We start from the raw sequence: 143,748 nt of genomic DNA on the forward strand, positions 1-143,748 counted from the left end.
AGGTGGGTGTTGGTCTCTTTTCCAAGTAGCAAGTGATAGGACGAGAACAAATGGCCTCAAGTTATGCCAGGGGAGGTTTAGACTGGATATTAGGGAAAATTTCTTCACCAAAAGGGTTGTCAGGCTTTGGAACAGGCTGCCCAGGGAAGTGGTTGAGTCGCCATCCCTGGAGGCATTTAAAAGATGTGTAGATGTGACACTTACAGACATGGTTTAGTGGTGGACTTGGCAGTGCTAGGTTAATGTTTGGACTCGATCTTCAAGGTCTTTTCTAACCTAAACAATTCTATGATTCTACTTTCAGCAAGACATAGGGAACTGTCTAAAAACATGGGGTGCTGTGCAAGGAGTGCCTGCTGCAGCTGTGGCTGCTGGTAGCTGAGAGGCTGTGCCAAAGGCTGCTTAGCCTGACACTAGTTTCTTATGGATTGTCGTGGTTTACGCCTAGCTAGTAACTAGGTAACACGGAGCCGCTTGCTCACTTCCCCCGCCACATACACAGAGGGATGGGGAGGAGAATCAGAAAAAAAGTAAAACTTAAGGGTTGAGATAAGAATGATTTAATGACTAAAGTAAAATAAAATACTAACAATAATAAAAAATATAATAATAATAATAATAGTAATAGTAATGAAAAGGAATATAATTAAAAAAAAACAACAAAAAAACCCAAGTGATGCACAATGCAATTGCTCACCACCCGCTGGCCAATGCCCAAGCAGCAATCCTTCCCTCCTGGCCAACTCCCCCCAGTTTATTTACTGAGCATGACTTCCTATGGTATGGAATATGCCTTTGACTAGTTCGGGTCAGCTGTCCTGCCCATGGTCCCTCCCAGCTTCTCGTACACCTGCTTGCTGGCAGAGCATGGGAAACTGAAAAATCCTTAACTTAAGCTAAGTGCTACTTAGCAACAACTAAAACATCAGTGTGTTATCAACACTATTCTCATACTAAATCCAAAACAGTGTACCAGTTACTAAGAAGAAAATTAACTCTATCCTAGCCAAAACCAGGACACCGGTGTTCCCTAAACATGTGCTCTGGCCACTAAAAATTGGGTTAAATGGAATCGACCAGTTATGGCTGTTTGCATGTAGGAGCTGGTCAATGTTTCCTGGAAGAAAAGAATCACAACCTGTACGTTTGCTTCAAGGCGTTTCAGATGCTGAGTGCCCTGTCTGATATTCACATCCTCTGAGTCAGCCCTTTTGCTTTTTCTCCCATTAAATGTGTGTGTTAAAGCAAAGAGGAACCTGGCAGAAAACAATAATTCCAGGTGGAGTAAAACCACTGTTAGGCTGACTTTTCTGTACTTTCTGTTCCTAAGCCGCAGGATTTCATTTCCTTCTGCTTGGTTGTGATCAGAGAAGAAAGGTATCCTATGTGTAGTAACCTCATGTACTAACCAAGGAATGATCTTGCCCTTCAGTTTATAAAGCTACAAGCAAGTTGTTACATACCTGAGCAGCTATCTAATATACAGGGCCCTGTGGCATCACTTCTGTTGAAGAAAATATGGGTGATGTGGTTCACACTTGCCTTTGATGTCTGGTTTAGTTTACAAATACAGAAAGCCTTTCCTCCTTGACCTGCAGGAGGATTGAGCAGTTTTCTTGCTCACCGCTTCCAGATCACAGGGATGAGGAAGCCAGAACCATGGCATGAGAGTGCCAGGATGGCCTGAGGGTCAGGCTGTGCCCAGCGCTCACCCAAGGCAGAGGAGGGCAGGACAGATGCCAGAGAGCAGGCAGTATGAGTTTCTGCTGTGCAGACCCTTGTTGGGATGACGGCAGCCAGGTTTTGTGCTGGCCGAGCTGTCGGGGTGTGGTGATGAAGAGACCTGCTTCACTGCCTTGTCCTTGTTAGGCTGATCTGGTTCTTCTGCTGCTTCTCAGGAAGGTATTTTAGGAGCAACTGCAAAAGCTCTGCCTGTGTCCTCGAGGTGATATGTGAGATCTGGCTTTCCTTACACCAAGCCGGGAGAAAATTTACTCATGCTAACATAGTTAAACCCATGCAAAATTGGGGTGAGGAGATATGAGATACTAAGAACAGTTCAAATCCGTGCCAGTGCTTCGGCAAAGGCTGCAGGTTCGTAGCTGCACGTCCGGAGAAAGCGTGTCCCAGGGGCAGCCCTGGTCCTCTCGCTCCACCATGGGTCAGTGGACCAGAAACACAAAGGATCTCAGAGGTTTCTGAAGGGTGGCAATTTGCTTATACTGCTCACGTCTGTGTTTGCTCAAGGGGAAAACCAGCACAGCAGGAAGATACGTGTGGCTGCTTCTGGAGAAAAGCTTATCTGTGCCTCACACTGTAAAACATGTAGCTTCCTTAGAAGAAGAAAAGAGGGGCAAAAAACCCCAGGACTAGCGATGCCTCTGAAAGACTTCCTTGATCATGCAGGCAAGGTTGGACCTTATGTGATGTGCAGGCACAGGAAGCTGTGGGTTGCATGGGTGAGAGAGTGAGCATATAGCTTTCATTATTCTAGCTAAATTAACGGAAAGGTATTTTTCACTTTTGCTTCTCAGGATACAAGGTTTCCCTTCCCCCATGAGCTGGCTCTTTTCCTGAATGGGTGCATTTTTGACAATGTCCTTCTTAGTGCATGGAGGGCCCTCCGCTCTCAACCTTACCTAGCAATTTAGTGCAAATTCCTGGGAGATTAGAAGGGACATTTGCACAGCTCACTCTTTCTGCACCATTAGGAGATCTTTGATCTTTCTTTCTTCTGGCAGTGCTGCCAGCAAAATCGGTTTCTGAGCATAAAGCATCTCTGCTTCTCAGTGTATTGGGAGACCTGCTGATAAAAACGTGGGTATAAAATGCTCTCTGAGGTGGTTGGATTCAGTGGAGGAAAAGCCGAAGGTTCAATATTATTTTTGCTTAAGCAACATACTGCCGAAGGAGAACAATGCAAACCTGTTAAGTTTTCAGTACTTTAAACATTGGGAGGATGAATAAACCTCCAACAATGTGGTGATGCTGTGGTGGCTTCCAAAAGCCCTTCCTGCCTGATGCTGCGGCTCTTTGTATGTCACTGCTAGTACAAACCCTCTGCTGACCATGCAGGTTTTGCGGGGTTGGGGTGGGATATTTTTGAAGACCCTATCATTTAATGGCTGTGGGCTCTTCAATACTGGGGATCTTGTTTGATTAGATGTGCTTCATGAATATAACCTTTCAGTTTTGCCACCTGATTGAGTAGGGATTGTGGTTTGTCAGGCTCACATTTTCCCCCCCGAGGGGAGGGGAGCTGAATACCACAGAATGATGGGGTAGTGAATGGGAGCATCGTCAGGGAACACCTTGCTCAACCAGGGGTGCTGCCATGCCATAGGCAGAGGGGGCACAATCCACTGGCCGCTCTCCTGCAGCATGGGTGTGCTGCATCCTTTTGAGTGTGATGGGCATTGCACGATACCTGACAACCTCTGACTTACTGCTGCAGCAGCAGCAGAGGTTGCACAGTGAGTGGTAGATATAACCTTATATCCAAGCAGGGAGTGGGGCTTTTTTTGTACTATCTTGTCCTTACGTGGTTGGGTGGAACAAGTGACAATGAATCCTGCTCAGTCATATGCTCTCGTTTCGTACTTGGTACATCCTGAAACCTGCATCCCTCTGTGTGCTCTCTTTAGAAAAATGCCATTTTGATTTCTTAATGGTATCTGACATGGATTTCAACTTCTGTGTACTGCAAAGGAGAAGAAAGCTTACAGTATTTTCCACTCACTAATTGGTGTTAGCATGACCCCAGCATCAAAGTATGGAGGGGTCTGTGGTTCTTTTCTCATAATGTTTTATTTTTATGAGTACATGGCTTTTGTAATTCCACCTGGTTTAAGTGAGATCTTCAGACAGCATCTTTAAATCCTCCCTGAAAATATGTCTGAAGTGCTATTTCAGGTGTACTTTGCTCAAGATAATCCTTTCTTTTAAAAGATGCATGTAACCCCACCTTTTTGTAAAACTTGACAGCAAATAAGTACCTAATCCCCCTCAGACAACCTGGGGAAAAGGTGCAGAGACTCTTGAGTGGATGGCTCCTTCTGGCTGTACACAAGCGGTGCAGACCTCCACGATGCTCGTCCTGCATAGCAGTAGAGGAGAATGGGGCCTTCTAGTGCACTCAACCAAAATGGTGATCCAAGGGAGCACTCCTCGGCTCCTGCGGAGCCCTGGAGGTGCCCAACCTTCCTCAGCAGCTTCCTGAGGAGAAGGCTCCTGAGGCTTCCTGAGGCTGCAGAATGCACCAGAGTGGGCCAGGAGACATGATCCTGGGGAGAATATGTCGGAGCTTGACATCCAGAGTCTCACCTTCTTCCCTCTGCCTAAATCCTGGAGGTATGTGTCCAGCCCAACGGGCATTTGCAGGATACATCTAACACAGGCTGGGTAAGATTGAACTTCTCCTAAAATGTATTTTTAGCTGCTTGCATTTAACTTGCTGGTAGTGGCATTGAGAGGTTACAGCAATTATATAGGAAATGAAAGATAAGGATTTGGTTGCATCCTCAAAAAGCTGTCGAGCATGTATCACCTGCTTTCCAGGGCAGCACCTTGCAGGCTTGTCTGGGTGTGCCTCAGCAGCTCCATGGCAGCTCTGACTTACTTCACTCTGCTGAGTGCACAAATTGAGGCAAATGCTGAAATTCAAGCCTCTCCCCTCCCAGGACAGGGTCCTCATGCACAGCTTGCAGCGTAGGTGACCCTCTTCACTCCCCTGTGAATCCAAGGGGATGACGTGACCCAGCCTTGGGAGGAGAGAGCACCATGTGCGTGGTGAATGCAGCAGCCTGCTCTGTGGGGCTGTGTCTAAGGAGGTGGGTGGCGAAGGCTTGGACTCCTTTGGGCCAAGGGGACACATGCCCTGAGACCTCCTGCACCTCTAAGGCTTTGAGTGATGGGGGTCAGGGCAGTGGTGTGGGCCAACTCTCCCGGGTGTCCTCAAGTGTGGTGGGCTGGTGGCCACGTGGAGGACATGGGTTGGTTGCTCAGAGGTATGTGTGGCTCCAAGGGGCCCTGCTGGCTAGGTGACCCTCGCTGGGAACGCAGGTGGGGGGCAGCTGGGGGCTGGCAGCAGCAAGGCAGCAAGCTGCTGTTGGCCATACTGGGTGCACACGCGTGCCCCTGCCAGGGCATGAGCAAACCCAGCATCAATGAGCGGGTTAGGCTGGGCACCTCAGCAGTTAGGCAGCAGCTAATCTTTTTGTTTTGGTTTGGTTTTTAAGTTGCAATTTCAGATGCGTTTGGGCAACATGCCAAGATCACCTAGGACACCTCTGAAGGGTTAAGGGGGTCTCAGTCCCAACCCAGTATTTTAAGGAGAGAATATTCTGAAGGAGGCAGGATGAAATGATCTCTGCAGAGGAATTACTTTTTTTTTGTCTTCCAAATGGGTGCAGAGTGAAACAAAGAAATCCCTGCCTGCATGCATGTGGTGGATGTTTCAGGGGTATCACCTTGGTGGCGGGGCAGGGTCCCCCACCATTGGTGCTTGCAGGGTCAGAGACACGTTGCCTGTGACAGGCTGAGACCCTGAGCAAAAATGGGCATTCTGCAGAGCAGAGCCCCGACACCACTTCCAATGGATACGTGCAGAGGGGAGATGAGCAGGGATGAAATGCTATCTCCCCTCGGCCGTTTCTTGCTTGTTGCCCTAATGCTCCCAATGGGTGAGGAGCTGAGGGTACCAGCAAAGGCACAGCGCGGGGCAGGCTGGCCTGACCTCCAAATCGGCTACGGAGCTGCTCTTTGAGAGGCACCACTGGGAAACAACTGCCTCCCCCTCCACGCCATGTCTTTGCTCACCTTGGCACATGCGGATACGCTTCTCCTGGGGAACAAATGCACCTCTGTCAGAAATGAATGGTCACGCCTCTGCAGACCTTTTAGGCAGCATCCATGCCCTGAACGGAGGGGGGGAACCAGTCCCTGGGTAGCAACCACCTGCAGGTGTAAGGTGCCCCGTGACCGGCATGTGGAGGACTTGTGATGGCACAGCATGCGTGCCGGGGCAGGGATGTTGTTAGCCATGCAGATACCTCTGTAAGTGCACCCAGGGCAGCACACATTCCTGAGCCAGCTTTGGATGAGAGGGGAGATGCTCCAGAGCAGACTCGGCCCCTGATTTATCCCTGCATGGAACAAAGCTGTAGAAAGTGGAAAAACCAGTCCAAGTATCCCTCAGAGCAAAAAAGCTGCCTGTATCACTGCTCCTTCTCAAGTAAACACATGATAGTTATTCCTCCCCTATGTTAATGTGGCTTTTTAATCTGTGGAGACAGGAGCAGCAAGGCACACAGGCAGGCTTTCTCCTGCTGGGAGCAGGAAGGAGGAAATGCGATGGCTCTGTCATGACCTGGGCTCCTGTACCACTGCTTGGGGGAAAACTTGGCCTTCTCTCCTTGGGCTAGCTTCAGGGTGAGGGGAGAATTGGGGCATTGTTACCCATGTAAACAGCATTTTAAAAAAATCTTTTCACAGGACTGAATGTTTGTAGGGGAGTGTGGTGGGTAAAGAAAAAAAATCCTGTTTTTTCTTACCAGACTCTACCCATTTGAGGAAAAAAATTAACCACCATTTGTTAAAAAAGGGGCAGGTGATGTGTGCCCTGCTGCTGGGTGCCAAGGCCCAGTGCTGCTGGTGGCTATTGAACTGTGGCCACCTGTGTACCCAGCACCGAGCTGAGACCATTTAATGTGATTACTGTGCTCCTGTCCCGGGAAGCACTCATTCCCCAGCAAGACCGGGGCAATTGTGAAACAACATTGCTAGCCAGTAGGAATGTATCCAGGAATTTTATGGCCATCTCCATGTACCGTGACTGTGATTTTTTTTAATGAGGTTCTGCTTATTGTTAGGTAACTGTGCTGCTTTCCGTGTGTGTTTGCAGCAGTGGCCGGGGGACCAAGCAGTGGGGACAGTAGAGCTGTGCTGCATGGTGGTGAGAAAAGGAGTCGGTCCTTTCCCTGCAGGCACTGCACCACAGATCACCTGAAACACTGCTGCTGGAAAGGGTCAGGAGCCATAGCACAGGTACTGCTGGAGCTGATAACCACAGCTTGCTCTCAAGAGACATAGTCCAGAGTGGATGCGAATTTGTGGCTAATGGTATAGCCTTCCCACAATGCCTGGTGAATCGTCAGAAGAATAAACTGCAGCATCGGTCACTGCTATACCGAATTTCCCCTGTCTGGTCATTAAAGCAATGAGTGCTTGCTGATTGGGGATGACTCATCTGAATCATCATCATAAAAATCTAACACTCCAGCCTTTGTGCCTCTGCCGGCATCTATGAATTACTCTTCAGTAAGGGAATTACATTTAACCTTGTTATGGGCGTCCAAAGCATCTCCATCCAGTGTCTCTTCCAAACGCTGCAGGTGTCAGCACATTTTTAATTTAACGTTGTGGGTTTTTTCAGTCTAAATTGTATTTCAATGGCAGGCTGCAAATTGCAAGCCAGTTTCCCCAGCTGGTATAAATCCACACAGCTCTGTTTACTTCGCTGCAGCTCCGCCAACTCGTGCCAGCTGCACCTCTGACCTGTGGCATCGCTCCTGCTGCTGCAGCCAAGTGAACCTTTATTTTGCGGTTGCATAATAGCAGAGGTTGAGCAAACATAGGGGAGCAGGTGGTCCACGTCCTTGCTTTTAGGAGTTGGATGTGCTTGCATTAGTGCTGGGATATCAGCAAATGAATTAGTGTCACCCTTTCCAGGTTTTCTAAATGTTATGTGCAATTCTGAGTACTTTTATTTTTGACTATCCGACTCAAGCTTCATTTACAGAAAGCCAGTGCTGTGGTTTTCCTGAAAGCCCATCCTTTGTAAGATGACTTGGATAGCCCCCAATCCAAAGTCACTTCTACAGAATTTGGGCTGAATCAGAGGTCATGTCCCAAAGGGGCCAGCTGAGACCTTCAGCAAAAGAGCTATTTGGTGGGAAGACATTCTTGGGATGGGGGATGGAACTGGAGAAGGTCTCAAAGCCCCGGTCGTCTTCCCATCCCCTTGGCTTGGCCATAAGGAAGCAGAGGAGAGCAGGCAGCCACAGCCCGGTGTCTGCAATGAGCTAAGCCCAGCTCAGGTCACTGTGGGACCACAGGAGACCAAAGGCACCTTCTGAGTTATTTCTCCCTCCCCCTGGGCTGCCCTGAGCAGCCCTTTCATTTCTTGCTCTGGAGCCCAGCAAAACTGTGCAAGTAAGGGTTTGTATAACTTTCTGGTGATTTCCCCTGATTTTGAGGGATTAACATGATATGTATGGGAAAGTGCCAAAGATAATGATCTGGGCAGAAACATGTTCTACTTCATCTATTTATGTGCAAGAGCCACAGCAGTAACCTTTCTTAGAAAGAGTGACGATCCATTGAAAGAGTAAACTATATTCTCTACTCCCCATACCTACTTCGGTATTTCTTTCCTGAAAACAACAGTAAGACTAATTTAAAAACAAAAGACCTCCACTCCTCCACCAGGAATATGGTTTCAAGAGATCTGCAAACTCCTGTGCTTGTGAAATGTCCCTTATCACCTTCCAGAGAAAACCTGCATTTGCTTTCTGAGGGATCCCGTCACTCTACATGTCGTCATTGTACTGAAGAAAATGAAACCTTCAGCTACTGACAGATCCGGGAGGGCAAAGAAACTTCTTGCCCGGAGTGGTTTTGTAGCATTGAACCTAGCCTTTGTATATTGCCATTGCTATATAAAAACAATAATCTCCCTGTCAGTCACACTCTCAGGTCCCACCAAAGTCAAATAGAAGTTACACAGATGCTTCTAAAAAAAAAAGAATTTGCTCTTGCCTAATGAAGCTGCAATGGAGCCATGCTGGTGTGATGGCAGGGGAAGCGATGTCTTACACAGACCCTGAGAACTCTTAAAAATAATCCATGTTCTGGTTTGCTCAGCCCCACAGCTTAGCTCCCTCTGGAGCTGCATCAACTGGAACAGTTTCACCAGAGGTTACCCCAGCGCTCAGTGCTGCAAGGAGGCTATGGGTTGAGGGAAAGCAAGGGTTAGTCACTGTATTCGCATTTTTCTTCCCCATCACAGGATGTTAGTCAGTAGGATCCTGTTCACAGATCTCTTGCTGATTTTAGCTGATTTTGCTGACTGCAAATATCAACTTTTTGTGATAAAACAAGAATAAAGCAAACCCCAGAGGTGCAATGGTGTTCCTGTGGGGTTGAAGGGAGACTCGCCCCTCATCCCCTAGCAGAAGGGGTTCACTCCCTGCCAGGCACCCATCACACCCCTTACCAGGTTGGTAACCTCCCTGCTGCATTTGGGATGGTAGGTTGACACCCCACCCTTTGCCTCCCCAGGTGATGGTGGCAGGGGACTCGTCACCCACCAGCTGTGGCTCCCTGTTACATGCTCCCACCTTCCCAGGGAAAGGTTGTTTGCTTGTTTCGGTGTGGGTTTGGTGATGCTGCCCCAGCATGGGTTCAGGTGGCTGCTCCAGCACAGTTCAGGTGTTCTCCATGGCCCGTCATCCTTTGTGCCAGTGGAGAGCCCTGCCTTGGGGGGAGGTGACAAGAAATGGGGCTGCTACCACTAAGCCTTGGCTCAAAGTGCCTTCCTTGGGAGCCGGTGCCCAGTCTGCCTCATGTCCCAGCAGCTCCCTCCCCATGCCTGCCCTTCTCCCAAAGGAAGGGCACAGCTGCCAGGTCCACAACAAAGTGGTGCTCCTCTTCCTCAACACCTTCCTGGGTATTCAGCCATGGGAAGAGGAAGGCTGGGCCAGGAAGCAGTGTGATCTAATTTTGTCCCAAATTTCCCCTACGAAAGCAGGAAGCAAGGCCTGACTGCTTGTGCTCTGCTGTCACTGACCATGGACACTCTCCTCCCTTCCTCTTCCTCCTCCCTCATCCCCTTTTGGACCCTCTCCAGGTTTGAGGTAGCACCTTGCAGCATGCTCAAGCCACCCCGAAGTGGAGTGAGCCTTTGCTGCCCTAAGCCTATTTTTGATCCTTCTGCATTGCCAGAAGATTTAATCAATTTGTTTATCAAGCAGTGCAGTTTTCCTGATTAGCCACAGCCCATCCTTACAGCAGCATCTTTTCCTGGTAATGCTCTAGTGTTTGGTTAGATTCTTGGGACACCCTTCTGTGATTTGGGTGAGATCACACACCCAGGCACACAATTTCTTTTTATTCTAGTGTTTTGGTGGCCATGCTTGGCCTCAAGCTGGTGCAACTGGTCTCCAGGGGAAGGGTAACGGGTAACACTTTCCCCAGTGCTGGGGAAGCAGTCCTGCACTGCCACCGACGACTCCTCTGAATTTGGGCCATCTCTTCAACTTCATCTTCCTTGGCCCTACAAACACTGCCTCGTGGCAGGCATTAGAATGCAACAAAAAGTTCTCAAAGGGGAACGCTCTGTGGGTGCTAGGAGGTGCATGAAAGCAAGAAGTATCAGGTCTGGCTCAAGGCTTCCCAGAAGCAAAGTGAAACATCAATTTGCTGCCCTGGAGGAGAGAAACCAAGCATGCAGGAGCTCGACCAGAAGCAAGCCAGATTTTTCCAGGGCTTTGGGCACAGCTCAGGACAGTCACTGGTCCTGCCCACCCCCGCCTCCAGTGAAGCCTGCTGTTGTAGGTATCTCCCTACCTAAAGCCAGCCCGGGAATCTGTCCTGTCTTGTTAACAGCCTGCTCCCTCATTTGGATGCAGCAATGTCATGGGCAATGAAAACATGGGCAGCCCCTGCCCCACCGAAAACACAGAATAAAGCTCCTGAAAGTGGGTATGCAAGAAAATATCTGTTTTCGTGCATTCATTTCAATACCTTAGTCACTGCCTAAATTCTCCTCCCTAACAGCCATCCTAGCAACAGCACCTGGTAAAGCCGAGGAGCATCAGCCAAGGAGGGGCCACCCCGTCCCAGCTTGCTGTGGGCTGTTGAGAGTCTCCGGGCAGGGAACTGCCAGGAGTGGCCAGACGATGCACCGGTGCGGATCTGCCACAGCCCCAGAGATGCTGAGGGCATGTTATCCCACATCACCGGCGTCCTCTGAATGAGTTTAAATGCAAAGCTAATAAATTCATTTTATGGGTTCCAGGTGGGCATTAACAAACCCTCCCTTTGGCTAACTGGTGACCACAGACACCTCTTTCTTGAATGGAAGATAGGGTTTTAGGTTTAGGGTTTTTTTTCTTTTTAGGTGATGGACAGGAGTTAGCCAGTGCTCCCTGTAGTGAGCTGTTTGTGTTGGGTTTGAGGGGCAGCCCTGGAAATGGCTCCCCCCTTCCTCCTCGCACCCCAAAGGCTGTAATGTTACTTGAAGACAGACCTCACCTTACGTCGTCACAGCTCCTAATCCCACGGGATTTTGCTGACGCTATTGCTGTTTCTAAAAACGCCTCCATACGTGCCTACCTGCACAGCTTTGCTTCCTTGTCTCGACCCAAGGACACGCGGGGCACTGCGAGTTTGTGCGTGTGAGCGTGCAGGGCAGCGGGGAGGCGAGCGTCAGGGTGCGAGGGCAGCTCGCGTGGGGCCAGGGCGGCAGGACCGGCAATGCCCCGACGCCCCGGCATCCTCCTCCCGCTCCCCTTGCCGCCCTGCGGTGCCGGGGCCTGTGGCACCCACAGGCGCCAGCATGGGAGCTGCCCCCGTGCCCCTCGGCACCTCCCACCGGTGTGCCCAGGGCTGGAGCCGGCACCTGCAGCCGGCGGCGGGAGGCCGGCTGACAGCACCCACGCCACGGGCTCCTGCCCTCCCCCAGCCCGGTGAGTCTGGGTGTTTTCCTGTTTGCCTCTTACCTTATGCTCTGATCCCGGGGACAGGGGACAGTGACAGCCAGGCTGCTGTCCCTGCAGGAGCCAGGAGCCAGCCTCAGCCTGCTCACACCCCAGGGGTATTACCCCGGGGGCTTTCTAGGGCTCCCATCTCCCTAATTCTCTTTCCTCAGGAGGGGCTGGAGCCCTGCACCCAGCCGTGCTTTGCTGCCAGGTCTGTACCGACACAGCGCGGAGGGGCTGGGTACGAGAGCAGGGGCTGGTGGAGAACTGGGAGGCTGCAAGAGCCGCAGAGCTGCCGAGCCGCAGAGCTGAACTGATGGAGGAGAGGAGGGAGCTGGGGCTCTGCCTGCCAGGTTTTGTTTGCTGTTACAGCCGTGCCAGTGTTTGCCTGCTCTTTTGGGCTGGGTGCAAGCCCAAGGCAGCTGCATCTGGGAGGATAAACTTGGTTGCATATTGGGGGGGGGAGGGTTGCTGGGTTTTCCGCTTCAAAATAGTATGATACATACCTAGTGTGTGTAAGAGGACTAAATTTCTGTCTTGAGATCAGATAAAACTGGTGCTTTTGGGAAGAAATTAGTGTACCCCGCTGCATAAGTGTCGCTTTTTAAAGCGGCACAAGGACCTGAAGTGTTGCTTATGTGGGTACGGATGGATGGCCCTAGGACTGGTTGTGAGAGGCTACAGATTTGCTAGAGAAAGGTGGGGACTGCGGAAGGTGTGTGCATCTTGTGTATAACTGGAATTCTATCCCTACAACCCTGCTTGCTTCTGGGCTGCACTGTTGTCCCATCTTTGATAGGATTGCAGCATCCTGGATGCTGCACTGTTGCAAAATTTCCAGGAGCTGGAGGGAGGAAATGGGTCTACCTTGTGCAATGCTCTGGCCTCCAGAAAGTTGTCTGACCTACTCATCCCTGCAACGAACAGCCAGGGAAATGAGCCAGGGAGGTCGGTAGATCCATTACTTTATGGTGGTGGAGAAGCATGTCACTGGCAGAAAATGTGGGGAGGTGGGCAATGTGCTGTGCTAACTTTTGCTACTAGCGTAACACAGGCTTTTTTTGTGTGTCATCTGTTCACGAGAAGTTGCTAGAGTACTGTATTTTCTAAAGGTACATATTCCTCTAGACTCCCTCAGTTTCTGGTGCTCGGTTAGCGATGCTTTTGGCAGCAATATGAAAGGGAGATTGTTGGAGGTGTTTGCTTAGTATAAATTAGAATGTAGGTCCTTTGATTTGTGAGAGCTGAGAAAATTGTATTAGGAGACGAGCATCTGTCATTTAACATCTACCTCTGTTTATATGATAAATATCACATTTTAACCTCAGCAGGGAAGAAAAGTACAGCTAGCCAAAGCAAATCAGTTTGCCCACCTAATGCTCGAGGACAAAATTCCCATTGAGCTCCAAAGCCGAGTATCACATCCTCTAGGTACATTACATGACAGAAAATTGGCTCTTTTCTTTTTAAACCCCAGCAGTCGACTGGGACCCAACAACATCTCATAGCATGTGCTTCACTGAAGCTCAGCTGTTGGAAATAAGCCCAACTCAGACAGGGGCAGAAAGGACCGTGCTGAAGCTGGCGGCTCCAGCTGGGTTGGGTGCATTTCATTGGCAGCAGCATCCAGGCTCACAGAGCAGCCTCCAGCTTGCTTTTGAGCAGACCGACCCATTCTGCTTTGCCTTTGTTGGGAACCAGCCAGGTGTAAGTCAGTTCTGACATTTATAATGTAGACAGAAATTATATTAAATGCCAGATGCTCTGCAGCTGCAAATTGCTCTATTTGAACTCAAATGTCAATTTACAGCTCTGTAGTGATACCTCCCTCATGGTCCTACCTCCCCAGCAGCAGTGGGTGCGACTGTCTCAGCACACAGACAGGCACAGTGTGCTCTCCAACAGCTCAGCCTGGCCTCTCCTCAAACCCAGCCAGGGTCAGATTCTGCATCATGCAGGCAGTCTCATGGACTTGCATTTTGCAGATCTAGCGCTCCATAGCTGTAAGCATTTGGATGTTCAAGAGGTTGAGATTAGGAGTAGGTCTGTCATAGCATGGTCATACTGGAGAGTTATGGCCGTAGCCACCCTCAGGGATGGTTTCTGAGATGGCAGATATCGAGCCTATCCACACTTGCCCATGCCATCTCCATCCTACAGTCCCACAGTGTGTTCTGCTTCATAGCTCCAGGAGCAACTGGGTCTTCCCTGAGCTTGGCCATCACAGCTCGCCATCACATGCAGCCAAGGGGGCTTGGTGGCTTAAAGCTTTCTTCCCTAATTCCCCCTGTTAACTGTTAAAATGCAATCTTGACAGATGCCCTCTGCCAGAGACCCCTCAACCCTTTCCTTCAGGAGGTGGCTGTCAGGGTCAGTGCCGGGCCAGTTTTCCTTCCATCCCAGAGGGAAGATACCACCATGAACAAAGTGGCTGCCAGAGGGTTTTCTTTTCACTTTTTCTTCTAGAGAGCTGCTTTCCATCTCTAGGAGGTCTCCCTTCCCTCAGCTACACCCCACGGCTCTTGCCCAAGCCACGGAGATTTGGGGGAGCAGCAAGTACTCCTATAGGGATGGTGGGAGCTGTTGAGGGGTTGAGCAGTGTGAACAGACTCTGGTGTGCTTGGAAATAAGCAAAGGAGGACTCATTCTTCTCTACGCAGGGGCCTTTGGGGTGTATGAGGGAAAGGGGCAGTGGGTTTGGTTCGGGTTTTTCCTCACCAGTGGAGTGTCACCACGGCAAGGAACAGCTCACCTGTGTAAGTACATCTCTGGGGAAACTTTTACATTGAGCAGTGTCCAGGTTCAAGGCATCCCAAGCAATAAGAGCCAGCAGAGAGAGAAAGAAAATGCTGTCTAGGATCCTCAGATCTTCACTGAAGTTAGAGCGAATGCATGGTTTTACACCTGCTAAGAACCTGTTCATTTATAAGCAGTATTGTAAAATGCTTTGGAAGAGGTGGTTAAGCCGCCTTCAAACGCTTTTCCTCCCTCCGCTGACAGTAGAAACTGTAGGCCGTACCCATCTGACCACATAGAGACATTTATGGTGTAGATGTGTTTCCTAGAGTCATGCTTTTGTCCCTTCCTCAACTCCAGAAACCTGCCTGTGGCATCTGGCCTGCCATCCTAAACCCACACTCTCCATGAAGATATCACTCAGGGGATGTCCCTCTCCGCCTCTCACAAGAAATCCATGGCATGAGAAAGAGAGGGCAAGCGGCAGGTGACAGTGAGGAAAGGGACGAGGCTCATTAAGAGAGGGCCAGCTCCAGTGGTGCTGCTCGGCACCATGGACCATGGCCAATAGGGCAGTGGTTCAGGTCATTGCTGACACCTGATGGAAGGTGAGTTTGGGCAATGCCAGCAGTACACCTGTGCTGCTGGGAAACCCGTGTGTTGGAAAGCAACCTGCACTGAGCCCGTTGCTTTTGCTTTGGAGATCTGTCACCTGTATTCAGGGTATTGGATGGAGAAGCACCAATGCATTTGAGAGCCGGATGTGGTCCAGGCTGCTGCCAACCTTAGGGAATTCCCTCTGAATCACTGGCCAGTGAAAAATTTGCTGAGCTGTTCAGTTTTGCCCCAGGTGATTTTTAACATGGGCAGTTCACTGCTTGGTGCTTGCCCCTCCCAAGAGAGGCAGGAGGGGTGATCCCCTGGCCTGCACTGAAACCTCCTGTGGGATGGTGTGGGTTGGGAACCACCACCCCAGGTGAGGTCCCGGCTTCCCAGGATGCAACCTGGGTAAACAAGGATGCTGGTTTTGGGCTGGGCATGATTTTACTCAGAGCTCCTCAGGGGAGCCCCACAAGGGGACTGATCACAATTTGTAGCCCATCAGCAGTCCTCTGGGGAGATTAGTGGGGAGCAGAAAGCCAGTCTGGTTATGGCCAAAACAGAGAGCTTTTGGGACACTGAGATGTGACCATCTGTCATGGAGTCAGCCAATGACACAGGTGGCTCTTCCCAGTCCTGTGTACTTGCAGCTCTAAACTGGTCCCAGTATGGATTTCAGTGGAGTTGCAGAGGGCTTGTACAGTGGTGGGTGAGGCCCTTAGGCCTGTTGAGATTTCAGGAGGAGATTTCCTAGGAAACAGGAGCGTGCACCCTCCCTCCCTTAACCTCTCCTGTTATTGCCATCTGCTGTGGTTACAGAGATGGGGCTGCTCAGCTCCCTGCTGGCTTCCAGCCCAGCCAGTGTACAAGCAACCCAGAAGTGGTCAATACCTTGCAACCCTCAGAAACCTCTCAAAAAACATATGGAGGTAGCTGAGGATATCCAGCCTCAAAATGTCAATTCATCAGCACCTGAAGTGTCTTCAGTGCTACTGATAATTATTATGAGAAATGATTGCCTGTCTTTCCAGAAAAAGTTGAGAGATCCAGTGAAATTCTTCTTTGTTTTGTCTTAAAGTTATTGCAATGATTTGTCAGCAGTTTTACATTTTACAGTGTCAACACATTCTACACGCTTAGGAGGAGTAATCTCAGATAAAGGTTTAAAATTCCTTTTCTCTTCCTTTGCTTTCTAAAGGATCTGAAAACAGCTGTGAAATGTGAATACATTTTAACTATTAAGCCCAAGCTGCCAAGACGTTACTTCCTGTAGCTTTGAGTCATGGAACTGAAGAAATAAATTGGATCAGAATATTGTTTTGTACCAGCGATTTTTGTCTCCCTCTGCCACCCCCAGGCTTGGCTCTATTGAAAGCCAAAATACAAAGGCATACTCTCATGCGTGCTCATTTTTCCTGCTGGTGAGGCACCTCATCGCAGGAACTGCTTGCTTGGAGCAGAGTGAGTCTGAGCCCACAGGAGCCTGACCTGGGCTCCCAGTGGTCACCCACTTTCCAGGGGAAGCAGTCTGGTGTCATCTGGTGTGGGCTGGTGCCACTCATGTCCCCCAGGCTTGTGTGATAAGGAGAACAGGGCTTTCTCCACAGAATTTATCATCCTGGGCTGAGTGTCCGACTTTCAGTGAGACCCGGCCCCGAACCCGTGACTGCACAGCTGGGAGGTCTAGCAAAAGGGTTCAGACTAAAAATCAGTACATGCAGTTGCATTAACAATTAATTTAGGTGAGTATGTTTGATCATATTCATGTCCACATTAACTGTGTATTTCATTCGGCTGCCAACAGCACCTGCTAGCACAGAACACGACGAGTAAATAACTGCTCTTCATATGAGGGATGGCAGGTCATAAGATCAGTGTCCTCTTCCCGCTTCCTCTGTCTCAGCATCTCCTTTTACAGCATTTATGCCATAGCAAGGCGCAGACAATTCAAAGAAGCCTCCAGATCTCATCTACTGCAGTGTCATTACCAGCAGCTGGAGGCTGTGTGCACAGCTAAACTCCCTCCCATGCAGAGGTCCTGCACATCTATGCATCATTAATGTCGCCCTCATGGAGGGGTGTAATTGCTGCCTAGGCATTTTGGTGGCTTTCTGCCCAAGGGTTCATTTCAGTCTTGATGTATTATAAATGATTATAATTTAGCACCACTTAAACCCAAAACAACAAAATGTAAGTATGCTGGAGAAGCTTTTGCTAACATGCTGGCCTGCTCTCACAGATTTAAAACTGTAGAAAGCACTGACAACCATCGTATGTGATTACAAGATTGCTGTCACAGAAATGATCTTGAATAAAAGTACCTCATTCAGAAGTGCTAAGGGCAAAACCAGAGGGAGACTGTTGTCGTAATTTTCTAGGGACATTTAAATTAGGAATTGTAGTGAGATTGTCAGTCATGTTACCTGGCTGCTGAGGCTTTGGGACTGCAGTGCTGATAGGATTGCTTTTATTAACTGATTTACAGCTGACATTGGAAAGGGGAAAAGGACCCTTTAGCTTCTTGTGTAAGACTGTCAATGCAGAGGGCCGTGGCTAGGAGGCTTTGGACATCCAGGTGCTTCCTGGTGTTACCATCGCCTGTCCTATTCCTGACCTGCGGTGATGCCAGTAGAAGTCCTCCAGACAACCAGACAATTGTCCTCCAGACAATATTGTCCTCCAGACAATAAAACACCGGTTGCATAGCAATTTACTTTGGAGGGGAAAGCAATGAACTACCTGGGGAATGACTGCTAGCCTATAGGAGGGAGGATTAAGGGAGATGCTTTTCCTTTCCACTGCTGGGTAGGCAGTTACTATAGATTCCCTCTGTGTCCACTCCCTGGGCAAATGCCCATTGGGAAGTTGCATCAAATTAGCGTGGGATACATTTCTGTCAGAGATTTGGTTGCTCGTTTTTGCATTGTGTATATCATCATGAGGGCTGCAGAAGAAAAGCAAAACTCCTCAACAGGGGTGGACAGGAGGAGCTTGCTGCAGGTACTGAGTGATTTCCACTCACTGCAGATCAGGCACAGAAGTTTTGTTTCCAAATTCAATCCTTAAGCTGAGAGTAGGGGAGAGAAGACCAACGGAAGCCATGATCACAATCTTCAAAGCCAGAAGCAGTTGCTGTAGAGTGGGAGTGAGACACACCTCATGCCTGTGGGGGCTCAGGGGGGAAGTCATTGACTTTAAATAGCAGCATGGGAGGCCTGGGTAAGGTATCTGGGTGAGTGGCCAACAGCTGGGGCAGCTGTGCACTGCGACAGTCTGTCTGTGATGACTGAGGAGGTTTTGTAAGGCAAGCATTTATGGGGGATGGACTCAGCCTAGCTAGCCTGGCTTGGAAACAGGAGATGAAGAGGTCCCTCCAGGCCCATCTGGCCACCCTGCCTCTGCACTGGCCCCAGGGAGCTTTCTTGCTGAGGAGGGGAGCCAATAAAGGGAGACAGAAGGAATCGCATCTTTATCTGATGGCATGCCCCTTATTTTTGTTCTTTACTAGCTAACCTATAATTAAGGAAGAAAGTGCGAAGGACAGCAAAACAAGATGTTGGTGCTGTCTAACAACACAGCCCTGAATTCACTCCTCTCCAAGCTGCTTCAGGACTACCTGGAGCAGGCAAATAGCTCTGCACCTTCCCAGGTCAGAAGTGCCAGCAGCAACCTGGAAATCATCTACGTGCTGCTGATGATCGGCCTCTTTGGCTTCTTCACAGTGGGAGTCATGCTGACCAACATCCGCGCCAGGAGGCTGGAGGACTCCCGCGACCCCTACAACACCTACATTGCCACGGACATTTGGCACAAGAAGGACAGGGAGTATTTTCAAGCCAAGATCATAGAAAACTACAAGCTGTGCTGTGTCTTTGAAAACCAGCTGGCCGTGGAGCAGCCAAGCACACAGATTCCAGAGGTGAAGTCTTCCTAGCAAAAGGGGAGAAAGGATTGCACTTTGCACAGGGACAACCCGACCGACACCTGGTATGAACCAGGCTAGCTGCTTGCCCGTCTGCAGAGCCGCAGGCACTGGCCTCAGTCAGGCTAAATAACTGTAAACTGATGGTGAAGCTGATGGGTCTGTGATGGCCCTGGTGCTGCAAAAGTGCCCGGCCACCAGTACCTTGCTGCAGTCACTGTAAGGTCGAGGAGGGGGGACACGCAGAGGGGGTATCATGGACTCATCAGCTTCACCTAGCAAAAAAAGCAAATGTTAGTGTTGCCTGTGTGAACGCTTGCAGTAGTCCATGTAATTAAAAACAAACTGGATCAAACACAAGCTAGAGGCGTTAACTGCCAAGTGTGGTTTAGGCAATCATTTTCAAGTAAGAAAGACCAGTTTCTTCCAAGAAAAAGTAGCCAAAATATTTCATTTGCATTTTCGTCCAGCATAGAATAATCTTTTTATAAATTGTACGGTGTTGTGGATTACCTATTTCTTTCAGAATCATGCACGTCTTTGAGATAAAATTTTAGAAAAATATTCCCATTTTTTTCTGAAAACCATTTCTGTGGAAAAATGCAGACTTTGGAGCAAATTTTTTTAGTGACTGTCCCTAATTCCTAGCAGGTACCCCAGACCGGTGTTGATGGCTTCTTTTGGTTTTCCTTCTCATGGATGGCGGTTGATCCTGGCAGCAATGTCCACTCTTATACAAAGATTCAGCAGCCCATGGGGCCTATGCCATACAAGTGCGTAATGTTTTGAAAGTGTCAGTCACATTTAATTATTGCACAAGACCTAAGTGCAAGCCCTTGACTGGAAAGTGAATTTCCACTCTGTGAAGAGCTGTTCCACAAAGTGTCTTATATTTAATCACTGACACAGCTTATGTCTGTGCTTAACTTAAAGCCCGTGAGCAGTTCCTCCAGCTCTCAAGAGCAGCCTCCCTCGGTATAGCTGTTTATCTATTGCAGTATCCAACGCGAGGTCCGTGCCAGCAAAGTTTTCCTGCCCTTGGCCTCCTTACTCCCTCCTTCGGCAGGCCGTGTCTGCCGAGCCACGGGGCTATGGTGGCAGCCAAACACGGCTTCTGCGGCAGCAGCTATCATCTGTCTCTGTTAAAAGGGAGAAATACGGTTCCCCTGGACATTCTGTTACTCAAAATAGCAACCTCGCCAGCTTGAAGCCTGTTTTCTTGTTTGGGATCAAAGAAGCAGTGGTCTGGACAGGAGCGGGGGGGAGCGGTTATTTCTGCTCTGCAGATACACATCCCATTTTTAGCTATTGGAGAGGAAAGAGAAGTGGGAGAGGCTTGAAAGAAAGTCATGCAGAGCAGCCACTTCAAAGGCAAGGCGAGGGTAGATAGCTACCCAAGTATTTGGATGGGCAAGCAATACCAGTCACAGCATATCCCTTTTCCATGCATAGGTACTTCTTTAGCACTGCACTTTCATTAAAGTAATATTCCAGCCATGTTTGTGTTCCCAGAATACTTAGGACAATTAAAAATGCTGGGTATTTTTTTTAAAGATATTTATATGGTGCCTGCCATTAAGCTGAGGACAAGATACATGTTTTCAGTGTCTTGAACAGCTTGGAAAATCTCCATTAGCTTAATTATCCAAGTTACTTTTCCCTCTAGACGAATGTAAACCAAAGCCAAGCTTTGGAAAGATGTTCACTTCCGAGCTTGGGCACTGCTCTTTTGGGATCTCACCATGCAGTCTGTTTATTACTTGCAGTTCCCTCCCCCTGTGACAGTGCAAATGCTCTTGCTTGCTGGCTCTCCAGAGGCAGGCCCATGCAGCATTGCCAACAATGTTTAAACTTGCATAAAAAATGGCTTTTAATTACATTAAAACCTTTGAATATTAAGCTTGTTGAAAGGGCTCCCTCCCGCAGCTCCCCCTCCACCCCACGTGTTTTCAGGTATTTTGGGTCTAGGCACTTGCTGGTCACCTTATTTTAATAGGTCCAGTGTAGTTATTTGTGACAGGGGTAATTGTCACCATTAGTTGGCTTCCACTTTTTTTTTTTTCAGCTCTGCCATTTTATTTGTTTAAAAAAGAGGGGAATGACTGTGCCTTAGTCACAACACTTTCCTGTGCCACCAGGCTACAAATCACCCTTCAGTGTCAGTTGTGGACTCCCACTGTGGGCTTTCACATTACCTTTCAGTCCTGTAGTTCTCCTTTTTCCCCTATTTTTTCACTTGTACCACGCAATAAAATATGAATTACAAACTGTGCTTGTGGCCTCAGATGTTTTTTTCTCCTAACCTGTTTCACAAGCTCACAGAAAGAGTGCTGATACTACCCAATGGGCACCCACTCACCCGTCCCCTTTCTACACCCTATTAACCAGGGCCAGGCCTGGGTGCTGGGATATCTCTCGGTACACCTAGATCTGGAGAAATATTAAAATGTCAGGAACAAATTCCTCACCTCAAGTAAACTCCCAGAGTTTGCAATACCCCAGGCAAGCTTGGCTCTGGTGTTCGATGCAGCGATCCCAGCTGCAGCCTTTGGGCATGTGTTGCACACAGCTTTCCACTGCAGCCCCAGCAGCACCTGCCCTAGGGGAGCCTGGGTTTTGTTGCACCCCCCTAGAAATGATGGTGGGCCTGGCAAAAGGGGAGAAATTGCTGTGGGGTAGTAGTCCCCCCCAGCAAGGGAGGAAGGTCTTGTGCCCACCTGGAGCCCAGTGGCTCTGCACAAATCATTGGTTGGGTAGCTAGCCCTCATGGGATGCTCTGTTGATGCAGATTTTTTAAGTCTAGAAAGGATCGTTCTGATCACAGGAGAGGTAGGAGTACATATCAAGAGATCTTAAGGGTTCAGGTCAGCCAGGTCTCTCTGCATGCACTCCTTGAAAAAGGCTCTGAAATCCCTTTCTATATAGCTTTGGATTATGTAACAACAGTTTTGGAGATGTAAAGTGTGAGCCAAGCTGCAGCCTGCATTGCTGAGCATCCTCCAGGGCTTGTAAACACAGCTCCCACTTCCTCTGTCATTACCACTGACTCATGCAGGATGGCTGACACGGGACCCATTTCTGACTTCATGTAATAGGAGAAAGAGCATTCACTGGCCAAGGAGTGCCTAGAAATGTGTGATTAGTTCACTCGCTCATCATCTTTGCCATAGACCAAAGCCAGCAACAAACCTGTCATATAATTACCATCACACAGAGCTCACGTTTTCCGATTTCCTGCTTGTTGGGGAGATTGAAGAATCTTAAACTCATTAGGCAAGTGTTGCACTTTCTTTGGCCCAAACTTTACAAGTCTTTTGCTCAGGAGACATAGAATAGCCAGGGAGATTGTCACAGGTTTATTTTTCTCCAGTCCCCAACTGCTGAAGTCCCTGGCTTCATCAGCTGTGGCTTATTCTAGTCAGTAGCCCTGCTGCCAGTTGGCCTAATGAGCATACCTCTAGGCACAGGTTTTGCTCTCTGGCTACTTATGGTTTTTATAACAGAAAACACATTACATAGAAATGCCAGCATTACACAGAAATGGCATTTTGAATTTAAGCCCTACATTGCTAAAAGCAATGTGATGGTAATGCGCAAAGGTCTCGAGCAAAATCAAAGCCTAATATAGCAGGTTCTCTCCTGTATATATTTTGAGAGGTTCTGTTTTGTACAGTTGCAGACTAATATGAAAGTTGTGTGGTACAAAGCCACACAAATAAAATATTTTTGAATAACTGTGGTACAGCACAAACACGGACAAGACTCTGTGTCGTACTTCTTGGAGGGGAAAGTCAGTCCTCGTCCTCGCACCTTGGAGGAAGAAGCTCCAGGGCAGTTTTTCACTAAGTTATGTGGCCACTAACTCATGGGAAGATGAGGTCTCCCTCTTCTCCCCTTTTCTGCCTGCCCTGGAAACCTGTCTGCGTTGCCCAGACTCTGGGCAACTCTGTGACTGCTGCAGCCCACCAAACCTAAAGCATGTCTCCTTGGGACATGGCTGTAAAGCTGTTGCAGGAACGTCATCTGTAATGCCTCTACCGGCGAAGACTTCCCCAGCCATGTGTGGAGCAGGGTGCAGCTACCCTTCTCTGGCAGCATGCAGTCATTTGCTGCAGTGGGAGTATGTTTACCTGATGATATGTGTCTGCATGGGCTCACACAGAGAGTGTATGGGTGGCCCAAGCTCAGCTTTAAGTTGGCCAGATGCCAACTGTAGCTGTAAGAAAGCATGGGTGCAGTGCGGAGGTTGAAACCAATGTGCTCTAAGCCGTGACTAGAAGTGGTTTACATCCAGGCAGCACAAAGCCCAGGGAAGCAAGTCTGCGCTAATCTGTAGCCGCTCTGTAGCCTGACGTGCACAACCTTCCCATAGGAAGCCCAAACTGAGAGCTCATCCTTTGCCTTCACTGCAAAACCTTCCCTCCCCTCTCACCTGCCTGGAGAGCTTCGGGCCCTCATTCTTATTTCCCATCTCATGGAGAACTTGCATCTGCAGCAGCTGGCTTTTCATTACACGCAGCAGAAATCCTTAGAGCTGCAGGTACGGGAAATCAAACCCCCAGTATTAAGTGGTCCATCTGGAAAATACTTTACAGCCAAAGGCAGCCCAAGTGTGCAAGTCTGAAGTGAATTCCCCTCCCTCCTCACTTTATAGTTATCAGTGTTATCTTTATTTGCAGTTGGTTGGGTCAGACCTGCTACACCGGGAAATGTGCACAAAGACAAGCAGAAGGAAACCGATAAAAATAGAAGATATGAGCAATCAGAAGCAAGCAGAACATTCTTTACAGCTGATAACAGGAATTATCTTATATAATATTTCTATGGCATCCTGTTTCATTTTTACACGTTGTTATCACTATGCCAAACTCACTCCCTAATCTCCTTATCCAGCTGGAGCCATCAGCTACGCATGTGAAACCTCCACGAAGCCTTTCTCAAGAAATTGCTCAAGGGACCAGCACAAATATGATTGCTTGGCAGAGGAGGCTGTGAAAGGTCATGCTGCGTTTCACCGGTGAGGTGGACAGGAGGCTGCTCCCTGAGACTGGAGCTGTCCATGCAGCTGGCTTCATGGACATGTTCAAGCAGAGAAACCATCTCAGTCAACTGCCTTCAAAGGACAAGAAGCAAAGGCCAATACCATGCCAAAATAGGCAAGAAAATGACTTAATTCTTGGTAGTTCTAGGGCAGGGATGGCAAGGATAGTTAAAAAAAAGCGCCAGCTTTCAACTGCACCCACGGGTGTCCTTCAGATCAAAGAAAAGGGAAGATGTACATAAATATCGATGGAAAATGCATGAATGCTAAATCCGGAAGTGAACATTATGACCATCTGATCTGATTTAGCAGAAGTAAGGCCAAAGACTCTAATGTAATACTTTCTTCAGCCAGGCCCAGAGCCTCTGGTTGGGCTACAGCACATTATTTTCAGATGCACACTCAGGCTCACCAAAATAATTCCTCTGCTCAGTCCACAAAATCCACACACTGGACCAGGGGCCACTGACTTTCCAAGACCAAGAGCCAAGCGAAATAAAATATGACACCTTCATGTGAGAGCACTTGCTCTAAAAAATGCTTAATTCAGTATTGCTCTGATGAGTGTGATAGCAGTTTTATGACAGGTACACTACACAACCCAAAACACAGGTGACCGTCACAGAAATACACTGTTTGATTTTGACCGATGTCCAGTAAATGGATTCTCAGTATATGATAGTTCTGATTTTGTTTCTAGATGCGGTAGCTTTCATACTTTTATACAAAAAAAGCATAGCTCATTAGCCCAGCTGTGAGCATTCATTCTGATTTAATTCTGAGGATCAGAGATTGATTGGTGGCTGCTGTTCAGCACAGCACACTTACCTGCTGGGGAGGTAATGCTCGTTTGGCACAGCCCCATTAGCAGTATCTCTTCTGCCTCCCCCCACTGCAATATTCACCCTTCTCCAGGTTTCCCTCCAAACCACAACCTCTGGCCTTCAGACTTCCCTCCCCAGCCTCCCTCACAGGTCCACAGATCCTCGCTTGGGAGAAAGGAGCATAATCCCTCTGCCTTAGCCGAAGGGAGCCATATCAGCGAAGGATCTAACCCATTGTTCCCAAAGTCTGAGCTCCAATTTCCTTTTTCCTTGTGACCTCCAGCTTCGAGTGGCAGGGTAATTTGTCAGGGGAACAGTTGATTCAGCAGCTGTTCTGGTTCACTGTTGTGCATATAAGCCTCAAGCTTGTGGTCTTTATTCAGACCCATAGCAACAGCAGGCTTGGGGACCTCCAATCTGATGGGACTTTTTGCCCTGGCAGTATTTTCTCAAGCCTTTATTATCAGCTTCCCACCTAACAATGCAAAACGAATCTGGGAAAAGAGTGCAAACAATAATCTCATACCAACTCTGCACCTGCAGGCAAGATCCCTTCTCCGGGCTGCTTAAGCCGAGCTCGCCCCCCAGGTGCCTCGGCAGCTTCACTCCCAGCAGTCCAGTTCCCGGGGACTCGGGGGTGGATCTGACCCTGAGCTGCATGCAGAGAGCAGAGGAATAAAACATCAAATCCTCCCCATACCTCTATTTATTTTTCACGTTAATATGCAAGAGTTATGATGCAGGAATAGACAAACTGGCACACTCATCAGTCTGGCACCCTCTGCCAGCCAAGGAGCCACAGATATTTACCCTTAGGCAGCCTGTGGCAGGACTGACACCTAAAATTAACCCTCTGCTGTGCTTCTATTTATTTCCTCCTCAAAAAAAAGTGAGCTCTCTCTTTAACAGCAACAGCCCAATAGTCTTTCCATCCAAATCCTGACCTTGAGAATGAGATTGTAACAGAATAAAATGCAATTTGAATAAAAGTAAGCAGATAAGAAACATACTGATGCCTGCTAATCCAAATTCCCAGCAGTGTTGGCTAGCTCACTGCAGAATACAGGCAATAGAGACAGGGTCTTCTTTGTTTACAACAAATGATTTAATCCAACATGTGCATATTAAACAGTCTCTTCTGGATTTCTTTATGTGCATGTTGCTCCTTATTTCTGTTCGTAGAAGTCACTGAAATGCAGAATTTGTCAGGCCTTTTGAAGTTACCGCCAGGTATCTCAAGGGCAGACTACCCTGGCTCAGATTTCTGACCTATTTTTCTCTCTTTTCCCATGTACCTCCAGGGGAACATGACGATGTCCACCCTGGCTATGTGGGCCAGCTCTTCTCCCTGGAGAACCCCCTCACTAGGCTTGGGCAGGAGTAGAGGTAACGATAATTTCTCTGCTGACGGCAGTGCTGTAATTGACAGCAGTGGGAACGGGATGTCACCCTGATTTGGACTCACCAGGGTCAAAGGAAAGGACATATATATGCCTATAGTATAAGGCATCACCACATCCCAGTGTGTGACCTGTGAGGGAAACGATCTGGTCTGGTCTGAAGAACGGTGTTATATGATATAAACTGATACTTTGTGATCTGGTAGTCTAAAAACCCGAGCAGAACTACCTTGCCATGGTGTGTATTCGGCATTTTGTGGCACAGCACATGGAGGCCAAAGCATAACTGAAATAACAGCAGAGGCAATTGTTGGACAAGCTAAATGGCAATGAATCCATCCAGTAGCTGCTCACAGGGGCCAGCAGCCATGCCAAAACCCCAGACCTGCTTCCCAGCTCTCCCACTAAGACACCCAGGACCTGGGTACCAGGCGCATCACAGCCACACTGGTGGCACCAGCCTTTCCCTCCTTCCTTCCTTCCTTCCTCCAGCTCCAGGCAGCTTTTCTTTTCCCTCCCGAAATTCCTTCAGTGGGAAACAACACAGACAGTGCATTACCCTGCATCTGGGTTCGCCTCTTTATTTATCCACAGGAGCAGTTGGCACTCTTGGGGATTTGCAGAGAATTAAGTAGTCTGTGAAATTTTAGAAAAGGAGAAAAGGGATGTTGCAACCTGATGTGTTTATCATCAGAGGTGTTTGCGGTTTTATACCATGTTACAGTTTCCATTCAATGAAGAGGGCAAGCCCGCACCTACTGCAGGGACCAGACCAGTGTGTACCAGCTGGTGGCCAGCTGCGTGGGTGCATGCTCCTGGCCTGCTCTGAGGAAACACGTTAAACCCCAGTGCAGGTGGTTCAGGCTAACACATTTTATCTGGAAATCTTCAGGGGAGGGGGAAGAGGAAACAGGCAATTACACTGGCGGGGACAACATGGGGCAACCTGTCAAACTACCTGGCCTGCTGCCATTGTGTGTGGCCGTACCCAGGTGCCTCCCTAGATCACGGCCCTACACAAATACTCCTCCTTTGCTGACACCTCCTTCTTCCATTTTTGGGACATTATGGGCAGATCCCAGACAGCTGTTCCCAGCTGCCCAGCCTGTGGTTTTAGAAATGTCCAACTCAAGGTCAATGTCTGAGAAGCTCATCACAGCTGTGGTCCAGAAATAACGCCCTGAAGGGTAACCACCCTGCCACAGCTGCATCTCTGCTAGTGGCTGCAGTCACAAGGCAGCAAACACGACTTCTCTTCCAATGCTGCTAGCCCTCTGTGCCCTCCTCTTCCACCTACTCTGATGCAATCAGGAGCGAAACAAAGGAGAAAAAAAGGTCTTTGCCAAGTTTCATGGATATTTCCAGAATTCATCACAGATTACGCCAGTCTTCCATGTACCGCTACGCTTAGTTTTCCTGCTCCAGCTTGCCTCCTCCTATGGGGAATGCACTGCTCGTCCTCTGGTGTTCACCAGCAGCCACCGCCGCAGGCTGGCTCAGGTTGTCCCGGGCAAGAGCTCCTTAGTGTGTAGCCTGTGGTGAAAACAGGATGTGAAGCACAGGATAGGAGTGGCAATTGCTTTTATTGCTGTCCTGAAGGTAATACTACTCAAATCGTATTACCATGTGTTTGGAGAGGAGCCAAAAACGTGAACATTGGACCGCAATAAATGTGGATCTTTTTTGCTTCACAGGTGCAATTAAGGGGCAATATCCAGAATTTTACTGTCAGTAGGTGAGTCACAAGTGGCAAAACCTGGATGTGGCTCTGAGACAACCAACTCCTGAAGCAGTTACATCTGCACAGAGCCTGCACGTGAAATGAATCAAGTGATGAAGCAGGGATGAGTCCGCAGTGCTTGGCAATGCCTTTGTCTGAAGCGCACTCTGTTGCAAGAGGACAGGTCCCGGTGGCACTGGCTGCCACAGCTGCCTCCCAGTGATGTGGGGTCACAGCAGCACTCAGACAGCATTAGAAAATGAAATTTCCTGGCAAAGGGAGAGTCTGAGAATGGTGGGAGAGCAGCAAAAGCTGTGGAGGTCTGCTACACTGGAGTACTGAGAAAGCTAAATGCATTTGGAAGGATCAGCCAATAAATGTTGGAAAAGCTAGAAAAAAGGAAGAAAGAAACAAAGAGCCTAAACTTAACTGCCTTAGACTTTTATCATCAGAATCACTCATAATGCAATGTCTAATAACATCATTTTTGCCATATGACTCACACTGCGTTATCTCACAGAAGGCAGAAGCTCTTTTCTTTCATCTGATGTACTCAATGTGCAAGTAGCTATTCCAGGTTTGCCCCTATTGCTGAGGAGGAGTATTGGGAGGATCTAAAGGTCCTGTAGGAAAAACCAGTTAAGAAAGAGTGAGCCACGTGACTGCAGTGCAATGCAGGGGCATGGACCAGAGACCCCTGAACAGATGTGCAAGCACCATGCTTTTTCCACTTAGCCCCAGTGTACGATCAGGGCTGCAACAGTGTTTTGCATAAATACTCAGGAATTCAGACGAGTTTTTTCTCACACCTACACTTGAGCATTGAGAGAGAGAAACAGGTCACCAGATAACCAGGACTAGCCCAAGGCCTGTTATTGCAACAGCAAAATGAAAGCTCTGGCTCATTCTCAGCCACAGAAACTTGGGCAATGCAATTCGTGACATGGTCTGACCTGCACAAGAGGCAATATGCACTGCCTTGTGCTGGGGCCATTACCTGCAGCCCTCACCCTCAGCCACAACGAGTGAGTGTCCCTTTTCAGCCTCTTCTAGGAAGCCAAGATGACTCAGCCACCACCGAGAGGCAGCTGCGAGAAGGACATGACAGAGTATCACTCTGCCCAACCAGGGTCCTAGGAAGGGGGTTTCTACATAAAATAGCTCAGTATTCTAACAAATCCTCCACAGCTTTTGCTTAACTCTCTGCAAACTCAATGTATTTCTCCTCCAGTGCTGGCTCCTCCAGTTCCCCGCAGAGCAGGTCTCCTGTCAGTGCTGCAGCAGCGTGCCAGCCTCCTGGGCATTGTGCCCTGCCTTGTGGGCAAGCCAGGCCTGCCTCTGAGACACCTTGGGGCCCTCCAGCCAACAGCAACCCCCAGCGGGATTGCTGGGGAAGGGGCACCCCTCAGCATCCCTGTCTTGGGGATGGTTCATTCCTGGAGTAAGTAATTGTCAGGGCATGACCTAGATTTTTTTTGAGGAAGTCACAGGGCTAGTGAGCAAGGAACCACATGGGGCTGAGGTCCTCAGTACCCCACTGTCCCAGATGACCAGTGTGGTCTGTTTGCAGGACTTGGCCACGTGAGAAATGATCCGTTGCTCATCTTAGATCCAGACATTCCTTCATCCCACTTCCTCCAAGACAGGCAGGCCATCCTGGCTCAACAGGAAATATCACTTGAAGACATGATCCACCTTATAACCCAGGGGGGTGAGAGCATGGAAAACAAGCTAGCATGCTCCAGAGGAAAGTGTGCATGGGAAATGCTTCAAGTCTGAAGGTCATCTGGGCTTGTCCAGGCACTTCAATAGCACGATGAATCTGCCGTTCCTGGCTCATTCCAACTGACAGGATTTTAAAGACCTGTTGCCTGTCTTGGTCATGTACTACGTGTGCTTTTCCAGGTGTCCTTGGTCCTGGAAGAGGGGAAGCACGGAGATTAGTTCGATTTCCACCAGCTCCTAAACCCCTTCCAGGGCTTTAATTCTCACTATAGAGTTGGCAACACTCTAAAATCCAATATTTGTGCAAAAATATGACTAAAATAGCCTTGCTGATGTGTATTATTCCCTTACGTTATCTTTTTAAAAAAATGAAACTTCAGTAATAAGAGAATCAGATCCTCAGCTGACGTGCCCTGGCCTATCTCCTATAAAGCTGATGGAAACTTCCCAGCTCATTCTGGGGTCCATATGCCTTCACTGAAAAACTGTCAGAAGTACTTATTCTGGCCCTGCTGTTATGTTCATGCTCCAAACCCATTCCCTCATCCTTCATTCCTTTTAAAAGAAAGGTGCCACCTGGCACTGGCACAGACTTCCAGGGCTGCGGGTGGAGGAAGGAGGCTGTCACCATTAGGCAGGTGGTGAGTGCTTGTTCCTGGTCAAGGGACATGGTTGTGGCTGCATGCCTCTCTCCATCCACACTGCAATGGGATCCCAGTCCTGTGACGCACTGCCATAATTTCCGCCCTCCCCCTCGCCTGGACGTCTTACGCTACCCCAGCTCCTTCAGTCTCATTATTGGGAATGGTATCCAGATGCTTCCTCTAGGTGACATGGGATCCTTGCTCTCCTGCCTTGGGAAGGACAAGTAGAAATCCTACATCCTTTGCCTTGGTATGACTGGGGGGGTGGGGAGTCCATCTCACAGCACTTTTACTGTCGTCAGTTTAGAGGCTGACACTAATCACAGTCATTAGAAAGCAAGCTCCTCTTGAGGGCACGTTGTGCTGAGAGATGGACTCATCACCCTTCAGGTCTATCTGTCTCTCCCCATTGAGTAGGGAAGCTCCCCATAGAGTCCCAGGCAGTGAAACAAATCCTACCTCTGGTGTATGCTTGAGCCTGTGTTGCTCATACTCCCATGCTGTGCAGGTGATCAGATGGCCATCATCTCCAAGGTGCTTGTTATCAGTGTTTACACTTTTACATTTCCATTTGATTTTGTTTCCAAGAAAAAGGACCATGAAATCTAGGGAAGAGGTATGAAAACAGGTGGGTTTTCCATTTGCACGCTCCAGCTAGGTAGAGGGGTGGGGACAGGAGCCTCAAAGGAACTATACTTGATGGGGCAAAAGGACAAGGTGTGAGGCTCATCTTTCCCTAGCCCTGACCACGCTTCCTCAGAAACAAGACAGCAACATCAGTACAGCGCTGGGTCTAATCCGATGAGCCCTGCAGAGAAGCCAGCTAATTAGCCATGCTGTAGGGCCGTGCTGACCCAGCTACGCCGCTCCCTGGCCCTCGCCGGCATCTCCACCGGGCACTGCGTCGTGTCCTGCCAGCTCATTCACAGCCAGCCTGGGTCTCTGGCTCTGCCGGTGCAAGACCAGACAGGCCTACTGGCGTTTCGTGCGCTCTGCTGGGTTTTGGCTCTTAGAGGGATGGTGGCTTTAAACCAGTAATACTCTTAGCACCACATTTTGCTCCAAGAGCTGGGGCTTAGCTGTAAAACAGCTCCAGCAATCTGGCAGCAATGGGGGTTATACACGAGTGGGGGAAGGCATATGTGAGAGTTTACCAAACCTCTCTTTCCCCATTGTCCTTGCTGCCTGGGAGCCCTCAGGTGTCCTTTCCTCCAACCAGTAGCTCCCTGCTTCTGGTTTTCTTCCTATTTCTGCATTTGTTAGCCAAAGGTGCAGCTCGCCTAATGAGCTGCTGATACTTTCAAAGCACTGTATGTTATCCAGCAAAGATTAGACGTGAAAAAATGAGTAGTTTGAACTGAGTCCCACAGCAAGATTTATGAATCTGTCTGACCACAATTTAATGGCAATAGTTGCTGCCGCTTCCTGAAGGCAGACGTACCCTGCTGTAGTGGGGCCCTGCTTACCCTCACCTTTCACAGTCCTCCTCCCTCCTGCTTTCCATGGAAGGAAAAACAGCTGGCTTTAGCATGAGCTCTCCTCCTCCCTCATCTGCTTTCAGTTGTTCTGGTTGCACAAAGTAACCCCACGCCAGCAGTCGTCTGTGGCTCCCATGGCAAAGTCTGAGTTAAATTAGAGATGTTGCAAGCCGCAGCTGGTGTTATGTGTTGATCTTGAAAGGGGACTTGGCTGTGAAGGGGTGTAACTCATGCTGTTTTGCCATGGAGAGGGTGTATGAATGGAATAAAACACCCATGCCCAGCTGGCAGAACAGGATATAAGAGGTTGGGGCAGGAGGACGCAAAATGCAAGATAGCAAGGTTGCTTCATCCAGCATCCTCTTTCCCATTCCTGGCTACTTTCTTTCCCCATCCTTTCACCAGAAGGGTAAAGCAGGACAAGCAGGGATGTAGGTGTGCACTGAACAAGGAGGCACAACTGCGTAGCCTCTTTCCTCTGGCATGACGAGATGGCATCAGCCAAACACATCTGGGGGGCACTAGGACACTGCTATTTTCTCTCCCACTTCTGAGAGTCGCTGACTTTAAAAATGACAGATCTATGATGAATAACAAAAAATCACCCCAGGCCCATAATCTACTCTTACACGGGCTCTGACCAGCAGCAAGCATCCTCCCACAACAGCCTTTATGGTTTATTTTGCCCAGTATTGAGGCAACTGAGTCCTCATCCATGTTATTCTGATCCCCTGCATGATAAGGGAACATATATGGCCACTTGCATAGAGCCCCCACGTAGTAGAAGCCTCACAGGCCCATAGTATCCTGTTACCACATTGCTTTGCTGACACTCCCTCATACATAATGTGCCTGTGATTACTTGCTAGAGGCAAGAAGCAGAAGCCACTCCTCTCCTATGCTCCTTAAATAGTTAAATGCATTGGTCAGCTGGGAGCAAGCCTGACAGCTGAAAGAGGTGCTGCTCCCAGGACAGAGCCAGGTCTGCATGTAAGTAAGCTGTTTGATAGGTATAACATTTCATAGCTGTTGTTACGGTTCCTGGGGAGTCTGCAACTTCCTCTACATTGTGATAAGTAGGCACTGGTTTAAATTTTCATTTTCATTTTTCCATTATTTTGGATACATTTACTGGATCTTTTTTTCCCCTAAAGTGCTGTTCTCTGAAAATCAGCTCTGTTTAACACTCAAGCTACTAGTCATTTTTTTAAAAAATAGCTACATATGACATTATACAAGTAGCTCTGTGGGTGTTTTTATATTTTAGCATGTGTTTGTATGTGTAGGGAGAGGAGAAGTTTATGCACGCATATCTGTGTGCATGGATTTATGGCTACTTACAAGACAGACGATAGTGATGTGTATCTCTAGTTGATGTGTGTGGGGGACACCTTTGCACACACACAGAAAATGGTCAAAATGGGAAAACAATCCTTAGCTTGTGGAAAAGCAGTGAAGAGGGGAGCTGGTAGAAAAGGGATGAATCCCATCATGGAAAAAAAGGCTGATTTCTAACCTGTGTATCTAATATGATGATGGGGGAAGGGTAGCAATGCAAATGTTTGAAGCCTGGAGGAGTGCTGATGTCGCATCCCAGTATCTTTCCAGCATTGTCTGTGTGTGTGGGTGTGTGTTGGGGGGGGTGAGTGTGCATGTATACACAGACAAATGACACACAGCCTTACTTGGACAAAACCATCTGAAGCCTGTTTTGTCTCTCCTAGAGGCCTGGTGTGGCACAACAGCAGCCACTAATCCTTCCCCTAGTTGCCACCAAAGGCAGATCCTATCCTAGACTTCTTTCTCATTTGGGGGTGAATACTCAGGTTCTGCCTTTCAGTGGCATCGCATTTGTGCTTGGCCCCCACAGCCTGCCAGTTAAAAATTTCCAGTGTGCTGTGTGCCTAGGCAAAGGAGAATTAGGCAGCTGTTAAAGTAACGGGCGGTACTCTGCCCTTTTGGCTTGTTATGTCATTTGCCTCAAGCCTTTCATTATTATTTTCTGTGGATTGGTACCTGTCGTGTTGTTTTTCTGTTGTATTTTGTATGGGAGGGAAAACTGTTTGAAAAGCATAAATGCATATTTCCCCCCTTAAATGTTTTCGGTACAGATAGGATGTTAATGTAGTGAAGTGACACATGGCTCAGCGATATCCACACTTGCATATATTTTAAGTGCCAGTCCAACATTTAACTGGTTTCACTGTTCTAGAGCAGAAAATACTGTATTCCTTAGAAAGCAGTGTCTGAGGAACTGTGTGTCAAAACACTGTGCTTTTGTATTCAATTTTAAAACCCCAACAGTTTGTACACATCGCTAAAGGACCAGCCCCACTCCTGTGGGGGCAGGAGTCAGGGAGCCCCTGCCAAGAGACTCCAAAGGGCAGCATGGAGCTGTGGTTCCCAACCAGAGATCATCTTCCCAAACATGAGAGGGACAGTCCATCTAGCCACTGTCCTGTCTCCAGGGGTTTGGAGCAGTGCTTGAGGTGGCCCATAAAGCAATACAATGAGTGCAGAAGAAGCCCTTCAACAAAATGCAGGCAGCTGTAGGCACTGGAAGTAATAAACATCGATAAGAGCATTCAAAGCTTAGCTTCACTTTTAGATGATAGCAAATGAGTATATTTTTGGCAACTGGGTACAGGATAGTCTGTGGGTGCACAGAGGGTGGGTTGTTTGGGTTCTTTTTCAGTGGGATTGCAGAAAGTTAGGAAGTCCATCTATCAAGAAGAGTAAGGACCATTGGTATATCTCTGAACTTTGGTCATCCACAGTGTCTTGTAGCTCATCATGGCATTAGCCACAAAAGCCAGGACAGCCAGTACAGCAGAATAGGCTGGAGAGGCAGAAAAGGGAAATGTGGGTTTGAGGAGCAACAGAACAAATCTTGTTATCAGAAAGTCAATTTACTTTCACTAAATCTTTTTCAGAATAAAACTTTCACCTAGTGTTCAGCCAAGGTATAGATCACTTTTTTCACATTGTGCCCTCTCAAAGGGGAACACCAAGACAGGTTTCACTTCTGCGGAGTATTGTGATCACTGATTTCTACTGCAGCCAAGTAGATGTACCCAGACTGGGCTGGGGCAGAGAGGGGTTTTGTAATCTACAGGCAGTTTACTTGTATCTGGCTTGGAATCTGGAAGGAATCTTGCCTTTCTATTTTTCTGTACAGACCAAAAAATCCTGGTTAGCTAAAAGCTATACTCTACCTGAACCATGTGGTCCCACACCCCCACTGTTGCTGCAATTCATTATATTCCCCTGGTAGATCTCCAACTCTTGTGCTGTGGTTGTAAATCTCCACACGCCTCTGCAAATGGGTCCCACGTAAGCTCTGCACTCGATTCACGCAGCCACCCGTCGTGGTTATTTGGCTATTAATAGATTCCAGGCAGACCAGTCACAACCCAGCCAGCAGGGTAAACACATTCATTAAAAGGTAATAGTTGCAAGAAGGAGGAAACCTAACCAGGAATAGCTAACCTTAATCATCCAGGATGTTCAGTCAATTTCAGACACCCAATCAGCACTTCAGTGGTCTGGAGATGGGCTCATCCTAGCTGGACCGGAGAGGAAATGCCCAACTTTCCTGAGTCAGGAGTAGTGAACATCCCAGTGCCAAGCACAAGGAGGGAAGATAAAACATCTCCTGCCACCCATACCTGCAAGCAGGATGAGAAAGGAAAGGAGGGTGCCCTCACCTGAGGTTCAGGCCACTATCTTTTCCAAGGGTAGCCCTCATTTTAATACTGCCAAGTGTCTCTGGGGTGACTGACAGGCAGAGCTGCTCTGAGGGAGCTTTCTCTAGACTCCATCAGAAATTTTTTTAGAGCTTTTTATACTGTTATTCATATCTAGCTCTTTAAATGGTTTCTTGTATGAGATTTAAGGGGTCAGTCAAATCCTCAGGTATTGTAAATCACCAAAGCTCTTGTTGCAACACGTGGGGTTGCAGCCTCAGTTTGTACAGACCCTTTGCGAGAGGAGACCTACACAGGTTAATCAGCGCTGGCTGAAAAGCAAGGAAGACTACAACAAGGAAAGTGAATGACTTTAAGTTAGCAAAAGTTGCATGTTTGGGATGAAACTCTTGGTTTCTATTTACAGCTGGGCAAGACCTCACAGGCAGATCTGCACAAAGCTTTTCTAAGATTATCACATACTTCCCAAAGAAGGGGATTTCAGAGAACCAAAAATTATACATAGATTTGTATCAAAATTGGAAAATTGTTGCTGCCAAAAGCAAAAGCTTATTTTTTGGATGTGGGATTGGGAGATGGAGTCAAAACTTTTTATCTTGAAATTTTTCAGAATGGAAGGATTTTGTGGTTTGCTTAGAAGCAATGATTTAAGTTCCTCTTGTGCTAAAAATGACTTTGAAAAAAGCTCATAAAGAAAAAGAAGACAACTTCAAGAAACATGATTTGGCAGAAAATAATTTCTCAGGTTTCCTTCTCAGCAAGATAACAAACTTACATCAGTTTGGATTAATTTAGTTCATTCCCACAGCTCTTTTTCACTTCAGCAGGTTTTACTGCAGATGATTTAGTGCGAACGGCCCTTCCACTCAGGAGCCAGGGCTATAATACCAGTATTATTCTCCTCTCCCCTTAGCAGTGTTATTGTCTGAATTATACTGGTACCTAAGAACGAGTCATTCTGTTTCCATTGAGATAGTTGCTGGAACTGTCAGCGTTATTCGGATGTCCTGATTTTGACACTACGTCACCAGCAAAACCGAGTTAGCCTAAAGTAATAGCATGTGCCCGTGCATGTACACGTACATCTTTCATGCAGAGAGCAACAGCTTTTTATTCTCTGAATTCTTGCACTAACTTGCCACTGGCTTTCACCGTGGCTCTCTGCATGCAAGACGTGCTGCTAGAGGATAGCCGAGCGCAGTTAGCTACACAGCAGAGGAGACAAAATGGTGTGAAGGAGCTGAGCTAGAAAACACGAAAAGACAGATGTGCATTAACCAGCTAAGTTGGTTCTTTTGTTTTGCTTTGTTTTGCTTAGCTTTTGCAGCCAGAGTGGAAGCGTAAGATGGCTTTCAGCAATCACACAAACAGCAGTTTGGTCATGCAGAATTTACTCCACATGTTTGTGGAACAAAAGAAGACCCTTCGGTTCAATAATTTCAGCAACCCAGCCTTGGAGATGCAAGAAGAGATAATGGCCTCATTTTATATCCTCATCATCGTTGGGTTTTTTGGCTTTCTTCTCTTTGTCATGATGCTCAGCAATATTGTTTCCAGCAAGCCTGAAAACTACATTGACTATCTCTATTCTGGGAAGCTTAACCCTCAGAGAAGCAAGGTGGAGCTTCCAGGAAAGGAGAGCAAAGACACTTTTGTTATTATCAACAGCACCGCCTTACTGGAGCTGCAAAGGCAGGACGGCAAATACAACCCTGGGTCTGAGGTGCCGAGCACAGATGCAGTCCTGAGGAATGTATGAAAATCATTTCTTTTTATTATCATTCTGTTGTGCATACAGAGCCTAAACAGGGATATTTTTCATTCATGAAACCAAGAAATGAGGAGCTGTGCCAGGACAGATGCACACCGGTCTTGTGCAAGCTTCCCACATGCAGCTGTGAAGGTACTCGAGTGCAACCTACATTATTTCAGCCCCAGGCCTTTGGAGAAGAGGCTGGAAATCAAGTCCTTGCTGGCCTAGCTCTTTCATTGCTGTTTCTATCATGTGTTTTTATGGCTTGTCTCTCAGGAGAATGGAAGGCCTTCCTTTGCATTGCTATTGCTTCAAGCAGGGCCAGTACGTTTCCAGCTGGGGCACTATTGGTGTTATTATTTATTCATTCACTTATTTGGGGGGTCGGAGCTGCCAGTGAGCCCACTGGATGTGCACTCTGCAAGCAGAAACAGCTGCTACAGCCTCTATGTCCACCCTCACCGCCATGCCGGGCACCCAGAGGTGGAGGCAAGCTGACCCATGTCCGGCCCTCCTGGAAGGAAGGTTATTTCAAGGGTCTGGAGGCACATGTCAGACTTGAACTTGTTTGCTCGCTCGGCAGGCTTGGTCTGCAGCAGGTTTTTGACAGCGGTCGTGCATTTCTCAGCAGCTCTCTTCCTGCATGTCAGCCCTTTACCATAGCCCAGGACAATGAGGAGGGCCAAGACATCCTGACGTCTCTCCAGGATCCCTCTCAGGGCCCACCTGGACAGCATTGGGGATGATAAGCCACAGCTGTAGTCCTCGGGGTTGTGCCACTGGTGTGTCAATAGCCTCCAACATATTCCTTCAGCGTTTAGTGCCAACCCCCTCACCTTGAAATCCCACCGAGCCCTCAGCCCCTGCTGCTTCCACGGGTGGTAGACAGTAAGAAGAGGGGTACCATGGTAGTTTTACGGTGTCTTCTGCAGGCCACCAAGCCTCAGCAGACACAGGAAGGAGGGTTTTCCCACCACACAGCTCAGGGGTGTTCAATCCATGTCCTGTAAAGCCCTGGCATACAGGGATCCAAGATGGGCAGATGTGGAGAGGCAAATGTTGGCAGTGGGCTTCAGCTTGCTATATTTGGTCCATGCATTCATTGGAAAAAGCTCTGGAGTCTGCAAATCAAAATGATTGGAAACTGGTGGTGCAGATACTCTGAGAACTTTAAGGCATTTTGTTATAGAGGCAAAAATTCAATGAAACCCTATAAAATTGTATGCCTGTGGGGTGGGTGTTGCTGGTTCCACTCAGCCTCCTTTATATTGCTTTGTGTGTTTACTTTTTTGTTACTGATAGGAAAAAAGTTCTCAACAATTTTGTACCCTAGGAAACATCATTTCCTGACTTTTCTTAAGCAGGTTTTTACTCTATCTGTAGCTTCATGATTTGCTACTGTGATTTCTTTCTCTTTTTTTTTTAATGTATCCTTTTCTGCCATCATAGTGTTATTATTATGGGGTTTTGCCACTGTTTGGTCCAAGCCAACTGCCTGGAAATTATTTACTTCATGTGGGCCATATCCTTAAAGGGAGTTTCCAAAGCCTGATCTCGTAAGACATGTTCCAAGGCTGATACTTCCAGCTGGTAGCCAAGATGAAATCCACACCACACTCTTGGCTTTCCACACTTCTTTGAATTCCAGAGATTCAGCTTTCCAACACAGACATCTCCTTTTTTGGATAGGTGCATATTCCCCAGACACTGTCTCCAGCAGAGGCCAATTAGGCAGTCGAGTTAGTTTTGGACCCCATTGCCTTTGGCTTTATTACCGTGTCTGGTTTAATAACTGCTCAGTTCGAGCCAGGATCAACTATTTATGCTCACTTCTCCTGACTGCACTCAGTAGCCATGCTCCCATTGCTGCAGCTCAGCTATTCAGATCTGAAAAATGAGAGGTGTTTTGAAGGTTGAAAAAACATTTGCAGTTCCAGGTTTGTTCCTTCTACCCAGTGTGGGTGTTTTCCAGAAGGTGGTGAGTATCACTGTCCATTTTGGAAAAGGATCAATTGCTGCCCAGTGCCAGCATTGAGAGGAGACTTTAGCCTGACTTCTAGCAGGAGTGACAATTTCTCCTGCTTTGCATACCCAGTTTATCAATTTTTCCAGTCATGCAACAGTGTCAGGAAGCAGAGTCAAATCTCTCTTTCCATTGTGAGTGTTAGATACAGGTTTCAGACATCCATCACCCATGCCAGGTTCTGTGTAGTGAAATTTCACCTCCTGAAGCAGTGGCTGGCTGCTGCTTTTCTGGATGGGCTGATGCAAGGGAAGTGCCAGGCTGGAGGGTGAACTCCACAGCCGTGGGAAGTGCTCTTTGCCTCCCTGCAAACCGTGCTTCTGAAAATTAATTCACTGCTGATGTATGACAGAAGTCTACTGATGTCCCCTTTGGTGTCCCCGTGGGGACGAGCCCATTCCTGCTCGCACCCTAACAGGCAATCAGCTCTTGCAGGCAGTCTGGGGTGGAGGTGAGGTGAGCCTTTCCTCTCCCTGGGCTCACCATGCAGCGGGGGCTCTACATCCTGTATTGAGAGCTAAAATCAGACCTCGACCACTCAGGTAACGGACCTAATGGCTCTGTCCCCTTCCCAGACCCAGACACACCCATCAGCTGTATGCCAACCCCTTGGCCTTGAAGCTTTGCCTTCCGTTTTTTCTTCCCCACCTCAGGCAGATGCATATGTGTGTACAGTTTCAACCACATCTGATAAAAAGCTTCAACTCCTAAAGATACCCCGTTCCTACAGAGTCCAGGCAATAGATGGCCAAGTATTTCCACCTGAAATAGTGGCCGTGCTTAGGCAGAAGCCATGACTGTGATGCCACCAAGGGGAAGGCTGATAAGCTCAACCTTGGCAGAGAGTCCCTAATGCTGGAAGCCAAATTTCATCAGTTTTCACAAGGTGTCTCGCCAGTCTTTGCAGAAAACTGCCAGCAGTTGTATTAGCTCTGTTCTGAGAAGTTTAGGGCTCTTACTTTAGGTATTGGCTAAATTTATTTTCTGAAGTTTCCACCTTTTTCTGTTTCCATCCTGAGGCCATCTTTGATTTTGGCAAGCGCTTCTCTTATTGGTTCCATCAAGGATCAAGAGCTAAAATTAAACACTTCTGGAAAGTCTTGTATGACACCAGAAATACTACTTTGGCATGGGACTTTAGCTAGTGTTCAGGACTTCATCAGACAGCTAGGAGGGAAAATAGATTATTTAAATTAGGTATGGTATTTGTATTTGTTAAAAAAGAATTCTAATTTTTCTCGCTCCATGTAAGACTGGAAGAGAACCAAATTCCCTGTAGAATAATGTTCTCAAGTGTTGGTTTTGGAAAAAAAAATTTCAAACTTACAAAACATTTTATTTAGATAAAAATAAAATGTTAAATTTCAAAAATAGCAACTTAATTTTAGCTGCTACATGTAATATAATACAGCAGTAAAAACATCCACTCTTTGCCTAACATCATGCCTACTGTTTATGTGTATTTCATTATGTTCTGTATTTCATTGTGGTTTTATTTGGTATTTTAAAATAAAGGGTTTGTGATAATTTTTAGCTCGCATATTGAATGTGGTGACTGGTAGCCTAATAACATAATTACTAATGAAATGGGTAATTGGTATGTAACTGATAATTGGTATCCTAATTGCTTCATTAATAGGGACTTTGTTCATGGGTAATTGGTAAATTTGTTATTTAGCTAAGTGGTACAATGGAATTTGGTGAAGCACCAAAAAAGTGCCTTGGGGTGGGGTCACTGCTCAGCCCCCACTTGTGTACCCAGGCAGTGATGGAGGAGCTGGCAGCAGGCAGGGGCCAGCCCTCCCACCTCCTTCCCAAGGGGAGCAGGAGGCCACTGAGCCTGGGCATCTCTGTGAAATGCTCCACGTCCTACTGAGCCCACTCTCCCACACCCGTAAACACTGGGGGGGGGGGGGGGCAGGTACAACCCATGGCCAGTGCCCTGTGCGTGGGATGCTGGGAGCAATGGCTGCATGTGCTGGGGGTGGTGGAGAAAGATGGGTGGTCCCCGCACTGATGCCCAAAACCCAACGTTCAGGGCACTGCCTTACTGCCAGAAGCAGGTCTTGCTGGTAGGGCAGCGGGGCAAGAGCAGGAGACTGGTGCAATGGCTGAAGGATAAAAGAGCAATCGGAAATGCCTTTTCCCAAATGCACTTCTGAGGCAGGGGCTATGCCCAGACGTTTTGCACTGTGTGGCCTTGCTAGGGAATGTCAGAAGTCTAAAATTACAAAAGGAGGAAAGGTCCCTGCCCTGAAGTGCTCACTGGCTATGTAGACATGGGGTGGGAGGGGAAAGAGGCAAAAAGTAACACAGCAGACTAAAGGTAGCATGGGAAATAAAATACATATTTTTGTGTCTCAGCCCAGTGGCTTATTTTTGCTGCCCAAGTTTTTAAACGATTCCAAGACGCTGGGACCACGAACAACTGTTTTTGAAGCATGTTAACAAGGTGGGTTTATGTCATATATGTATGAATGGGACAGAGGAGAATCCACTTCTCAACTAGTTACTCTGAAAAGAACATGAAAGCAGTTCATCCCTCCCATCTCACTACATATCAGCTGCATTATCATAACCAGTTAGGCTCACACCAGTTCATGGGGGTTGCAGGAGCCAGGGCCAGCCAGAGACTCACGCACAGTAATGCCACCTGACAGCATAAAAACATCACCATGTCCTTCTGAGACAGCACCACCATACAGTAACAGACCTTGCCCGTGCCTAAGGCCTCGCAAGCAGAAAGGCTAGTTTGCACCTCCTTCACCTGCCTTGCTAGGTCCCTTCATCAGCACATGAAAGCACAGACAAGCTCTCAGCCTACAGCAGCAGGCTGTCTTTGTCACTCAGCATTTGCCTTGATGCTGCAAAACCATGAAACCATGGAATGATAGAGCAACAGTTTCACGACTGTTCGCTATAGGGGTCCAAACCGAGGAACATCAAGCCTAACTTTCCTGGGCATCCCCAGTGTTATACATGCGTGGTCCGGTTCAGAAGAGGACGTGCTTTTACAGCGCATCTCCTGACTGCTGCTGCTGTGCTGTGGGTTGCCTCCTGGCGCAGTCTCAGAGCACACAAATGGGCTGGGCACCATGGCTTTCAGCCCATGGGCAGCCTGGAGGGGACAGGAGCACAGAGCTGCTGCTTGCCACTGGTGACAGGGGCAGGTCTGAGAGGGACGAGGCTGGCAGTGTTAGAGCCATCCTTAGCCTGATATGGCCAGGAGGCCTCAGGGACAAACCCAGAGAGGGAAGAGAGGATGGGGAAGGAGAGGGGAAGCCCTACCTCACTTTCGTACCCTTATGCTAAGACCTAGCGAGCCTTCCCGAGTTCGTAAATCAGCATGGAGAGGGGGAAAGAAATGCACCACCACAATCCGGGGACACTGCCTGGATGCTATCACAGTTGCTCCCCTGGCTTGTTTCCTACTGGTGTCCATTCACAATCAGAAGGTAGCTAGGAAGCAAGAATAACAAAAGCGACGTGCCCTTTTTGTGTCTATCTCAAGGATGGCATGCTCCAACTCATGGACAATTAAGTAAATCCTCTCTGGAGGGGAGACAAGGAAATTACACCTTCAATTTAGATAACAGAGAATATGATTTGTGGTTCCAGTGGATGTCATGGGTGGGATGCTTGTCACAGGCACCAAGAAGAATTAGGCAATAAGATTTCTTTACAGGTAGTTCTTTCGACACTTCACATCCAGTTCTTGAGCAGTGAGGTCCTTAAATCAGCATTTTTGGGGACCTTAGGCCCTAATCAGGCCTCTAAACATGTCCACTTTTCAAAAATAATAAGTACTCAATAACTCCAGTAGGACTACGAATGTCAGGTTATGCTTCTGGTATACATTTATTAAGGACAAAAGTTAAAGAGAAAGGTATACCATAGTGTGAAATGCTAATAGAGATGAGTCAATATTATTTTATGTTGTATTCTCATGTGAATATGTACCGCATATTCAAGGATTTTTCTTCATATGTGTACAGTCTGAATCTGGCATCATTTTGCATCTGGCTAACAAACCATATAGGCTTCTTTCTGGGGGTATACCCTTCTATCAAATTTTCAGACTTTTGCTCTCTACTTGATGCTGCTAGCATGATGTGCCCCATCACTCATCTGCCTCAGCAAGGAGAGCATCCAGACAGCTGAGTTAGACCCCACTGGCCATGCTCATCTTCAGCTATTTTTTGACTTCACAGAGTTTCCCACTGTGTTAGGGGGAAGGAAAACTGTTCCAGAGGGGATGACGTGGACCGTGGGGTATCTCAATTTCAGAGGTGGGCAAGGAAATGCATGCCATCATCAGACTGACACGTTTGTGCTGTTCAGCCCATCTGGCAGGTTGACGATGCTGCCAGCATTCACTCCCAGCCTTGTAGGTACAGCTAAGTGAGAGCAATTTAACAGTCTTGTACTGACAAGCTTGTTCCTGTGGTAAAATTCTGCGTGTGCATCTGCAGGGAGGAGGAGGGACAGGTAAGAAACCAGATGGGTCAAAATAGTTCTCACTTTCTGCTGCTCCACAACCTTCCCCAGGCAAACGCTTGCTGCCCTCAGTGCGCCTGTGCGTGCGCGCACACACACACACATGTATGCTCTCTTACACACACACACCCCCCCCCCCCTTCCCCTGACTGTTCCCGCCTCCCCAGGCCGGCTGCAGCCCTCGCTTTGCCATGTGCTCCTGTGCCGCCGTTTGGCTTGCTATGGCAGCAGGGTGGTACCTGTCCAGCCTTCTGCTCTGACCTTCATTTCAGCCTGTGTGTTCACATAACACCACACAAGCAATTTTCTTTTTCCCCCATCATCCCTTCCGTTTCTCTGAAGGTGTTGCTCACCCTTGGAGGGGGTGATGATGTTGGTGTTGGGCTCAATGCAGGTCTCTCAGGGGTCTGTCGCTATGGCCAGCACAAAATGGAGAAGCTGTGCACAAAGTGAGAACCTAAGAGGACTCTAGAAATCAAATTACTCCTAAAAATAGCACATGCTGAAGTGACTTCTGATGCATCACTTATTTCTTCCCCCTCCAAAGCCTGGAGCTGGGCAGCCTGAGCATGGCAGACCTCGCACAGGCTGCTGTGCTGTTGGGTGCCGGGCACCAGGCAGCACCTCACAACACTGCCGGGATTGGGCCTGACCGTCACAGAGCTCGTTCGGGGGTCCAGAGGTCCTCCTTCCCCCCATAACAAGATACTCGGGCTTCAGCCCCCTCCTCCACCCAGGGGGATTTCAAGGCCACATCTTCCATGAGGCCACACACTTGCCAGGGAGGAAGGGAATGGTTTCTACCACTGGTCTCAAAGTTCAAGCGTTGGCTCACTCTCCACGCTGACTCTGGGCAGCTCCTTCCTCCACATTCCCATCCCTCTGGACCCCTTTCGGCAGTGCTTGGCCAACCCACCTACGTACACAGGGCCCAAGCACCTACCCAGTGCTGTGAGAGAAGGAACCGTGATGTTCAAGATGAGCAATGTTCTGATGCCAGAAGCTGCTAGCCGCACAGTTGCAGCCTACTCAGCCTGTTGGGACCATTGTTTTCCAAGATGCCTTTTGATCAGCCACCTGGAAGCCCCTGCTGCTGCGTGGGTGTGATATCGTGGAGTAACACCAGGGCAACAGGCGCATTGTGAGCCCTGCAAGCATCCTTCATGAGCCTTGAGACACCAACATGCAGTGCTTCACAAATCTGCTCCTCAGGCACGTAATTTGCAGCGGCTGCTTTGATACTGCTTCAAAGAGGCAGTGCCTACAGTATCTAAGAGCTCTGAGGACTCTGCATCTTAATGGTTTCAACACCATTTTTTTAGGGGAAACAGATATTCCAGAGAGTCTTATATCAGGAGAAAAAATAGCCGAGGAGGCCAGCCTGTGCTGGCTGGTATGCACACTTGTTCACACTGGCAGCTGCCAAGGGTGGGTGCCCTGGAGGTACAAACTGCAATTAAGAGGTGAACTGCCCATCCATCAGCAGAATGGTGTCTTTCAGGAGTTGTGTGAATCTTTGAGCATGTTCTATGGGAAGTGCATAATTGTGACGAGGGATAAAACACAGCTGATGCGTGGGGGGCAAAAGATGGCAAGAGCCAGAGACAGGAACTCTGCTGCCAGTACCACCAGTGATCTATGTGTCCAGCACTGAGTGCTGCCCTGAAGTTGCTAGAGCCAATGGCCATGAGTTTCTTGTTGTGCCTTCATCTTACAAGTATCTCTATCCTATGGATGCCATCTGGTCTTCTTTGAAATGGTTTATTAATTATAAACAACAGGAAGGACTTTGCCCTGAGGTCTATTGAGAGGACCCACTCCTATAGGTGTATCCTCTTCGGTGACATGATTGTTAAAGGAATAGAGAAGATGACCCCAAACAAATGGAAGGTAGCAATTAACAGAGTGAAGAGATGGGAGAACTACTACCTTGACACACTTTCTTAAACAGTTCTTCCTGCAGTCAGGCTTCAAATGTGTTTTGATTGGTGTTGAATGAGTTACCCTGCTTCAGCTCTGCTGAGCCCTTTCCTTCAAAGGTTGTAAACCTAAAAAACCATGTCAATAGCACTAATAAAAGAGATAATTTTAAACCCAAATCTTTCATTTTAGCTGTATTCCAGACTAGGTTGATATGCGCTATGCTTGTGCTGGGAAGGGACAGTTAATTTGCTTTATCACAAAAATGGGCCAAAGCATGTCTAAGAGCCAGTTTAGCCAGCCTTCTGCACAAATTCCTCTGTTAATGGGAGTCATGAGACCACGCTTCAGATGTAAATGTCCTCAATTTCAAGAAAGACTGGGCTGCAAAATGAATTCTGTAGGTCAAGCCTGTCTTTGACCCCAGTGGGAGATCTGCTCCTGAGCAGGGAATATGCTGGACCATGATTGACACCAGCATCCATGGCTTAAAGAAGTCTGAAGAATTTAATGAGACTTTCTCATCATATATGCATTAACATCTGATATCAGCTCAGTAGTTCATTACACTGAGTACCTTCCTTCCAACAGTGGTCTGCAATAAACATTTCAGTGACAGGTAAAAGAAATCTTTCTAAAAGGGAAGATCCCTTCTGAAGCCTAACAATTAGTAGTTGGTTCAGACTTTAAAGCATGAAGAGTTCAGTCTCTCAGGATAAAATATGGCACTCATCATTGGAGATTTTCTTTATCCATGACATCAATTACTGAGAGGTAATGATTTCTCATGGAATTGAGTTAAAAAGATTATTTATGAGTGATGCAAAGTATTTAACAGCAGTTTTTTCAAGTTCATTGAACACTTTCTTGTTTTTTTGAAAGAGGCTCCCAATTTACATTCTCTGTGTTGCTCATTACTGGGTACGTGTTTATTGTGTACTTCTAAGAGAACTAAGACCATAAAACATAAAAGAAATAAGTTATGAGATGATTCACAGGTTCACTAAAACATTTCAATACACTGAGGCAAATCTGTGCAGTTTTTCTCTTGTGTGTGGAAACCATCTAAATGAGCATTGTAATTTGGTGTGGTGCAGAGATATCTAAAAAAGGGAGTCTCATCTACCTTCAGAAGAATCCACACATCTAATTCTCTAGAGCTGAGATGTGGATATAAAGAGAAAAATAACCATCTTTCCTCAGCTTCATCAGCAAAAACATCTGCTCATTTTTTACAAATATGGATGTAGCAGAGAATGGAGAATTAGGTGTTTCAAATGCAAGGAGGAAAGGGGGGGGAGCAGAGAGATTGGAGAGGGGCAGGAATGTTTTTATTGTCCTGGTATCATGGCCCTCAATATAATTTCACATTGGCTTGAAGCAGCAATTGCTCCACTAAATATTGATGAATATGAAGTGGTGTGAAATCAGCATGAGGAAAGAAATAGGTCTGGTGTCTCTTTACCACAAAGATAGGCAGTAATTGCACAGTACCTTGGTTTTCTTAAGAAACAAATGATGCACATCCAATTTTCCCAATGACTGTTTACCTTCACCCGATGACACGGCACTATACTACTGGGGAGAAGTAACAGTGTGCTATAGTCAAATCATCACAAACCCAATGACTTCATTGCTGTGTTCTGGATTCACATGAAAAAGAACAAGACCAAACCTGAACGAGTTGGAGCAGAGTCCCAAATTGCTGCCTCACCACAGCTCAGCCTTACCGGTCTCTACTGCCATGGCTTACGCAGCTGTGGGTTTAGGGCCACATTGCAACGCTTCTTCATTGGTAGGGTGTTTCTTCTGCCATACCTAATTCACAGTGGAGTCCATGGGACCAGGTACAGAATCACCTGCTTTCCATCCATTTTAGCAAGGAGGAAGTATCAAAAGGAAGTCATTTGTGTCACAGGAATTTATCAGTCTTTCCTGGTTTGTATTCTTTGGTAAAAGGAGGGTAAAGTCTCCATGAAGGATTTCCTGGAAACAAGCATGAGGAAAGAGGAAGTGTTTGGTGCCACATCTCCCAGAGAGTGAGGGAAAAACATCCTTTTCCTGCAAAGGGCTGGGAAAGCCTTGCTAAACAAACACCTTAACTCTTCCCAGCCTCCCGCTGGGAGGTTGAGGACTGGCAAAACTTTTCTACCCAGTCCTATTTAATGTGTATGGAAACCTGTGGGCAGGAAAAAGAACCGAGTCTGAAAGCAAATGAACTTTGGTATTTTATATAAAATCCTCTGAGATGAGTCTTCTTTCTTCCTCCCTCCCCCTTTGCTGCTGCATAAGGGTAATTACAACCCATGTTTTCTACAAAACGTTGTAACCCTTTGTACCGAAGAAAAATATTGTGGCTCATACAGTTCTGACTCAACTGGTAATTTAGGATGACAAGCAATACCTTTAACATATGACTAAACAAGCTAATAGGAGGATGTTACCAAATAGCATGCACCTTATTCAAGAGCACTTGAAATAGCATGCATGAGTCTAATATCTTCTTGGTAAGATTTTAAATACCTATTATTTTATTAGGTTTGCTAGCAATAGCTCTTGTAGCGAGGCTCGGTACACTTGACCACTGCAGGATGTCAAAGCAAATCTCTTGTTCCCACTCATGACTCTCTGTGTGACTGAAATGCACCACTAGAATAAATGATTAAAGTATCTTTGCATGAAGAGGAGAGGCAGATGCAAATGCATATGTTGATGAAGAAGCTATAACGGATGTCCCTCTGCTCTAAGCTAGCTGGAATGCAAATCACCTGAATTTTCATGATGTCTCATTGACTAATTACTTCTAAATACTTTTCCAAGCCTCGTCTTCATGGAAAAAAACATTTCTTTTCCTCCAGCTCATGAAGCAGGCTTGTAATGATTGGCTCGACAGATTTTTTTCCCTATTTTCAAGTCCTCTGTCCTAATAGCATGCTGCAAGCCAGGGTACAGATGGGACAAATGCACTTGGGGCAAAAGCCTACAGAGGCCCAAGCCAGGGATGTAATGATGGGACACAAGGTGTGAGCTTCTGTGAGTGAGTGGGGCCCATTTTGTGCCATGCCTGAGAACTGGGAGAAGGCTGGCTAGGTAGTGGAAAGGCAACCCACATCGCTGAAAGCCCAGCCTCTGTCTCTGTGGACTTGTTCCTTGACATTTCCTTCTGCAGCGACCATGTGGAGGAGGTATGGAGAGAAATGCACAGAGGAAAAAAGGAGGGATACAGGAACAATGTTCTATGTAAGAAATACAAAATCAGAAAACTGTTTTAGAAATCAAATACATGTACGGGCCAGACTCATTTATATGACTTACTTAAACTGCACTTAACTGTCAGTGCCTGACATTTCTTGTTGGCTAGTTCTACGCCTCCTCAAATCAATGAGAAACATTAAGCTAGGAAATTAGCCTGAGTTAGGCCAGAGGAATATGAATCACAGCAAATCAAAAGAGCCACAGGACTGGGAAAGTGCCACACCAGTAGAAGCTGAGGCAGTGGAGAGCAAAACCAACCAATATGAGGAAGTCCAGGAAAAAAAGTGACCAAAAAAAAAAGGATAGTCACCCATGGTCTGTTTCTACTATCAATAGAAAGCAGCTATATACATTCTCTGCTCTGCGATAGCCATCTCAAGAGCCTTTGGATAGACTGGAAATAGTCTCACAGTAAGGCAGCCTTTGATGCTGGTACACACAGGCATTTTCAATAGCTTTCTCATCAGATTCAAAGAGGGAGAAATTGATGCCATATGGAGATATACATGAATATATGCCTAATCACTTATTTGTGCCCAAACAAACTTTTTCTCTACAGGAACATATGAGGAGTCCATTGCTATGAGGATAACTGTTCTGGCAACTACCAGGTATTTCTGTTATCAGCTGGAGGAGGGCCAGCTAGTGCTCTGGTTATCCCTGAGACTGGTACACACATATGCCAAATAATAGATGATATGCTGGGCTTGCTCCAGTAGCCAAAACAAAGCAGCTTCAAAAGCCAAAGCCAAACTGTGGGTTGTGCATAAACATCCAGCCACCTCTGAATGCCCAAACCAGGTAGTCACTTACAGCCAGCCTATCTGAAAATGGCTTTTGGCACATGTCCATGGAGGAAACACAAACTCAGGTTTTAGAAATTTTACCTGATCTGACTCCACGCACTCATGTGGGTTGTACATTTGTTTGTTTCCCACGTGATCAGGAGCATGTCAGACACAAGACTGTCACAGGGTAGTCAAGTCCTTCATGTGAGGTCTATCAGCTCCTCACTAAACTTAGCTTGAAGGCTGAGGTTAGTACATAGTTAATAAATAGGGAGATGATGCAACAAGTTCATGCATCTTTGGAAGCAATTTTGCAAAGACTGTGAAGAACTGGTGAAGGCTGAAACAAGTAAGGTTTGTTTCAGCTTAGTCTACTGGTTTCTCCCATAACAGAACTGAAAAGGGGGCTATGGGAGTTTGCCGCAGTGCTCCTCTTTGGCCAGAGTTGAGGCCAGGAGGTTGACAGTCAGCAGGTAGGCAGAGATGCTGACGGAGTGTCACAGGTTAGAGCTGGGATCAAGGAGAACCGTGAAGGACTCAACCCCAGACAGAACATTTGCAGGGCCTTTACTGAGAAGAGCAAGAAGAAACAGCTGGAACTGCTGATGCCCAAGAGGAAAAGCGAGGAAGGAAATGTTGGAACTGGTCATTTGTGTATGAGGCTCTTGGAAGAGCTGAAAAATATTTAGCTCCCTGACTTGCAGCACAGTGTCTCCAGAGCAATCTCTCCTGCCCTGGGGCACTGCTCAGGGAGCTCTGCCTTCCTCCAGCACCAGTGGTGGTGTGTTTCTGGCAAGAGTCTTGTGGCCTTCAGACTAAAATTGTTCAGTGGTACTAAAATCAAGCCAAGTTCATTTCAGCCAAAGTCTAAAATGGATAACGAGAAAACAGTCCCATTGAATGCTTCTTCACTTATTTTTCACTTTAAGGACCACAGATAGCCCACAGCCACTGGTCTCCTTCAGGCTGGAAGAGCCCTATTCCAGCAGCCACTTAAGTCATCTCAGAACCTATGAGAGTTTATTTCTTTCCCTTAAAATCCCAACAGCTCCTTTCTACATTACTACACAAGGATTTTGGCTTTTGTTTAAAAACATATGGCCTTCATGTCAGTAAAAGAAAGCCTAAAGATGCAAACACTATAAGTTTGAAAGCCAGTAATCCTTTTATTTTCTCAGCTTTCAGCACTTGGCACTGGTGACAATGACAACATCCAACAGTGAAAGACCTGTACAAGTGAGATACTGTGTAAAGTTAAGCTGCCCATCTACACAACATGAATGCTCTTTTTGAAAAGAGTAATTTTAGGGAACAGGGGAGAAGGAGAGACTGTAGTTCTGTAGGCACCAGAAGACTGTGAGCTGGCTCGCTTTCTGGGATGGGAACATCTACATGAGGATCCTGTGTAAATCTGCTGTCTAACAAGCTGCACACTCATACACACTGAGCATTTCAAGGCTCTCTGTCCTTGCTGCCTCCTCTCACTTGCAGAAAATCAATCAAATTGAATTCTCTATTCCTCTTTTAACTTGCCAGGACTAATTGTATAACTCTTCTTTCAATAAGAAACCAGATTTCGAGGTCCCCAGCTGGTTTCTGAACAAGAAACTGAAACAAATCTGAGCTGCTGTCTCCCCCCAGTGTCAGCACATTTTCTTGTTCAAGGCTGCAACTGCAGCACATAGGATAGGATGCCCAAGGGTAAAAAAACCTGCTGTAACTTATCCAGTGATAGCATGGATCAAAACTCTACCCTGGTACATCAGAGAACAGCTATTGGTTCAGGTCTCGGAATGGATAAGATCTCTTCTAAGTTTGGAAACTCTAGGACATCAGCCTGCTGCGACACCCATCACAAGCTCTAGGGGTTATCTATGCTGTAGTGCTACTCCGAAGTCAAGGAAAAAAGCATCCAGGTTGGACCAGATTTGAAGTCTTACATGTACAAAGAGGTTTTCTGATTTGGCTGTAGAGGCAAAAAAGTGGTGATGCAGAGGACTTCTGAGGAGACTGCTCATAGCTGCTTTCTCCCCAGTTGAGGCCAGGGACAAAAAAGAGGCTTCTCGTGTTAATTCCCTTCTTGCACATGTTTGGCAAGGTAGGACCTGCAGATTTTAATGCTCGTCTTGATTGCATTGGGTGCTAAATGGTGCCCAGCTGGTGTCCAACTGCTTTGATGCTAAATGACTTGCTTTAAAGGGAGATTGTACCTTTGATTCTGCTTACAGAGCAACTGTTATGAAGTAGAGAATACCTCTGCTTTCAGTTTAAAAACCAAAAAAAGCTCATTATTACTATTGGTCTAGAAAAATCTACCCTTGGTTGAGAGTCTAGATTGGGGCCAATATTCAAAGGCAACCAGTGACTGCATGGAGCCAAGACATTGCTTACTTTTGAAGCTGGTGAACACTATACAGGCCTGACAATTTCCTGTTAAGGTTTGGGCATGTGGCTTAGCCAAGTACCTTGGTGAGTTTCCCGCAACTGCTGTTTAATGGAAGTGGTTAGCAGACTCTGTTATCACTGAACACCACAGAGCCATTTAATTAAATTACCATTCAATTCCACCTTTGCATAGACAGATGACTGCTGAGACTGTAGAGGGAAACTGCTGTTTTACAGTGGCACTATGAATTCCCTAGCCTGGCAGTCCTGAGGCTGCCATAGCAAGGATACCGCTCTATCCCGGGAGTGGGTTTCTGCAACCCTTATATTCCCCAGTCACCAAGGTGACCGCATGAACAGTGAGAATTTAAAAATCACTGCAGTTCCCAGGGAGTAACTCTGCCACAGTGAGAGCTCTCCAAGCACCAGCTGTAACAGCTGCACACAAACTTAGGTAGCACTTAGACGGACACTGCAGCAGCATGCACTGGTGTCACCACAGCAGGCACCTCAGCCCGCAGCCGCAGGGAGAGGGCAGGAGCGAGCCATCCCGGAGGCCTCCCAGATCCTGCTGGAATCCCAAGGCTTCTCCAAGGGCCCTCCACCTCTTCTCTTCCCTCCTCTCCCTGCTCCACTGTCAGATTTCAGCTTCACCTTAACTTCCAGAACATACAAGGATCTAGGAAGTGCTTTATAATGGAAACGTGAAGGCAAACATACCTGTTGGCACTTCCACACATGCCTAACTAAGCCTTTATTTCTGTGAAAAAAATCTGCTCTGTTGATTAACCTACTGTGACCAAGTTAGCTTATCCTCCAGGAATTGGTGTTATTGCACATGCAGGAATAGCTAGCAAAGGTAATGAAAACCCTCTCTGCTTCATAGGCCAGGTAGTAAATAGAGAGCCATACACAGTTCTCAGATACTGTGCATAGCAAAGTAATGTAATAAATCTCTGAGCATGAAACTTCCTCAAAGGTGACACTGTGATTTGCATTACTCTAAGGAAGTCGTAGGTGCAGAAAGTAGTTTGAGAAAGACCTGCCTGGAAAAGCTCCTCTCCTGAGTTTGTTCATCTGGATTCAACAAAGGGCCCCCAAATCTCAGATTTACACCCTTGCAGGAAGCAGTTGCTCTGAAGAAGTTGCACAGAGCCCTCCCCATTTCCTTCTATCTGCCCATGAACCTTGTACACACCCGTTATGGATTCAGAGTATTTTTCTCTTTAAAACCAGCCACCTCCTTGCAGCTGATCTTTAAAAACTGCCTCCCCTGCAGCTCTAACTGTAGCATTTGAGTAAGCAGCAACTAAGGCCATCAGGTTTTGTTTTTTTTTTACAAAGGATTTTTTTATTGCATAAATAGAGGCTTAGATATTTTGCTGTACATATAAAAAGTTGAGATACAGTTTAAGTGAATGTTACCCTTGAGGGTTTTATTCCTTTGACACATCCTTCATCTACAGGAAGGCTTCATTCTCCCAGGAAAGGAATCCAATGCAAGCTGCCAAGTGTCAGAAAATCTGCAGGGTGGGGAAACAGCAGTGAGAACAGCAGGCATGATATGCTGGCAGCACATGGGCTAAATCTGCCTGCCCACGTGGCACGCTGCAACCAGAGCTAATCACAGCTCTGCAGTGCTGACACTGGAGAACATTTTTGGGGTAGGACAATTCACCCCTTCTTGCAATCCCATTATAGAAAGACATGGCTGACAGTCTGAAAGATGGCAGAATTTAGGAAGGACTGGGCCTCTGGTGGGCAACACTGGGTAACTGGGCAAGTAGCATATTTCTGTGAAATCAGAGACGCTTTAATGCCAGTCATTCAACAAGGTCAACGTCACATGCTGGACACAGAGGCCTTGTGGGATGAGCTCACTACCCTGGTGCAGCAATCCCTTGGGCTATGGACTCTGCCAAACAGAACTCCCTGGGACCCAACTATGCACACACAGCACAGCATGGTCTCCTCATTACAAGCAGCAGGCTCATTTGTTTAGCAATAAAACTCCATATAATTTACTCTGACTTATTCTGCAAAACCAGAAAGAAGTGTTCTCACAGCATCTTCCAGTGGCTAGCGAAACTTATTTAAAATAAAAGTTTAAAATGGCACAAGTCTACCCAGAGACAAGTGCTCAATCTGATGTAAACAGGAGACCAAAAACCACCTTTGGTTTTGTTGTTTTTCTATGCGAATGAACCACTTCATTCCCATAGTTATTTCCAGGGCCCCATTTCTAGTCACAATTTCCAGTCCTTGTTGCACAAAATAAAACCATGATAGGTTTGAAATCAAAACTAGTAAACATTTCTAAAAACTGAAACTCTCTTCATATGTGAGGTGATGACCGCAAAAGGGGAAAGTTAAGTTTTTTAGTTTAATAAAGAGTAACATTACATCAAACTCCTACTGAGCTTACAAAGGGCAGGCAGGAATAGAATTCCCATTTTGCTGCAGAACAGAGATGTGAAATGAACTGATACAAAAATCACACACCAAACAAGGCAGGGAATATAATCTTAGCACTAGGCAGTACTCATTTTGCTAATGGACTTGATCCAATAAGGCAATGATTGCTTAAACTTTGAAACAGAGGGAAGGAATTCAGCACATGGGGAATGAAAACCCAAAACTTTAAGAAATTTTGCTCTTCTATGCAGAAAGATGTCCATTTTTCTCAGTGAAGTATATATGGTGGATGTTAGATAGCAAAACCTGTAGCATTTCTGTTACCTTGGGAAGTTCCATGGCATGAGATTTGGCCCTTCCAGCTAAATTATCTACAACTTGTCATGTATTTAACTAATATGGAATGGCTGATTCTTTTCTCCTAATTACATGACTTAAGGCCAAGACGTCTTACTGCATCATCCTGTCTGGCATGCCTCTCATGCATTTTTTCCTGATTTAACCATCTCTTTATGCATCAGGACTTCCTGTGCAATTGGTTTGGCGTAAAAATTCAGGGAGATTAAGAGCAGAGAAGGAATACTGTGCTAAGACCTCCTATATCACGAACTATGGCTGTCAAGTTTTCTGGTGATAACTGCAATTCCTACAAAGAATGGGCAGGATATGGGTGTGCAAATACGCTGAAATGTCACAGGAGACAAATATTACAAGAACTCAGATAACGGTGAAAGCTCTAATTGCACAATCCAAATGCAACCAAGTCAAAACATAATGGGATTAATATGTCAATGCCATTATCGAACACCAGAATGCCGAATAAATTCTATACCTGAGAAGACTCTTCAATCATCCTTCTTCTCTGCTTCTGTTTTCAATTTCTCTTCATGTTCCCTCTTCAGTTTTTCTTCAATTTTTTTGCTCTGGTACATTTTTACTCCAGCAAATGCTAAGCAAAGAATCAATGTTTTAGCTGCCAAAATGTACATCAGCAATGGGAAATTCTCCAAAGCCTGAAATACAAAATAATATATTTAGGCAGTTACTGGAACACTTGGACAATTAAAAATTAATCTACAGGGATGCTATACAGCTTCCTACAGCAACAGCATTATTCAAAGCAATGGTAATGCTTCTCTGTTCATGCTTTTTTTCTGTAGGAAACTTTAAACTAGGCAGATCAACATCTAGGCGAAAGGACAAAAACAAGTTCACTCAAGTTTGTATATGAAGCCCCTTTGAACAGGTCTTTGTTGCTTTTGTTTGCTTTACAGCAAATGGAACATTGGCACGACCTCAAGCTGAAAAAGGGGAAGAACTGAGTATCTTAGGATAATTGTAAAAGTGGAAATGCTTCTGAACAGTTCTCACATGAGCGATGGATCCGTGCATATCAGGTATCAGATGTGATCCCCAAAGACACTTTTGTGCTCCTAGAAATTTTAATCCATGGTAGGTTTGCAACTCACTTGCCCAGATCTGGAAGGCACAGAGAAATGCCTTTAAACTGGAAGAAAAGTAAAAAACCCACAGCCTTCCATTTCAGGAGTTTTTATGCCTGGAACCACTGAAATTGCACAACATATTTCAATGTTATAAAAGCATGCTACTGTAAGTGCACATGGAGTGGAAAATAAAATGCAAACTGGTAACACTGTGAACTTGGAATAGAAATGTAACAAGTGGCACAGGCACTCAGTGAAAGATGTCAATTCCAGAAGGATGTTGAAGGTACACAAATGCTGATTTCTACAAGCTGTATGTTACCTTTGACATCAGGCCACTCTCAATTTTGCAAAAACCCATCATCCTCTGTCAATCTCCCCACATATTAAAAGTGGCAATCTCTTTCAACCACAGCTCTGCAACACCAGAAAGGTAAAGCCAAGGCTGGGGGTTAGCATTGCTTTCTTGATAAATGGTTTGATTTAACATGTTAAAATTGCTAATGCATGAGGTACTTGCTCAAACGTTTCTGTGCCTTACACACCCACCCTGCAGAGTATTTATGGCCCCAATACACTAAAAGACATATTAACGAAAGGAGATGAGGAAGGAGCAGCCAGAGGAAAGCCTGGAGAGAGGAAAGCCAGGAGGAGCAGATGCGAGCAGAGCAGAGCTTGCCTACCAGTGCTGCGCTCAGGTCTAAAGTGTGAGGCCCCAACAGCAAGTACTGGGGCCAGCCCGCAAGGTAGCAAGCATGTATGGCAAGAAAGGACAACAACAACGAGTCCTCTGTCCTGGAGATGCAGAGAGGGCAGTGGTTAAACAACCTCACCTAAGCAAGGAAACCATTTTTAAACACAGGACCCATCCAGCCACATCTTACATGCATCTGCTTGAAAGAGCAGAAATTCACTGCTTTATGAATGTGAAACATCCTTACCTTCCAGTTAAATGCAACCATCTTGGCTGTGTGACGATATTGCCTGCCCTGCAGCAGGCTGCACCTAGCACCAATGAGCGTCACGCTTCTAAAGGCACAGACCAGGGCAGGAGCATCTTCAAGAAATGGAAATTAAAAAAGAATTAACCAATCTGTTTCTACTCAGCACGTCCACACTGCACACCTCTGACAAGCTCATCTGCTGCACAGCGCCTGGCAGTGTATCAGTGCCACATGGTTCAGGAATGACCTACGTGGGCCTTTTTGGAGCTGAGTGACAGGAGCAACATCCATGCTGCTGAAGGACAAGGGTCTGACAGGCCCCAGGCAGGTGCCACACTTGCGCAGAGCAGAGGCTGGGCTTCCACCATGCGCAGCACATCCCGGCAGCTGCCCAACCGAAAACACAACGCTGGCTGCTTTTGAAAGCTTGACACCTGTGCACATCACACCACCTCACTGATGTCTGAGATCTAGCGGACAAAAGTGCACCCAGAAGAGCTGTCTTGTGGTCTTTAAGCCCAGCCTGCCCTGTTTGGAGCCCGAATGCCTAAAGGATCCTAGCATCTACTATAATTTACCAGTTATCTCTGATTTACTAATAAATTAAATTCTCCATGCAGCCCATAATAACACAGAAGTGAACCAATCAGTTGCTGGATCCCTTGACTGGTCAACTCATGTTCCAGAGCTGAACTTCAGGGCTGAGAAATGCCTGAGGGCATGCTGAAGGCTGCAGCACAAAGCCACAACACTGCCCTCCGGTCTCTGCTTGCTGCTCTACCAGCACTGACATTGTTTCAGCTGCTGAATTTCAAATTAAGCATGTTTCCCTGCCTGACTCCCTCGAGATGTTTCCTGTATGTGTAATAACAGAATCACTGTCGAAAAATAGGAAGATGCCCTACAGCTTAGTCCAAACCTTCACCAGCAGCTGGACTGAATAAATCACCACCACACCACAACAGCTGCTGCTGACCTTTCTTCAGAAACAGGGAGTCAAGTAAACGTTCTTGCAGCTCCTGTGCTGCCCAGCCAGCTTCTTCACAGATGCCCTTATTTCCCCAGTTAGGCCTTCCTCTTCTCTCCTCTTCCCCCAGCTGCAAAATCCTCACCCTGCAGAGAAAACACCCTGGAAACCTCCTCACAGAGAGGCACCACCAGAGATCTCTGTTACCGAGATGGAACTATACCGAAACAGTGGCATGGCCAACTTGTTTGTCCTTCAGTATTTACTGTGTTGATCCCGAGTTGTGCAGCTCCCTTCTCCTGTTGATAAAATGTCAGGGCAGCTGTGAATTAATGGGTCGGTAGTGTTACACCTCCAAAAAAAGGGCATTTTAACTCCTGATGTTTCCTCCAGAATTTCACCAACCATTAAGATTTGAAGTCCCCTGCCAGATGGCCACAGCAAAAATCCCACATCAGAGCAAAATCTGGTTCTCAGTGCATGGTTCAGATGGCTACATGCTTCTCAATGAAACCCAAGTTACACAAGCCTGGCCTGATCTGAAGGGACTGCACCACCTAACTGGGGTGTCTTCATCTCAGAATGCTGACTTGGGTGGGGGCTTCATCAGACAGTCTTCACTCTTCTCCTAAATTGCTGTAAATTCTGTGCTTCAGTTGGAATCAATTTTGCAACATGTTGTAAAAAAGCAAGAATTCAGCCATTCAAAGACAGGCTAGCATCTGGCATATGATGCTGAAAATGGGGTTTTAGTGATTTTTTTACGTACGGAAAAAGTTTTAGATTCAGCAAATGTTATGCGAGCCCATCTGTGGGGTCTGATTGCAGGGTACCATCCCAACAGCAAGAAGCAGCGTATAATGTGTATCACCATGTGCACTCCTGCAAATGCTCTTGGTTACAAGTTGATTATTTAAACATTCAGCGCAACACTTCTGTAATATTTCCGCTCTGCTGAGACACGAGCCTGTATCTGCCTGAATTGTGTATCCACCAGGAGTAGCTGCACTGAAGTCACAAAGGACAGGAAGTAAAGAAATTCTCCCTTTATTCTGAAGAGTGGCGTTTTGATCCAAAATGTTTCCTGTGAGAGCTGACGCTTTTGATGTTCTGTCCTCACAGTGTCTTCTGCAGTTGGAACTGAGCAGGGAAGCCACCGCTCCCTCCACATTGCATTCCCACATCCTGTGCCACCAGCCTCCAGTGGTCAAGCACTTCTCCCCATTTCGTCTCTTGACTCTTCTGGTCTCCATCTTGATCTAGACCTTATTAAATACAGCTAAAACCCCAGGAAAGGAAAAAATGGGTGGAGCTGGGTCATGGGGCAGGGAGAAGAAAGTGTGAAAAGGAGAGAAAAAGGCAGGATTCACTTCACAATTGAAAAACAACATTTGTTAGCACTGAGGTCGCCAATTCAAAAGCAAAAAGCTCAGACACTTTCAAGGTTGTGATATCTTAAAAGCATGCAGGCAAATAAACAGCTGAATTTTCATGTTTGCCTTTTCAGAGGCAGATAAGGCACAGATATGAGTTCAGAACACATCTACAGTCAGGCATTGTTCGTTCCCCAGGAAAATGCAAGCTCCCTTAACAAACACAGCGCTACTGGGAACGGAGACTGGGCCCCATGGAAGGTCACTATTACCTTCACTCACAAGCAAGGAGGTCTCATGTTGAGCCACGTGAGAAAGAAACAGGAGCACTAGGCTCTGCCTGAAGCCCTGCCAGAGACTCCGTGACAGACACTCCATAAGCTAGCCATCATGTACTTGTAGACTTGTATGCAGGGCAGGGGTAAAATGATATCACTCTCACACATATCGGTGGTCGTCTTCACTGTGATTGCACCTCGCAATCACTAGCCTATTTACACTCAGACCCTTCTGTGAAGCAAGTCAAACTACTGCAGATGGGAAAGGAAGAAAGGGTCTGCCCATATTGCACACCTCAGTGCTGTACCAGCAATCCTCCGTTAGCTCCAAATGCTGTGAGGTCTTCTGGGTCCAGAGCAGGCAGACAGTGTCACCAACACAGCCCTAGCGGCTCGTGTCCTCAGCAGGGCTAAGGAGCTCCCAGGGAGAGCTGCACCAAGTCCCAGAGCTAGACTTTAGCTGATACCAGCCCCAGGATCTCTGCACAACACTGTGTTGCACAACACAGACCACCCCAGACAGACTAAGGAGTTGGGTCCTAGTCAGATGGGAAGCCTGTGGTGGAGCACAGAATTGAATCCAGGTCTCTCAGCCACTGAATTACAGCTCCAGTCCACCACAGCAACCACATCACAGCCCAGCCACTCACGCCATTGTTTGCTTATGCAGCGGCTGAATATCGACTGGCCTGCATGCACCAGAAAACATCTACACAGGCATCTGGGTACTCATAAACCCACTTGAGTTGTCTTGGCTGAACATCTCACTCAGCCTGCCAATAACTCCATCTACTCACAAAACAGGACTTGAGATATTCTTTTGTCTACTGGGGATTTCTGAGCAACTCCATTTTACCCGCTTTGTGAAAAGCTATAAAAGTCACCAGCTACAAGGCCTCAGAAAGCAGCGAGCCACTAGGGTTATTTGACTACATTTAAAATGGAGTGATGGCCAAGTATGCCCTGAGCTAGAAAAGGGGTTTTGCTCCACCTGTCTCTTGTTGCTGCTTTCTTTAACGCACATATTTCAGGAAGCAAAACGCATGCTTCCCACATGCGCAGTCACTGGAGGACGTGACCTGCTGCATCATGCATTAGGCTGACCATCTCCAAAACAGGATCACGCATCCTCAAAAAACAGACTACTGGGTCATGGGAAAACACAGTAGTATGGCAAAGCCCAAAGGCTGCAGAGAAACACAGTAGAAGCAACTGTGAGCTGGAGCTGCTGCACTGAGAATCCATCACAAACCACTGCCACAAGACACAGTGGTTACATTAAGTTAGAAGCACTCAGACCTGTGCACGTTTACAGCCTCTGTGTGTAGGTGGGTCAAGACATCGCTCCATAAAAAGACCTGTATAATCACTCAGTTTATACTAGTATCACTGATAAAGAAATTCCTAAACTAACACCAACTCAAAGAAATCAAAAACATAAAGCCATGTAAGGCCTCCACACCTGAAGAATCAGAAATTAAAATATTGATTTCTCTGGCAGCTCCTCACATGCTCCAAACTCTGGAAAATAAGAACAGAGCAGACAGGATGTATCAATCACGGTGCCTGGATTAAAATCAAATCAAATCAGAACCAAAAATGTCAGTGGCACATCAGACCGTTCCACCGTGGCTCCCAGGGCACCATTTCAGCCACATCCCAGGGTCCTTGCAAGCTGCAGGCCCTCGCTTGCTGCCACTACCTTGCCCTAGGAGGGTCTGCTGGGCTGACAGCCTCCCCTGCCTCCATCCCAACCCCAGCTCTGCCCTGCTCCCTGGCCACCTTTTCCCTGCAGCGCCGGTGCCCAGCACAGCCAGCAACCCACAACACACAGTTCAGGACACCAGACTTTTTCAACAAACGATAACTTCAGATTCCTCCCTCTTACTTATTTGCTCACTTTTAAGAAAACAACAAAACTCGGCAGATTCACACACAGTAAAGGGCACTTCCAGGCGGCTGTGCACCATACCCTACAGCAATACGCCGGAGGACGCCCGAAGCGGGCCTGCCCGCCGTATAAACGGCTATAAAACCAGCGAGCGTCCCTCCAGCAGCTTTTAACCCGCAGGCTCCCTCATCCGAGGGGCGGCCGGGAGGCCGCAGGCTGTTGCGAGGGAGCGTGTGCTGCCGCCTCGCACCCCCGCCGGCGCCAGGGCGGGAACCGGGCCGGTGCGGGGCTCAGACAGGCAGGGCGGTGGGCAGGGTGGCAGGCGGGCGGGCAGCCAGCCGGGGGGGGGCAGGACGACAGGCAAGCAGGGCGGGCAGGCAGGCAGGAGAGCAAGGAAGGGGGGCAGGAGAACGGGCAAAGGAAGGTACGCCGGTCAGGAGCGGGCAGGCAGGAGGACGGGCGGGTAGACAGGCAGAAGGGCTGGGCAGGCAGGAGAAGGCTGAGGGGAGCGGAGGGCTCTGGGGCTGGCAGGCGGGGGAGCAGGCCGGACCGGAGGGCAGGCAGCAACGCAGGCGGAGCAGGCCGGGTCGGGGAGGGGGGGGCCGCCCCGCTCTGCCCGATCTCCCCCCGCCAGCCCGCCTGCCCCCCCGCACGGCGCCGCGGCCGGCCGCGCCGAGGAGGGGTGTGGGGGAAGGCCCAGGAAACGCGTCTCCTACCTCACGGGGCGGCCATGGCTCTGGGCGGGAGGGCGCGACAAACTACATCTCCCAGGAGCGGCAGCGGCAGGTCCCGGCGGGGCAGGGAGCGGCAGAGCGGCCGGGTCCCCCCCCCGCCTTGCCTCGCCCCGGGCGCCTCTCCCGCAAACCCGCCGTGCCCCGGCCGCCGCCTGAGGCCGGAGCAGAAAGTAGCCGCCCACCCCCGCCCCGTTTCTTCCAAGAAAATAATAATTCTGAGGTAAAGAAATTCCCACACGTCCCAGGGGTGTAGGCCCGAGGGCAAAGCAGTCCAGGCCCCCGTCCTCAGCTTCGCTGTGCAGCCTTACCCGCCACCGGGAGCAGGGCCTGAGCGGGTCTGGCAGCTGCTGGGGGTGCTGGTGCAGCTGGACAAGTTCTCCGGGGGTGCTCCTCCGACTGTACCGGGCCAAAAGGGGCTCCCCCTGACTGTAGCATGGCCATAGCGCTGGGCCCAGGTGGCCCCAGGGTCCCTCCACCCGCTCGGTGCAGCACAATATCTGCGCTCCTCCAGCCAGCAGGCCCTCAGAGTAAGGAAAGTCCTGCAGCCTGGGTGTGGAGCACACCCGTGGCAGGAGCAGGGGAGCTGGCAGACACCCACAGGCCACCCGGGGAGGTGGGGGGAAAGAGGGCATGCTGAGCGGGGAGAGGCTTACCAGAAGGCTGTGCTGGGACCTGACAAGCCTTCCCCTGTGCTCAGGGACCGAGATGATTCTAAGGCTTATTACTATGCCAGCAAAAGGCACATCTGGAGCATGACAGCAGCTGCTGTGCCAAGTCTTAAGACCAGTCTCCAAAATAAGCCAAAGCTCCCCAACAGAAGCAGCCCTTTTCTTTTTCATTTCTTTTTAACATGAGCAAAACAAAATCGTTGGAAATGCAGCGCCAGACATGGCTGAAGTGTTTCAGCCAAAACTTTCTGAAAACAAACAGCAAGCCCACATGACAGACAGCCAGCCAGCATGGGAACTTTTAGCTTAAGCGATTTAAGTCTGGCAACATGAATAGGAGCTAAACCCAGAGTCTTACAAAATGAGGCACGTTTTAATACTAGAAGTATCACCAGTTCTGCTTCTAATTATTCCCTTAGAGCCAGCGTTGTGATACTTCAGCAGCACAGAAAACAAACCATCCCGAAAACCCATTTCCCAGCCAGTGGAAACCAGTACCCAACATGGGACTCCCTTAGGAAGCACGGCAGTGGGACAGCCTTGATAGCTGGGTATAGAAATCCCTCCTCTGAAAGCCAGAAGGCAGGATCTCAGTGGTTCACACTGAGCCCTGGCTGATGGGATGTAACGAGCGCCTCCATCACCCAGCTTGCATCACAGGTAGACAGATTGCTCTGGAGAACCAAGGAGCAGCAGAAGAGGCAGCTTGGCCAGCTATGGACTTGAGGAAAGATGATGAACCTCTGGAAACTGCCCTAGACAACCAGTACATGCACTTAGATGAGACTGCTAGTTTAGCAGCTCTTCTGCTATAAAACAGGCCTTGTCAGAAGGCCATGAGTCAATCTTTGCTGCTAACGAATAATGAAATCAAAATGGGAGCCAGATCATTAAAAAAATAGTTTGGAATGAATGTGTGTAGGTATAGGTTACCTCCTATGATTCATAACATAACACATTGTTCAGTCAATAGGTGGAGATTTTGATATTTTACTGTACATTTTAAAGTTATTTTTAAGATGGGATTAAGTCATACAGTTTGGATCTAAATTAGTGCTTTTGACCACTAATCCAGAGTTACTCTGAGGTGGGAACATCCAGATCTGCGTCTGGATTTAAAAAATGCTAAAAAAAATCAAGTTATTAATTCTCTTGTTTTTATTGTCCTGAAGAACAGAGTATCAAAGCAAAGCACAATCATGCATTTTTCTTGGGTGTTCTCCAAGCAGCTGTGCCAAAGTCCTCATGGGAAACAGTAATGTTGATTTCCTCAGCACTCCGTTCCGCATTGGCCTGTCTGTTAATTTAATGAACAATTTCACAGCTATTTGTAATTCCGGTGAGTTCCCTGCACATGGCTTTATGATTTCCTCATTGCTGATGTTTCCAAAAAGTCAAGGTGATCGAGGGCTTGTTTTGTCCCTTGCACCCAAGTTTTCATGGATCACACACTTGAGGTCTTCTCGATTCAGAACCTGGCTCTTATACTTCTCGCCCCAGTCCTCAACGATGTACTGATGATATGGGTCATTGGAGTGCTCTCGCCTCTTTGATTTCACAGTACTCACCAAGATCGCCACAATAATGAAGGAGAACATCCCAATCATTACCATCAAATAAAGGATAACATAGTCCAAGTTTTCAGCATTAACCTTGGCTTGCAATTTATCTGCCGCTTCCGTAATGTTTTTCCTCCAGCCATTCATGTAAGTGAGAAAGGTTTCCTTGAAAATATTTTCCACCGCCCAAGTGAAGTTTCGCATTTCAGCCATCCTTGCAAGTTACGGCTACTAAAGACAACATGATACTTATTTTAATCAAATATCTATACTAAAACAGTTACATTGGTTTCTTTTGTCCGCATAATGCCAATTAACTAATAACATCTACCACCTGCCACTTGAAAGCGCAGTACCAGTTTCAGATTAGCTGAGAATCCCCAATTCTGAGTGGTTCAATATGTTCAGAGACCTAAGGAGGTCTTACTCCTCTCCTCACTCAGTTCACTTTCCGTCTGTGGGAAGCCAAATATGCCTTGGTGAAGACCAGTGAGCATGGTCCCCCATGACCCACGTTACAGGGGTCGAGGCACACTGACTTCCCTACTGAGGCAAAACACCAAGTGAAGAAGCATTTAGCCTAGGAGAAGACAAAGTACGTATCGGATCCTGTAAGGGCTGGCACAGTGCCATTCCAGGCAGCTGCCCCGCATCTCTCGGGGAGGGGTGTGACCTTCCCCCTTCCCTGTTTTGTCTCAGACTTTACATCTGGTGTGAAGGCTGGTTACCCATGCAAGCGCAAATGAGTCCATGGGAGCATAATAGCCAGACAGCTAACTCCTAAATTGTAGCCTGATAGACAGGGGAGGGACGAGGAGACACAGCCCCCATATCTGGAATAGTCTCATTGGTCATTAGGACCACCACCCCAAAGGGGCAGGGACGCTGAATAGTGCTGCAAAGCCACATCTGTCCTGACCCTCTCCCAGCTATCCCAAAGCTTGCCACAGTCAGACCCAGCTGCTGCTTAGAAAACCATAATCAGGTCTCCATCCCACAGGAGACGTCCCCCTCCAGCACACTCCTGCCGCAGAGCTCACTCCTGCCCAGGGGTGAGGCTGGCCTGGTTTCATACAGACAGAGTGGGGGTACCCCTGCACCAGGGCCTGTCGGGAGCTGTTGTTTTCAATGGTCTTTCTCTAAGGCTGGATTGCAGTGTTGCTAGTGTTGCTAGCAGGGGGGCGAAGGGTGGGAGAGGGACCCCGCTGAGGCTCCCAGGCTGTTAACCCTTGAACAGAGCGATGGGGTGGGGGAACAGATGAGGGAAGAGATACCTGCTCAGCAACTGATTACTTGTCAGTCCGAATAGTCCCCTGATCCAGTCAGTCAGTGCTGATCCATCTGGCCCTGCTTGAACTGAGCTAGGTCTGGGGCAGAAACTATCATACTGACTCCAGTGAAGGAGTTCTCAAGAAGCTCTGAGAAAAGCCGCTGTCCTTTTCTGCCTTTCCCACAGAGGAGGGTGTGACTGGATTGCAGCCTGCTAGCTTGCAAAAAGCAAAGGGTGTGGTACAGCATTTCAGTCTGATGCTCCTGTATGACACCTGTCCTTAAATGCTTCCAGCCAACCAAGCTGTACAACATATGGCAAAGCTTCCAAAAAAAGTGGACTCGATCTCAGTGCAGTCTTCAAGCAGTGATGAGCTTATTGCAGCCTATGTTAAGAGACAGTGACTTTTCATCACTAATAAGAAATTGCACTGTCTTTTGAACTGGAGTTCAGTAATCTACCTTCCTCTGTTTGTTGGACTAGCCTTGCAATATCAGTGTGCACAGAACAGGCACGCACACATGGAAGGACGCAGGTACACGTGCATGTAGGTCTCTGCAATTATACACTCACACACTCTCAAACATAGGGGATAAAGGTAATCTAATGAAAGTAAGCAATCTATAAGCAAATCCAAATATGAACTGCCTTGAAACTTTTTTGTGTGTAAAATCTCTCTGCTTTTTCTTTGATTCAGAACAAAAATTACTATGCTTTTTCAATAGGAAATAATTACCAACAGAAACTTACCTTTCCTGTGCCCTTCTCTAATGAAATTCACGATAACACTCAGGATTTTAAAACTCCGCTGGATAATATGACGATACTCTAGAAAGGAGCAGAGGTATCTTAAACTTTAAGTAGCCTCCAGCCTGCAGAAGGCTATAAGCAGTTGTCTGTTAAATAAGTGCCTTGTACTGCATGCTTTATGTTTATATTAAATGCTAAATCTAATCTCACCTGGAAAGTCAAATATTGGCTGACAGCTTACATCAGTCATCCTGTCAGATGCTGAGTACTATTCTTTAGGCTTATTACTGCAATTTCATATATTGTAAATGAGCACTGCTGTGCTTTCCTAGGGGTAAATATTGATGCAGCTCGATCTTTGTTGACCCAGACAGAAGAAGAGTAAAGATGAGCTCTGCAAAATAATGATGATGATGATGATGATGATAACAATAACAACAACAATAATAACAAAACAACAACAACTTCTCTTGGCTGATACGGGCATGAGAGACTGAGCACTGAGCAGGCAATGTGAAAGGCCTGCCAGCCTATCAGGCTGCTTAGCGCCCACAGTTCTCCTTTCCTTTTCTTCCACCAGAATCATGCTTGTTAGTGACCAACCCCTCTGTGAAGCCCTTGCTGTGAGAAGCAGGTCCTCATATACAGCCAGGACCAGCCTCTCTGAGCTCTGCTCTGTGTGTACCTCACTTGTGATCTGGAGCAGGAAAAGACAAAAACTTACTAAAAAAAAAAAAGCAGAATTAATTGATGTTGATTTTATTTCTAGCAAATAGCACATGCTGACACCTAACTGAAAGGCTCTGACTCACACCTTAGAAAATAGCAGTGTACTCAGTGAAATGAGACAACTTCAGTTTCAGTCAGCAGCGGTTCCTGGCTATGATGGGAACATCCAAGGGAGGGGAATCAAGGTGGGATTGTGGTGCAAAGTGCTCCACAAGCACATGGGCTGGGAGAGACTTTCTGTAAAAAATATTTTCATTGTACAGGTAGTGCTGCCTAAGCAATTTGCAGAGAAAGCAATTTCTCAGGTAGCTCTGCTTTGAGGAAGATAAAGCAAACATGGACTACCACTGAATCAACAGCGCACATCAGAAAAAGGGAGATACACTCTTGGTATGGAAAAGTGTTAATCCCTGAGGAAGCCCTGCTAGTGTCGTGCTGCTGACATTGTCATGGTTACTGCTATCATTTCTTCTGGATAATTTTCTGTGCATGAACACCTCTCAGCACGGGGGCGAGCTGCTGGCAGCATTTTCTCCCTGCTCCCCTGCTTCTCTCTGGCAGTTTTCCATGTGCCCTTGGCTCGGCCCCTCAAAGTTGACGTAGCTGGCAAGCTGCTTCTGTTTGCTTTGATGAAACCTGTAAGCCAGAGGCACCGTGGCAAGTCCAGCCTCCTGCACTGGGCAGGCAGAGACATGCCCTGGTTGGTCCTGGCTGGAAAAATCACCTGGAGCCACCAGCATGCTGTTAGAGGAACTCCCAAATAGAGGGCTATGAGTCTGGCTATGGAAATAAGAGAGGATCCATAGCCCTGGAAGTTCCCAAGCAGAGTAGCTTGGGAACTGCTGCCCTGGACTGCCAATAACCAGGTGAAAGGACTTATTCCTCCTTCAACCACCCTCTTCTACCATCTGTTCCTGGCCAGTCCTGTTTGGCTAATACTTGCAGGCATACACTCACGCAGGCACACAGGCATACCTACATATATAAAAGATGCATATGTTGTCAAGCATACATGAAATTTAACTGCCAACTCTGTTCTCCACAAAACCAGAAGAGTCCTTGAATAATCCTGTTCTGCTGCATGTCCCCCTGAAGGTCACATTTGCTCAGGGCTTGCTTAGTCTTTATAGCAAAGAGGTGATCAAGGACAGAAAGCATGGAACTGGTTAAAAGGAAGGAGGGGCAACCAAATATCTTGGGCAGAAAAGGTGACTGCCTTAATATTAGTCTCCCGAATGGAGACTAATATTAAGCAAAATGCTCCTGATCTCAATGGAAAGAGGTAGGAATGGCTGGTTGAGCCTCCTCTCTGTACCCCAAGAATGGCTAGGTCATGGCAATCAGGAAGAGCCTCTGGTGACTGGAAAAAGGCAAACGTCATGCTTATCCTTGAGAAGGGCAATGAAGGCCAAGGGAGCTGAAGGATGATCAGCCACACTTCAAACCTTGTGACAATTAAGGGACAAATCCTTCTGGAAGCCATTATCAGGCATGTGAAGATCAAAAGGTGATTGGAAACAGCCAGCATAGATTGACCAAGGGCAAATTGTGCCTCATCAAGCTAATTGCTTTCTATTGTGAGTTGATGGGAGGTCTGTTTCAGTGGATGAAGGCAGAGTGGTAGTGGTGGTTTACCTTTGCTTTAGCAAGGTTTCAGCATGGTCTCTCATAATATCCTTGTAGCCAGATTGGAGAGATATGGACCAGATGTGTGGACTCCACAACTAGCTGGACCACTGTCATGGGCAAGATAGAGTAAATGACAACCCACAGCAGATCTGGATGCTGGGCTTTATGTAAGAACCAAGGAGATCAGTGCTTTCACACCCATCTGCCTGCTCGATTGCAGCAACTGACCATTCACTGTTGAGGCAGTGCTGTGGCAACATCTGCTCTTGCCTCCCAGGTGTTGTAGAGCAGGTGGGTCCATCCCATGACAGGGTGTTGTCATCATCAGGAGGTACACCACATGTAAACATGCACAGTATTTAACAATTAGCATAAATAACATTACAATTGGATGTATTTTTGCATGTAGCAGCCCTGTGGTCTTGAAGGCACCATTTGAGGAAAACATTTTCCTTTTAGATGTACAATAGGCTCAGAACTGAATGATATTTGATTGTTCACAACCTTCATGACTGATAACCCTTCTGTGACTGTGTAGCAGTGTATTCATTTGTGGACTATTTTACAAATTCTTTGTTAGTCTTACTAGTGAGACAGTGAAGAAGGTAGCAGACATACTGAAGATCTTGTGATTAGACCCAGATCTCATAAGAGGGTTTATGTGAGTTTATTAGCAATTCATCTCTCCCAACATTTTGCAATATCTATTGTAAACGCATAAAAGGATACTCATAAATAAACACCAACATGCATACACATAACATACATAGATCAGTATCTCTAGGACTGGAATAAGGTGCTCAGTTTTCTGTGTTTCCTGTAGAAGATTAACAGAAGATTGTTATTAATGATGATCTTTGTTCTCCAGACATTTCCCTTCATAGGAGCTTCCAGTATACTCGGTCACTTTTTCCCAATCCTCCATCAGTTGTTTCCCCGTATTCTCTACAATAAACAGACAAACTTTACACTTTATTTTAAATCAGCAGCTGATACATTTATACACAGCTTTTGCCACCTTCTTTTTCCTTCTTTTTTTTTTAAAGTAAGGAAATTAACTATACATAATTCATGAATTATAGGGTTCATTACTTAGGATCATGAATTTTATAGGTTTAATTCTTAGAAACAAAAGAATATAGCTGTTAAGTGTGGTTATTGGAGAGGTATGAGTATCCTCTCATATGTACCTATGTAATTTTCCTTAGGTATTTCTTCTGTTCTGGTTAAATCATAATATTGTACTATTCACTGTGCCTTTCAGACCTCAAACCTTTGTATACACAGACTTAACCCACAATCTTCTCAGCCTTTAACTACTGATATGCTATACTGCTAACTACTGATACTTAGAGTGCTGATAGCATGTAATTAGTTTCCCCACTGCTTTAAACTTTTTTACCTTCTTGATAGCCTTCCTAGATTCCTTCTGGTATTTACACATTTTCTTAAAAGAATATTAGTGAAATCGACAGTTCTGTCCCTGGGTCTGGCTGCTGCTTTTCAAATTGTTGTCTGTCAGTCGATCACCCTGTAAAACAAAAAGACCACTAGGCCACTAGGTTTTTATAGTTTGGCTTTAACTGTGACTGCTGAAACCTTTCCTCTTAAGATTACTCAAGATTACATCTATTAATTAAGTTTGAACTGTTTCTTTATGTTGATGTTTCTTTATGTTGATTTTTCTTTATAATCCAATTTTTACTACATCTTGGGACATTTTCCAGCTCCCTCTGGTTTCTCATAAAGGTGTTGGTAATTAAAGATGCTGCCTCTCTATTTTTTATTTTGCAGCTGTGCTTCTAGGTCTGTTTCTGTACCTGTTTCTTGCATTCTCGTGCCTAGCTTCTGCAGCGGGTCAGCATGTGTAAGCTACCACCTTTCCAGGAGCTTTGACTTCCACCTCTCGAACATTTAACTCTTCTGCCTTTGTTTGCCATTCCTCTAAGCAAATCATTATGGTTTCATTTTCTTTCTGCATTCACCCCATGCATGATGGATGTTATTTTCTTTCCCAGGGCAAGGGAGTTAGGATTTGTACATCATTTCCTCCCAAGGGTATGGTTTTCAGCACAACTGGGAGTTTTGATGTCATGCCCTGCACAGGTTGGGTTTTCTTTTTAAGTGAGGAAATCCTTTTGTAATTTTTTATTTCTTATGTAACTGTTCTTCCATCTTTCCGGGAGCAGTGTTTAGAGGTTTCATCTTTAGCCTATTTTCTGGGGCCTTTGTCTGCTCAATGGTAAATACGTTTGCTGTATGGGGTTCAACGGTTGGGGTATTCTGTTTTTCTGAGAGACCATGAGACTTAATTGTGTGTTATACAGTTTGATCACCTATTATAACACTGGGTACATTTGCAAAAGTATTAACCCCCATCCTTTCACATAGGACCTGGCATGGGTGCCAGACAAGAGGAAGAGCTGATCTGCTGGAAGGTTGGCTGCTGTTCAGAGGGATATTGACAGGCTGTCCCCAAAATGTTCATAGCTGGTACAAACCTATCTCTAAATATTAGAATAACTCCATGTCTGAAGATCGCTCCCTCATCACATCAGAGCCCCCCATCAGGATGCACTATCCTTAATACCTTATATAGAAACAATGAAAAGAGTGCAGACAGTGGAGAGGGACACCTGGAATGGTCCTTTGTGGTTAAATAAAAATATGTTTGACAAAGCAACATTTTCCAGTCATTACAGAAGCGAGAGGAAAAGCATTCAGAAGGAAAGTGAATTTTAACCATATTTTCTTATGCAGTACAAGTGTAAGCAAGATTGTGAAGGAAAACCCTTTCTGTCTATGAGAAAAGAGTCTATCTCATCAGTATGCATTCAACAGTGAGGGACTCCAGCCTAAACATTTTCTCAACCCTGAATGCGTGAAAAAAACAACCAGGCAGAACAAGTCAGGTCCCAAACTCTGACTGTGTCTGGTGCTGGGACTGCACTGCAACTGAGACACCAGCACCTGCCACCCTGCCAAGAAATGCACTGCTCCCCTCAGCCCAAGCTGCAGGGATGGAGAAATCGTGGCCAGGCGGAGACTGCAATCATTCAGCTTTGTTGCTATGGTTTTATGTGTTGCTGTTGCAAAAGCTTTAGAGGATAAATAAGCCTGCACATAGCATTTAAATGAAAAATCAAACACTAATATTTCACCATGTCCAATGCTTAGCTTCTGGTGACTTAAGGAAATTCTCTCCTCAGCCTCTTTGAGATCACCCTTCTGAAAGCAAGACAGAAAATAAACACCTTTCCAAACAACGACCACAGGGACGGCTTTTGCTGGGGATGATAGCTCTGAGGGAAACGTTGTCCAACACGCTGCAGGTAAAGGGCATCCCCACATCAGCCCTGGAGAACATGAGCTGCCGAGAGACCTCCATTGCCAGCACAGGCAACGGGGGTGGTGCCTGCATGCCCGGCTGATAAACTGTGCAGCAGCTGGCGGCACTTCGCCCCCCTGTCTGCTAACACCAGGGTAGGACTAACAAGGGCTACCTGTTACAGCTGCATGCCCATTAACACCTCAGTGTGTGCCTGTGCACTGGCTGATCACCTCTTATGTGGAAACCCCATCCTCACTGCAGCCCAGGCAGCCAAAGGGCTCCTGAAAGGCAGATCGGGCTGTCAGCTCCCAGCCTGACATCTTCACACTGCCACAGCCTGAAGACAGCGTCCTTCTGGCTGGGAAGATAAGATATGGCACCCTGAATGCATGTATGTGTGTCCCTCAGAGAAGAAAAGAAACCTGAAGTGCCCACACAAGTGCCCTCCTAAATATTGGGTGGATTTTCACCATACTTCCAGCTGTAATTAAAATATTGTTGCCTGCAGCTTGACTGCAGTGCACCACCTGCGGTTATCTGAAGGCAAGGTCCTGCTCAAGGCCAGTGTCATGAAAGGCAAAGTTAACGGTAATAACTGACAGCAGAAATTTTGTTCCTAACAGATTAAGCTGAATCTGTCCTTTGGTTGGGAAGCTGCAGGTCAGTTGCTTGCTGGGTTGTAGATAGGAACGACAAAGCTCTGCAGACATGCGCACACACCCCTCCCGCATGCACAAGCACATTTGGAACCACCCAACATTGCTGCCCTCTGCTCCTCACCCACACTCCCCAGGCCCTTACGGAGGAATACGATCAGTAGCTCAGCCAGAGCAGTTAAAGAGTTGGAGAGATAGTAGTAAAGAGTTGGATGGGGAGTATAAATGTCAGCCAGGGCAGCGCACCCAGCAAGGTACTGGCTGTGCGCACCTGCCCTCCACTTTCATGAAGTATCTCTGAAAACCACAGGTCATTTGCCATCAGTGGATTGAACTAGCACCAATGGTGGTATGGAGGTATCACTGTCCCTCATGCCCCCAACCTAGCCTGGGATCTGGGCCCTCTGCTCTGATCCTTATACACTTGACAGCTACACTCCTGGTCCTGGAAATAAAACTGCATTATGATCCATCAGCCTCAAATGGTTTTTTTTGTCCTGGCATTTGCTCTGATAAACACTATCTGTGTAGCTAAAAACTGACTAAAGAAGTGTGTGCTGTGCACTTCAATTAACAGACAGAATAAGACCTTCTGAGACATTAAGGGTAGTGACTGCTGCTCTCACATAGAAATGCTTGCCCTGCGCAGAGAGCCAGCACAACCTAAGACTTAGATATCATCTATACCTGCACCTCAGTTTGACTTCCAGTGATGTCCACAGCTGAACATGATGACAGATGAACCTTTCTTTGTTCTGCCTGTGTTGGCTCTTTAGGTGCCTGGGCTGGGGAAATGAAACAGCTCGTTACATCTTCTCTCCACTTCCCCACAAGGCATCCAGAGGCAGGCAAGCCAGACCCTAGGTGGTGCAAGAGGGCCAAAGGTATGTGCTTTGGCCTCAAGCTGACCTGAGGTTTTGTTTGGAATTGCACTGGGTAGCAGTTCACAGACATTGCAGAACAGATGTACAGTGGTAGCAGGCATCATGCCACACCTGCTCTCTAGCAAAAAGCCATTTCTCGCAAGCAAACTCACTGGACCCTGGGGTCTCCTTAAGAGTGAGCTGCTAGTATTGAGGAGTTTCTGGGGAATGGAAACTGGGAGAGGCACTTTTGCTGAAACCCCATTTTATTGCAAAGTCCTGTCCTCATAAAGCAGAGGGAAGGGAGAGTAGTAGTTACAGCAACAGGCCATGGGTTTGGCAGATCATTGCACTGACAGAGGTCACTGATTGCAACAGCTTCTCTGGGCAGGGGCAGCTCACAGTTTCTGACGGGGCTGAATGCCCACGGTAACACTGGTGGCTTCAAGTCTTGTTCCTTCTCCTTTCATATCCTAACCACAGAGGGTGGCCTCTAAGCTGGATCCAAATCCTGGCTAAGTCTCTGAGTCTTTACAAAAGCACCTTGTCCCCTTCTTTCTTCACACAGTGCACTACTAAGCTGTGGACCTTCTTGCCACAGCTCACTGTAGGTGCAAGTAGCTGGCAAGCATTCAAAAGTGATTAGATTGATCCAGAGAAGAAAAATCTGTCAAGAGTGTTTGAGTAAAAAGACATCATGCCCTGTCACAGCAGACTGCTGAGGATTATTCTGGGGAGGCGTGACTATATGCTTGCCCCACTTCTATGTTCTTTCTTAGGCTTCCAAGTTTGTCCATTCCCTTGACTGATTTCTTCACTTAACAAAACCTCCCCACCCTGTCTGGTAAAGGGGAGGGTGAGGCAGGAAAGAGGATGGTGGGAAAAGAAAAAAAGCATGTAAGAATCAACCTGTCCAGTCGACAACAGAGAAAATAAAGGGAAGGATGTAACGGTCACCAGGATGCTCACATCAAACCTCCCCCTCTGGGGGCAAGGGTGCCATGACTTGATGGAGCTTCAGACGGGATGAGGTAAATAAAAAGGGGAGAGCAGGGGAGCAGCCAGAGCCTTTCTAGGAGGCTCTGCAGGGGTCAGAAGAGAGATTACAACCTGCCACTCTCAGGGTGCTTGTATGCCAGGGCATCCCTCTTGCCACAGAAGGCTAGATGGACTTGTGGCTGAACCAGGATAGACCATCCTTCCATTGTTGTAGCCCACTGATGCTCCAGAGTGGGCTTCAGCCCCAAGGTTGATGGCAGCAATGTAGAGTCGCAGCTGAGAGGTGGATCAGGACAGAGGTGCAGGGGTACTTAGCCCAGCTTTGGTACCAGCCCTCCCATGGGCTGCCCCTCCAGCACGGCCCAGATTGTAAGTGAGCTAGTTCTGCACTCCTGGCTCAAGTGAAGTCCACAGAAGCCAGTGGGGAATTTGGATGGAACAGAGCAAGGAGAGCCTGAACCGGAGCTGGAGTTACTGCCAATACCCACTTTTGCAGGGCTTGATACTGTTAACTCACATGTCTGCAGACTTAGGGACTTGTTGCTGAAAAGTGGCACGTATGAGTGAATCATCTGTTTTCCTAACTCCTCAGCAAAACAAGTGGTCTGATTCACACGGGCAGGAGAGTTCAAGCATTTCTCCAGGACGGCTGCTGCGACTCAGCAATGATGCATTTCAAGACATGTTTTAAAGCAATGCTGTTTAGAAGACAGAGGACTGAAGTCAGGGATTAAATTCTAGCCGCCCTGGTCTCTGAAATATTACAAGACACTTCTGGGCCTTTCAAGTTCTGTTGGAAGCATATCCTTGTTACTGAGCACTGCAGATCCTGACAGCAGATCTGTTACTCGTCCGGTGGATAGATCTACGCAGGCAACTTCACCTGCTCTAGAACAACAAGCCATGCTTTAAGCCAGCTTGCAGGCATGTGTAAAAGACTCCACCTTACATCACACTTGATCTCTCCCCTACCAGATGCATTTAGCCAGTGATTGACCTGCCTCCTGCATGGCCATGAGGTGCTTCTGCCCAGGACAGGCCCCCTTTGAAAGTCTGGCAGGTAGCTATGTACCACTGCCCCATTTCTTGGAGGCTGTGAGAGGAAGCACTCTCAGAGCAGCATGCCTTCCCAGCAGGTACCCTCAGGAGTCAATGACTGGCAGAAGCTGGGAATTAAAGTGCTTGCCAAATAGCGTGCCTGTCTCCCCCTATCCAGACCCTCGTGCAAACCAGGCCCTTTTGCACAGGAGCTGAGTGAAAGTGCCTGCAACCAGCAGAGTCTCTTGTTAAACAACTTGGTGTTTAAAACTCCACCTTTGTCCATATGCCTACATGGAAATGCATGCCTACATACAAACATACACATTTATGTATTTTAAGCCCTTCTATTTGTAAAGGCTATATGAGTACTTTACTAAGGAGTCGGGGAGGAGAAATGGTCTGGAGACCCCAAGATACAGTCTGAGGCTTACAGAGGCTGAGCTTAAGCTCTGAAGTCTGGTAAGAGAGCAAGTCAAGGTGCAAATCTGTGATATTTAATGCAGGAGCAGAACAGAGCTCAACTCACTGCTTCATCCATGCCTATGCAGATGCAGCCCTCAGTGCGAGCTCAGCTTTCACTGCATTTCTTCCAGGAGTGCACCGAGGCCTCTTCCCACCCAGGTACCTGGTGGGCAAATGATGCCCGTCTGCTGGCCCTGGATCTCACACTGGAAGAAGGCTGCTAGCCAGAGGTGTGCTACCTGGTATTGCCCCATGTTCAAAACCTTGGTGCTAGTGAGCAAGCACATTGCTTGAGCGTAGCAGCCACCCCTCAGGCACAAAAGCTCACGTGGCTCTGCCTCCCTTGTTTGGAAAGAAGAGATCTGAGAGCTGCTCTTCTTGTCTTGTGGCACTTGAGCAGCTTTGTTACTGGTGGGGCCCAGGTACCAGCAACCCAAGTGGTGTGCCTGTGCCACATTATGCTGTGCAGGAGGCAAGAGGAGGAGAGCACCCAGCACAGGTTGTGCCAGTATTAGCTGGCATGAGCACATGGTCACTGTGGCTGGGTGCAACCTGCTGATGAGCTCAGTGTTTTGCAGAAATCTCAAGTTAGGTCTACAGCTTCTATATATTTTGGGTTTCATGCACTCCATCATTGCATATTTAAAAAAGTCCTGTTTATTTTTTTCCAACCTGTAGGCCTGGATACAGCCTAGTAGAGATGCTTGTTGCTCTCACTTGGGACATTAATGAAGTCCTGTGATCATGGAACCAGTTGATGCTGCTCACACAGTGATAGTGAAAGGGGAAGCAAAGGCCAGGTCAAGACATTTTATTGACATAGAAAACCTACACAACCTCATGCAATGGCATCTTCTGAGCCCAACTCCACTGTAAGAGAAAGTTACATTACACTGGTATTTATTTTGGCAGAAAAAATCTATGTTTTACACACAACAATCCACAGAGGTCATTGAGGCTAAAACATATCCTGAGGCCTCACATAACCCTGAGAGCTCTAAAAAGTAAAGACAATTGATCATTTCAAGTCCACTGACAAGGAAGGAAAACAAGTGTGTCAGCACATGAGTTAAGAAATAATTGCTCATTTAACCTGGTATATGTTGCGTGAGCACAGGCACGTTTCTTGTTTCCTCAGCCTTCCTTGACCTTGGACCCATTTGCTTATATGGCCACAATCCAGTTGCACAAACTGGCCTTGCAATCTGCCCACATTCAGCTCCCACTTCAAGCAGAAAACCCTTGCCTCCGGAGTGGAAGACAGAGGCCACCCATGTGTGCACACCTTCCCCACGCCGGCATCTTTCCTGCGCCTTCCCTGGTACCCGGCCTCGGCACCATGCCGCAGCTGCTGGCTCGGGGTGCAGGGCTGGTGGCTTGCAGGGACACCTGGCACCCCTGGCACCAGCCTGCTCCGGATCCAGGGCTGACCCTGCTCTGAGCGGGGCTGGCTCCCTGCCATCCCCCATCTGGCACCAGCTCCCCCAGGAAGGCACTGGGAGCCAAGGCGAGCTCCTCGTGCCGATCCACCGGGCCACACATCTTCACACCCTCCCGGGACAGCTCCCAGGCCCAAAAGAATGTGTGATTTTAGATACACCATACACTACATAACTCTGTGAGTGTTCCCATGGTCAAGAAGTGCAGTGACTCTGTGGAGATGGCAGCGACCTCCTCCTAGCTTTCCGAAATCATCTGGAACCTTCCCGTTGACATTAATCTCAACTTAGGAAGGCAGATAGGGTGCAATTAAGTACAGCCTTGTTGGAAGTGGCTCTCATGTACATGCCTAACTTTAAGCAAATGCTTAAGTGCTGTTCTGAATAAAGATGATTTCCTGAACTAGAGCCTCCGCTGAGAGCTGGAGTGGATCCAGAAGAAGGTTATTCTGGGTAAGCTGCCTGAGGGATTCCAACAGATAATTTTGTGCATTTATATACCACCCTATCTGGAGAACAGGAGAGTAATCTTTTAATTGGATTCCATCTCATTAATTACCCTCCTGGATCTGCTAATGTCCAGTGCTCTAGAAACTGTATTCTGGCATCTCCATTGAAGGCTCCAGTAAAAGCTACAGTAAAGAGCCATGGACTGTTGATTCACCTTAGATTTCAAATATACCGTGAATGTGGTGCCCAGGAACATATGCTGCAAGCATTGTGGCATGGCATGTACATTTATCCCACCAAAGTCATGGAAGTGCATTTTGGTCCTGCTTTCTTTTAGTTCCAGCACTATATAATGTGTGGTTCCTCAAAGCGCCTTCTTTGAGAAGGATAAGTTTAGCATTTCTGCTGCTGCCTTTGGCCATTTCTGAGATGGAAGAAAGAGGTGATATTACCATTTTCATAAAAATTCAGTCACTTTTAAAATAAATCAGATTTTTCATAGTGCCCAAGAATGCCTGCAGACCTGTACGACTGGAGCACACCTTTTTGTGTGTACAAGTATGTGATCGTTGTGGTTCATGTAGGAACGTGTTCACAAAATTTCCATCTCATGTTGGTACCTTACCCTGCTTTTGCATTGACTCAGATCATTCAGACATCTCATCATCTCAGTGGGGTAACCACAGTCCCCATGCTGGTATCTCCTGGATGGGGATGAAGCTGCCCAGAGCAGCGTGGAAGGCACTAGAGTACAGCAGTCAGTGTGCAGGCTGCTGAGGGCAGGTCTGGGTTCAATACCATGAGCTCTCTAGGACAAGGGGTAGCTTCATATTCCAGTCTAACATGTTGACTCAAACTCCTCGTTTGTGCTCTTCTGCAGGGATTGCCATACCTTATGCACTTGCAATGCAGAGATTTACCGTTACCATCACTCCTTCTGCATCAACAGAGCTAGCTACAAGCCCAGTGTTAAGTGCAACCCCCCAGCCCAAAAGCAGCACTGTACCTGACCTTGGACCCTGGTACATTCAACAACGCACCAGGCCCACACAATGGCATGTGAACTAAGGGACTAGATGTAGCAACCATCAAGGTATCTATATGATGGAGGAGAGGAGTCTTAAGATGCTTGTGTGCAGTATGACTATGTATTATCTAACTCAGTGGGGATGATCCTGGATCTTCATTTTAAAGTACTTACTGCTATTGTAATGGCAGAAAAAAACAGTTCAAGGTTCCTAATGCAAATTAGTTATAATAGACACAAGCAGATTTCAGCTAAAATTTAGCAGTTTGGTCCCACATACATTGAAGAGAATAGTCTGGAGTCAAGTGTGTGTTTATTTGTCTGTTTGTCTCCTCCTCATCTGCTCCATATGCTTTCAGAGCTGACAAACTTCAGCTTGTTGTCCTTGGGGAGCTGAGAATCAGTAGACTACAAGGGATAGACTGCTTGCCTGGTTTTGTGCATATGTGTCTCCACTGAAGTTAGCCTGAAAGATATCCCAAGTAAAAAACCGTCACTCATCTCTCTTCTTCCTATCACTGAAGTTCTTCAGCCTGGTATTACATCTGCTAGACAAGGACCTTCTATGGGATATTTTTTAAAAGGGAAATTGTCCATTTACTCAAAGGCCCTTTAAAGAAAAGCAGCATTGGAGGTAACGGAAGAGTGGACAGAAAGGCATACATAGGAGCTATCTAAAATATGGAATCCATACAATGTAATGGACAATGTTTTGCCTTGTAAAGTACCTTTTACAGTAATGATGCAAGAAGCTGTGTCTTTCAGTGGTCATGAAAGAAAACAATTCTCAGGCAGAAGCACCATCTGCTGGTGGACACCAATTCTATTACTTCACTTAGAAAGTCTACAGTGAAACTAGCTTAAATGACCACCTCAGGGACTGTTAGAGGTGCTTAAGAGGCATCTTTGAGACCTTAATCCAAATCCTAAATGTGATGTTTACCCATTTTTCACACCACATCCCTCACGGCACTGTGTTACTCCAGCCCCTAGCTAAGAAGTTTCAGAAGCAGATATTTGCTTTGACAGAAGCAAAAGGTTTCCTATGTTTGGAGAAGTATCAGGCTTTCAGCCTCCTCTCACTAAAGTCAATATGAGAACTTTCACTGCCTCCCAAGTACCACAAGAGTTTCTTCAGTGAGAGCAGGAGATGCTTCTTAGCATTGGGCTACAAAGGCTGTGTGTCTCCCCTTTGTCTATGGAGGTCTTGGTTTTCAGCAAATGGAGATTTCTCTCTGCCCAAAAACATGGACTAAGGGCAATGTATCCAGCAAGTTTTCAAGAAAAAGTGAAGATACAGGACTGAAAGGGTGACTGCATTTCACACAGTGGATATGCTGAATGATTAAAAATTTCCTTGTGTTTCAATCTGAAGGGAAGGTGAAAAATACTGTGCTATATGTTATCCAGGAAATGGTTAATGAGCTTACAAAGGCACTATGTTGAGTAAGTTTCCTATAGTCCTTCATTAAAAATTTACTCCAGTGACATAATTTAGGAGCCTTGCTTGACAATGATACAGAGCTGACCTTTCTGACCTCAATTCCCTCAACTCAGGCAGGGTTAAAATATGAATCCAGACCTGGCTTCAAATGCTGTAGACCATTCATGCATCTGTGTATCTGTGTAATAAGCTGAACTTCAACTGTGCACATTCCTCCATGTTAATACATTCATGTTTGACCTGAGATCTCAGTGCTGCATCATGAGCTCACCTCTGATCTTAGCCTGCAGTGAAAAATGGAGAGGTTCCTTATAGCAAACAGACCCTCTTCCAGAAGGACCCCAAACATTCAAAATCCAGATGTAATAATGTGGATGGGTTGGCTGAAGAAAAAGAGGCTTGTATTGGAGGGGTCCCCATCTCTGGGGTTTGATTTTGCCAGCCCACACTCAGAATTATCATATTCTGCATAATTAAAATAAAAACACTCTTTCCATAGCTCAGGGCTCACCTAAAGTAATTTCATCTTCTCAGAAGGGAAGTCTCAAACCTCTTATCAAAGACAGACTTTCTCTTAAAACTGATCTGTAAAACTTAAGTTTTTCTGCTTTCTATTCAGATTTTACTTTTGATAAGTATTCCCCTCATTGCTGAGAATTACCATAAAGCTAATACATCAGTGAAGTGCTCAAAAATGGGTTGAAGAGTGATGTGTCAGTTGTGTATCCACTTATCAGGAGGACCAAACCTGTAGGGAGAAGATTGCTTACATTTCTTACTTCAAAGGCTCCATATCAGTCGGCATTTGGCACACAGCGCAAAGCCATTTGTTTGACCTACAACTCTGGCTAAACATCATGATAAATGAAAAGGAACCCGATTAGATATAAAAATAGCTGGGTCACTTATGCCAGTGAAGCAAAAGCAGATTTAATCTCTTCCAGAGACATATTTTTCCATAAATGAGGACAATGGGACATCCTTTGCTTTTTCTCTTGGACCACATGGGACACCACAGAGAATGCAGGTCCCACCAACTCCAACTGCCACTGTTGCTGTAAATACCATTTCCTATTTGAAGGGCCAACTGAGATCTTATTAAAGAAGCAAAATGTTTATCTTTCCCTTCAGATATTAGTCCAGTAACAAAAGTCTGGGTAGGCACCCTATGGTGACCCAAAATAGGTTCCTCCTAGCTTTTTAATGTATGCAGCTGAAAACTATGAAACAAACAAGCAGGCCATGAAGAAATGCCCAAACAGGAAGAAGTGATGCTCTAACCTGGCAAGTTACAGGCATTTTGCTAATTTGTCTTGTACTGATAGATACACTTCTGTCTGGAAGTCTCAAAGATGCTTTAACCACAACACCAGCTCGGTCTTACAGTGACCACTCTTTTTGCTGGCATCTTTTGACACCCTCAATGTATTTTAAAGCTCACATGTTTTTAGAAGGTATTTGCTGAAAATACAGATACAGCTTTGCTCTTGTAACTCTAAACAATCTGGAAGCTTCCAGACGCGCTGCATGTGGTGTGAGATTTTTCTTTAACAAGTTGGAACTTTGAAGGGAGCCTTACCTCACCAGGTGGGAACAGCATGAGCCGTACCCTGCAGCATCCTGCAGCTGATACAAGTCTAAGGAAGGGTAAGAACATTGTCTTTGAAGGACACAGACACATACCGCCCAGAGAGAAAGCCTGGCTGCTGGCACAGAGCCACCTCTGGGTACGCCATCCCAGGAGATCTGTGTTGGCAGGACTGCATGCAGTGCTCTATCCTGGTATCTGTGGGCCTTTTTCTGGTACCAGGACCACCATGGACTTGAGCAGTTCAATTGAAAGTACTGATTTGCTGACTCTCTTTCAGGAAAACAACTAAAAGCATAGACCTTCAAGGATGCTGAGGTGCTTAATAACTACTAAAATCAGTGGGAGCTGGGAACCAAAATAGCCTTGAGAAGCTGAGTGGTTTGTCCAGACCCACTAACTCCTGATACCTTCGATGTAGAGACTGATTTATGAACCCCATCCTCCACAGAACATGCATCAAAATTCTCATTCTTATACAAAGCCCTACCTTACACCTAACATCCCTGCTACCTGCATGATGAAAGTCTGCTTGAGAGTCCCCACAAATCTGACAGTGTCTTAGAACTGCACTTGCTCTTTTAAACAAGGATCTCTATTATTAATTCATAGATGAGTGGTATTTTTAATTGGTCATTAATATCACATCATAGGTGGCTGAAGCTCACATAATGAGATGAGTAAGGACCAAAAGCTGATCTGAACAGTCCTGGACTTTGTGGAACTGGAGATCAAATGCTGTGTCAGGAATCATCAATAATGGATTGAAACCAACTATCCCATTTAACAGAAGTTCAGAAGCTCAGAGCCATCTTTGCAATAGAACCTGATCCTGATTCTTAGCACTGTGTATCTGAGCTCTTCCTAGGTTAACCAGAATCCCAGAACAATGTTCCTGGTAAATTTTGTAGCATCTTCAACTCTAATCAGGGAAATGCATGAAAGGCATGTGCAGCACTGTGATCAAGGTTCACAGCCTGCACAGCATCACAATGAGAACTGGGCAGAAAACAGTAGTCCCCTTATGAAATATAGTTGCCTTCCACCCCAGACTAAAACTCAAACATCTCATCTTACTCTTTGAAAGGGAATGGAGTCTCAGGCAGATGGGTGGGGAGGGCGAGGATGAAGCCCAGGAGCAGTCTGCGTGGTGCCTGGGCTACTGAGGAGTTGTGAGATGGGTCTGTCAAAACCTCATCCAAACCTAAAATTTTTGACAAGCTGGTGAACTCCTTGTTTTGTTACCGTTTCTTCAGCCAGCTGTCATGGTGATGGATTCAGTCCACAGAGAGGGTGCTAACGAAATACTGCCTTTGTATTCTGGAGACCACTGCACACTCCAGCGCAGCATTCTCCCTCTGCCCCTACCACTGGCTGTTGCCAGAGGTTTGGCAGGAGCTCCTGGGTGTGCATATCAACAAGTTCAGAGACAGACTAATCCACAGGTTAACCCATGGACATCAAAACCATATCCCTCCTCAGGGCTTGCTCTAATTCAGAAATCAGGACAGCAGCACCTGCAGCAGATGAGCACACATCTGGGCTTAGCCCAGTTGAGTTAATGAATAATTGTTTGCTGGCACAGTAACACATGAGCATCCCTCTGGCTAGATGATAAACCATAGGGAACAAGGAGTCAGATGTCGAACTTCAGGTTTGATGTATGTATTATCTATGTATGAGTTATCTATTGAAGATGGGGCCTGAATCTAGAAGAGTCCAATGGACTGAAGAAGTTCCCCTGGAAGGGCAGCTACAGCTTTGTACAAGCCTGCTGGGAACACTGCAGTGTACGGAGGGAATCATCTTGCATGGGAATAACTCTCCCAGTTAGGTTAATGCTCACAGGGAGATGCTTACACCCGTGGGGTTACTCTGGAGGCAAACGCCAAGCCTAGGCTGGTATCATTTACAGATGGAGCCAGGCAGAAGGAGGCATGATTTACACTGGCTGAGACCCGCTTAGCCTTTCCTCTGAATCCTGCAGAGCAGATCGAGGGCAGTTATCAGGATTCAAAGTGCAGAAAACTGAATCAGTATATTTTCCTCTTCACAAGCTGGTCAGCGTTGGAGTTTGGCCACCTAAAAGGCTGGCGCCGAGGGCCAGATAACCCTACAAGCTGGCACTGATGTTTACTCACCCACGGTGGCACGCAGATTGGTCTTTGCTCTTGCTCTCTGCCTACAGACACCCAGATAAGGAGAAAGCAAGCCAGAGGCTCAGCCCGTCCACACCGGGTGCCGTTTTCGGGAGCGACCACACCGTGTCCCCACAGAGCTGTACTTCCACCCCTCCACCTACCAGCAGAAACGCGTCCAAATGGTAGCTGATCTGCATGCCCATAAATATACCCCCCTCCAGCGCTGCTCTAACCCTTACTTACATGGTTAGAGCTGGCAGGAAAATGATTCTGACCTTCAATTGCGACCAGTCCACTCAGTTCAGGCCCGGTGAGGAGAGTACGGAGAGTCATAAAAAAAAAAAACAAAAACACACCAAGACACCCCCACCCCCCCCCCCCCCCAATAACATGTAAAGGTCAAAATTCAAGGTCTGCTGCTCATTAGTAAGAAATAACACCAGAAACCTTCCTCGTTTGCATAATACATTTCATGCTGAGACCTGAAACGTCCCGAAAACAGAGGTAAGCACCACTAGCCCCATTTCACAAACAGACAAGCAAGCCGATTGCCAAGCCCACGCAGAGGCACGTAGCAGACTTGAACCCAATTAGGCTTCTGTCTAGGCTCACCCCACTGGACCATGCTCCCAAACCCAGGCGATAAAGTGACAATGTGGGGTTTGGTTTCCTCTGCCCTTAAATGTAATGTGTCACTGGCTGAGGGATGGAGGTGAAGCAGCTCCCACCTTGCCACCAAGCTGCGGCTGTTGTGCCCTGTTTGGCTGCTCCTGCAGGGTGGGAGCAAGCAGCCTCCCTGACCTCCCCAGGCACACACACCTGAGACCACACCAGCACATACAGAAGTCAGTATTTTGGAAGCACCCAGCCCCCTACAGCAACTTTTAGGACACCTCCATATCTGTGTGACTGGTCACACACATCAACAGCCTTTCTGGAACACCAGAGTTTGCCAACATATATCCAGAAGGGCAGAGCAATGTGGGCCTTGACACCTTACCCCCCCCCCTTCCTTGTTTCTTCAAACACAGCATGTCTCTTCAAAAGCTGGGCACTGCAGATAGGACATGAGGTCCTCTCATCTATATCTCTGCAGCCAGGTGTGCCAACTACCTGACACCCAAGAGTGGGTCTCTGGGGCCAGATAAGGCCCACATAGTCCTCACTAAATGGGGAGGAGAGGTTGAGGGGGAATGGTGAAAGAAATACATGCAGGGCTATGGTTTCACAGAGCAGAGCTGCAGCAGCCATGGGATACACAGAGATCCCTGGCCAGGCTGGCCGCTGGGGGAAATGCAAATTGGAGGGCAGTGCCAGGCAAAAGGGAAAAAGTTAAAGGATGCCTTCAAGAGCAAGAGCAACCACTTGAGATGGGGAAAGATACTTCTGCCTCAAGTATGAAGACTTTCAGGAAGCCCATACACAGGAAAGCCCTTGGGTAAGAGAGAGAGAACTCCTCACCTGCCAGCAGGTTGCATCAGATTTGAAGGAAAACTCACAGCTCTCATCAGAGAGGATGGCAGTGACATGTCAGCACATCCATGTGACAGCGGGCCTCATCTTGCTATGGATGCACCACCAGCCTGGCAGCGGTAGTCACTCTTTGGCTAGGATCATTGCTTCCTGGCAGCAAGCTGTCTGACCCCAGGGCCAGACCACCAGTCCTAGCTCAGCTAGGCACCTATGCCATACCTCCAACTACCAAGGTCACACCACCAGCCCTTCCATCAGTCAGTCCATTTAGCATCAAGGACTCTTCTGTTAATGAGTCACCAGATGATGCTACCATTTTTGTTGCTCCAGAATAACTCGCTGGGAACTCCGCTATTCCCCAGGATGACCCCCCAAAATATGCCCTATTTTTTTGCTGCCCAAGCAGCAAAAGAAGGGAACCAATGAGTCTGGTTTTGAGCAACATAATTTTATGTTGAGGGATCATGGTGGAGGAGCCCAAGAGACAGCCATGAGACGCAGCCCTGCACAAGTGGAAAGCCAGAAGATAAGCTCCAGGGGTCAGATCCAAACGCAAATGTTCACTCCCTCCTTTACCACATCAGCTTAAAGACATAGCAATACATGGACTCCTGCCCTGCACATGCCATCCTAGAGGAAAAGACTGTCTTACTCGGGAAAATTGTAGCTGCCCTAGCCTCCCTGACCTGGTGCAAGCAAGTTGACTCACACAGTTTTACCACCAAAGGCGCAGTCTGCTCACTGTGGGCAGTACTCCTGCATTCAGGCCTGAATCGTGGAGAAACCCTGCATTCTACCCTCCCCAGCAGACGAAAGCTTGACCACCAGAAGGACTGCAATTGTGTTAGGGAGGCCATGGAGTAAACTAGGGGGAGCAAGCAGTCCTGAGGTCAAGTGGTACCTCATGCAGCAACAGTGACCATCCAGAGCTGGAGGGCAGATATCACAGAAAATGCCTGCCAGAAGTGGAATAGCAGCACTGAGAGTCCTCCCAGTAGAATGCAAGGAGTGAGCTCTAGCTACCAAATCCAATGGATTTTTTCTTTCAGATCACCCCACTCCCCTGCAGATTGGCCTATTTCTGCTTTGATCAGGTCAGTCTAACAACGTGCTCCTTGAGGGCCCATGCCCATGGCTCCAGGAAGTCAGCCACGCAGAGTGGTAGGAGGCTCAGCCCTGTGTCCTCAACATCAAGGCTGAGCCCCTAAACCAGAAGCAATCAGGCCATCAGGGTCAGGGAGCTCCTTGAAATGGGGCCAGCAGGGTAATTGAGGGCCCTGGGGCTCTGCTTCAGCTCTATTTTTTTCTCGGTCCCCTTGATTTTTATCATCTTTAGGGAAGGATGCCTCATGTACCTTCTTTTACAGGCTCTGATACCACAGACTTTAGCAAGCGGAAGGGCAAATAGCCCTTTGCCCGGAGTCTCTATGAATAACTGGCAGAGGGATCTGAGGTCTGACTTACAGCTTGTTTAAGAAAAAAGGCCAGGCCAGCACCATGACCCATCTCTTCTGGGTACAGTGAATATGAATGACCTCCAGGACTGCACATTGCCCCAGTGATCAGAGGAGCTTTTTTCTCTGTATGGTGCCTCATGTGAGCTGCCTTGGCCCCTTCCCTTCTCGTTTAGCAAGGCCTGCATGGTGTGTGCAGGGCAGGGGGATCTCTATGGCAAGCCTGCTGCTGCTATCGGTCCTCTCTGCACCTTCTCCCTCCCCATACCAAGCCTGGACTACAATACTTGCAGCTGGAGTTTCTCACCACTATGAGCTGGTCCCCAGCGTAAGGGGAGGTTTAGGGGGGAGAAGGCTGACCAGCCTGCATGTCTTCCCTGGCTCTGTGCTCCCTCTGTGGAGCCAGTGGTCCCAGACATGCAATGTAATGTGAGCTGGCTTTCAGGAATGACTTCTCGCCAGAAGCTTCTTTGTGTGAGGCCGATGCAGACTGCTGGCCCTTGACCACAGGAAAAGACTTTCCACTTGTCAACCAGAAAGTATTTTTACAACACGTGCCTTCCTCTGGACTCGTGGACCCGTAGGAGAGTCCTTACCTCTGTGCCTTGGTGTCTTGCCCCATGGACAAAGCATCCCCACCATGTCCCATCCCTGTCTCTGGTTGAGCAGGACCAGCTGCTTACCCCTGGGGCAGGCTGGTGAGGAAAGTGCCCCAGGTCTTGTGCTCAGCTGATCTCCCAAGCAGCTCTCAGGCACCCGAAGACACATTTGGCAGGAGCTCAGGATGTGACTGAACTCCCCATGGTCATTTGGGTGGAGACTGTGGAGGGTCACACAGGGCTGATAAAGATGAAAGTGGAGATAATCACATCGTGGAGACTGATATCTCGTGTCAACAGTCGAGAGAGTAAACACTTGGCACGGGTGGTGAGCAGAGGACTTCCAGGAAGCACAGGCACAACGTGCACAGTTGGAGCTTCTGATCGGGGTGCACAAGGGCCACCTGCAGTGATCAGAGAGGCCCGGGTACAACCAAACTTTTTGTGATTGATCTGTTTGGGGGACACCATAGGGCAACATGCATCCTGCATATGATCTCAAAAAGGGAGAGATGCTTTGCCGTGTCCTGGACAGCGGGAACAGAAGAGTAATCTGTCCAGTGTATGGCCCTGCTGACCTCCACAGTGACACTGGGCACACTGCAGTGACCTGCTGTGCCACATGGATGTGGCAGCACCACTCTCCTTACAAAGCTGCATGGCAAAATCAGACAGCAGGCCTACTCTGCAATGTGGTCATGGGATCACAACATAATTCAGGCTGGAGGTGACCTTAGGAGGTCATCTAGTCTAGCCCCGCATTCAAACATGGCCAGCTAATAGGGTGTGCATGGGGCAGATAAATCGAGACTGAGGATAAGTATTAAGGGGGCCTTGACTGAAATGCTGTGGGGATTTGTGGGAGAAATGCCATACACTATGGATTGTCATAGAGGGAGACAGATAGGGTGCTCTAGACCTTCACTGGAGCACCTCAAGGAGCAATGCGGATACAGCCAGGGATACCTACGTTTGTACCTTCACTGCTCCTGCTCTGGAATTACTGCTGGAATGGCTTACCCTTACTGAAAGCATGTGGCTTCATGGCTGCAGGACCACTCCCCTCTCCAATCTCACCAAGCACATGCCTCAGGTCAAACCTGCTACCAGAACTCCTAGCTACAACTTCTTAGCACTTCCACTGCTGCTGGAAGCTACTAATTTCTGACTAATTGCTTATGACCTAAAAGTGTCTTCTCAGCAGAAGTATGATATTTAATTTTAAAGCTTCAAACATTCGCCATGCATGTCTGCCTCCCCAAAATGATGAAAAAACCTGCACCTTTATCTCACCTACAACTTGTAATCGCTCTTGGTCCTGAGCAATCCTAGCTTCCTCAGCCTCCCGTGTGGTGTCTGCCAGTGAGATCTCTGTGACTGCAGCCTACACTTTCAACAATGATGATGATCCTTCTGGATTTTTTTACTTGCATATTGTGTGGACATAGCCTCTTTACAGCTTGTAGCTCAGGTGTTATTTCTTAAGAGTTCCTGATATGTCAGCTAAGAAATTGCTCTTGTGAAATTATTGTATTTCTTTCCTTTTTTTTCTTAATGGCTTGGCTATTAAACTAAGACAGCTTCTTCATGCAGGTAATAATCCAATAACCAGATGTAGTCACACAATAATTATCTCTATAGCCAGACTTCATGTAGGATTCATAAGTTACTACAGGCCAGCTCCAAGCCCTTCACACAGATATGGCAGATGTTTTAAACAGGAAAAAGAAAAGTAATGGCGGAAGAAAGATACCAGTTCTTTTAATACTGCTCAGTTCTCCTTGTTTAATTGGACAAACAACTCCTTTACACACAAACTTATTATACACATTCTGAGAGACTGAGTTAATATGATTAGAAATTTAACTTTAGCATTTCTAGACCCTTGGGGACAGAGATGTTAATACAGCTCCTAATTTTGTACTTATTTGGGAAAAAAAGGGACAGAAATTAGTTGCTGGCAGTTGGGGGTGACTGGTTGCTTGTGCTCTCATCCTGCAGGCTGTTGAACACAAATAGCCCCCTATAGACACCAGGAGACATAGAGATGAGTTCAAAAAGCAGGGTCCGCAACATATGACTGGGCTCTCCACTGATTGTGCCTGTCAAATTTCAACCCTCAGCAGATTTGGTGTCGCCCTTCTTAGAAATGTGGTTAGACATTTTTCTTCCCAAGCCGGAAAAAATGTAGGGTTTTTTTCCACTCTCCCGTAATGTAAAAGTGACTAGACGTCTTTGCTAAAACTTCCACTCACGCAGGCAAATTTAACCTCCAGGCAAACACCAACCATGGAAAACTCCATCTCCAAAGGTGAGTGTTTTGGAAAGTTAGGAGAGTGTGAAAAATAGGGGCCATAATGGAAACTATTCCTGCAATAGTAGGGAAATGATTGTATTACCATATTGGATTCCTTCTCCACAGTGTTTCATGTTTCAAGCCAATCCTGTAACGCACAGTGCACCGAAGACAAACAAAGCCAATAATGAACTGACCAAAATTCAATGTTATTCCAAGAAACATAGTTGAGGTGAAGTAAGTTATGTGGAATGGAAGTTGAGGTTAAGTGAACACAAAGACAAAGGAATTTGTGCAGTTTGGGGTATGTGTAGTAAATATCTTTGCCTTTGCATCTGGTACAAATTGGAGATTGCCATGCATAAAGTGCCTACCCTGGGCCAAAACAGTGGTTGGTCTTAAAAATATTTCAATTGTCTTCGAAAATTAAATATTGTTTCTCTAGGATTTGTGTTTGTGTAGCTTCAATATATTCCATAGGGAACTCTGTAGACTGCCAATGTTAAGATAAAATTACCCTACTATCTGATGCAGAGCTGAAAAGTTTAGAAGAAAGGCTTCTGTATCTCTGAGCCAAGGTCCCTGATGAGATTCATGGAGATGGCACTTCCAGAGAAAGGTATTGGTTGAGAAGTAAGTGCTCCCCATTCCACCTTTCTAACAGACTCTCTTCTTGTCAGCTGTCTGCCTGATGGCATTTTTTTTAAACCATGCTCTCTGCAGTTTGTTAGTTTGCCCTTCCCTATACACTCCTTCACTGAAGGGGAGAGAAAGGACAAAGAAGAACAGCAGAGATCCATAAGCAATGGCCAAAATGCTATTCCAAATTATAAATCCCTTTTAGGTGCACAGCTGAACTGAGTAACTTTTTCTTCCCTTGGGTTGAGCACTCCTGACTCTGCTGTTAGTTGTCCTTTCCAATTTTGCAATATTTTTTACTTCACAGCATGAGCTGCCTTATGATCAGTAGACAAAGAGATACTTGGAGCCAACCATTCTGGGCTTGTACTTAAGACAGTGACATGGGGAGCTGGATCCTGTTAGCCTTAGTAAATACAGTATGGACACCTGCATTAAACTGCTCACACTAGGCAAGAACAAAACAAGTGTTTTCAAGGTGTGACTCATCTGGCCTAAAGTAGATGATTGATTTAGGATAAGGTGAAATGTGCTCTGCAAGTGCTTATTTGTCTTTATTGACTATGAAGGGTATGCAGGGTGACTAGTCCTGCTGTAAGTGCCTACATTGTCAATATCTGCACGTGACCAGATGGATCCTAATGCTGCTTTTTGGTGGAAGTCAGGACACTGACCGCATCTAACAATGTTCTGATTGTTGGTGTTACCAACCAGCGTATTACCATTACTGACTTCTGTTCCTCGTTCAAATACTGGAAAATCTTTGAAGCAAAGGAAGGGCTGTGACAGCTGGGTAACATCTGCTGGTTTCTAAACAAAACTGTGGGGTATTTCAAAATCATCATTTCTTGATGATTTCTTCAGCAAGACAAGTATCAACATAACCTGTTAAAATGACTGCACTCATTGCTGTAGGAATCTGGGCTCTGAGCGAGACAGGAAAATCTGAGCCCAGGAAGGAAAAAGATAACATGTACAGTACAAAAGCATAAAAAAGGGAGACAGGAGGAGGAAAGAAGAGGTATATGGGAGCAAATAAATCAAGAGAGGCAGGAATGAGACAGAAAACCACAGAGACATGAAAGGACAGTCTCCGCCTAAGCCTTCCCTCGTCCCAGATGTGCTATTTCCAGAAGGAGTAACCTCACAGCTTGTATGAGGAAAATGGCAGTGTGCTCCTAAAAAGTAGCAGGGTTGTCAGAGATCAGAGGGTTCCTCATTTGCTACTGATCCTCACTGTCTTTACCAGACACATGGGATGTCAATGTTCTCTGAGACCCAGATGATCTTCTCTCCTTTCGCCCTGTCCCTTACAGGTCTTTCTTCCTATTTTATCTGGTTTTGCAATTTTCCTCTGCACTTCATGGGTCCCAAAAGCCATCAGATTTGAAACCATCTCTACACCAGGTCCCTCTGTCCTATACAACGCTTAACTCCCCAAACCCTCCCTGACAGAAGGGAGTGCCTGCCATTTCAGTGGCGGAAAGACCTTTTCTCCTGGTTCCCAGAGCACAGCAGGGGGTAATAATAGCCAGGAGCAGCTGACATTTTCTCCTCTAGTCTTCACCTGGGTTTAAGACGCATGTCTTTTCCCTTGCAAAGGCCAAGGAGATCTTGCCTCACAGTTGAGTGTGGCTGTCACAGGTCACTGTCCTTCTGGTCAGTGGACTGGCTGTACAGAAGAGAAACCAAGATCAGATACTATATATAGTTTGTCTTGCATCTTTTCCCTCTCTGGGACCCAAGCTCCTGTGTCCTGACTAGCTGCCAACAGCACATTTGCATTCCCTAAGCCCCTCAAGGAACTTGGCCCCTTGTTTCCATGAGCAGATGACATCCCAAGGCCTCAGGAAAGCCATGCTGGCTGGATGAGGAGCAGAACAGCAGAAGCCATCCCGTGGACAAAGTTGCGAAGGACTGGAAGGAAAAAGGGCTGATTCAGCTTCATAGTTTGTTGGTCAAGGCCAAATGCTGCCTACTCACATCCATGCAAGTTTGTGGGATCCATGAAATTCGGCACAGCGCTCTGCTTCAGTGAGGCGCAGGATATAAATATCTCGGTTTAGGACTGGAAAGACAGGCAGACAGATAGAGGGTTTCAGCTTAGTTTCAGCGCTGCAACATGAGCTTCCCCAAGGAGCCCGTCTTAACCTAGAAGAGTTGTTGGCTACTGCACGGAAAGATAAAACAGTGAAGAACTATCACGGCTTATAATGATTTGACTGAACCCAGATGAGAATTTAAATGCTAGTTTCCTGTGAGCCCAGCTGCAGGGGACTGCTGGGATGCAGCACATCAAGTTTGGCCCGTCAACACTAAAGTTCTTCTGAGGCTATCTGGCCCACATTCACTCACTGGTTAGCTAAGCCATTTCTGAGCCCAGGAAAATGCCAACCCACCTCCAATTCTCAGAAATGTTAGCAAAATAAGATTCAGAGAGCATTAAATTAAGAGCAAAATGAAAACAGAACAGGGCAGAGAAAGGAGTTTGTTGTTGCAAACAGACTACAAGGCAAGGAAAGCTTGATTTTTATAAGTGTCTACATTTATTGTAAAAACTACATGTGATAATGGATGAGCTTTAAGATTGTAATGGGTATCCTTCCAGTAGATAAGAAAAAAAAAATGTAGGCCCTGCTTCTGACACAGTGACTCATGTCACAAATTGCATGTCACTGAAGTCCAGAGAAATACTTGCACAGATAATCATAAAGAACAGCAATGGAAATAAGGCCACCATTAGAAACACACCATGTGAGAGTACTGGGTCCACGTAGTTCAAGTTAGCTCACTTGCAGTCACATCCAGGGACACTGTACGTGCTGATCAGAATCTCATCTGAGTCCTCCTTTACTGCAACTTTACATTGTGAGTACTGACAATCACTACTGTCCTACCTACCATAAAGTTAAAGTTATACTGATGCTACACCCACCATGAGCAAAGGTAGATACAATCATGGTAGCCATGATATGCTAGCGCCTTCTGGGGAGATTTTCAGTGCCACAACTATCAGGTAAACATGTCATTCCCTCTCATTTTTTTGATAGCTATGCAGCTAAGCATCTGTTTGTGCCTTTGACAATTGTCACTGACACTGCTGCTACCACAAGAAGAAAACTTAAGAAGACAAAGACAGGCAGATATCTTCACACATGCATCTTTGCCTTCCCACATCTACCTTGTGTTGATGGCCAGAAGAGTGTGTTGGAAATATAAAGGCCTGAGATGCATATGGAATGCACTTTATGTTTACCTTCTGGAAATCTCTACTGTCCTGCAGCCAAAAATCATTATTTTCCTGCTTCTTTCCCACCATTTTTATTACATTTACAGTGGCTCTACAGCTGGCACAATTTAAAATACCGTTTCCAAGGCATGACAATGGTTGTGGCAGTTCATTGCTGCATTTCTAATTGTCTCATTTTGCCCTGCATCTACATGATTTAGAATTCTTTACGATGCTTTATAAATGGGTCTCCATTAAGTAAGCCATAGAAATCTTTTAACCTAAGGTCAATGTTTGGCTTATAGTGACTATATTTAAATACGATTAGTGGAACTCTGCATTCTGATTAAGCAATTCCATGTAAAGTAAACTCACTGTAATTTAATTTTTTTTTGAACTGTAGGCAGAGTATGAGATTCACATTTCTTTAGTAAAACTGAAGGGGTGGGAATGTGATTTGATTACAAGAGTAAATATAAGATCATATGATTGAAAAATTAATAGCTTCCCTTATTCTGATTTAATCTGTTAAAATAACTTTAGAAAAGGCTCAAGGCCTGAAATATTTGACTACTATTCAGTAAACCAGCCAAAGAGCTTAGCAGAGTCCCCCGTGGAAAATCCTTGATTGACTTTCTGCATAATAACTGAATACTTAGGTTTTCAACCAACACCTTTATGCAGCATTTTCTTACACATTCTTACACATTTTGAACAGCTGAGAATTTATTGGGCTTTTTCCTGTTGAAAAAAATCTGGTGTATTTCAATGGAGTGTTTATTGTTAACCAAATTCAGACTCCAGGGACAACTAATGTTTTCTATCCTAGATAAATCCACACTGAGAATTAGACAATGTCACAACTGAGTCCCATCAAATAGATCACAATAGGTCATTTACATTTGGTGAGGAAAGATTTGTCTAAGGAAGTCTTGAGTTAAAAAAAATGTAACTCTATTACATCTAGTGAAAAATATAAAGCACATTTTCCTCCAAAAAGTAATATGTGCAAGATCCATTGAAACCTTGGCTTGAAAATCTTTGTTGTATGGGTGCGGAACAGCTAACTTCTTATTCAGAGTGTTTGCTGATGGGAGATGGAGTACTATTCCACTGAGATACCAAATAAAAACTATTCCAGGTCACTCCTGAAAATTACTCCTGACTAAAAGAGCTGAAGGATGGAGTTCAAAAGAGCCAATAGTTTGAAGTTTAATTGCCTCAAGTCCTATACAGCTCTCTGTACTCCTTCACATACTGTTACCCTCTAGGTAATAACAATAATGTATCCTATTGCAGGTGACTGAGTTGAGTAATGGTTTCTTCTGGCAGAGCCTCATGTCTCAGGTCATGGGCAATGCAGTACTCTGGATTGCTTTGGGTCAGTTGAACACACTGAAGGACTGTGGAGAAGCTTGTGTTGCCATTGCAAAAACATGCCTGTATGAAGAAAGTCTCCAATATTATCAGTCAAACACATCTTCTTACCTTTAAATGCACTTTAACAAATTACCAGAAATTCCATGGTGTTTCTCCATAGTCTTTATGCATTTAAACCCTGGAGACGATAGTAATAGCATTCAGTGTAATGGCAACAAACCACTGTCAGAGAATGAGGATATGTCCAGAGTTAGGGTAAGATCTCCCCAGTGCTGTAGAAGACAGAAACACACAGAAACAAACAAAAAAACCCTCCAGTCATCATTCAACTTTATCATTGTGATTTCTTAAGGATTCTTTAGCATCTAGCATCTAATAATCTGCATTACCCCAGGCTGACATAGAGCTCCTTGTGGACACAGCCATTTCTTTGATGCAAAGAAAAATGACAGCCCAAGCAGGTATTGTCAGAAAATCTTGTATGTAATAAAGATATACGCTGCAGTTAAATCTCCAATGAGGTCTTAATACCAGTCATGAGGGCTACCTCCATAGTAGCAATGACAAGCTGTGTTTGTCCTAACAGAGGGGTTCAATTACAATCCCTTCTCCATTTGCAAGACCTACAGATGTGTTTCCTGTAAAGTAAGTAGTTAAACCTTTAGTTAATGTTCAACTTGTCCAATGCCAAAACTGGTAAAGGATTGTGATTATTGGTCCAGTTCACTCCATGCTGATTTCCTGCAAGCCAAAGATGGCAGGGCAGTGAGCTTCCCTGCTACACAGCCCAGGACACAGGTTATGGATACAGGTTTGCCTGTTCTAAATTGATCAAAAAGGGAATCCAGGAAACCTGCAGACACATATACAACCCCTCCAAAAATGGCAGAGTCCTCAAGAATGGCAGGTTTGCCTCAGGGCTTGACCTGAACCTTCCTTTCAAACACTTAGCTTTCAAATGCAGAGCCTGCTCCCTCTTACAAAGCTGCCATGTCATAGTTTGCCAAGGGTAGGGCTCAAGATCCATCTCCCCACTAGATATCCACAGCCGGAGGATAGCCTTGGGAAAATATCCCTTCCCAAGAAATTGAAAACATTTGCTCGTGACTTGCAGCTACTTTTTGTGATGCACACATTATTCAGAGTTTCCCCTCCCAGGTCTCTCCGTGGTGTGGAACGGGAGATACGCCAGGAGGGTAAAGATTTGGACTACCTGCAGCTACTGAAACAGTCATTAATTTCCTGCTTCAGTTGCACATATCTTCAAACTAATTTATACAGAAGGTCAAATAGATGTCTGGAAGAGCTGGAGAAGGAAAATACCACCTCCTAAAACTCTCTTACACCGACCACTTCTCTTCTTTACATCAAGTTGAATTTGAACAGAACAGAAATGTTTTTTCTGGGTCTGAGTAGCTTGTTACCTCCAGCGGTACCAGAGGTTCATCTGTGGAAAGAGTGTAAGAAACAGGGCATATAACACAGTTCTTCCCCTGACACACCTTCTGCATTTCTGGCAATCAGTGATTTACCATTTGGGCTGGAGGCTGTAGCCAGTGTTTATTAGCTACAAACAAATCTATCCTACATGAATTTGTCTAATCTGTCTTCTAACTGATTTAAACCTTTGGCCTCCACGATATGTTGTGATTAAGAGTTTCATGACTTAATTACACATCGAATTAAAAAGTCCTTTCTTTGGTCTGTTTAAAACCTCTGCCTGATACTTTTATTAGCTTCTCCTTGCTTCTTTTATTACCGGAAACGATGAGTAATCCTCCCTGTTCCTCATTCTTCATGATTTTATGGACCTATATTACCATTCATCTCTTTTCCAATCTATTAGTCTCTTCTTCTACAGAAACTGTTCTATATTTCTCATCAGCTTTATTTCCCTCCCTTCTATCTTTTTCCAGCTGTGGTCACCAGAACTGCACATAATGAACAGAGGCATAATCTATTTTGTTTTTTGTTTTAGTTCCTTTCAAATCATTGCTACCTCTCTTTCTCTCTTTTTGACCATCACTGAACACTGAGCTGCCTTTTCAGGGAATTATCTAGTGACTCCTAGACCAATTTTCTGAATAGCAGCAGCTCAGTTAGATCGCCACTCTGTTCATAGCTAGGGTGGGTTTTTTCCCCTGTACGTATTATCTTGCATATATGAATATTGTACTTCATATGCCATTTTATCACTTGGTCATGCAATATTGTTAGTGCCTTCTGAAACTCTTTGCAGTCCACTTTAGACTGTGTAAAGCCATACATGATTTTTGTACTATTCGTGTAGGAACAGCTGTGGAATTTCACTAGCGGTCACTGCTGAGCTTAATGAGCAGCACCGGTCCCAGCTGACATCCTGGTGAGATCCCACTGATGAGGTCCCTCCATTTTTCCCTCTTTCCATTTTATCTGATGACTCATTTGTTTATTTAACAGCCTGTGCTGAGTGGCTTTGTCAAAAGCTTTTCAGAAATCACTATTATCCACATGGTTCTTTATTCCACTAGGTGTGGTGGCTGATGTAGGTGACAGAGAGCACATTGTAAGCATCAGTTCAACTGCATCCACTTGTTTTCCCTTTGTACTCTAGGGTCTAAGCCATCTAATCCTGCTAATTCACTATTAATCATTTCATCAGCTGGTTGTTCAGCTCCTTCTCCTGATATTTCACCTTCACACAGTCCCTCAGGTTGTCCCCTGTAAAGATATTCTCCTACATGGGAACTTCTGTATGATCCGCTATAGAAAATGCTAGCAGGGTAACGTTCAGTGTTATAGCTGCTGCAAAACACCTCTCCCCATTTTTTCAGTCATATACATTGGTTCTCAAAGCCCTCTTCTTGCCACTGGAACCGTAAAGACAACAGCAGAAGGATTGCTATCTCTACAGCCACTCATTCCCCATGAGACACCCAAGCCTGTTCTTACGTATCCCTGCATTAGCAGACAATCTGGTGTGCAACCTTTCTCTCTTTCACTGGCTTTTCCTCAAAAGAACAGTCAGAAATCTATTTAAGCACTGTACTTCAGCTATCATCTGCACAAGTTGCAAGGAGCGCATTTTTTTCCAGGGAATCTTTCAAGAGTTTTCCAAGCCTTAGCCATGAAGAAATAGTTACCCCCTACCTGTTGGCCAAACAGCTGCTGTAATTTGATTCCTGCTCTTTTCTTTTTGGTTCCTATTCTCCTGGAGAATTGCTAACTATTGCTGAAATTTGTATTGTGCCTGTTTTTATTAATTCATCAAATGCCAATGAACTGGTTCCTCATTCTGTTTGACCAGCTGTTTCATATAATCTGTTGTTACATTTGGCTTTAAAAATCTCCCAGGAGGAGCACAATAACTCAAATTTGTCAGATCTGCAGTAATTCATGAAAGATGGTTAGTATGTGGAAATCCACATTTCTTAAATGCAAGTATCAAGATACCAGTTCTACTGTTGAAACCAAGATGGGACTTCCAACATAACCCACTTGTCACTTACAATTCCCCCACTCCCCTTCATATTACTGCGTAGCCTGAAATTTTCTGTGTCTGGTCTTAGTCCAGAGTTCAATGTATTCCCTTTCAAGAGTGAAGAAAATCTGTTCAGATTAGCACCGCACAATCCAAAAAATTTAAGAAAATCACTCAGATGCTCCTTATACTCGGATAACTCAAGAAACATTTTCTTTAAAGCCTCACATTTGGCATGTGTCTAAGAGGAATGTGTGGTTTGCCCTGATAGAAGAAATATGGTAATGAATGTTCAAACATTTTCTACTTTGTAATTTGTAATTGTCCTTACTGGTTTAGCAATAAGTATATAAGTATAATGTTAAGAGAGTTTTTAGTTATGGTTATTTGACTGCAACACAGATCTTTTTGTTATCTTATTTGACTCAGGAGTTACATAAGATGTCATTTGGAAACTACTGTCTGGCATTATACAATGTCAAATGCATATACCCTGAAGAGAGTCTCAACATTTTCTTTACAAAAACTGTGGCTCAATGCTTTTTTTCCAGCAGCACCTTCTCACCTGCACAACTCCATATAAACAGTTCAAGCTCACAGGCATAAACTTCAATGTGAAATAACGGATTTTTAAATCCATTCTGGTATTTATGGGAAGTGTAGTTAAATGCAATTAGATAGGCACTAACCAGTTCTTTCAGAAAAGTTCAACTCCCTGATAGCATAAAGCAATATAGCATCAATGAACAATTAGTTATATTAGTTTAGGCCTCATCTTTGGATTCAACTGGTCTGGATATGTTTGATGTCATCCAACACATGCAGCCTGGTAGCATGAGGGCAGTTACGTCTATGTGGAGATCTCCTAAAAGCAGCCTAAGATCATCCCTACACTGGAAAGTAAGGTGGACATACAAGCTGGCTTCAAGCACACTTCTCATCCACTCTACATGGCCTACGCATCCGTGCCTTCCTTGGAGGAACCCCTCTTGGGCTGCCTAATGGACACCTGGCATTGTCCATCCTTCCTGCATGCAGCCCACTGACAGGAGAACCTGGGCTCCAACTCTGGCCACTGAACTTCAAACTCCTCTGCTTTAGAGAGTCAGAAGTCCTCCCGGCCACCGGTCCTCTGGTACACGCATGCAAACAGTGTGGGGTGGGAGCGGGGGGGGAACACAAGCCTAGACTTCAGAGCAGGTTCAGAGCCAGAGTGTCACACAGAAGCTGATGCTGGCTCCACAGCCTTATGGGCAGTGGCAGGTAGGGGCCAGGAGCGATGTCTTCAAGGTCAGGACTGGCACAAGTACTCTTAGACTGCCCACCTCACATGGCTGAGAAGCAGCGTGTTAACAGCTGGCAATGGAAGAAATATCAGCTGTGGGCAGAAGAGCTTCTGTCCTGCTGGGTACCCCAGAAGCAGCTCATTAAAGAAACAAAAGGGCATGCCCCACCTCTCCCCTCTACACCTACAACACAGTTGTACGCCACAAATCTGCACAGTTTCAACCCGTGCAGCAGCCTGAAATGCAGAAGATGCAGAAGTGGGCATACTGCCCTTTAGCTTTGACGTCTAATCCTGTGTGTCCTAAGGAGACAGGCTCTTCAAAGCACCCAGCTGCTGCTCCAGGATCTCGTACATAACTGACTTGCTCAGAGAACAAGGAACATCTTTTAGCTTCATTACCAGTAGGTAACCCTGCTGACTTTAGATGCAGTGAGATCCCTGGTTTAGCTTCCTTGTGGGAATGACTGCTGACAAATAAAACATAGCCAGCTTGCGGTTAAAGCACAGGATCTTTGCTCTATTCCTGGAATTGCAGCAGATTTCCTGTGTGGCTTTGGACAAGTCACGTAAGCCACAGTATTCAAACCTGGGGCCAAGCCACTGGGTGCTCAGCAGTTTGAAAATCAGGTGTTTGTTTATTTGTTTAAGTATAGATTTAGGACCCTTATTTTTGGCATCCATTTTTTTTAAATCTTCAGCCTATGTGTCTCAGATTCAACACCTATACGGCCATGTTACACAACCAGCCAAAGCTCCTGTCAAATTCGGGGAGACCACTGTGTTCCCTGGATGTTAGGCAACTTATCTACGTACAAATTTAGGTGCCTGTCTTTAGTTTACAAGGCTGATCATGTGGGGATTCATCTCTTTGAGCCAATAACTTCCACCTACAAATGAAGAGGACCCAGGAACACACTTCTATCTCTTCAGGCCTTTCAGAGGCTCAGCATGTTATAGGTGGAAAAGCTCTAATCCCTTATCCAAACAGAGAAATGCAAAAATGATCATTTGTACTGATGTTTATTATACCTTTGTAATTACACTTGATTTGGACAGTCATCGAATATGTTTTTTGTATTCTCAGTGGGGAAAAACTCAACACTTGCTGGGAAGAAAGGTCTAGCAGTTGTTCTCACCCTGAACTAGATTTTTTTTTCTGAAAAAGGAACCCCAGAATTTGCCTTCTAGTTTTTTGTTCCCACTCCTCCCCAAGATATAAGCCTTCTGTCAGGATCCAATCACCAGAAAATGTAATCTAAGACCTTTTTAAACAGAAAAATGCAAGGTAGAAGTCCAAAACCACTAATTATTTTTCATTCCTTGTTTTAAATAACCTGTCAAAATAAACAAATACCTTCTAGGCTGAGACTTTCTACAGCAATTTTTAGTCCTGGCTGAATTTTAACAGCCAACTTATAACAACAATACACTCTTATTGGTAGTGGCATGTATGCTACCACGGTAAAAATATTTTTCAATGATGTGCAGACACTGTATGGTATTTAAATAGAAATATCCTTTTTATTTTTGCTGACAGACTCCTCAGGCAAAGCCAGCTGATTGGAGAAGCAGAACTTTTATTAGCATACCCAGGGGCCAGCGGGCTGGATGCTGTGTTAAACACGCTGCTCTCACACAGGAGGGGGTTGTCAGGAAGGAGAAATAGGGTATCTAATCTTAGTCCCCATTAAGACCTGCATAGTAGAGCCTAACAGAAGACACCAATGACGCATTTCATACCCCAGAAGATGGAGGACTGTTTGTTTTTTTCCCAATATGCAGTAGACCTGTTGGATATGTGGCAAGAAGCAGGTACAAAAGCAGGTGAACTCTCTAAAAGTACTGGTGGCAAGTGAGATTTCCTAGCAAAGTGGATTAAAAATCCAAGGGAATCTTTAAACCAAATATTGGCTTTTGTAGAACAACAAAACCAGGATAGTGTTTCCACTCAGCCATAAAAGTTACTGCGGTTGTGTAATCATGTTGAGTTGTGGCCTTAGGAGAAGTTATAAAGCAGCTGCAGCAAATTAACTTTTCAAAAGTTATTATGGATTGGATGGAATCTAGAAAATTCCCCTATGTTATTTTTTTTAATAAAACTGTAAAATGAGCAACTGTGGATGAGATCTCATCTCAAGCATCTCACCCTGTGCAAGCACGAACCTGAAGAATTCAAGTGGAAATGTAAAGCCAGAAGCTCCCCTCCCCTCAAAAAAGACACCCCCCTCCCAAAAATGGATGGACATCTTTTTTCCTCTCTAAGGGCCCGATCCGTATCCCACAGAATTCATTCAAAGGAATCCCACTATGGGGGCTTAGTAGACCTTAAACAAGATACAAACTTGTGGGGTGATCTCAAATGACCAGCTTCTTGCAAAACAGTTGGGAAACCTCACGCCTGAGAAAGGGGTGTGCAACACCAGAAGGAAACCCACAGGAGGGTTGCCACAGGTGGCACAGGGGCAAATTCTGGATTCAGTAGGATGCTGTAAATGGGAAGTCACTGGTTCTCAGGTTAAAAGGCAGCACTCTATCATCTCCTGGGTTCCAGCAAGCCCAGAGCTCAGCTGGAGCAACACATCCTGACCTCACCTGGGAAGAAGTTACAGTCACTCAACTAATAGGAGGCACCTCGACTTTCTAGGAGGAGGCAGCTGCTGACCTTATCCAAAGTGTAATTTGGGAAAGAACAACACAGCCTTGCAGACCACCTTGAGGCTGCTGAGCCCAGGGAGTAAGTAGAAGACAGAGGGTCCAGGCAACAGCAGGAAAAGAAACCAACAGTACTGCGTAAGAAGTTGTGAAGTAAAACAAAAGAAGACATTGGCGTCATGGTCACTGCAGTCATGAGTATTTGGACTAGAAAATTTGTTATGTGGGAGATGAACAGGCTTGAAAACTCCTGGACTGAGCCGTGAGAAAACCGCACAGTAATAGTCAGAAACATGTGGGGTGGGGGAGGCAGGCATAGTAGAAAAGAGCAGCATGTCTTAATGTTTGAAATGAAATCCATACTGCAACTGTTTTAGGACAAATGCCTTACATCTTAACCCATAAAAGCTCTTGAATTAGACCTTAAAGGAGCAAGTCACTAGAAACACATTACCTCTAACTTTTTTCCATATTGTCTTGCCCAATCAGTGGTCTGAAACGTACATACCTGTCATTTGACTCATCATGTATAACAAAATGTGAAGCACTGGAGCAACTCTAGGACCTGGAGTTCTAGGTTCTTGTGGCTGCATGAGGTGACAGTCTCAGAGCACTTGGGTTCATGTTGGGTCTAAACACAATAGAAAGAAGTCAGTGCTTCCAATGTATGCACCCTCTGAGTATTTAGAAACAAACCTGAATTAACAGTGCCTATAGCACCCTTAAGAACAGGGTCCACGGCATTTCCATGTCTATTCAAAGTCAGCTAGTGTACCAAATCTGAAGGATCTGTCCCATTATAATAGTAATATGTGACATGTACAATGTTTCAGACCTTCAAAGTGTTCTCTCGGCATAAATTAATGACTTCTCACCAATGCTCATGTAAGACAGGTAAGTGTTCACACAAATAGGGAAACCAAGACCCCATTCAGAATGTATTTATAGAGTGACCTAGTTACATTTGGGCATGTTAGACCGCGTTCTTGCCTGAGGACAGTTTTCAGATGTGACACAATTTGCAAGTCACTGAACTACAGATGTAGTGTTGTGGATGGCCAGACGGCCAAGCTCCCCTATGATCATCTTTCCTGCATTCAGTCAGAAGGGTTGCTTCAAACATTTTCAAATATTTAACGCAACCATTCTGGAAAGAGAAAGCTGGGTTTATCTACCAAAGAACTTGAAACAGAAGACACAGATGCCTTGCATATAGAAAAAAGCCTTTGCATACAAAAATGCTTTTGACAAAATGTGGGCTATTTTTAATATCTATAGATCAGCCTCCTCAGAGGCAAGGAATGATAGAGGTGGACTGAGGGACTAACAGAAACTAGTGGCACTGTTCTTTGCAAATTAGTTTAGAAAAAATGTCAATTTTCGGGCAATCATTAGAAAGTAAAAGAGTTCAAAGTCCCTTCCCTCTTCGTGTTTCATAACTCAGATCTTGCCTGTTTAATTTCCCGCTTGTCTGGGGCAATGGTTGTTTCTTTCACTGTCTCTTTACACTGCCTAGTGACAAAAGCGTTAAAAGAGCCTCTGAATTAGTGATGGCTGTCCACTGGCCTACAGGCCCATGGTAGCATGTGAACTACTTACAAGGGATCTGGGAAGAGTGGCTGAGGAGAAGAGTTGTCACTACACTTATGCTGTGCTTCACCTTTGTTAAGAATTTTGTAGGGGTCCACTAATAGGGAGACATTGGAAAACACTGCTCTAAATAAGCTTGTAATGACATTTATCAAAATATCAGCTGACGTATTAAAGGATACAAGCTCTCCTCACAGGCCTTGTTCCTCATAACACAAACAAAATTACTATGGAAAAAATAGTTTTCTTAGTAGACTTATGGGTTATGGATATCTAATATCTAAAGTAGTAAAAAAGCAGGAGGTAAAAAAGAGATTACCTTAATGTAGTCTGAATGACTTTAACCCATGTTAGAAAACAGGGGCAAATAAACCTGAAGGATGGGTGGATCATCCCCACATGGCATGACAGCCCCTTTAAAGTCAGCACGTGACTATTCTGCACCTCTGCTGGAAGGAGATCCTAAAATACACCCACCACACACCATCACTTCCAGAATCTTCACTTGGTTGCAAACTTCCTATTGCTTCTGGCCCAGAAATAGGGACAGAAACGAATTCAACTGCAGGATCTGGTTTGCATTGTTTGCTCTTGATTTGTTTGGCGTGCAGAGGGCAGTGTTTTCAAAAAGCCTCCGTGACACTACAACTGTTCTCTAATGAAATGTCAGTGGGAACTTTACCACTGACTTCGTTGGGAACAGCTTTAGGTCAATGCTAGGCTCTTTCTGGGAAAAAAAAGCAGCCCAACAAAAAAACAACAAAAAGCCCTCAATCTTTATTTTCTTTAAAATGATGTCTTGTAAGTGCATTACAGAGTGATGCCAGTCCAAGGGGGGCAGGAAAGAATGCTGAGAGATGAAATGCAGAATTTCCTCTAAAAATCAAGTGCAGAAAGCAGCCAGTGGCTTGCCATTTTTGCAGTGTATAATCGGCAGGAAGCTTGTCACAGATGCCCTACACTCTCCAAACAATGTTTCAGTTTCTCTTTCCCTTCAGAACATTTTCTGAGAGTCCCCCTCGCCAGCTATCTCATCAGTCCTCTGGTATTTTCCCCTGGGGCCTTCAGTTCCTTGTCTAACCATGCCCTCTTACATATATCCCCTTTCGCACATCTAGGTCTCCATTAACCTTTCTCACTTTCCTTCATACCATCACAGTTTTAATTCAGGTCACTTCATTTTTCCATCTCAGTGTAAGCATGTAATTGTGTCTGAGAATCTGTACTACCCTTATCAGTATGAATGATGGTTCTCATTTCTACACTAGTCCAATAAGGATGAAATCTTCCCATTAAAGAGCCTTTCCCAAAGTGAACACTGTTTCCCAATTAGTTTATTGAACAAAAATGATGATCCCATTGCTAGGACCTGGATTCCCTGTAATGTTCAGTTTGTACTTGCCACAGGCCCCATCCAAACCTTATTCAGAATTAGTGGAAGTTTTTGCATCACCTCCAAAGGACTTAGGATTGCATTGTAGCTTGTTATGGGATAATTTTGTATTCTCCTACATGAACAGTCTTGTTCCCAGTTACTCCTGCATATTTCTGCTGGGTGTTGTATCCTCACAACGGGTGTTGCACAGTAACAAGAATTTTCACCCTCAAATATACCTTCCTTAAAGCCCACTTATTGTTTCAGGAAAGTGCTTAGTTCCTTCAATTGTTTTCCTATCAATAAAATTTCACTCATGAATACATTTTCCATGCTCATGGCAGGTTTTACCTTTAAAGCAGGCAAACAGAAAGGTAGTTGGCCCATGCAAACTCAACTGATGCTTGGCTTTATGCTAGCATGAATGAAAGATTTTATGGGTGCCACACTGTTCACTTCTGGCACTGAATGGCTCAGTAGCTGAGATCATATGCAAACCAACTGCTCTTCCAGGTGACATGTTCATTGTCCCTATAGGAACACTCTGCATCCAAACTCTATGCAAACACACTACAGGGAACAAAGCTGGCTCATCTCCATAAAACAGTCATAGGATTGGAACAGGAAGCTGATGCATTGTGTGCTATATTTTTTCCTCTATTTTTCAGAGAAAAAATATCAGAAAAGAAGGAAGATATGGGCCATTAAGTCTGCAGTGCAACCAGGTTGTAGTCATGAACTGAGAACAGGAGCTGGTCACCAGCTTCTTGAAGACGTGGCAGTAAATGGGAAAAATAAAAAAAATCAATGGCTATGGCCTCCATCTTCATAGCCATATCTCCATCCAGTATGAATTTGGGCTGCTCCAGTAGAATCAGTGTAGATCACTGAGGGTCTGACTATAGGCCTCCTAAGTCCAGACTTGCTCCAGGTCATTTTAGTGAATAACAGTGTACACAGGCCACCATTTTCCAGGTGACTTAAGGCTGCCCAATACCTGAATCGATCTGAAAATCCTAGCCTGAATATCTTCAGCGGCAGCAGAAAATGACTGTCTGCTTCTTATACACATTATCTGTTTTAATAAACAGAATTCCTACAAAAGAAACCCCTTCTGTCTCTAAAGAAAATCCATACACTCTTCTAAGGTGACTTTGTTGTTCATGAATGGTACCTGCGTGCAGCCAGAGTTCTCTGCTTGTTACAAATAGCTCCTAAGCTACATACATTAAAAAGCAGTTTTAAAGCAAGAAAATAGCTTGAAAGGAATGAATGCTTAAGCAGAACACCATCTAAAGAGTCATTCATACCAGCTCAACAGCTTTATTACCCCTCGGTCTACTTTATTGCAGACTCAGAGGAGTAGAAGATATGGATAATAGCCACTCATGCCTTAATTTTCACCCTCAATCCAAAAGTTTATTTCTCTGTTTTCCACTTTGCATGGAACAGCCAAGCCACTTACGTAATCGCTGAAGGCAACTGCCCACTTCTTACAGAAACCCTAAAGAGATGCAGTGGTGATGCAGTCATACATAAACAATAGCTTGTTTTACAGAAGAACTGTTTGTTATATACTGTTTATAGATGAGTCCCAGATGTCTTTTCTTACATGTTCATCTGCATATAGTCATCAGTTTTGGCAAGGACAGCATGGAGCATGGTAAATCAGCATTGATCAGGCTCACAGACTATTCTGGAATTTTCATTGCAGAGGGCTATTTGTCATGGCTTTGACCAATAAAAGTAGTGAAGCAACACTTGTGCTATTTTAGAAGTTCAGACCATTTTGAAGCATGCCATCTAGACTCCTGGGCTCTGCAGTCTAGCTCTTCAGAGGAGATGTTTTCAACCTGCTTACCAAAGACCAGTGGAAAGATTTCAGAAAATGGGTGCAACAGGCTTGTAATTAGTTGTTTCTTTAACGTACCCCACCCACAGAAGCAACCAAAGGAGCCAACAAAATGGGGGGAGAGTGGATCAAAACTGCAAGAGTAGTCCTCTTTTAATTTAATTTAAAATTGATTGCAAGTGTAAACCATCAGCAATAATACACCAGAAAATGCTGTTTCTTAAAGAAAGAGTTGGTGACCTTCAGTGGAGCAGGTTGGCAGGCACTGCCCTGGCATCTCCTGGTTATCTTGGCCTTGCAGAATAATTAGTACCTCAGACATGTCCTTCTCATTCTCTTGCACTTTCCCAGCAGCAGGCCAGTTTACGCAATGGTTCTTCTAACCAGTTTGCTGACCATTTAGTTTCTTAGATACTTCCACTGCCCCACATGCAGAAAGAGGACTCAATGCATAGCTGTAGCAGCTTGACTCACAGTACAGGTCCCTCTCTTTTTCAGGTGCGGTGCTTGACTCACAAAGGATCCTGATGCACCATTCCTCTGCTGGGAAATGGCTGGATTTGTTACTGCTGTTACCCATGGGATGTTATTACTTACTGTTGTACCATGTTGCCTGAGAAACTCAGTCTTCAGGTTAGTTCTTCTAAGAACACATAAATCAACATAATGACCAGCGACTATTTGACCGATATAATGAATGCTTATAACAAATTTGTTTTAACAAGCTCTGGTCAGGTTTGTCGTTATCTCAACCCTTCGTGCCCCACATTGGGCGCCAAAAAGGACTGTCGTGGTTTAACCCCAGCCAGCAACTAAACACCACGCAGCCGCTCACTCACTCCCCCCCACCCAGTGGGATGGGGGAGAAAATCGGGAAAAGAAGCAAAACCCGTGGGTTGAGATAAGAACGGTTTAATAGAACAGAAAAAGAAGAAACTAATAATGATAATGATAACACTAATAAAATGACAACAGCAATAATGAAAGGATTGGAATGTACAAATGATGCGCAGTGCAATTGCTCACCACCCGCCGACCGACACCCCGCCAGTCCCCGAGCGGCGAATCCCTGCCCCCACTTCCCCGTTCCTATACTAGATGTGATGTCACATGGTATGGAATACACCGTTGGCCAGTTTGGGTCAGGTGCCCTGGCTGTGTCCTGTGCCAACTTCTTGTGCCCCTCCAGCTTTCTTGCTGGCTGGGCATGAGAAGCTGAAAAATCCTTGACATTAGTCTAAACACTACTGAGCAACAACTGAAAACATCAGTGTTATCAACATTCTTCGCATACTGAACTCAAAACATAGCACTGTACCAGCTACTAGGAAGACAGTTAACTCTATCCCAGCTGAAACCAGGACAGTATCTTACTGTGCTAGGAACAGCAAACCCCCTGACTAAACTCTGGTCCAGAGACTTTATGGACAGTGACTGAAGACAATAAATGGATGTTGGTTAGGCATGCCAGGAGGTAAGGAGAAAATACCACAGAGCACAGTCGGCAGCAGTCATAGTGTACCGCTGTTGTCACAGCTAAGCTGCTGTCACAGAAGCCCAGGGAAGGGGAATGTGAAAGTAAATAATGAAGTAACTTTGCAGGTTTTCCTGGGAAGCTCCCTCACCAAACAGGCACTGTGTAAGAGAGCAGGAAGAACTCAGATTGAAGCTCTAACATTGACATTAGATGCTGGCAACAAGGCAGGTGAGAGATGACTTATCACCAAACATGATGCCACAAGAATGAGGGAGAAAGGCATCTCTCCATCAGGGCAGTGTGGACAAGTAGCTTACATGTAATAGGGAGTAAGACCCTGTATACGGGTTGAACAGAGAGGATTGGCACAGTGAGCACAATATTCCCTAGACTATGTTCTCAATAGAAAGTTATTGAGTAGGGTGGTGGGTAGAGTAAGCCCAGAAAAATGGTGTTGCAGCACTTTGTGGGGTGGAAGAGCAGGAACTGGGCTAGCAGATTTTGGCCTCATTTCCTAAGGAAAGAATTCCAATATGGTCATACTATCCGTGTGTTAGTGTCCATCTCTTGTCCTATTTCATAATCTTTGCATCCATTGACTAAGTTCAGCTACATCTGGCAGGTGAACAGGCACCTCAAAATACAAACCTCCGACATAGTTCATGAAAATAGAGGGCAGGCAGAAGACAGAGACCTTAGAAGAGTCTGCCTTGACAACACCATCCATGGGCTGTGGTATGAATTCACTCTATATTAAACATCATATGGGAGGGAAAGAGGCCATATAAATGATGCCAATGACATAAAAGCTTCCATCAGATACTGCATCTTCCTACATACCAAAGTCAGCCTCCAGATAAAAATCCATCAGAAAACAGGATACATAAGTTCAAATATTATGGAACAGGATAGCAACGTCTATACATTAAAGGTGGCTTACATTAAAGATGGCTTTGTTCCCATGTGCTCATATTTTCCTGAACCCATGCTCCTCTTCCGCATAGAAATTCTGCCTATTTTTAGGATATTTCAGGACTTCCTATGTTTGTTTGGATTTCTGGACCTCTGGCAGATGCAGGGAGACCTGGGCAGCAGAGCTGACAGACTTTTGTACATCCCAGATACTCCCACTATATGAGTACACCCTACCGTACAGCAACAGTGCCTGACTAGTATCTATCATTGTACAAGACACTTACCTGGCAGGTAGACCTCAGTTTTCTGAGCCATGTCAGGGATGCCTGAACAAGAGTTTCATAGCTGGTCTTCACACATAATAAAAGTTCCATGTGCTTTGGAAATGTTGGCTTTGCCGAGCATGTGCAGAACATCATTGTGTGTATCCTGTGCTCCCATGCTTTCATTCTGTAACCATAATGTCCGTACTATCACGTCCAGAAAATGTCAAGAGAAAACATGCAGAGCTATATATGGCTAATAAGGACATTCTGGAAGATTTTTACATAATCCAGAAATGGAAAATGGTGCAGAGACTTAAGCAACAGATGAGTAGAGGCAGAAAGTGGTGAAGGCAGAGATGAGGAGGTAGGAGGGCTACAGGAGTTGTGATGAGGACAGTAAGAGTCTGGGTCCAGTGATGCTGAAGGCGAGGTGGAGGAGACATCAGTGAGGGAAGCAGAGAATTAGTTTGCACAGAAGGATTTGGCCTACTGTTGAATCTCCATTTCCTCCAGCGAACGTGTTTTATGCAGCATGTAAAGCAATAAGGGAAAACCAAAGGAGGGGTATATGTCATATAAGCCACTTCTGAAAGCCTTTTTAATAAAAGGAGGTTTGAGTTGCAGGGCCTCACAGAGCCTCTGCACCACTGTGCTGGCATTTCCACCTAGCAGCAGCATTCCCAGCCACCACCAGCCAAGCAAACAAACAAATAAACAGCTGCCATGTTGTTTGCATTGTAGATGAACTCAGAAGAAAATACAGCTGCAATTAGTTGGCATGCAGCTGTTGAATTAAATCCTTTACTGCCCAGCTATTAGAGCACTGAACCGTGGCTTAAGCTGCAGTAGCTGGATTCAAAGCAAGGGGTGCCGAAGAAGGGGTTAACCCTACACCTGTGTGCATGTTCATAATGTGTATTTTTTCCTGAACACATTATTAGTCTGTTAGCTCATTTAGAGACCATAATGAAGTCATTATGATGCCACCAGTATATTTTGCCAGAAAGCTGGCAATCTTTAATCTGCTTCCTCTACAGCATCTCACAAAGGAAGGGAGAAACCAAAACACTGATTTCAACTAACAATGCATTTATTTGCAGTGCTGGGTCCCAGCACATGCTGAGAAGAAAATGATTTCGTTTATTCTCCCCTCCTTCTGATGGCTTTTACATAACAAGCAAGGCATAGAAGATCCCTCAATGCAGCACAAAGCCACTCCACCTTTTACATGCTTTTCATTTTCTCTGCACCTTCCTATGTCATTTCCTTCAGCTGAGACAACAAAGATGAAGTTAAAAATTCTTTGAAAAAAGCCCTGGCTAATGAGTTGCCGTGCATATACGCGTTGCCTGTAACTGCGTGCGGCTGCACTCATATCTTCTTGGGGAGACAACAATATACACTTAGCAGGGATTTCTAGGAGAAGTGTGCTAGAAAACAATGGTTGGCATGCCAACAAAGAGAACTTTCTGTGGGAGTCAGGGGAAGGTAGGGGATATGGATGAGGACAAAGACAAAGAGGGGCTAATCCACCCCAGTCTAGTTTCCCACTCACCAGTGCATGTGCATTTGGAAACAAGGGGTAAAAATGACTTTTGTCAATCCCTGCATTTGTTCCCCCGTTAAACAAATGCCACTGATGTTTCAAGCTCATGTGGGTAGCATTCAAGGCAGATGCCCAGAGGGGCTGAATGAGCCGAGTTTTCCCATTAGCAATGGCTGGGATGTGACTGGGTCACACTACAGGGGGAGACCTTAGCCACATCTATCATGAAGGGCTCTCCATGCGTAAGGAAATGTACATCCTATATAAAAAACAGAGAGGTGAGTAGGCTGGGAAGCTGAGTCTAAGGGCAGATGGCTACTATGACCATTGTCTTTTCTAAGAGCCTGATCCAAAGTCCAGTGAAGCTTCCCACTGTTTTCGTCACCTAAAAAGATTACCAGAGGGAAGTAATTTTACTAGTTCCAACAAAATGCTGAAAAACTGCACAAGAAATCCTTCCCTGATGCAGAGAGTTAGTAAATTCAATGACTTGGTCAGTTATTTGCCAGATGTTCTGATCACCATTGAGTCCTCCTGAAGCTTCAGTTCAAACTCTTTTCTTCAGACAATGATAACTTTCTGAGTTACTAGATCATACTGCGCGAAGGTGACTTTTCACAAGAGCTCCCATCAGCCACGTCCAATGACTGATAACAGCACAGCAAGATTAGCAAAAAGTTGGGACACCAGTATACCCGAGCCCACCATCCTGCTTCAAGTGGCAAACAACTGCAGCACAACTTATATCTTCCCGCAACTAAAGCATGCAAACCACCATTTTGTGATGATACCCTTGTGTTAAAGCACTAGCAGCACAGCTAAATGCCAGCAGGGCTACTTGCTTTTGGTAGATGGTGCACAGCTGCCAGCAGTGTGCTGGCATGCATGCCACAGAGATCTGAGCATCCCCTTCCAACATACCACTGCATCACAGCCCTGAATTACCACTCCTGTGCTCTCCTCCAGTGCGTTGATGGTGCACTGGTGAGACAGTTATTAGTGGGTCCTAAAGTGGGATAAAAATGAAGATGCTTGCTCATGCCAAGGGAGCAGAAAGCACTGAGGAGCAAGGAGGGCACTGTGTGCAAGTGCGGATTGAAAGAGAAAGAGGCAATGAGTATACCATGGGTTGCTTTTCAACAAAGCAAATTATTTATGATCTCTGGATTTATATGTGGCACATACTGCACAGCTGGGGGACTGTGATCAGATAAGAGGAAGAAGAATAGCCTTGGACTTAGAGCATATGAGCAGAACCAGACAATGTGGCTTTCGTAAATGACTTTTTGACCACCCAGCTCACTGGTGGGCACCTTTGAGAGGGCTACTCAAAGCTGTAGCCTCCAAGATAAATTGGGCACTCCAGTGTGGAGGAAAGGAGAAAGCCAAGGATGGGGAAATTTTCATCCTCAATCACTAGGGACACTCAGCGCAGTGTGTGCATGTTGCTCGTATGGCAAAACTCTGGCATTTTGCCACTCCCTGTGGTCACGTCTAGCCCTGAGAGGCCCTGACAGCTTGTGGGCTCCCTTCTGCTGTGACCCCAGTGCCTGGGCATACAGGTTCCTTGCAGAGAACCTGGGGACAATTAGATGGGTCTGGGACATGGCCTTGAAAGCAAGTGAACCGAGACTCAGAGGAACAGAGCTGAGTGCCTGGGCCCGAGTAGCTGAGCAGGACATGAGTAGGACATCTGCACTCCCACCCTAGAGGTTTTTCATGCTCTGTGCTTTGAACATGGTCCCAGAGCTACTGACCAATATCTCAACATCCACTCTGTGCCTGACAGCAGGAAGTGCTGAACTTAGCACTTACATGCAGGACACTAGATCATCCATTGCACCCTGAAGTGACGGAGATAGGTACACTACACAGCTTCCATGGAGTCAGTGCAGAAGGAAAAACAAAACATAACCATGATTTCAACACACCACACAAGGAGCTTTTGTGCTGATCTATCCCATGACCATACAGTCAAAATGAAGTAGCACTTTCTGGCTGTCAAGGCTGACAACCAGGCAGCTGGAAGCTCTCAGGAAAACTTAGAACCTGCCAAGTCACCATTTCCAGGTGGGAAAAGAAAAGGGCCGTACCCAGGGGGAAATGGAATAACAAATAATAACAAAAATAACAGATGTATGGCAGCCCTTTAGAGTAGTGAAACCAAGACTTCTATTGAGGAACTTTAGCTTGGGGTGGGGAGCGGAGCTGCCCCCAGCTGCAGCATAGGAGAGATACACAGCATCTCTGTCCACCTACAATGGTCAGATGGTGGTGGAGGGGTAGCTGGGAGAGCGAGTGGTGGCAAGGTGGCTTTTTTGTCACCAGTGCAGAACACATAGGTTTATGTGCTTGAAGATCAGGAGCATAAACTTCTTTGGGCTAAATGCTCCATAGTTACCTCAGCCCACAGTTTTGGAGAACCACTTGAATATTCTTCACTCCTGTGCTCCCTGGCAGCACCCTCAAACATTACCTGCCATTGATTTTAACAACAGTCAGATGCCCAAATACTGAATTGATACTATCAGCAGTCAGTCAAGAAGAGCCTAACAGTGCAGGAAAATGAAGAAAGAGCTTCTGAGGCCCAGGTTAATCCCCTGATGCTTAAGTCAGCTTTCTACTATTAATACATATTTATTACATTAATCATTATTTCCTAGCACTGCTGATTAAGAAGAAATTTTGCACTAATTTCTTGCTAATCTTGTTAATCATGAGGCAGGTTATTACTAGAAACTCTCTTAAATTCACTTAATTTTAATTTTATATATACTATGTATATATCCTATAGTTTGTAAATATCCATTATGTAAATTACACTTTAATTTTCTATCTATTTATATCCTTTTTATTCAAGATCACGTGAGTCTATAACATAGCCAAATGCCTTACTGCATCATCTGCAACATTTATAATGCTAGTATCTCCTAGGCTTGAAGCCAGGCGGGTATATGTGTACACTGGTAGCAGCACAAACATACAGGAAAGAGCTATGTCTATACCAACACTGTGTATGTTGAAAAGATTAAACTTCAGTCTTCTCATGCTGCAAACTTGGCTAAGAAAACTCTACATTTAAAAGAAGTAAAAAATGCTGCTTGAAGAACTACTGAAATGTCAAGCAGCATATGAAAGGACTCTGTTTTCATGTCATCTCCATGCCCTAACTCCTTTCACATCCCTCAGGATTATAATTTTTTAAATTGTATTAAAAAAAAAGGCTCAGTCATCTCAAGTGTATAATTTAAATGCCAAGTTCCTGCCTGGATTCACATTTTTCTAGCTCAGTTTTAAATCATTGAAAACAGATTGAATGGGGTGCCGTGTTTGGCAAGCATTGCTGTTTACCTACCAACAGAACTTCAGTGTGGTCCTTTTCTGCAGACATTTACGCATTGGCTTGATGGGGACTACATAGGACAGGAAGGACCTTTCAGGCCTGCTGCGTATGCTTTTGTCTCATCCTGCTATTAAATCTCTCTGGAAAAGAAACATCAGCATTCTGGAACCTGATACTGTAGAAAATTCTGTGGTCCTTCGGACCCCATAAGTGCCAATTCATGTTTTGCTTACAGAAGCAAAGCAAATGGCTTTTTCCCCTCAAATAGCATAATAATTGCCTTCTCCTTCTTGTGCACAGGGCATTAAACAGTTGGGCTTGTTTGTCATACAAAATCAAATTAAACAGAGCATGACAAGTTAGTGTGTGTTGTCTCTAAAGGATGAGAAAGGACTGATGCTCACGTTCCTGTCAGCACCACCCGCTTGTCTACCCTGGAAGGGCCAAATGCCATTTCCCAAGGTGAGAGCAGCTCAGAGGTGCTCTTCAGTCCAAGGCGTGGAGCTGTGATTTACCTTGCTGCTAAGGGGAGCTAACTGTGGCCATGCATTTCAAGGGTGGAAAAGTCTTCCACCAGCATTCCTGCGTCTCCCTCTTCCCGCCTCTCTGCACGTCCTCCCACACCAGACTCCCTACAAGCTGGATCCGCTTATAGTTTCCTGTTTGGAATTGGAAAGCAAATATTCCCCTTGGTCTGCTCCCAGCATAACCACTACCAGCTCCAAAAGTCCTAGTTAACTTCTGCTCTGTCCAAGCAGGATGTTCTTCCAAACATGCAGCCGCTGATCCAGGGGGCACAGCCATATCCTGCTGAAGAGGAAAAAACAAATGCCAGAGTTTCAGCTGCATCGATACAGGTAGCCATGGTTGCAATGCCATTGCAAGCCCTCCAGATTTGAGCACCTCCAGAGCAGACTCATAGTACCTGGGGAGGCCCCAGCACCTTGAAGACCCATGGCTGGCTGCACACTGGAAGTCCAGCAGCATCCCAGCTCTGTCCCCTGGTTACATGGAGCTCCATGAGGCATTTCCCAGCACCCTGCCCCATCCTTCTCCCAGGAAGACTTTTATGATGCCATTGTCCTGCCCCAGATGTAGGAAAAGAGAAAGGGTGGAGGGAACTGTGGTAGTGAAGAACAGAATAGATATTAATATCCTTGATGATGTCTGCATTTTATTTTTCCTTTTAATTTACAGCCTGGCACCTCAGCTGTAGTTGCTGTTTCCCTGATTGCACCTGGGTTGGGAGTTAAAAAAGAGTATACTTTTTGTTGCTATTGGCCCGTATGTCAGACAAGCTTGCTCTAATGTTTCTACTTGCTATGTATGTACATGTGAGTTTAATAAAATTTGTTGTCTGTTTAAGCTCTGTTGTTGTCTACTCAGTCATAGCGAAGTGGGAAGCTGTCACTATGCCAGAATTTTTCTTACTGAAGTCTAACAAAACAGTGAGCAATCTAGACAAACCAATAACATGGCACCCTGTGTCCCCAAACCAGCACGCACCAAGAGCTTCATTGAAATTGATCTTGAATTCAGCAAGTAAATCAACACTCACCCAAGACAATGCATTAAATTAATCATGCGCAAAATACCCCATACAGATCAGCAGGCCAAAGGTTTTTAAAAAATAAGCACAACAGAAACTTTCAGTTCTTGGTCAATATCAAAGTACCATGATGTTTCACTACAAAGCAGCACATATAATTGGCAATTACTCATTAACGTTGCCCCATGAAGCAAGCATGTGAGCAGATACCACATCTCTAATTCCCTTTGGCTCACTGGGCTCTGGCCTTATTTCATTATAAAAGCACTTCCGGGGTGTGCAAAAAGGCGAAAGAGCTCATTCAGGCCCCCGGGGCCTGCTTCCTTGGCTGGCAGACTGCGGTGGATACAGCAGACCGTGACTGGGAGAGTTGGCTTTTTCACACTCTTGGAGGATGAGCCCTCTCACTGTTGGCAAAACCGCCTTTTCTGCACAAACCCCAGACTTTCTGGGTGCAGCTCCAAATGCCATGTCAGAAAGAGAGAGGATGGCAAGGTCCTCCCTAGACTGTCCCAAGCTACCGGTGCCTGTGTCACTGGAATACAGCCCAACTTCTCCTCATCTGTAGGTGCCTGATCTCCCCAGACCTTAGCGTCATCTGCACCACCATGCAGGAGCACAGCCATGTTGCCCAGGAAATCCTCCCTGACAAGGTAGCAGTGCCTGTTGTGATTAATGTATCTGCAAGGTTTGCAAACCTTTGAAGGGCAAACGATGGCACCGCTGTGGCTTGAGAACCCCATCCTCTGGCATTGTTTCCAGTATGCCCCTGCTCCTGCCTGCCGGCATCTGTCATGATCAGCCTAATGCTTGATTTTTCCAACACCAGATGGGGCATCCACGTTTCCAATGTAAGATTTCCAGAACAGCCACACATTACATACCCCACCACAGGGGCTTTTATTAGCAAGGGGCTCCTCTAGGTGTGGAGATGCCAGAAAAAGACAGCATCTTCCCAGAATCCCTGCAGACAGGAATTAACTGAGGGAAACACATGGGGGCTGTAAAAAAGACACAGATAAAATAGCCTGATCACTAAAAAAATTAATTTTTTTTTAAACAGAGGAAAGAAAGAAGATTTGCTGGGACCCCACTGCAATGTGAACCCCTATCCCCATGATGCTCAGTGACAGGAACTCTGTGAGAAAAGACTACTTTCACTGTGCAGCGCGCTGCTCACAATTATGGTTTGCCATGAAGCGTCATCGATAATAGAGATTTAGAAATTTCCTTGCAAAGTCCACATGGTCCTAGCTAGTTAAACCAGGCGTACCCAGGAGATAATGTTTCAAAAAGGATGAGGTTTATCTCCACAGGAAGATTTGGATGGTTGAGTGGAGTTCTTGGTAAAGTGGACTGTAAGGTCCCATTTCTGAGAAATTACAACAAACAAGGTGTCAATAACTGGGAATTAAGACCACAGGCATCATTCTTAGCAAAACCTGCTGTCTTAAGAAGTGTTGCTGGTCCTTAGTGTGACACACCAGCTGGGCAATGGCAGCAGGGCTCTCCTCTTTCTGAAGGCTGAGCTTGTGGGTTTGGAGTCAGTGCAGGCACCTCTGCAAGTGCCGAACTGGGCAGGTGAGCCCCAAGGTGCCAGAAAGCCTGCTCAGTCCCAGGGCTGGTAGTATGGGTTGAAACACAGCTGCCCAGGGAGCATTCACGAAAGGGCGATCAGCCAGCTGACTCATGGTCTTTTTTTATGCCACTGGCTTTCAGATAGACACCAAAAGAAAAAAAAATAATCTTGGCACCTCATTTGCTGGGAGAACAGCCTAGAAGTATTTATTATTAAAAGGAGTGATTGAGCAGTAACATTCAGTGTTTCCATTTTTCAGTCATTTCTGGTTTTTTCTTCTTTTTTTCCTTGTGGTCTTTGTAAAAACACCAGAATAATAGCAATTTATTAAGAACTGGCATTCACTCAAAATAGTTTCCCTTAATGTGAATGCTCTTACTGACATTGTAAAATTTATTTACAGTTTCTCTTTTTTCTTCTGTTCATTGTTTGGATGTACCATAGGACACCAATTTTAAAAAGTTATTTATGCTAAACAGATGTACTGTGAAAAGCCAGATGCAACATGGATGATAACCAGCAGCTGGACAAGCCCTACCAGATAAGCTGCCTTTGACTGTGGGTTTCCTTCATGCCCACAGTTGTTATAGCAGTTTTCTCTGTTGCTCACTTCACTTACAAGTACACAGAGATGCTTACAATGGAGGTCTACATCCCCATTACTTCCAAAGGCTGAAGAATAAAGTGTGAGCATCACCTTCAAAGTGCTTTCTCAGCCTCTCCATGCCTCCTGATGCCTTTCCCACTTGAAAAAAAACCAAGACTTTAGAACAAAACAACATGAAAAACTCTAATATAGTGTGCAGAAAGTTGAAGTGCTGTCTGGATTTACCTCAGACACATTCCTCTCCAGAGATGGTCTCTCCAGGCCAGGTGGAGATTGTCCTGACACTGCCTAATGCTTGTATGTAAAGCATACACATCATCATCTAGTCCTATTCAGAAATGGCAAGGCAAACACAAACACAGCGTGTTCATGGCAAGGTGCACTCAAACTGCATCCTGTGGTGCCTCAGGTAGACGCAGGCCCATACTACAGTATTTAAGATGAAGAAAGGGACAAACACATGAAATCATGTAGTGCCCAGGTGTCATGAAATGGAGTGGTTTGGACTGCTTAAAGGCTGCCAAATGCCTACTGTCTATGCAGCCAGTGAAAAAGGATGCACAAGGCATGCTACAGGTGTGCTGTGACAGGTTCACGATTTCTTCTCCCCTTTGACCACCTAGGGAGCCAGGGCCTGGAGAGTAGGTGGTCTGAATCACGCATCACTCTCTCAGCCAAAGACATCAAAGTAGGCAGGCAGGATACAGCTGGATACTCCTGCTTTCTCCTGAATACGAACCATGCCTGTGGCTCTCCCGCACAATTCATTCCACTGATGTTGTTCAGTTCTCATCCTATAAAGCATTCATTTAACTCAGAGGGGAAGAAAAAGTCAATTAAAAGAAAAAAAAAAAGTGCAACAATGAATTTTTAACATATTGTCCCAAACAGAAAGCTGGACCAGGTGCAGACCCATGATTAGGATCAAGTGATGGGAAGACGTCCAAAGCGTTCAGCTGAGCTGATTGCAGAGGCCTGGCTTTGAAGGCGGTATACAATGAAGCCACTCATTAATAGTTGGACTTTCACCTTCCTGGCAATAGATGAGTCATGTATTTGAGAAGGTCAGTGCCTTGGATTTTAAGAATGGAAGAGAAGATCGGGATCATTTACCCTGCAGTACACAGGCCATACAATTTTCTTTCAGCATTAAAACTGCATGAGGCTAATACCTCCATCTACCTAGTGCCTTAGTTGCTTCTGCATGATTGGGCCAGGAGGGAACGACTGACCAATTTACAGCTAACCGTGTCAGCCTCAGTAACAACAGTAATTTGCTGAGACCTGGGTATTTGTTACTTTTCCTGTGTTTCTCACTTTCTTCATCTGCAGCCAAGCTCTCTAGTTCATAAATGGTACTCCATTAGAGCAATCTGATCCCTTGTTTACAGGATAGTCCATGTCTCCATGTTATGACTAAAGCCCCAGATCAGCAGAATGATTAACCTTTTGAGAAAAGATCTCAAAAGTACAATTAGTGTCACTCTTTCTCAGCGCATCACTTGGTGTCACACTCAGAGCATCAACAAAGAAAGAGTTCTTTGCAATATGAGGTGGTTTGAGCCTGTTAGGGGAGGAGCCACAAGGACATTTTGGCTTCTATTTTCAAAGCAGAGGGAAGCAATGGTTTCATTGCCCAATAAGCCAGGGCAAGAGAACCACCTGGCTGCAAAGCTGGGCTTTCTGAAGAGCTTCACACTGTGTCAGATGGGAAAGCAAATAGTGCACATGGTATCAGGCTTTTGAGGGAGATACTTGTAAAAAGAAGAATTCTGGTGTGTGCTGATATGCCTGACATGTCAGATGCGCAAGAGGGGTTTGTTGGGAATACCAGAGTAGTGTGAAAAGAGCCTGAAACTGAGAGCTGTGGGACGTTTCTATATCCTACCTGTCAGCAAGTACCAGCCTGCCCTCAGAACAGAGCTGGTTTTGAATACGTGTTAGCACACTGCCTGTACAGAAATGGTTGATAAATCTTATTGAGGCCAATTAAGGTGAAAAATAAAAGATAGGACCAAACAGTTCTAGGTCTTTCCTCCCCCCAGGAAAGTAAGAAGCATCCAGAGAAGCTTCCAAATAATACATTTAATTTTCACATACCTCTTCCACCCACTCGGCGTGACTACACTGGAATGATTTCGCTAGCTTCTAATATTTCACTTGCAAGAAAGATGCCTGTAAAGGAAAGGAAGTGTCCAGGTGACAGAGTTACAGATATTCACAGCTTCATGTCTGCTCCTTCAAAAAGCTTTGGACAGAGAAAATGCAGACCAGCCTTCCAAGTTGTATCTTCTTTCCTGAGGTAGTCCTTTGGCCCTTTTTCTCAATACTAGGTTTGGAAGACATCTCTACCCCCTTGGGAGAGAAATTAAAACCATAGGCTTTCCCAGAATAACCACATTTATACAAGTTTCCCTTCCCTAGAGGAGAAAAAGAGGAACTCAAAACCTCGAAGATTGTTTTAGAACTTCTGTGGCGCTTAGCCAGAAATTTCAAAAGGAGTTCATGTGGCCATAAGTCAGCTGAACTGGTCAATGTGCAGAGACAACTGACCAAAAGACTCACCCAATGCTAGATGATTCACATTTCTGAGAAAGCCATGAAACAAAAGATTTTGCCTTAAAAAGCAATGGGTTACTTAACTTTTCATAGAGTCATAACACACTGCATGAACTTTCATAATTACAAGGACCAACATAACTGAATTAATGAAGTATATCCATACATTTCTTTCAGCACTGGCAAAATGACAAGTATACACCAGGTGACCAAAACCTCAACATCCTACACACTTAGCCATAAAATTCTTGCACAAACATTCTCACAAACATTTCTGTCCTGCTGAAACACAATGACTAGCATCTTTTTGTCTAGTATATCTCCTATTTGCATAGATTTTTATGTCAGGAAACTGTATATTCATCTCCTTTCAAGTTGAGTTCCTTTTCTCACAGCTACAGAGGCCATTTATCTGGAGGAGGAACTAAGGATTCTGCCTATCTCAACTTATATTTTAAATGCCATTGACTTTTAGACTGAGCAAAGCCCATCTGAAAAATCAGTAGTCTTGAAGACATATTCACTCAAGATGAATACACAATGGGGGGTTTTTGGAATAGGGAAGGTATCTTATCCCATATGGTTTTAGGAATAAATATAGATACCAGCAGCAAGTACTAGGGACTTTCAAACACTCTGAAGATTCCTACATTCTGACTGGGTTCTTCACTGTTTGTAGATATGCTGTGAATTGGGAACAGGAGCCTTTCACACCATTTTCCAAATATTTTTGGCTGCCCTTAGCTGTTACAAAAGAGGCTAGGATAGTCCTTTGTGTTATCCTTGCCTCTTCTGTCCTGGCTTAGAGTACCTAGTGCTTTATTTGAAACTCTTTTTGAGGAAAATATCCTTATGCTCCCATCTCCATTGAGCAGGGTGGCAGATTCAAGTTTCCAGACAATGTTCAGAAATAGGTCACTTTTATAATGCCAGTGGCTGAAAGACTACAACAGCTTTTACTGCAGTGTTAACTAGGAAGTACAGATGTTGGTAAATATCATGTGCAGATCTCCCTTAAGGAAGTGACTGCATTAACTAAGCAGTCAAAGGCACTGTCCTCAAAACATCCACAACAGGATTTATCACAGCCACAGTGAGTGCTAAGATCTGGAGAACTCACAGGTAAGTGGAAACCCATAACACATGGACATATTCCCCTTGTCCCCACAGCTCAACATCACATCTCAGTGGTGTAACTCACAAAGTCCCATGACTGGAGATGTTCACGGAGTTCGCAAGGCACTCTCTGTTCTGTGGCTGCATTGCACAGTAAATTGTGTGAATAGAGAATGCCCACTAAACAGGGCACAGTTCAGGCCAACACCATATGACACAAGACCATAAGGTATGTGAATGTCACTCAGGGCTAATGGCTGGAGAATTACATCTTTCTGAGGTGCTCCTTCTTCTAGTAGATCCACACTTGGATCATCCTGGTTCGTGGCACCAGAAATGTCTTCAAAGATGCTATTACTGGTGCTTCCTGGGTTCTGTCTATCCTACAAGACAACCAGCTGAAGAACCCAGCCTATGAAAGCTGCATCCTCCATTGGGTCATCAAAGCCCATGTGAGGCGATGTTCCAAGCACAGCACTTTATTTTTGGCTTTTGAGTCATATCATTACATATCATCTTGGCTTATGGGCAGATAAACTGATTAATTCATAGACTGACTGATACAAGACTGACAACCTTAGGGCTTCATGCAGTGGTGATCCAGGACTTACTTTGTGAGATAACTTGAATGCCTCTACTTGTTTGAAACATCCTGTTCAACCTCTGGTTACTATGCTTAGGGAGACAGCAATGCAAACGTATAGGTAAAACAGCAAGGACTTTTACAAAGCCACGCAGCGAAAGTTGGAGCTTCACAGATCAGCTTCAGCAGAGCTATGTTGATTTATAGGAGATGGCCCACACGTATCTGATGATGCAATCTACTGTCCAGGAAAGTGATCATATGAGGTGGTTGCTCAAGACAGCAGAGCACTGGGAGTCAGTGACCCAACAGGGCCCTTCCAGTTTAATATTCCAAAATTACTTGAAGCTTCACATAGGACCTGGGGAAGAACGCTTAAACTCTGCAAAGAAGGTTCGTGCTCAGGTGGTTGCTGTAACAGATAGACACTTTGGAGCACTTTTATTTTTAAACATTGCCCTCCACCATGAAGCTAACCAGTTTGTAAGGATCAACAAGTCAGAGCAAGCATCTCCCTTTCCTTCTACAATGCGGTTAGCTCTGCATTACATAGTTTCACCAGTGCTTTTTAACTACTGGGTGCTTTTCTAAATTGAAGACCAGGCACACTGGTCAGCAAAATGAAAAGACAGAGCCCCAGGCAGTATTCAGTTCATAAGTACCTGCCAATTTGTTTTGCAATTGCACTGTTATTTAAAAATGACAGTGTTGAATTAAAAAAAGTTTCAGCTGGGTATGGAACTTTGCAGCTCCACGGCAGATCTGCCAGGGCGCTCTATCTGCCAGCCCATAAAACGTTTTGCAATCGAGCGTGCCAACCTAAAGTAACTGGATTTGAAGTCAAACAGCATTCAGAGCTGAATGCTCTGCAGACACCCTGAGAAGGACAGCAGCAATACTCCTTTACCTGTAAAGCATATTGGAAATAAATAAATAAAGGAACAAACAGAAAAGAAAAAATTTACTCACTGTTCTCATGCTCTTTTTATGAGGTTGAGCAATATTTATTTGAAAGCTGTAAAACCACAAGTACTTGGCATTTGCCCTCTTTGATCGCAGCATAGTTTAATGTAGGGCAGGGGCATCATTTAGCTGCTTTTAGCAAAGTTAAAATTGGTGCTTTGAATCACTACATTTTTTCTCTAAAACCCTCCTGTACATGGATGTGCTGAGCCACCATTTTATATATAAATAAATAAGTATAATATATATACACACCTCCTCATGTTTTTCTTCTTTGGCTCATCAATATTGAGGAGAGTCAATTGAAGCCAATAGACCAACCATCGGCAAAAATGACTGAAAGGTTGTCAGCATATGACATGACCAGAGATGCAGCCCTTAGCTTCCTTCTGCTTGCAGAAACATCCGCTTGCCATCCAGCTCACACAGGTATTGAAGCCTGATTAACATCTTCTAAGTAGATTGAGATCATCATATAAACAGAACTTGTAAAATGCAGAGAATTATCATTATTTTACCAGGCCAAATCCAGACATCATTGCCATTTTCCACTGAGAGAAGAAAATTATCTTGGCTTCAACAGTGGTTTTGCCTCAGCTGAACAAAAACAGACTGAGAGGGGACTTCAGGATCTGTCCAGAGATGAGTTATTCTTAGGACAGACAACTCATACTAATGAATTTCACCTCAAAACAGATTTGCTTCAGATTGATCTATCTGCCACTTCAGTAGGCCACCTATAGCAGGTTGGCCAGTCTGCACAGCTATAAAAGGTGAGGTGGCCTGTTTCTTCGCACAAAGGAAGGACTGTGTTAATGCACTGGACCAAGGGACAGATGATCACTCGACTTGCAGCTGCTTGGTGCTTCTCCTCTTAAAAATTGTCCTAGGCCATGGATGATCTCAGAGGTCAAGAGCTCTTCCCACCTGGGTCTTCACTGACTCTTCCCAGCTTCCAGCAGGGCAAAGGGCATGACCAAAGTGCATTTGTATTTCAGCTAGCACCAGATCAAGAATGGCTCTATTATCAAGAAAGTCATTTCATCTAAGAACTGACCTACATCAGTGAAGACCATTCCATCTAAGTAGGTTGCTTCGTCAGCAGTGCTAGGGTTTTAACGGAAATGTTTCCATTACAAGGCAAATGCTCCATACCCTGATGGTTGTGGTACTATGTTTGGCATGTGGAGTCCTAAATTCAAGTCGCCCAGATTGAAACACAGTAAAGGTTTGGAATGAAAAACGTCATGTCTGCTTTGGGCAAGGCAGGATCTTGAAACCAAATTTCCTATGTGCCAAGCCAGTAAGTCAACCATCAGGCTTTGGATCACACAGGTCTTGTCCATGGGCCAACCAACCCTGAAAGCAACTGTGAGAGGAATCTTCCAGTCCAGTTCTAATCACTGCGACAGGAAGCAAACTGACTTCTGATTTCATTATACATGACTCTACAGCCTTGGTTCTTTAAGAGCTGTCCCAATGCAAGCTTCATCAGCTGAAGGCCTGGGTCAGTTAAATGCTTTCTGCTCTCCCATCCTGACGGATATCGGGAGTATTAGGCAGTATTCTTGTCTTACAACATGTTCTCTGCATGACTTCTATTAGATTAACTTGGACTACCCAGATGGAACCAAGGGGTTTTTGGTTTTGTTGTTAAAGCTGGGTGCCCAACTCATTGAATTTCAGTAATATAAGAACTATTTCAATATATTGGAAATCTACCGTTTTTCAAATATTCAATAAACACTGGAATAATTCTAGTAATATTGGAACACCTGATATTGGAAAAGTACATCCATTAGAACTGGCAAAAATGACTTCTTACAGAGATAAATCTATGGTTTCCATGTTTGTGTTTTCTAGCAGAAAGTAGATTCTGCACAGCATGAACAGAAAATTATCACTATGTCTGGGTGACTCATGTTTAAAAATGCTTCCATCCTAAGTCCCTTTGTCCTTCTGGCTGAAGAATTAGTCAGTGATGGACAAATTTATCACCTCCACCTGCATTGCAACAGTCCGGTGCATCTAATCACAGAATAGGAGAGATCAGGAAAGTCACCCAGCTGATCTCTTGCATGAGATTTGCAGGTACCAATAATTTTAGAGACGCCAATACTTTCACTGCATACAGATCTTGAGAACAGAAGTCAAGCCACTTTTCACATACTCCTTTTTCACTGTTTATCACTACATGCATTTGTTTACACACATGCTTCTTTAAGGGCTGAACTTTAAAAGCATGACATACCCACCTTCATGTATATTTAGTGGCAACTGAGTGTATTTAACACCAGTGAAATTCTCAATGTGTGTCTCATTAACAAAGGCCTAAAGTACAAGAAGTTTAAGCAAAAGAATAAAAAGCTTAGCTTATTGCAAGCAATATCCATTTTTCATAGTAAAACCTATGAGAGATTTTGCATAGCAGGATAAGCAGAAATATCCCTTTGCCATCTAAGAATGAACAGCATTAGGTGAGGTATTATAGCGCTTGTCATCCTCTGTGCTATGTTAGAGTGGGAAAGATGGACAAAAACTTTGTGCATAAGGGAGTGTCGCTACTCAGTTATTTCCTGCTTATCTGCCAGACCAGCTAAACAACCAACTAATATACAAATGAAACAAGACACTATAAATGATTCACAAGCTAGCTGGCTAGAGAAAACTTAGTGCTGCTTCTCCCAACCCTTTCTAGTGGGAGCAGCCGAAGCATCCCAACAGCCTCTCCACAGGAGTGTTGGGGGCAGTTTGACTCAGCCCACTTGGATATGAGGCACCTGCCAGAGCCCACTTACTCCTTGCTTGCCAGAAGCTTCCTGTACAATGGGTGGGACAGTGGGGAGTGGACAGTGCTGTAAGCAATACATTAATGGATCATTGCTTCTGTTGATTTTGCAAGGTGGCTCACCAGACACTCCCAATCCCACCTACAGTCTTATGAAAGCTCTACAGCAGGGTAGTCAACTAGTACTGCTTTTGAGGTGAAAATGAAGTCCTTGGAGCTTCAGACTTCTCTGGGACGTGGGAGAGCAAGTTGTGCTTTTGCTGAGACAACCTGACCCTCTTCTATTTAAATCCTTCCTCTCCCTGAGTCCCTGGGCAACAGCTTGGGAAATGGGGGTGGGCATCATGGCCAGCTGGACATGTCATAATCATCATGGGATCACTCCAGCCCAGAGTTACCTCTAGGCTTTTGAAAACATCTGTCCTTCTCGTAAGGTTGTGAACAGGCCTTCTCGTTGCTGAAAGGTTCATAAACTGCCTAGGTTTTCTTACACAAAACAGGGCTATTCTAGCCATTCCCAATGGCCCCTCCAATCCTGTAATACTAGCCATACTCTCAAAGACAGCAGAAGAAGGTCCCAGAACCACATGAGAGTCTCCAACAGCTCTAAGGCTGGGTTGGCCAATATGGTTCTATGGCCACATTAACAGATAGTACAGTGGTCTTGTTTTTCCTCCGATGGATGATCGTCTTGATTTCAAAGGTCAGTTGCCTCCCCACACTCTCTGCCACATGTAGGCCCACACACCACATTGGCACCATGAGAAGATATCCACTGACATGTCTGAAATATTGGCAGGCAGCATAGATGGACAATCAAACAAAATATTTCCTCTCCCACACAAGACAACTACCATCAGAGGCAACTTCCCTCCCACCCACCTCCTTCAGGTTCTCCTGCCTGTCCTTTTCACCCTGCATGTCCCTCTTGTCACCCCTGTTCCTGCTTCTCTCCCAGTCCTTTGCAGAGAACACCCAACAAATCCCTGTTGGGTCTGGTGAGTTGCGCAGGGCTGACTGGCAACTGGCAGAGTCAGACTAGAAAGAATCAGCTGCAATGGAAAGAAACAGTAAGTCCATTAGCAAAGGCTGGAACACCCTAAAAGTCACAATAAGATTTAAGGCTACCCCAAAGCTTGCAACATACCTGGTCTGTTTTTACAATGAGCAGCTCTGAATGTCAAAAGAAAAATCACACTAGAAATTGAAAGGGCGGCCAGTAGCCAAGTAAGAATATACAGACACTTAACACTTCTCCATTAATAGCAAGGGCAGCAAAACTATAAAACAGTTATTGCTAGTTCAGTGGGTTTACAGCACGGAGAAAGCTGTCACTTTTCTGTCAGAAAACGGCTGTTGAACAAAGGAGGAAGACAGAGTGATGTATGGTTTTTCCTGAGTCCACAGCAGCACAGCTGTAAGGCATTAAGATGGAGTGGCACTGCACAGGGTCCAGGCTGTGCTAGGACATCCACCGTCCTCCCTCAGAGACCACCACCTCTCCTGGGCAAGGAGCGGGGAAGAGCAAACACAACAGTGCTGCACTGCAGGGGAGGTGAGGAAGACAGCCAGTGGTCCGAGCGGGAAGGAAACCAAGGGAAGTCAGCTGCCTGGGACACAGGGGAAACAGAAGAGGCTGAGGATGTCAACACAGATGAGGTGCTGGTGAAGAGAAGAGGGGGTGGGAGGCAGGAAGGCTCAGCCCAGCAGCAGGTCTCCACAGCTGGCCAAGAAACAAATCCCAGCCATACAAGCACCGCATGAGGACAAGGAGAGGGAACCAGGGAAAAGCACAGTCCCAAAAATACCTAAGGGAACAGGCACAGGAATAGTTACCATGTTGTAAACTAGGGTGTGCATTTTCAGCCACTCAGCTGTTCTCTGATTAGGGCTTGCACACACATTCTGAGCCTTTCCCACAACCAGCACAGGTTACCTGGCCCCATCTCCATGGAGAGACAGGGAAACCACCCCAGCTTATCACAGGGTAAGGAAGTTCACATGGGCAGTGCTTGAGGAATTGTTCCACATGTTAAGTAATTAATTTGCCTGTGTTTCTGTATCTTGGGCTGAGTTACTTGTAAGAGCTTTTGTCAAAAGGGTATAGCAACCTGGAGAAAAGAGACAGACTCTGGACTCTGGATTCTTCACCTAGTCAGACAGGTTTAAAAGCATTTAAAAAAACCCAAACAACAAAACGACAGAACAAAAAAAATCCTTGCAGTTTTCAGTGGCTTTTAGAGTCCTGGAAAAATAGCAGGTAATCTGAGGAAGGAGAAGAAAGGCTATAAAACACTGAAAGTACAAAGCCAGGCAAATAGTAGATGAATACTAAGCCAGAGTAGAATTCATGTCAAGAAAATAAGCTACAATTTCACTATTTGATTTTACAATGATTTGAGCTGATTTTAGTAGGCAGATGACCTCTCTATAATATTTGTCATACCCTTGCAATGTCCCAGTTAGCTGCTGCTGCCAATGTCTAGCCAAGGTGGCTAAATGTATAAATTGGCTCTTGACTTCATCACCAATTATTTGAAAATCTTTTGTATAAGATCTGTATGTGCAGAGACCGGGTAACTGAGTTAAAAAAGGTCTGGAATACTTCTAACCAGTTTGTTGTGCTTCCTGGTTAAAAATAATTTTTTTAAAAAGGAGAAAGAAAGAACAAAAAGGAGGGGGTATTAAAAACTAACATTAGTCTAAACCCTTAGAGAGCAACATGTAACAGCTTAAGACAAGCAAAGCATGCAGGATTTGGCACTGAGCAGTGTGCTACAAAACAAGGAACGTACACTTGAATGCATTTCCAGATCTCCTAGCAAGCAAAAATACCCACTGCCCAGTGAGGGTTAGCTGAAAGGATCCCAGGCTGTAAGGCACACTTCCTAGAGAAAGCTATTAGCCAACACCAGCTCTTTGAAAATGCAGGAGGTAACCCTGGGAGCAGACCCCACTTTCAACAGTACAGCAGGAATGATACTTCAGACCATGTCGGATGCAAAACAGCAGAAAGCAAGTCCCTTTTCAGAAGTTACATGTGGATATTCCCCTGTGATCAATGTTTTCAGGTCCTGGAGTCAACAGAGTAATGCCCTTTCACTTACTTATAGTTTTAATATTCCCTGCTGTTGTTTTTGACCCCTGCTAGCTGAGATTCAACTCTGCTGCTCATGGGCACTGTGAATCTTTTCACAGCTCTTTCACCAAAGTGAGCACCTCAGCCAGACTCTCCAAAAATGAAGCTACCACCCACCTGGGTCCAATAAGGAACAGCAGCCTTTCTTAGCCCTGGGATTTAGCCAGTCTGATTTACCATCCTGACAACAACACAGGGAAGTGACCCATCTTAACTTTTGAATACAGGCCTAACTTAGAGGAAAATTCCACATATTTCTGAGGCCTGACACATGGGTTTGTACTTTTTTGTAAGAAATAATGCTGGTATCCTTGGGTTCTATGTCAGAAAAATGAAACATTTAGGTCATTAACAGAGAATATAACAAGTTATGTGGTAGGAACAGACATCTTAATTATGGATGCAAAACCACCGCTGAGAAGTTGTGGGGAACAAAACTTGCGCTCCTACATGACTGCACTGCTTCTTGTGTGAAATATACAGATGTGGAAAATACATTCCTTGGACCACAAGAAACTCTTAGTACTGGGTTCCTTTCATAAAAAGAAGAAACCTGAGAAGACCCATACATTTGCCATCTTGTTTAACACAGCTAATATAGTTACTAGACATGATTTCAAGTCAAGAGATTTTTCAAATGAAAACCGAGCTTCATGTTGGGTCAAACTGCATGAGCAGAGATGGAGACACTTTACTGAACGAGCTTGCTACATTGCCTCCAAGGAAATTGCCTCAGAAATGAAATATCAAGACAGCCATTAGCTTTTGGTGATGGTCCCACTGGCAATTACATAGCCAAGCAATAGTCAACACACACCAGATTTATCCAGGAGGAGTGGGTTTTTTTCCCACATTGTTGGCATTGCGGGTTTGAAATCTATAGCAACCAGGGGTATTGGTACAGGAATATGAAGATCTACAGCCCACTAGAACAATTCTGAACATTTGCAGCCAGGTCCTGGGAGATTTACATGGCTCCTTCCTGGGATATTTGCTGGCCTCTCCCATCACATCCTCCTAGGGACACATGGGGCACAGAGCCTCTAAGAAATCTCTTGAGTTACCACCACTGCCAGAGAAATTCAACTGGCTCACAAAGTACCTGGGTGCTGCCTCCAAGAAATTCTCAAGAGAAGGAGGGAAGCTGACACAGGCCTCTGCCATGAGAATACTTCTTGCAGTCTGCTCCAGAAGAAGCAGACCAAAGGCAGCTATTTCAGGCAGCCACATGCTCACAGCTTCCTACTTTCCTAGACGCTGCTTAGGACACATGGACTTGCCCAGATGCATGGGCTGAGTAATGTATGAGCTACCCAAGAGCTGTCCATGAGTATTAAGAATTGTTCTGGTTATTGCAAGCTACAGCTTATTGAGTAGCTTAAGGTTATTGTGGCCTGCCAGGCTGAAAAGTTTGGGCGCTACTGATAGAGCTGAAAGACCACCAATCAAAAAGAGTGAGTGTGAAGCTCTGTGGGCTGACAGCAAAGCTAAGTGGTCTGCTTGGTGTTCATGTTAAGTCTGAGCAAACTGGCATCTCCCACCATGCAGTTGACTGGGGAGTCACAGTCCAGAGCTCCTTCCTCTGCATCTCAAAATGGGTTATACCTTCAAAACATGAGTTTAAGAGAAAAAGACAGCAGCATCTTTACTCCAAAGGGCTCTACTATGGGATTCTGAGGTCCTAGCTCTAAATTAAGGCACTGAAGGTCACAGTGAAACACCACCACTTGTATGTGTCAGAGAGAGTTGCTCAGGGTCGAGCTTAGGTCTCAGTTGTGGTCTCTTGGAGATGTTCCTCAGGCAGGTGACACAAGCAGCCTATGGAAGTAGCATAACATCAGGCAAAAACAAAGGAAAAATTAAAGGGAGGTGGTAGAGACAAAGGGTGTATCTGCCCTGCAGATCACAAGTAGCTCTAGTGGTGCCTGAATAACCCTAAACAACCAGGCTTTGGGCCCGGCAGAACAAAGCTCAGCCAGAGCTAACTTTGGTGTTTCACTGCCGCTTATTTGGCAGATTTGCCATAGATTTACCATCACCCTGTGGCTCACAAGTAGGACAACTACATTCCCCTTCAATGCCCTCCATTTCAAGCTTTTAGATAGCCTCAAATGAGCTGTCAGAAACAAGATCGTCTCACTATGCTGTTGAAGCTAGCAAAGCCAGGAACAAACAGAAAAACTGACAACTTGAGCAAGGTAAAGACATACTGCAGAAAACACACCTACCAACAGCTGAGGGCATAGGTCTGTGTTCGTAAACCCTCCCCAGAGGTGCTTACCCCCTTTCTAACATTCACATTTAACTAGAAACATTAAGAAAACCCATTTATATGCTCACCAATCAGTAAAAACTCTTGTGAAAGAATGTGAGAGGGATTATGTGAGATACGAATACATTTTCTTAGCTGCATGGTGTTCATACTAGTGTATTAAAGGAGTTACTCAATGAATTTGCCATGCCAATAATTCTTCATTGTGAGGGACTGGGGGAACTACAGAGCTAGAGGAAAGCAAAATACCGATTTTCAATAAAAGGGGAGGTTGTATTATTATACTGGGCTGTTTAATCTTCTCTCCTCCTAAATGTACACATTGTGCTTTTTGCACAATGGGCCCTGATCATGGTGGGGCTTTTAGATGCTTTGATAATAATAACAACAAAAATGAGTAGCAATTAACAAGAAATTCAATGGTCCCAGAAATTACCCCCTCATAAGTCTGACTACTGTATCTAGTAGTAATGGAACAAATATTAAGAAACATAAATTACTGAACATCTGGAAAATAACAGACTATTGAGCAATAAGCAGCACAATAAATCTGGTCAAAAAAGATATGGCTGCCTTTTCTGACACAATTTAAAAAATGACTGCTGTATACTCAAAGCAATACCTGCATTATAGCTACCTTAGCCTCAATAAAACATTTGTTCCAGTGCCAAATAAAATATTTTATTTTTAAAAAAAATTAGTCAAATTAACTTTCTTTGGCAATGAATAATATGGAGATTAGAGCTGCTAAAGGATAGGAAAGAAAAATACTAGCTAGCATCATTTAAAATACAGGGCTAGTGATACCTAAGAGGTCAGTGTTAGACCATGAGCTTTTTTATAGAGTATTTTGTTCTGTGCCATTTAGATCTTTCCTTCACTCGCCTTGTAATTCCATATGAGATTTCCCAGAAACATATTGCTTTGTGTTGATATTTTCATTGTCTGGAGCTGAGGTTTGGGATGGAGGAAGGGAATGAGGGAGCTATTTATTCTCTCACCCTATAAATTCAAATAGCTTCTGAATTTTTGCATAATACTTAACACTTTTTAATCATGACCTGGAAGGAGAAATTCACAAATGAGGAATTCAAGCTGGTATTACCTTACCTCCCACTTATATTGCCTTTCTCAAATTACCAGCAATAAATCCATCCAGAGCTAGCCCACAACACAGCAAAACACTTGAGCACATGTTCAACTATTGGCACAGCCAGTAGTCACTGAACTTAAGTAACTGCAGTTACTCTTGGAGGCCTTTTTATATCATTGGGTTGCATTAGCTACTGAGAACTGTTTCCTCTACGCAAGGATGCAAAATAAGGTTCTAAAAGACATCTATCACCTGCAAGAGTGAAAAAATTCTGCTGTGGATTTTGCAAGTAACCACCAAGAGGAATTAGCACAAGTTCCTACTAATTGGAGGATTTAAAAATAGGTGAGACAAAGCTCTATTAATTGCACTGTAAAGAACAACCCCTCCTCACAGACCTGGAATGGGCATCCTCAAAGATCTGGACAATGTATGAGCAGAGCAGAGCTATCCCTTACAACATGGACTTGAAGAAGAAAACTCTCCACAAAAGGCTGCACCAAATCCCAGTGTCTTCTCTCCCTGAAGGGAAAATGTGGCATGTGAATCCCACTGTGATTAAAAAAAAAGGGGGGGGGGCAGGCAAAAAAAAGTTGTATCTGTCTTCCCTCTATTTATTGATAATTTGATTTATGCGAGTTTCTAAAAATAAGGTAAGTATGAAAACATATGACTGACTAGTGCCCTATAGCTTTCTTCCTCATGTGGAAACTTGAAAGCATTTCTTTAATTATTCTGTATTACGTGAAATTCATATGACTATTGGCAGTAACGTAAACAGTTCTCAGCCAGGATAGTTACTTGCTACTTACCAAACTAAGATGGGTAAACTGGTGAAAAACAAAACTGGAAGGTCGTTTGGTAGTAACATAGAAAATAAAATACATTCTCTGTAAACTTAAAGAGATAATGTCCGGATGGCTAGGAATGTTAGGCTGCTTTGGCAGTTGACTGAAATAAAGGGGATTTATTCTTAGTTCCTTATGACTACGCAGTGCCTCATCCTCTGGGACTCCAAGCAAGAATGGCAGCATATTCTTGACACTTCAGTTAACTAGCAGGTCGTAATAAAATCCTCATATCACTTCAAATCAATCTGAAATAGTAACCTTTTCCTCTATTTATTTGTAGTAAACCAAAATACTGAGGATGGAAAACACTGTAGGCCAAGTGAGACGTTTAATTTGATCAAAAGGGAAACAACTCCATTTTCTTTTAAATAAAATTCAGGCACACTGAACTGTTTGTTGCTATGAGTTTCATAAATGGGAATGTTTCACTTTAGGACAAAGTGAAATGTTCCTTTTTTTCTTTTTTTCTTTTTTTTTTTCCTATTTGGGATTTGTTTGTGTTTTTGGCTAAAGGAATTGGGTGACTTTGACATGACACTTCATGAAGGATGTGGGAATGCTAAACAGAAGTAAAAAGAGGGCCTGAGAATGATCCAGTAGTTGGCAAATAAGTCTTGCAATGGCAGACTTCAAGACCTTTGTGCTATTCAGCTCATAGGAAGGGAAGATTGATAGGCAATAGAAAGTAAGCCAGTCTTTTAATCCCTGTCACCAAAGAGACAAAAGGATCCAGTAGCTAGGAAGTGGTTCAGGATAGTCAGGGGTGGTTCAGCAAAAACCAAGACATGCAGCAGATCCTGGGGAGCAGGACTCTGGGAGCCCCAGGCAGGCATTACAAAACAGCCTGAGCTGGAGCTTGGCCAGCAGCAGCTTGGGTCTCTCAGCCCCAGCACTAAGGCAGCTCCTGCCTCCCCACAGCACGCTGGTGCTCGGTCTGCCCGGGTCCCTGCCCAAATTCACCAGCATCACTTCCCCTGTGTTGGTGTGACCCTTGAAGAAAGGATGAAATCCTGCACCTGTTGGAACAGCTTGTATTGTGGGTTTACGCCTAGTTAGGCATGGCCGTGATTCACATGGTTTGGGAACACATTTAACCATCTACCCAGTTTCTGGCACAGGATTATTCCTGTAGCCACGTGCCACGTGTCTGACCATTTAGCTGAACAGGGTCCTACGTCATGTCCTTCCTCTGATGTCAGACTGAGTAAATTCACTTTCCTTCTTTTGGAACTCATGTGAGCGCTCTGGTATTAAGTGATGAACTTGAATGTTATTAAGTTTGTGTTTTGCTGGAAGAAAGTGGGGAGAAATAGAAAGCCAGTGGAAAAGAAAAACATTATTAAAATGGAACAAGAAATAGGTATTACAAAAATCAATACACACAGAACATGAAAGAAAACATGAGGAGGCAAGAGACAGAACTTCTCATCTGAAAACACAGCGTACCTGCCATATGCAGGGCATGCATTTCTGCCAGCATAGCTCTGGGGACGTGTTTTCTCCCTCACATGTAATGCTTGCTTTAGCCACAGAATTTTTAATTCACCACTCTCTTGCAGAAATAAATGGGTGAATACCACAGTGGTAAAAGGTTCACTATTCACAAATCCCAAATTAGTTTGTGATTTGCAAAACCTCAAGCTCCTCGAGGTTCATTTCTTACTGCGTAGTGACTCACTTTGTATAATGAAGTCTCAGTATAATAAAATCTGGATTAAGCTATTGTAGCTCTTAGTTGAGCCAAATAATTTTGCCAAGCTTCTCTTAATACTTTTTAAATGAAAACACATTAAAAAAACCCCAACACAATTAGAACAAGGGTCAGTACAGCGTCATAAAGCAAAGCAATGCCCTGGTGATGTAAAGGAATTTGTGGTACCTCATTGGCATTGAGAACTCAGGCACCGTACTAACTGTGTGGACAAACTGTTACTTGCTGCTTTGAGGAGGATGCTTGGAGGGAGTTACCTGTCTGATTCAGACATTATACTGCTGGATCTCATCAGGAAGATCTCCTAAATTAAAAAAAATAAAAGCAGTTGTTTGGAGGTAACAGCCTATTCAGATTGACAGAAAACATAATTCAACATAATGCAATCCCCCAACTGCATGTGAATCAGCCTGAAACATGTTTTCTGATTTACTCCCATCCAGACTCAAAACCTGTTCCAGCCCATGTCAAGTCCAGCAAGTTCCTGCACAGACCGGCGGCAGCAGTCAGCTGCTTACACCCACAGGCCACCAAACCTAAACCTTTCACCCAGGGTACTTTGTGTTTCACTGCGAGAAATGTCTCGTTAGGCAGATAAGCTGTTACCACAGAAGGCTTCTCTTAATCACAGAGCAGTTTAAGGTCAGCAAAAAGTCTCACACTGGACATTTTATAATGTCTTTTATAACTTTCTTTTTTCCCTTTTTCTTTTGCCTTTCTCCTGTATGCACACACTGTCCTAACTCCGGATAAGATTAGAAGTGGGAACCTGGAACATGCAGCTGAAACTGCTGAACCCTTATTTCCTATGTGAAGAACATGTAAAGCTTTCACAGAAAATAATGATTCTTACCTTTGGAAGTACCCTGGCTCCTGCTGTAGCGCTGGGATGGAGTTCAGCAGTTCCTTTGGACTTACAGGGGATTGCTGGGAGCGCACGCAGAGCTGCAGCCAGGCCACCTGTGATGCTGGGGTTGTTTTGTTGGCTTGTTTGCCAGAAGAATTCTTTGTATTTCTTTCATCTCCCTCAAAAGTTCTCCGTTTTTCAGGGAACACAAATCCACTTTAAAGTTTTCATAGATCTCTCTTTCTCTTACACCAAAGGGACTGTTATGACCAGTTGAACAGACCACGAAGAACAAATCAGTGACAGAAAAAGGTAGATTTCTATCTACCATAGAAATCACCTGTATAGTAGACGGGATAACTCCATTCCAATTTTATCCATGGATAAAAGCTCTATTTTGCACTGATGCTCTGGGCTTCCCAGGAAGATCATCCAGACCAAACTGGGTCAGCTTTCAAAGCATGAACACCAGAAATAGGTGCTTATGTGAACCAAGCCTTGCTCTTCTGAAGTCTGCCCTTCACTAATGGCATCCTCCCTTTCCCAGCAGAAGGACTGGTCAGCAGATAAGGACAGGACTTTAAAACAAACTTTAGAGCTGGAAGGCTATTCTTTCCCCTTATTCATCATGGAATAGAGGCACCACAAAAATGTAGCCTTGGTATCTATAAAGCAAGGCCCCAGCTCTTAGTCAGCTTCCAGTTAGCCCTGCACAAGCACTTCTATGCAAATACAGCAGTCCAATACTTAGCATCAAATGTACAGTCTCAGTTTTTCATTTTTTTAATTTGCTGCAAAGAAGCCTGAGGTGACCAGCCAGATGGCAAATTATTACAAGTTTGGCACCGAAGTTTGGTTTGGTCTCCTAATAGAGCATTTGTCATGGTTACATATTGTATCATGTTCTAATTTATAATGCAGTTACGCCCATCTGCGAGGCCAAATTCTGCTCTGAGTTACACAAGAGTAATCCCACTACAGCAGGAATAAAGGCACAGGAAAGAGCAGAATCTAGCCCTGGTTCACCTATGCTTCAAATATCCTTTAGAAATACCTAGTAACCAAGTCTATATACACTTGCTCAGAGTCTAAATGCTCTGAATGGGAAATAGATGGAAACACTTTACAGTCTTAACTGGCACAGTCAGAATTCAACAACAACAACAAAGTCTTCATTTCCAAAGAAGGAGTTTTATCAGCAAGCAGATATTCATTAACTATATATGGGAAGTCCATCTTCCAATACAACAAAATCAAAAGGAAATCTGCAGTTGCAGGATAATGTCTCTTGTTTTCTGTATACAAAACAAATAGTGGTAAAGCTTAGTCTTGATAAACCAGTCCCTGTCACAGAGCCTGAAGCAAGAGGATGTGCATGGCACTGGTATTCAGGGCACTTTTCTTTCCTGGTGGCAGCAGATGTAATTCAACTTATGCACATGAAGACATGCACATGATCTTTTGCTTGTTTGCATGGGGTAACATTTTTGGTCTGTATAACGTGCAGTCACCAGAGATGGAGGGAGGAATCAGATGAAAATATTTTGGATCACAACAACAAACCTTCCCTCCAGGGAAGCGACGTGTCCTCCTAGAGAAGCACTGAGGGCTGCACATCCTCTCCCTTGCCAGATGATGGGAAGGCAGAATCTAAATCTGTGTTCAGATTCGTCTTCCAGACCATTCATGCTCAGAATAATTCTTTTGAGGACAGACTGAGGCCCAGGCTTTTCCCCAAACATGGGCATTTTTGTTTTAGGCAAGCAGTGTTCCTGTATGAAGGCTTTGTTAGTTTGTGTATACCAGTATAGCTCCACCTACCTGAGTGCCAGCTATTTCATCTCAGAGTCTGGAGTTCTCTCATTTATATAAGGGAATGATCAGAAAAACTGGTTGAGGCTTCGAAGGCAGCTGAGCCTTGAGCAGGTAGGCACGGCTTGCTGTTGTCAGTCATGGGCACAGGTGTGGAGAGGAGCACTGAGTGAATGGAGGCTATTGCATTACAGTCCACTGTAAATCACACCTCTTAAACCCATCTCATTTAAAGAGGACTCCCAGGTAGTAAAAGCAGAGTACACTTTAGCCCTATATGCTTGCCAAACACCAGTTTGCAAAACCGAAAGGGATAAATCCTTGTGGTAGAGAGGAATCTGGTGAAAGTGGCACAACCTCATCATCCTGGGGAGCTGCCTGAAGCTGTCCGTGCAGCACAGTGCCGGTACCCGCTGGTTCGCACCACTCTGCTTCCCCTGGTGGGACAGCAGCCAGGAGGCTGATTTGCAGTTAGCATATGTGTCAGCAGAATGGCTTGTCAGACAATGTCCAGAAAGTTTCCAAAACTTCTCCTAGAGTTATTTTGAAATGTGTTTGGAAAAGTGTGTGATTAATTGAAAGAAGGCTTGGTGATATCATTATGTGAATTCACCATTGTACAATGTGCCATTAACTTTAAGTTCCGGTGAAAGAAATATGGAGAAGTTGATTGTCCTTACTGTACACAACAATTGCTTTCTAATGTAACACCTTGCTAAGTTGGCTTTGGTTTTATTGAAAAACTTTATCTGGGTTGATGGTTTTTTCAGATCTACTCAATGCCTCTGGGAGCTATTTGTGAGACCAGTAAAAAGGCAATGGGTATTCCTATAGATTTTGTACCATCCAAAAACTGACCTACCAGAAGAGTTATTACTTAGCCCCATAATAATTCCTTCAAGGAACCGGCCTAGAAAAGGGCACCCATAACACTGAAGGACAATGGGCCCAAAACTCAGCTGATATCAACAGTGACTTGGTTAATTATATATTTTGAAAAATACAACTATGAGACTGGAAAGCACTGGAAAGTACTGTAAAACTGTAAGGACTGAAAGCCAAATTAAAGGTTAACACTGAATTGTTTTGTATCAGAGTTTTGTTGGTTTTTATCTAATCTTCTTTAGCACCTAATTGTACTATAGATCAGCTGCTTCTGGGTTCTGAAATAAATTATTTCTCCAGAACAATCTTACATTTATATTACTATACTAACCATAACCCTGTTGACAACATTTGTATAATTGATTCAGTTGGTGCATAGGCATCAGTTCATGCACCATGGAAATTATTCCACTTACAGGCAAGTCTGTATCGGGTGAGCGGGAAGTAGCTCTGCAGACAACTTGAGAAGAGTGAGATTCAGCTTACCTCACTTGGGAAAAAAGCCTCTGTGGTACAGACTGAGTTACTTAAGTCGCCTGTACAATTCGTAGGGAAAGAGAGACCATTCCAAAAGGCAGCTGGACACAGCCAAGGACAGAATTACCTCTCTATATGGACCCCCCCCAGAGTTCGTAACCAATGAGCCTCAGCTGGATAGCTAGCATTTAAATGATGATGCAGAGGTGAGATAAATACTACCTGAAGTACTGAGCAATTTTTTTTGCTTTGAAACTACTATAGAATTTGGCAAAGCAAAATGTGCAAGTAAAATGTTGCCATAAATTTATCAGAGTTCATGCTGCTAATCTTACATGGAATAAGAAACAAGTGCAACTGCTCGCTACTTGATATTCTTTCTCTGAAACATAGGGTAGAATGAGTACATGCTGGCTGTGTACTGAGTTATAAAGTTACCACTTCTCCACTGAACAGTGAGGCATTTTTCATGTCCACACACATACCCTGCAGAAATATGATTTTTTTCTGAGTCAGGCCCTTTGGTGTTCAGGTGGTTAGGTGGAAGATAGCATGGAAATAGGCAAGAAGGGCAGATAGCCTGGCTCCTCAGATTTTGAAAGCAGCTGAAGTCACACTACAATTGCAGGTTTATCAGAAGGACTTGTCAAATAATCGCAACCTCCTAAATTATTCTTTACAAAACAGTGATTCATAATCTTATGAAGTATGAGGCATTCCTCGTGAGCATGACATGCTGGATTTCCAGTGGATCCAACAATGACAGCAGATCACATTTTCCTGTGAGGTGGCTGAACACATCTCAGTAAAGGAGAATTTCTTGATGTTTCTAAGGAATTTGAAAAGCTGATTTCTTAGGAAGAGAGAGCAAAGAATTCTGTAAGAGGAAGGACCGCTATGGCAACTTATACTAGCGGAAACTCTGCCTTCACTTAACAGACAAGGAAATCACGGAGAGACCAGAACCAAGCTAGAAAAAAAGGAAGAAGAAATACAGAGGCAGAAAGGCAATCAAACTGAAGCAAAATCAGAAGTTGAGGGGAAAACGGAGCAAAAAATAAAAACAGAAAGGAGTGTAAGAGAAAAAGGAAAGATAACTGAATGCAGAATAATCAAGCAAGCAAATGAACAATGAACAGATGCGAAGAATGAATTGCTGGACAATGACCAGAAACATATCTGAGAATTGGGAAAAGAGGCAGAAAAAGGAAGGGAAAGAAGCCAAAAATCACAAGACCAATGTTTTTATCTTCTTAGTATTTGTTTGTAATCGTACTGCATGAACCTGATTTTTTTTTCTGAACTAGTTGGAAGTCTTGCTGAGAAACTGCAGCCTACCGCTAAAAAACACCATGCCTCTCAGAGGTTCTTCTGTTATTAATCACACACCAGTACATCCTTTAGTGGTCTTCCCCCATTCTTTCAGATATGGCTCATACAGATTTTCTCTCTGCTGTGTGAGAGGTCTCTTTTAGTCCCCAGGAGAGGCAGGGTAAATACAATACAGCTATACTTTTGCACTAACAGTAATAATAAAATGTGTGTAGTAGGCTACTCATGCTGCAGTGGTATTAGCTCCTCCCTGTAATCAGGCTTAAACTACTGAATCCCTTGTCCTCTTTAGCAGGACAAGATACATCTCCTGTGACTCTCAAGCTGCAGCTGTAGAAACATAATTACATGCAAAGTAACCTATTCTTTTTTGAATTTTAATTCTGTCCATTTGTGTCTGTGTTATTTGTGAAGTAATAGTCCTCACACCATTATATCCTTCCCACTTACATTACAGAAAGGTATCTTTGTTCTCTTCTATGGTTTTCCTCAGGCTGCGAGATTGCTTACCCTCTGTATTTAAAAGAACACACATACACATACACAAACATGCACACAAGCACGGTGTGGTGCTTAACCATCTTTAGCTCTCCTCAGACCTGCACTAAGCAGATCCACCTTTGCTTTCAACTAGTGTTTTAGACCCTTACTTCTGTGGGGACTCAGCTACCTTTGAGGTGATGAAATACCACTTTAACAGACTACAGCTGGTCTTTTGAATAGCTCTTAGCTACAGTTCCTCTGGCTTTTTTTTTCTTTGTCAAAAGTGTTTATATGATAAAACTCGTGAGAATACAAAAAAAAAAAAAAGGTACAGCCTGAAAATCTGTGCAAAACATGCCAGCAAGCTCTGACCTCCTAGCTACGGCCCAAGGGTTAAGGCAGATGAAGATATGGTGTGACAGCGTATTCCTTATCCCCCTGTGGCACAATGTTTGTCTTCGAGCATCTGTCTCTGGACAATTGTGTAATACAAGGCAATGAGGTGTCTGCAGGGTCTATGTCTCTCGAAGTGAAACTGGAATCCCTCTGCTTACAGCCTTTCTGGGCTCTATCAGGCCAGGCATTATGAGTTTTCAATTGCACTGCAAGTTACATAGTTCAATACATGATTACAACTGTACTTCTAAGTGGCAGGTTAAATTGAGTTCATTATTTTATGTAAAAACGAATGATCCTTTTATGTTTCCTCCTGGTTTTCCCCCTAAGGCACATATAAAAATCTTTCTCCTCTTCTAAGGACTTCTCTGACCCTCTGTGAGAGATTGTGTGTTGCAAACCAATTTTTCAGCTAGGATAATGCAGCTGAAGTTACCCCAGTTAATTTAGCCAGTGCACCTTGTGTCAGCTAGCCTGGCATCAAACTGTGACTGGAGGGAACTGGGAGGAGGGGAGGGGAGCTGGGAGGGGAGCCGTGGTGTGGGGCGAGTGGTGCTAGCTACAACCCTGCGTGACCAGCCAGCGCAGGCTCATGATGCTGCTGGAATGTGTTTGTTCCCTCACGGATAGATGAAGAACAAAATGTACCAGCGATAACAGTCTGTGGTACAGTCTGTAGCATCGGCCTTGGGAGAAATAATGCTCATGAAAAGCACTCATGGTATAAAAGCTGAATTAGGTTTCAGTCCCCAAACAGTGCCCTAGCCAGTGTGTAAATGTAGCATTGAAAGCACTTCAGGTTGAGCAGCAAGGCAAATCATTCTGACTCAAGCAAGTTTATACAGAGCGAGACTGGTACTCATCCCTCATGCAGACTTACACCCATGCCACTTTTGTTCACAGCCAGTTCTGTTACTCAATAGGTACTCAGACAATTCATGGTGCAAGGTGCAAATTGCTTAAATAAAGATGTCACAAAGGTGCAAAACAAGTAGACTGAGGGGCAAAACTCCAACCCCTGACGAAAAAAAATTCCCCTAATAACTTTCTATTCTTACACAAAAATCAGTTGCTACATTTTTTTCTGAAGCTAAAATAATCTAGATGGAAACAATACTCATTTAAAATAATAATCAATGTGGAGTGGAAGATGTGAGCTGTATACAGAGCCTTCAATGAAAACCATGGGGTGACATAAGTCCAATTTTAGAAGACAGGTCCTACTTCTTCTATCCTAAAGAGTTCATAAACTCGTGCACTGTAGTTAGAAAATGAAGATGATGAAGATCAGGTTGGCCCAATTATATATTGCTATATATTTTTTTTTTTTTCCTATAATTGTTTAACTCCTTTTATAACATGACTGCTATGAGGAGTATCACAGTTCTATTGGTTTTGTATGGTTTAACTGTGAGGGTTTTGTAATTATGAAGACCCAGTTTAAAAATAAAAAAAAAAAAAAGAGCTGGCCTTTCAGCACATGAGTGACTTCACTGGAAATTGTCACATGCTTAGTGCCAGACATACATGTATGTATCCTGCTGAACTAGTATTTAGAAGGGTTATTTGCAGTCTACAAGACAAAGTAAAGCAGTTATTTCT

At 45.4% G+C, this 143,748-nt stretch overlaps 3 protein-coding genes and 2 long non-coding RNA genes across 15 annotated transcripts; 3 read left to right on the forward strand and 2 right to left on the reverse strand.

Annotated features, from left to right (window-relative positions):
- The first annotated feature begins 11,520 nt into the window (after positions 1 to 11,520).
- Positions 11,521 to 21,285, forward strand: KCNE1 (potassium voltage-gated channel subfamily E regulatory subunit 1). 4 transcript variants are annotated; one of them, XM_052795001.1, is made up of 3 exons: positions 11,521 to 11,747; positions 11,930 to 11,970; positions 18,818 to 21,285. In XM_052795001.1, exons 1-3 carry the CDS (start codon positions 11,536 to 11,538, stop codon positions 19,027 to 19,029), a joined length of 465 nt encoding a protein of 154 aa, XP_052650961.1. In that variant the 5' UTR covers positions 11,521 to 11,535; the 3' UTR covers positions 19,030 to 21,285. The 4 variants fall into 4 exon arrangements, with proteins under 4 accessions (XP_052650961.1, XP_052650962.1, XP_052650965.1 ...); XM_052795002.1 differs by having other exon boundaries at positions 11,569 to 11,747; positions 18,604 to 21,285; XM_052795005.1 differs by lacking the exon at positions 11,930 to 11,970 and having other exon boundaries at positions 11,569 to 11,747; positions 18,604 to 21,285.
- A 6,561-nt stretch (positions 21,286 to 27,846) lies between these two features.
- Positions 27,847 to 69,277, reverse strand: SMIM11 (small integral membrane protein 11). 8 transcript variants are annotated; one of them, XR_008236215.1, is made up of 6 exons: positions 69,058 to 69,277; positions 66,472 to 66,549; positions 56,979 to 57,094; positions 55,425 to 55,605; positions 53,603 to 53,700; positions 27,847 to 29,919 (listed from the first exon to the last, which is right to left on the reverse strand). XR_008236215.1 is itself a non-coding variant. In XM_052794053.1 (6 exons), the coding sequence occupies exons 2-5, from the start codon at positions 66,719 to 66,721 to the stop codon at positions 55,438 to 55,440; spliced, it is 402 nt and encodes a 133-aa protein (XP_052650013.1). In that variant the 5' UTR covers positions 66,722 to 66,865; positions 68,836 to 68,921; the 3' UTR covers positions 50,935 to 53,700; positions 55,425 to 55,437. The 8 variants fall into 8 exon arrangements, 7 of the variants coding, with proteins under 7 accessions (XP_052650011.1, XP_052650013.1, XP_052650010.1 ...); XM_052794053.1 differs by lacking the exons at positions 27,847 to 29,919; positions 69,058 to 69,277 and adding exons at positions 66,682 to 66,865; positions 68,836 to 68,921 and having other exon boundaries at positions 50,935 to 53,700; XM_052794051.1 differs by lacking the exon at positions 53,603 to 53,700.
- Positions 44,985 to 45,959, forward strand: C8H21orf140 (chromosome 8 C21orf140 homolog). The gene is given in 3 exon segments (XM_052794049.1): positions 44,985 to 45,449; positions 45,451 to 45,592; positions 45,594 to 45,959. Coding segments are annotated over 3 exon segments (762 nt in total). The 5' UTR covers positions 44,985 to 45,012; the 3' UTR covers positions 45,777 to 45,959.
- On the forward strand, positions 62,350 to 65,938 carry LOC128144797 (uncharacterized). Its single transcript, XR_008236216.1, has 3 exons — positions 62,350 to 62,444; positions 63,312 to 64,598; positions 65,908 to 65,938. It is a non-coding gene; the product is annotated as an uncharacterized LOC128144797 (long non-coding RNA).
- Positions 69,278 to 93,281: 24,004 nt separating the features above from the next.
- LOC128145137 (uncharacterized) lies at positions 93,282 to 114,293 on the reverse strand. Its single transcript, XR_008236354.1, has 3 exons — positions 110,234 to 114,293; positions 103,249 to 103,371; positions 93,282 to 95,612 (listed from the first exon to the last, which is right to left on the reverse strand). It is a non-coding gene; the product is annotated as an uncharacterized LOC128145137 (long non-coding RNA).
- Between the last annotated feature and the right edge of the window lie 29,455 nt (positions 114,294 to 143,748).

The sequence above is a fragment of the Harpia harpyja genome, chromosome 8 (assembly GCF_026419915.1).
Source record: "Harpia harpyja isolate bHarHar1 chromosome 8, bHarHar1 primary haplotype, whole genome shotgun sequence".
Lineage (NCBI taxonomy): Eukaryota > Metazoa > Chordata > Aves > Accipitriformes > Accipitridae > Harpia > Harpia harpyja.

Bases quoted from the DNA above. Each gene is read 5' to 3' on its own strand.
- KCNE1 (XM_052795001.1), top strand. From the start codon at position 11,536: ATGCCCCGACGCCCCGGCATCCTCCTCCCGCTCCCCTTGCCGCCCTGC. The intron at 11,748-11,929 runs GTGAGTCTGGGT...CTCTTTCCTCAG, and splicing joins TCCTGCCCTCCCCCAGCCCG to GAGGGGCTGGAGCCCTGCAC. The intron at 11,971-18,817 runs GTCTGTACCGAC...GCTTCTTCACAG, and splicing joins CAGCCGTGCTTTGCTGCCAG to TGGGAGTCATGCTGACCAAC.
- SMIM11 (XM_052794051.1), bottom strand. From the start codon at position 69,277: ATGTTTTCCTCAAATGGTGCCTTCAAGACCACAGGGCTGCTACATGCA. The intron at 66,550-69,057 runs GTCAGTTGCTGC...GCTCCTTTCTAG, and splicing joins CACTGCCTCAACAGTGAATG to AGTATCGTCATATTATCCAG. The intron at 57,095-66,471 runs GTAAGTTTCTGT...CATTTCTTGAAG, and splicing joins TAGAGAAGGGCACAGGAAAG to ATGCTCCTGCCCTGGTCTGT.